Consider the following 138,339-nt stretch of genomic DNA (forward strand, 5'->3'; position numbering starts at 1 on the left):
GCGCACCAATCTTGCACTTCTATCTACTGCTCAACCAGACCACCTAGAGACTTCGGGTTTTCTGCATTATGTTAAGGAAGGTCTAATCTCGGGAACGCACAAAAAAAATCCAGGAAAAGATTTTGGATTTCCTGGAAATTCCAGAAAAAAATCTGTTTTTTGCAAATTTCTCTGCAACCATAATAGCTTATCGAGTTGAAACAAATTGCAATCGATAGCTTCTAAAATTTACAATAATATTAGAAAAAAAGAATTGATCAAAAATCTTTCCTTTATGCTTCAAAAATTTATTAAAACTTTATATTAAGGGAAATAAGAAAAATATTGCCTTTTCACCTATAAAACTATTGTTCCACAGAAATACGTGAGGAAGGTATTCACAAGAGTCATGAGCACAATTAATTCCACTGAATTACGGCCAGAAATCAATGAAGGTATCGATCAAGATTTGGAGAAGGAGCAAGAATATATGAGAAAACGACAAGAGGTTGTTGCAAAATAAATGGAAGAACGTTCAGCAAAGCGACAAAAGATGGCGACATCCACACCAACGGCTTCCTCATCAGGCGTATCTGATTTCTACGATGACTCGTGGCTTTCAGAGGATGTTTTGGCAAATATCTCGAAAGCAGAAGAAGAGTTTACAAAGTCACAAGCCAATAGTCAAGCAGAAAAGAAGGAAGAATCTGAAGAGGACAAAGCAGAAAAGGAAGCTGATACAGAGAAAATCGAGGATATTGAGTGAACACAAGATGTAAAAAATAATGAGCTAATAAATGTTCAACTATAAGTGATTGTGCCTTTTTTATTATCCATTGCTGATTTGATTTCAGAAAGTTCATTTGAATTTCAAGAGAAAGTTATATTCTCGAGCAACTTATTTTCTCTTTCATTTACTATCTCTTAGTGTTGTGATCCCATGACGTGAGAAAATTGCGCTAAAACACTCACTGAGTTTTTATTACTTGTTTTTCACAGTGACGCCACAGAACAGGGGTGTCCAGTCCTGCTCCTGAGGGCCAATGTCCGTAAGAGTTTAGCTTCAGTCCTAATCAAACACACTGAACCAGCTCACTGAGGTCTTCAGGTCACTAGAAACTTCCAGGCAAGTGTGTTGGGGCCGGTTGAAGCTTTTTTGATTGATTTTGATGAACAATTTTTGATTCCCCAAAGAACATTTCAGTGAACAGTTCTGAAAAGAACCACTTAAATTCTAAAGATTCTTTTGTGGAATGGAAAGATTCCATGGATGTTAAAGATTCTTCATGGAACCATCGATGCCAATAAAGAACCTTTATTTTGAAGAGTGTATTTATTTTTAAGATCCTTTTAAGCAAGGATCAGGGCTAACTCTACTTGCGCTTGGTTGACTTTCGTATGTGCCATTACAAGCGGATTATTGCGCAAAACATGTTAATGCATGGCAAAGAACACCTACACAGACATTATCCTACAATTGCTCCGTTCTCTATAATTTAAGTGTTCAAGTATTTGGCACACCTAAAGTCAAATTGCACTAAACGCTGCTTAAAGTATTTTCTTAATGATTATAATGAGTATTTATGCCTTGGGAACGTTGCCAGGGAGATGATACGTGACGTAATGTTTTTCTAAGAATTCTTGCCCTCATAGTGACGTGGGGAGTGAATGTTTATTCTCCGTGTGAATAGTTTTTCTTTTCGTCTCCTCTCAGAGTAAAACAAACTCTGCATTTTGGTTGGATTGTTTTGAAATCAAAAGCTGACCAAACAAGCGTCTGGCATAAATCATAACTTGCTGTCAATAGACAGAAGGGCAGCACACAGCAGGCTGGTCACGTGACTCTCTTCGGAGGTGGAATAACACCGTTGTGTCGATGGCCTCGCTGAAATAACTCAACATTAGCATAACAGGCGGACCCGGCTGTGATGAGCGTTTAGCATCCATTAGGTGGCTGTTCTCATGCTCAAGTTCTGATAACTCTACTGACCTAAAGAAATGACAAATCTTTCTCAAGACGTGTGTGTGATTGTGTGTTTTTTTTAATCGTGCTGCTATGTCATGAGGAGCTTTCCAAATCGCATACTTATACTAATTGCTAAAAGTATATAGTACTTCACTGCCAATGGGAAAGTACATACTTTTGAAAATGTTAGTATTGTGCATCATTCATCATTAATGAAAATAATATATTCTTTTGTAAATAGTCACATTCAATGAGATCATTTACATTGTTGCGTCTGGAGACGAATTTCTGAATGTTGATTGGTTGAAATCTATAGCTGTCGGTGATTTATATAAGTGGAATACTGTTTCTCACAATGACAACTTTAACATATTCGTACTCATTAATTCATTTACGAAGGACCTATTATGCTTTTTTTCCACCTTTTCATCATTCTTTAGTGTGTAATATCGCTGTTTGAGAAAAAAGCTCTGCAAAGTTACAAAGTCCCTCCAGCAGGAGTTCTTCTCTATATCAGTGTCACTGTTTCTGAACTCCCTGAAACGCCTCCATTGTAGTCTTGAGTTTTCTTCCGGGAACAAACAAGTCACAATATTCCTCATTTAAATAATTAATACGCAGAATATACCAGGGGCGGGGCCTGGTTGAGTTAGTTAGTAGTGTGTTGAAACTCTCTGTTATGGTAAGGAGTGTGAAATTTCCCAAACACGCTTGAAGCAGTTGACCAATCACAACACACCGGATTAGCTGACCAATCAGAGCACATTGAGCTTTTCAGAAGGAGGGGCTTCATTGAGACAGGAACTAAACAGAGCGTTTCTGACAGACTGGGAAGAGAGGAGCTGGAACAATGTACAATATGTGAAAAATAATGTGTTTTTAACATTCAAGAATGAAAAACTTGTCTAGTAGAGACAAAAAACAAAATCAGGACTTTGTAAAAGGGCATAATATGTTCCAAATTAAGTAAACAATGCAAAATAATCAACTTTATTTCCATTTGATAGCATGCAAGTTACAACATGAGGTGGTGATTTCTGACAACGTGTTGCATTAATGTGCAGTAAACTTCTGATCAAGGTAACGTGTTCATGCAAACACCGTATGTATGTTTTCTCTGTTGATTCAATCCTAACATCTTCAGTTGGATGAGTGTTTCTTGGAGGAAAATGAAGAACAGCAAGACGTGAACCTTTTTCAATTCTGTCTCTTTCTCTGACTCTCACTAGCTGTCCTATTGTATTTGCTAAATGTGGCAGGCCTGTAAGACAGCCATAAAAACAATGTAAATCTGGCTCGGACAGGCGATGGGGAAGCGTGTGAAAGACTGTATAGTCCATCTTTTATTTCACACCCCTAAACCTGTGGCCTTTCCCCGCTTCCCTCTCATTGCGATCCAAACTGTCACCTTTTATGGGAGTGTGTGATGGCTTCACTGTGTATGAGTGAGAGAGAGAGAGAGAATCTGGGCTAAAAGGGAAAGAAAAGCCGTGATCGAAGGCCCCATTCACAGAGGAACCTCTCTCTTTCTTTAACAGCCTTATTAGCTGGCTCGTTCGGAGTGAATGGGAACGTTTCTTTTATGAGGAAGGGGGAAAAAACAGGAGGCTCGGGCAGCCTGGTGCAGAGCGGAGAAGGAAGGCATATTGGCCACAGTTCCCTCCTCCTCCTCTCCTAATCCCGCTCTCCTCCACAACTCTTTAGTTTTCTCCTTCGGATCAGTGAAAAGGGCCTGTCCAATGGAGAAGACAGTTTGGAAGGGGAGTGTGGAGTGCGGCAGGGGCCCCTCAGTCTGTGACATTTAGGGGTCATTGATTAGGGAGCCTCCCCGTGTGAGCGCTGGGAGACTGAGGGCTCCATGGGGGAGCTGCATGAGGGAGTCCATCAGGCAGAGCTAGTAATGCTGGGAAAATAACAGGCTCCGTATGCAACAGTATGGATGATGTGTAGTGCATCTTACAGAGATTAAAGGAAATTATTTACTCAATACTTTTTACGAATCATTACACCACGGACCCCCTAAAGGGACATGGTGAAGGAAAAAAATATGAGATGGAGGAAAAATGATTTGTCAATGCTTTTGCGTTCTCTCGCAAAACTTTGTGTTCGCTCGCAAAGAGCTCAAAAAGCATTGACGACTTATTTTTTCTCCCATCTCCTTTTTTTTTTTTTTTCACCACCATGTTCCTTTAGGGGCTCCGTATTACACAGAAATGAAAAGGAAATTAAATAATAATAATAAAAATGATAAAAGTAGCTGATTGATTGGTGGTTTTGTGTGAGATTAGAAAATAGCTTTTATTGACAGTTTTCTGCTAGTCTGAAGCTCTGAAATATGCAATTTGCGAAAAACACGAAGGCCATAAATAATGAAAGAATTTGCCATTTAAATTGCATCTCACTGTCTTTTTTAAATAGAGTTTTTATAGCAGAAACCATGATTTTTTTTAAAGTCAGAAACATATACAGTTTCTGTAGATTAATACCATGATGTTTCTTAAAAATGACTGCCTTATTATTATTATTATTATTATTATTTAAAGTTCAAGCTGAGGTGTTTTAGATCATTTATGTTTAGAGGCTTTTAGACTTTCTTCAGAAAATGCAAGAATATTTACTAATGGCCAAAGGTTTGGAATAATTTCGTTTTTTTAATGTTTTTTTAAACATCACCAATGCTGCATTTATTTGGTCAGAATACAGTAAAAACAGTGAAATATTATTACAATTTCTGTTTGTTTTCTATCTGAATATATTTTAAAATGTAATGTATCCCTGTGATCAAAGCTGAATTTTCAGCATCATTACTCCAGTCTTCAGTGTCACATGATCCTTCAGAAATCATTCTACTATGCTGTATATAATACATTTAAAATAGGCCTAATATTTTAATATTTTGATCATGTTAATGCAGCCTTGATGAGCATAAAATACTCCTTTTATGAACATTAAATTTAGTTATTCCAAACTTTTGAGCAGTAGTGTTTATAGTTTGGACCACATAGTTTGCCATACACTCAAATCCCTTTATCTCTGTTTTATTCGATTTGTCAGAAGTGGAAAATCTTCAAATATCAACTCAAAAACTGAAAAAGCAAACCATATCTAAACAAATATTGTAAATTGAATCTTGATATGTCACAATGCAATTTATAAACATTTACTGACATTCTTTGTATGATAGAATGTTTTAAAATCTTAAAGTCATGAAATGGAAAGTGTCATGACGCAAGTATGCGTGTGCAGTTTAAATGGCCCTGGGGTCTCCGAGACCCTGAAAGGGTTAATAATCCGACAGATCAGCCACTAGGTGGCGCAGTTGCAGTGAATGAATGGCATTCTGCAGCACTGGAGCTCGTGTAGGGAGTGAGGGAGGGAGACCGGGAGACCCCAAACTTTAGAGGATTGCGCAGAACTGGTCGAGCTGCTCTGAGGTCTGAGCTCTGAGCTCTGAGCTCTGTCTGTGATTGGAGGAGGAAGACCGAGTCCAAAAACTATCAGCCAGGAAACGAGGAAACGTCTCGAGTTTCAGGGGGGAGTGACATTTCTTCAGGGGGTTGGAAAGAGAGAGAGAGAGAGAGAGAGAGAGAGAAAAAATCTCGGTAAACCTGACAAAGCGTCTGAGAACAGCCAGTATCCTCAGAGACTGCGCTCATGTCACTGGATGTGTATTTTGGGATGGATGTTTTATTCTGTGTTTGTTGCGGTGTTGCATCTCTTGTAGCTGAAGCACGAGCCCTTTGGTGAAGCAACAACAACTTGGTTTACGGACGAAAAAAAAAAAAAAGTTCTGCTGGGACGCGTCATTTTTTTCTCTCCTCTGGAAGGATTTACACAAACACACACGGATACTATCGGTGGCTCGCTGTTGGCATGCGATCCTGTTTTTGGTGCGCTGCTGGATTTTGGGAATAGGGAATAGTTTTGGTCGCATTCCTGTGTGGATTCGGCCCATGAGCTCCCTGTTTATGCGGATCCTGAACTTCACTTTCTGCTCCTTCTCTGTAAGTTACTTTTGTATTTTAAGCGGAGGTTCCGTTGTGTTTCATTTTATTGCGGCTTTACCCTTGTTTAGTTAATGTGGCATTCCCAATTAAAATACGCAAATCTTAACTATTAAATATGCTAATTATATATTAAAATTAAATGTGCACGTTATATGGGCTATGTTGACTCCACTGAAAACGTCATAACTTTCAGATGTCAACTATTTTTTTTTATGATCAGCGGTGGCCTTGTCAGACTCTTTTGTCAGAAGGTTATCAAAATGTTTCACTTAGTGCATCTATTTGTTTATTTTTTTTGCTTTTTAAAGATAAAAGAAACTTTAAATTATTGTAAAATTATGAATCTGCTTTTTATGAAACATCAGATATTACCTTTGATGTATGAGAAAATTGCCATTTAAAAATGTAGGCCTAATTGTAAATGAAAGATGCAATGTAATATGTGATATGAAATCATAAAAAGTAGCCTAAATGTTCATACCAATCGGTTATCTATTGTTTTGGATGTTATATGAACGTTTTTGTATATTGCATCAATTCAAAAATCCACCCAAAATCACCACTTAGGTTTGCAGTTCCTCCTCCTAATTAAGTGTCATGATCAAAAGGAGGATTTTAATGCATTCATAACATACTGCAATCATTTGTAATTAGAACGTGCACATACATTTGAAATATACTTCTATCCATTAGAATTTAAATAGATTCGAATTCGATTTTTTAGGAAAATACAAGTCTGTCTTTTTCTTTCGAAGTGCAGTTTAATCATTGTAATGCCAATTAAACTATCATCAGGTGTCATGCCTTGAAATATGTGGATATTAGATCATGAAAAAAAAAAAGCATATTTACATAAGTTTGCTATAGAAAGTATAATATGCCATGAGGTTTTGGATTTCCTTGCAATAGCCTATTATTGATAAACTACACAAATAATCTCAGTGTTGAAATAAACTAGAATGTTATTTGTAAAAATCTAGCAATAATTAACTCTAATCATGATGTGAATACTAATTAAGCGTTGATCTAATGATAAAATCTGTCCATTCACAACTAGTTAGTCTTCCGTAATAAAATCATGATAAACTCATTAGTGTTGAGCTTTGTAATGGGCCTCAATAAAGAACGAATAGGTTCAAGTAACAATTCAAATGTAATCAAACGACAGTACAACTAGTTCCAGTGGAACAGCAGTGTTTGTCTTATAATTGGCAGCAAGTCCTTTCTGTGTATACTGATTTGAATGTGAATAGGATTCTCCTTCAGATTGCATCGGTACATCTGATCGGACAGCAATGCATTTGCGAGAAAAGTTCTCTGAAGGTGACGTCATGTAGGCTATTGCATTGGGAAATATTTTCCAAAATCATGCTCATGCAGCAAACCCGGGAAGCGCTGACGGTGATATGCTCATCGTGCCTATCCAGCATAAGCAAAAATGCGCCTCGGGCTCTCTTGAGTGCATTCATTTTCAAAACTATTATATTGATTATCGCGTATGATTAGAAATGAGCAACAACTGCAATGCTTTAAACCCGAGCTCGTGTCACAGCATCAAACCCCTGCATTGCTCACCTCTCACGGTAAAAAACTCGAGCATAATACTGCAGAGGAACACACCATCCGTCAATCATCTCACAAGCATTAAAGCTTTCTAGAAATGCGCGCGCACGATCACAGAACAGATCAATAGCTCGCATTTTACGCGCCAGATCTGCAGAGTGCGTGTTCAATGCGATTCCCGCGGGTTTAATTCACTGGTCTTGTTTTGAATGTTTGAAATCAGAGTTTGTGCAAATGAGTTCTAAACTGCCAATAAAGTCGTTATAAAAAGAATAAGACTGAAATGCAAGTCTTGTGCAGAGATAGATAGATAGATAGATAGATAGATAGATAGATAGATAGATAGATAGATAGATAGATAGATGCATTGGATAAAAGTGTCTACCATAAAGCTTAAATGTTTATCAATTAAATTCTGAAAATATATGCATAGTTTGTTTGCTGGAATATACTCCTGATAAAATAAATAACTGTTTACCTTATTATGCTGTCTATTCTTTATCAGAATCAGAAAGAGCTTTATTGCCAAGTATGCCTATACATACATTGCTTCCAGTGCACAGACAGAGTGACTGCGACAAGACAGATAATACTAATAAAATAAGTGATTAAAAATAAATATAGGCTATAAAAACTTTACAATATACAAATTAGACAAAAGGCAGTATGTACAGGTATGTGCAATGCAAGAGAGATATATATAATGTAAGAGATATGGTATGCTAAATAAATGTGAGTATAAAAGTGTTCTGTTGCACAAGTTTATTGCCCAGTTGGGGGATTTAATTGTCCATGAGGTAGATGGCCTGCGGAAAGAAACCTTTCTTGTGCCAGGCTGTATTGGTACTCAGTGCTCTAGCGCAGACCAGACAACAGTTCACAGAGGAAGTGTCCTGGATGTGAGCGGTCCAGAGTGATTTTGCCAGCCCTTTTAACTCACTCTGGATGGGTACAGTTCTCGGAGAGTGGGGAAGGTTTTAAAGTATTATAACGTTAACAAAAGTTGCAGGTAGCTCTTGAGGCAGTGGCTGATGAAAGTGTTTGTCGGGTGTAGTGTGTAGGTGTCAGACTAAAGCATCAGAGCTTTGGTATGTCTGTGGCAAGGCTCGTTTAACAGCATTTTGAAACGTGGGCCTTTAGTTTCTAAACCTGTCTTCTCCATAAACATAGACCTATGCACTTTCTGTAAGTTATAGCAGTGCTTCTGAATCATCTGAAATCGTCAGATATGATATTTAGGGTCTATGCTGTGGATTTAGGGGAGTGTTAACCTGCTGGAGGTTTTATTGGATGTGAGATATCAAACAATGTTTTACTAACAGTTTTCCCCTCATCTTCTCTTTTTCTCATTGGGAACCACCTGAAACATTACCTTCCTCTCTACTTCCCTCCTCAGATCAGGTGATTGGTGAGAATTCCAGTGAGTGACCGACCGTACAGCCTGCAGTTCATGGTTGGGTGGAGCACCTCAGATGGGATCCGTGTCCAGGGGGAGGCCGAGGAGGGGGGGATGGGGAGACACACTCTCTGTTGACGGGATGTCCTCCCGGGGGTGGCTTCTGGGTGCGCTCCTACTTTTGACCCTGGCAACGGCGTCTGTGTCAAGGCCATCGTTGAGAACTGCTGAAGAGTCAACGATTGAACCTGAAGGTAAGGAATATGAGTGACGGAAGACATGTACCATACAGTGATCATTCCCAGCTGGGGAAATCTCAATACTTCATTGGTGACAAGAAAACAGATGCTTCTTTACTGCTTAATCGCTATAAAAACAATCACCTTCTCCTACACAGCTGCGCTTATGTGTGAAAATATTTTGTTTTTATTGGGGGAAGTCTTGGGAAAATTAGGAATTTGGGTGAAACAAAACATTACAGAGAGGAATTTCTTGTGGTAATAGGTAGGATTCCTTATTGCTTTATAGATCATTAGTTAGTGCAGATTTATGGGATTTAGCTTTTCATAAACGGTTGTGTTCAGCCCTTCAAGACAGCCAGGAAAGTTCTGAGGAGGTGCTGGTTTGCAGTGAAGTGTGGTTTGGAGGTTTTATGAGTTGCTGTATGCAAACCCTAGGAAGTACTTCTTTTGCATGGAGCACATCTTTGAAACTCTGATAATTATGTGGAGAAAGTGGTTTAAGCATATATCTGGCATCTTTGAACTGCGAACCCTGAGGTTTTATAATGCATGGAATTATTTTTCGTATGGTATATATTCACAACAGCTCGTTCCAAAGAGTCGCTTTTAGGATTTTTGTGGCTCCAATCGTAACGTCTCTTTTCCTTTCTCCCCCCATATTTTCTCTTTCTCCATCTGTCTGAGTTTAATGTTGTTCAGAGTTGAGGACCACACACATACCTGCTAGCTAGCTTGGCATGCAGACGCAAACCGAACCCGTATTAGTTTGTTTGGGAAGAAAATAAACCGTACTTGCTTTCAGATTTGAACTAAAATGAGTCTCGTCTCACTCTTTTTAGAGGTTTCCTGATTTCCTTTTAACGGGATGTGGTTTGTAATCATCTTCATTCTTAAATCAGAGTACAAACAGGGATTTTATTTGGTTCTTTGGCACTTTCTGACACAGTGGCGTATCTTGGCCCAATTTTGCCACATTGTACCATACCATTAGTAGTTGTGATTATTGATGTGATTGTTCTGTTTTGCTGTTATGGCCAAAGTGGCCTGTTAAGTTTAAGGCAGCAGGTAATGGGAACTGTTGTGTTAAGTCTGCTTTTGTTCGTCTAGCTTTAATCACTATGTTAATTAAAGAGTTGTCAAACACAATCACCCGAAACAATCACCCCACCCCCCAACTAACACTGTCCAGATACCCTTTGACCTCAGGCTTAAAAGAGGTTCATACATGCCCACAATAGGATTAAAGGGAAAGTTCATCCTAAAATAAAATCCTGTCTTTATTTACTCACCCTCATCTCATTCCAAACACGTATGCCTTTCTGTCTGCTTGGAATACAAAGCAAGATATTTTTGTAAAAATCTCTGCTGTTTTTCCACTGATTGGAAGCATATTGTTATCAATGGCTTTTGAGGCCATTATTGGACATATTTTTATGTGAATTTGTGTGAGAAACTAGAAACAGTGTCATCAGAAATTTTAATTGTTATTCAATGAAGATGAGATGGGATATTGGAGTTGTATGGACTACTTTTATGTTGCTTTTAATCCTTGAAACCCTTCTGTGTGTGGAAAAGAAATGCTTTCAAATATCTTGCTTTCAAATCAAGTCAAATTTTTGGATGGACTGTTCCTTTAAGAGTAAAGCCTCGCTTAACGTCTTAAATACAAAAGAATTCTGTTGCGCAATATTGCATTGCATTGTTCTGTCAGTTATCTTTTGTCCAAAGTCAGATGCTTAACATTTCATCTAGCACTAAGTGCTCTATGTTGTGGAACTTTGTAAGACGATTTGCACTTTTCTCTCCTATCATATGATGGAAGATTATGGGAGGTCATGTGACGGAGGATTAAGTGGCTCAAGTGGAGTCATGTGATGAGGATAGGCTCGGAGGTTTTGGTGAAAGGTGGAGAGCACTAGTAGCCACACCAGTTTCTTGTTGTACAGATGCAACTCAAGTAGTTGAGCGCTTATGGGGAGTTGTGCTAAACATGTTTTTACCAAAGAACAGTATGTGTATCAATATGACAAAAAAAGCCTGCCATTAAACGCCCACTCCTGGAGGGAAACTACAACAGCCCCCACTTGATGCACGCAAAGCCCACCAAGGGCTTGGTTGTGTTTCTGGGAGGGGTTATTGTTTAAGATAGCATATCAGTTTAGAACTCCTACAGAGTTTCACATGAGCTAGTTTTTCTGTTAAGGTAGAGAGTTATATGATGAAATATTATATTACCTTCCTGAATCAGCGGTGTTGCTTACTTAGTTTTATTTGGAACAGGCGTTGCTTCTCTTTAGACGTGATAAAGGCTGGGAGAGTGGTTGAAATCTGGAACAGGCGTCGCTTCTCGTTAGACGTGATAAAGGCTGGGAGAGTGGTTGAAATCATCTGAGTGGTTGGAAAACAACACGTTGTGAAAGTGTGGGAAAGCAAACTTGGATCAAATGTAATCTGACAGGGCTTAGACCACAATAGAGTTGAAGATCTTCGCCCTTTATTCTCTCAGTCCCTGCCGCCCCATAAGGTTTGTGGTTGGAACCAGAGGTATGGCCAAGCTGGCCCAATGGTGGAAAATGTGGAATCGCACACGCTTGGTTCGGATCATTGTTATTTGGATTGTGTGATTTATTTATTGTCATTGGAGTGGTTCTGCTGGTCTTTAGTGTGCGTGTGTGCCCTGTTGGTTTGGACAGAATTAGACACAGTCAAACAGGGCTTTGATGATGTTTCAAACATTGGCTGGAGATCCAAGCGAATCTTTCCGGCCATCACTCTTTTTCTGGAATCGGAATCGTCCCCATTTCCTTGCTCTCTGAGTTTTTAGCCCGAGGGTTCTTCTCTCGCAACCCAGACGTTCCTGTTCACAACGAGAATACCCAAACCCGTAACGCCAGAACTGTGAGAGATGCTCAGCCTGTCGCTCAATCTGGGTAAGCGTGACTTAAAGTGTCCACCTGCATTCAGTAGGGGGTTTCCTGGGCGAATCGTTCTCTGTTTATACTAAACGTTCCTAAATCATGATTGCAAGTCCCTGTAATAAAAGTGCCAGCTCACACCCTTTGTTTACTGTGTTTTCGTGGGCGACTAAAGCCTCACTCTCCCACTAAACAAACTAAAAATTATTTTTTTGTGTGTGGCAATTGGCTGTTGCAGTGTTTTTTGTTGTATATGTGTAATTTCTTTCTTTTTTTTCTTTCTTTTTTTTTTTTGTAAAACTTCACCCCACTTTAGTCATTACTTTGTGCTTGCTAAAGTGTTCGGACTGGTTATTAGCACATTATTAGGTGGTTGCTTGAGTGTTTTGGGTGCACTGTAAAAAACAAAAAGTTGATTAAACTTAAGACTTAAAATAAAGCAACTGGCTGCAAAGCATTTTTGAGTTTTCTCAACCTCAGCAGTTGTAGTTGTGCCAACCAAATTTTTTTTGATTCACCCAGATTAAAATTTTAGCAAGTACCTTAAGTACTGTGAATTTATTTAATTGGAATCCACTAAAAAACAATGTCTTAATATAAAACTGGCCGTATGTATAATGTAAGTATTTTTTTTTTGCCCATTTTATTTACTTACATCCCTTACTAGCACGAACTAGCACACCTCTCCTCAAGAAGCTGCATGATTTGATGCATAATTCATAGCACACAGCAGAATAGCAGAAATAGTATAGAACAGGTTATATAAATACGGTTTAAAGTTATCCACCACCAAACTCCAGTGTTTATATGTGACTCCAGAGGTTTTGGAGGGAAAGTTGGCCAATGAGATTTGCCCGGATGCTTGTGTGTTGATCTGTTGCCGTGGGCGCCCCTGAGAGGCCTGTGCTTTTGGCTGGGCATGCCATTGTCATGACAATAAAGCTTGCAGAAATTACAATTTGAAAGGCGATTGTGATTAGTAAAGAAAAGGAGTGGCTACGGAAGAGTGTTGGGATTTAACTGGAGTAGAAAACGGAAAGGGGTGAGAAAATAAGGAAGGAGGGGAACGTGAAAGTAGAACAGGACGAATGCACAGCTTGTGTGGGGCGGGTGGGTTGTCTTCTGAACCACTGTGATCTAATCTAATAAACAGTGTTTGCTAAGGAAAACTTCACTATTACTGTTTAAACAATTCCCATAATAACTACTGAACTCGTCCCACACCTTTTGTCCTAGAGAATGTGAAATGTGTGCTTATTGGGGACAGGTGCGATTAGACTTTGAAGGAGGGTACTGAGGCATAACTAGGGACCAGAATGTCATCAAGACTTGAGGGTGACTTTGGCCTGTAAGCAACTACTTAGCAACACCATATACTTTGTGTAATGCTAAGTAATGCTTGCCATGTTCATTTAAAATAATGAATAAATCACAATATTAAGATTTTGGCCATAGGATTAATGGAAATAGATTTGATATGTGATGTTTTGATTTAAGTTTAAGAATTAGGGCTTTTTTAGGGATTTACATTTGGCATTAACATTTCTACTAATTCCATTATGAACACAGATGTTTACAACTCCCTCGTTTGGAAATCCTGGAAAAGTGGGAATAGGGTGTATGCTTCTGTTATCAGAGAGCCATTTCATCATTGTCTCGTCTCAGACGCATCTCATCCAACTGACCCCGAGCTAGAGCTGCACGATTAGTTGTTAAAAAAAACGCAATCTCGATTCAAACACCCATATGGTCTCATTCCTAAATGACAACGATTCGGCCATGTCTATTAAACCTTGGACAAAATCATACAGGAATATTCAAATATGCATTTGCGCTGCCGCTCATCCAGAGAGAGCAGTTAGGCTATCTAGGTATGAAACAGCTTCACAAACAGTTTTTTTTATCATACAGTATTTCCATGTTACAAATATTTAAATTGTCACAGAAGTTTAGAAAAGTTTATAGTTCGGATATAAACACTGATGTCTAAGGAGGCGCTCAAAATAGAGTAAATCACCTTTTGAAAGTAACTTGGCGCTTCAAAAAACGATTGTATCGATTACATCATTACCACCAGTAGGTGGCGACAAGTGACTGTTAAAAAAATTATTTGTCATTGAATTTCAAAAGATTCGTTCAAAAACACTGATTCATCCAGTATGAAACAAGTTAAGTCTTTATGAGTGAGTCATTGAATCATTCATTCAGCCGATAAAAAAAAAAAACATTCATTCAAATTAATTAAGCATTTTAAATAGACTGCGGCATTTAACATTTTGTCAGAACCTCTAGTAAATTACATGTTAGCCTATTTTGTTTAGTTGTCTGTTCAGAATAGTGTGAGAATTGTGTTCTTAAAAAATCATGAATCAATTTATCAATTTATCCTCAATTTATCCAGAATCGTACAGCTCTACCCAAGCACTCAGCGAAGCGCACGTTGGTCTCGATTCAATGTCGTCAAGCAGGCAGAGGCAGAAGGATGATAGTGTGAGAATTGGACAGACTGGATCCTGTCACAGTTTGGTCGAGAGCCTAATTATCTGTTCTAGCAGAGGCGAAAATAAGACTTGGTGGAGCGGACGGGAAGTGCGAGACAGTCCGTATCCGTCACTCCTGACGGGACGTTTGATAATAACCACCACTCACAGCACTCTCTTCAGAAGTAAACACAGGAGAACAGATACAGTCACACCTCGAGAAATTGAGTTTGCAAGTGTGTTTTACCTCAGTCACGTGTTATTTCTGTTTAGGCACACAAGTAAAAGACTACGTTTACTGTGGCAGAGTAGGATGCTTCTCTGACCTTTCCCAAGAAGAAAAATCTGGAATTTGCAGGATGTCAACAGGTTGTGGATTTGTGGAGGGTCTGTGTCTTGTAGACAGCAGGGGGTCGGTTGGCAGGGTGAGAGGTGAAAGGTCAAAGAGCAAATAAGAGGAGCAGGAGGTACTGTTGATGGTAAAGAACAGATGTACTGGACCTGAAGAATAAAGAGAATGAAAGCATGTCAAATGTTTAAAGTCGTTGAGGTTGCATCTTACTAAGTTCCCTGACTTGCCAGAACGGACAAAATTTATTGTAGTGCCGTGAGAAAAGTTTTCTTAACCTTTGAGTTATAAAGCTATTTTTTTTTCTCCGTGTTGTAAGTGTCCATGAAGTTGATTATTTGATCAACTGAAACAGGTTAAAATTGGCTGGCATGTTTCTGGTAAAGCATGGCGCTAGCAATGCCAGTGTAATAAGTTTAATTAGGGAATTGTACTGTTTAAAACTAAATAAATAAAAGTGGTAATACTTTACAATAAGGTCCCTTTAGTTAACATTAGATACATTAACTATCAATGAGTTATACATTTGTCACAGTATTTATCAATCCTTGTTAACGTTAGTTCATAAAACCACAACTTTTCATTGTTTGTTCATGTCCATTAAATAATATTAACTGTAAATGTAAAAATTGACATTAATTAAGTTTGATAAATGTTTTCAAAGTATTTCTTATTGTTAGTTCATGTTAACTAATGTCGTTAACTAACTTTATTGAAAAGTGTTACCATAAAAGTTAGCATTTAAAATAAACCTTGAGTACAATGGATGCCACAATGAAAGTACAATGTACAAAACCCATAAGTAATAATTTGGATGTGTTGGAGAGCTCTTTTGTCTCCTGTTTTGCTTATTTCTGCATTTTTGCATGGCTTTTTTTTCCACTTTCAGCATGCACAGCTTAATCTTTTGCACTCCTTAATCGGTTGTAGCTGTTCAAAACCCATTAGCATCTTATCTGCTCTCTATTTATAATCTAAAAGTTTAGTGAGACTTGAATGTCCACCGGTCATTCTACAGAGTTTCCTAAGAGTGTATGTAAAACATTTTTTTAATAAAGATCCACATGTGTTGGCTATCTAACAGGACTTGAGCAGGAGCAGGCCTAGTTTTTTTTCAGGTTGCCTTTAATCGTACAATAGAGGGAAATACGCAACCAATTACAGTTAAATAACAGTTGGACAAACAGAGGCCTCCGGAAGAGCAAGGCAATGAATACCGGTCCCATCAATCAACAGCAGAGTTCGTTCTAAGGCTGCACAGTCGCGAAAGGCATAAAGGAAAAGGTAATTGTTTCCGGAGTAGCGAAAAAAAGGAACAATACAGGAACTATACGTGTGTAGGGCAATGTGCCTGGGGAGAGAGTTTAGACCTTCAAGCACACTCCAACCCCCTTGAGGACTGAGCGCTAGTCATATGACTTTCCCTTCCTGTGGTGTGTAGTTCAATCTGTGGTACACACGGTCACAATAAGACAAGAATGTGCAGGAAGATAGGTGTGTTACTACGGGAAGGGTTGGGAGTGTCTCTGCCCTTCTAATTATTTCTGATTCTGGACAAGTCTGACCATGTTTTTCCATACCTCTCACTTTCAATGTTTATGTCTTTTTGTACATGTGTAAAGCTGTTTAGTCTGTCTTAATTCACAGTTTCCGCTCAGATGCAATAGGTTATTGTTAGTAGTGTAGAAACATGAGATCTCCTTCATGCAGGGTCAGAAGCTTCCAGAATCTGAGACAATGCATTTGCATTCTCATTTGCTATCACAGAAGTGGATCATGGTGTACTGGCCAAATTATTGGACAATTAGTCTGGAGATTTGCTGAATGTGTTCGTCAGTGCGAGATTGTGGTTTGAGCTGCATTTCTGTGGTCTGGGTTTAATCATCCAGCTATGTTAATTGCACAGAAATGTAATATCTGTGTTGCTCGGACCATTTCACACAGGTTGTATAGTTCGCTTCTATACTAGAAAGTGTTGATGGCTTTAGTTTGAAGAAGAAAGTTTGAGTGTGCAACAATATCAAGGCACCTTTAATGAGTACTATGCAGTGTGCAGTGTTAATCGTTGTTTATCATTCTACCCAAAAGATCAAGTGAATTAAACGGATAGAATATCTTTCCTGAATTCCTCTCTCTCTACTGCTCATTCTGACTTTCTGATTGAGTGTTTGATTTCTGTCCGTCTTGGCTTTGCTCTCAGTGGAATCTCAGGTGAATTGAAATGGATATAGATGGTATGTTTTGCTTGAACTAACTAGAACACAACTGGTCCTCACAAAGATAGTTGTACAAGTACGAGTACACACACACACACACAGAAATAGAGAGAGAATAATGTAATCGGCAATAATGGCTTAATTCTAATGTGTGAGGTCGGGGTTGAAATGACAGGGAAAGGAAAACCCAAGTCTCTGTTTATGAAATGAACAAATATTGAGTCCTATTTCTCAACTGGCACCTCTTTCATGTCAACGCACTGCTAATGCCGCCCTCTTTCCCACTGGTACAGCTGCATGCTTCCAGAAACGCTCTGTGTACACAGTTCACAGCTAATGGGACACTCTGGGGTGTCTTTATTTGGGATAGACTTATACTTTTGGGTGAGCTATTATATAATTGATGATCTGAAGCCTCCTTTTCACACTCTCACTAGGCACTCTAGGGATGTTATTTTGGTGACGTGTTTTTCGTCTTACACTCTTGCTCTTTGTCTTTCTCTTTCTCTGTGCACCCTATCACCCCTTTCCTCCTGCCCTCCTCTCTTTTCCTCTTCGCTCTGCAGAGCCTCCAACCAAAAACCAAAACTCTAAGCCCACCCTGTGCTCGGTGCACCCGGGTGAACTGCTCAAGCTCAACTGCCCGCTGCCCGAGGCGGCCGCCATCATCTGGACCAAAGACGGCTCCTCGCTGGGCCCTGACAACCGCACGCTCATAGATCAGGAGTGGCTACAGATCCGCGACGCCACCCCTAAGGACTCGGGCCTGTATGCGTGCAGTGTCGCGGGCTCAAAGGCCAGCGACGCGCTTTGCTTCATCGTAAACGTTACAGGTGAGACGCTTGTCTACCACAGGTGGCGCCATCTGCAGAATAAGACTTTTTATTTTCGCAGATGAGTTTTCGTACGCCGTCTCTGCCTGAAATTGAATGGTGCTATAATTCTGTTTGTCTTATTTTCATTGCATTTTTAAGGTTCATTGCTCACTTTACAATGCAGTGAGGTGGAAGATGTAATCTTTAAGCTGACTTTGCACGTCCTTTGCACGTTTCGCATTTGTTTGTATTGTTTTTACGACATTCATTGGCTCTTGAAATTGAGTATTAAGAACATATTAGTTGAATTGTCTGTTTGCTTTTGATTTACTCCTTTTGTTGTTGTGTTATACAAACATTTTGTCTGTTTTAACACGTCACATTACATTGTTTGAATGTTACGTCTTTTTGACAGTTTGCCAGCTAGCATTCATAACAGCTCTGATCACAATCGTATCTCATAGTAACATTTTAAAATCAACAAAAGAAACTCAATATCATATATATACTGTATATAATATATTGCATTTCAGTTGACTGCAAACTGCCGTGTTCAACGCTGTAGTTACTATTGGTGTGTCTCATTTTGATTTATATTACAAAGAAATAAAAATACAGTAATTTACACCTCACGAGTCAATTTTATAGTGGTTACTTATCTGAAATGAGACACCATTGACTTATCTGGCCAACAAATGCGATCTTTGGAGTGCACAGACTTCGAAATGAGACAGATTGTATTAATGTGTCAAAAATAGCTAATAATTGAATAATGGTAGTTCGCATAGATGTGAGGGTGTTGTGACGACAGGGGAAACAAAGCAAGGTTACAGTATTCCCGGTACTCTCTGCAGATGCCATCTCATCCGGTGACGATGAGGACGACACGGAGCGATCGGACGATGTTGGGGCGGACGGCGAACAAATGCGTGAGTATCGGGACTGAGGGCCAATCACCAGTTGCCAAAAAGTACTATGTGAAATGCACTTTTATTTCCTATGAATTTTAGAGAAAATAAAAAAGTGCTAGCTGTAGATTCAACACGTTTGGCCTATTGTTTTTTTATATTTTTTTTATTAATGAAGATATTCGTTTTTTGCTACATTCACTGAGCCAGACTGCAGCGGAGTCTGATGTTAATTATGTCATCAAGCAATTCCAGCACAGACACATTCCCAGAATTCCAGGCCCTCTTTTCTTTTTCCTTTGTGTCTTTGTGTCTTTGCGTCCTCCCCTTCTCAGGTAGCTAGTCCATCAGGGGCCTGACTGTAATTTAACTGCTAAGAGATGTGTTTTGGATTGGGCTGCATTTGGAGAATGGCAAAATGGAAAGACCTGAGGTAGAATATTAATGAAGTTTAGACAAAGGAGAAATTCCGAAGATGTTAAAAGCCTTGTTATCAACAGAGTGCTGCAAGGAATTTTGTATTTTGAAGCCTAAATACAATCTCCAGAAGTAAAGTTAGACACCTAATCACACCAACTACTATAATCACAAGGCTGACTATTGAGTAGATGAGTTTACTTGTTACTTGATGACGTTTAATGTCCCCAACGACTTATGTACTCCCATTACAACAACATTTTTAACGACACGTAAAAGCTTAAAAAAAGAGTGGGATATTGCTGAGACCTTATTTCAGGTCCAAACCCATTGAAATAACCCATTGACTTTTTGAGAACCTTATGCAAAGGGGAAGCTGTGACAGGTGAGGAAAGGAAATTGACTACATTTCCACTGTTGAAACGAGTGGCATACCCAACAAAATCTGTTTTGAGTTGTGCGAAACTAAATATTAAAGAGGGTTGTTGGAAAGAGGGGTGGAGCGAGGTCTTTCAGCTAATGGGCTCTGGTTTGGATCTGCACCAACACTTTTCTGTGTAAGCTTTGGAGGTCTGGCCTTTGGCCGTGTACGAGTGGAGTTGAGGTGGGTGTGTTGGGGAACTGGGGTTGAGATGGAGGGGTGTTTAGCATTGTGCTTGGGGCGGTTTCGGGCTCAGTGGGTTGGATTTATGCCCAGCTGAACCACTCAGAACTCTTTGATATTTCTGTGCAATGGGGCCTCAACAACAGCAGTCTCAAAAACACACATTTCTTTCCCCTCTCACGAGAAAGTTTCCTTTATTTGTGAGATGTGTTGCTCTCAGACAATGTGTGCTGGAGTAGACAACACTGGGATTGTTGAAAGACTAAATGTTTTTTCTTTCTCTGCTTAGTTTGATGGAATTAGCTGCTGGGATGTCTCAATGTTTCAGTTTACTGACTGATCTTTGCAGATAACGGTGGTATTTGTTGATAGTCCCTTCCAGATTCCAAGAGTTTTTGAAGCATAATGTCAATAAAGGTTCAGTGGTCAGGCCATCTGTCACTGGAGGTCACCTGTCTTGGGGCTTCCCAGGACATCCGACCCTACCACCCCAATGTCTGAGGGTCATTCCCATCTTCAAACCTGAACCGTTAACAAAGTTAAAAGGAGTCAGGCTTACAGATATGTAGTCTGCTGTCCGTCAGGGCGCCGAGGTCAAAGAGAATGACCGTTACGAAAGAATTCCCATGAGATGAGATGAAAAAGTTGGGTGGTGAGGAAAGAAAACAGACGGAGAGATAGACGTCGAAGAGAAGGGTTGAGATGAAAACCAATTAGCGTGCCTTCGTGCTGAAGGGAACATGTCTGTTTACACGTCTCATATCAAGTCGTTTGCAACCTTCCGGTTGGCTATCTGTCGAACAAATGAAATTGGATGTGATGGTCCAGTTCCCTCTTGGCAAGCCACTGTGTTTTTGGGACCGACTTGTTTTATTCTCCTTTTCTCTTGTGTATTTCCAGAGCGAACGGGAATATGTTTTTATTTAAGCCGCTCACTGTGAGTTGCAGGGTTCCCTTAAGCAGATGGGCGGTGCAGTCATGCAGTGCTGCGAGTGTGAATAACTGTTTCGATTTACATCCGTGGTCATGGCTTCCTGTTTCCCCTTGCTGAGTTTCAGGCGCCTCCTGCTTTCTCTCTCTCTTGGCAATGATGTAGTTCTGATGGGATATTTAGGTCGGATCAAAATGAATTTTAATTTATTGATTTGCCATTTCAATGCATTTCTTTGTGTCAGTGTTATTTGGTATTATTTATAGCATTTATTAATATTTCGAATACATTTTTGTTTATTTTATGTTTTAGTCATTTTGGTTAGCTCTTTTTACTTAGCTTTAATTCATTAATTAATTAATTTGTTGTTTTAGTACTTTCGATTTCAATTTATTTTATTTCAGTTTAAAAAATTTTATTTTAAAAAATCATTTCACTTATATATACAATTTATATAACATTTATATCATATTTTATTTAATCTTTGTTTAAGTTAATATTTTTTATTTGATTTCGATTAACGTCATTTTTTAAATAGTTTTAGATGCATTAAATGCACAGGCACATAAACAGCAAAAAATTATTTACATGTGACACAAATGCTTTGTCAGCGCATTACAAGTGTGATTTGGACAACAATCACAATACAATAATTGTAATATTTTTAAAATAAATTGTATTTATTTAAATCGCTGCCTTTTTTGGTTTAACAGTCCCACACGTTCATATTGCAATTTTGATTTTATACTGATTAATTGTAAGGCCCTAATGCTGATCTTCAGAACTCCAGAATGCTAAAAACAAACTAGCGTCTTCTTCAGTCAACTATATAAGCCAAAAGCTACTGTTTTTGGCTTTGATCTTGAGTTTTTCCATAAACATAGATATAGAAAACACTGTAGATGTCAGGGGCTGATGTATGAACTGCTGAAAGCAGATAAGAGAGGGGGTGTAGATAATAAAAACCTCCAGTTTGCATGGAGGTTTTATGTGATGCATATCAAAGCTGCATGTAATCTTAAAGGCTTAGACAGTGACATCAAAGAAAATATATAGTGCACTACAAGCGTGATTCTTGGTGATATTTGGATGATGTAAATGGTTGGCTGTAATTGCTCCTTCTTGCATGCAGGGGCGCCATTTTGGACCTTTCCGGAGAAGATGGAGAAGAAGCTGCACGCCGTCCCGGCTGCCAACACTGTGAAGTTTCGGTGCGCAGCAGCAGGAAACCCCAAGCCCAAAATGCGCTGGCTGAAAAACGCAAAACCCTTCAGACAGGAGGATCGCATGGGCGGCTACAAGGTGAGAGATCTTCAGTAGTGCTATATGAGAATTGGACCTCATTGCATGGTCTTCGACATATACATTTAATAAGGCTTAAATACTAGTGCTTTTTAAAAATGAAAGTGCTTTTAGAAATAGGGACACGCAGATTTGCATGAGTCAGAATTGTTAGTGTAAAACAGTTGGTGAAGCACTGACTCTTGGTTAAAGTGTAATAGATGTGTGGCGATTGGCCGATGTACCCCGATCAGTGTCTGTTTGCACTTTCGTCTCTGAAAACACAGCTGTTCCACACAGAAGGTCACTAATGATTGAGCTGCTCACGCTCGATTGATCTGAAGACTCAGATATGAGCTCAGTGTCTGACTATAGGACCATGAACTGGTTCATTCGATAATCCAGACTTAATAAATTAATAAATTAAATATGAATTATTTTTAATAACAATAATAACTTTCAAAATAAATGCTTTGGAAACATAAAGCAATTATTGCAATAATTCATTATACAAAAAAATGATAAAAGTCACCACCCTTCACCTAGACTACAGTTTTAGTGTAAAAAAAAAAAAAAGTGTATTCACACTTGGCTTGTTTGGTTCGATTAAAGCGTATTCTAGTGCAATTGCTCTCTTAATGTTCTCTGTACGCTGCCAATCTGAAGTCTAGCGCGCACCAAACAAGCAGACGAGACCGCTGAAAAGATTTATCTCTGTCCGCTTCCAAACAAACTCTGGTGCAGCTACGCACATACAACGAGCACATTTAGCCCTGAACACAGCATTGTTTTGGATGTTCGATAAGTTCCGTCTTGAAATATATGTCATAAATGCAGACCAATCAGGTTTGAACGTATCCTATGCCTTTAGGTTCGGTGTTAAAAATGGCAATTTGAACGCTAAGCGGACCAAGACTAAATGTTTTTGTTTTGTTTTGACCAAACGAACCAAGCCAACCAAACTACAAGTGTGAACACACCCTAAGATATCAAATGTTTCATAAAATAAATTAATCATTGGATAACGTACATAAACTAGTGCCTGAGGTAAATGAACCCTTATTTTGTCATCATTTGTTGGGTCTCAAAAGGCCGAGGGTTCGGGCAGAGTTGTGGAGTGAAAGTCTCCATGGAAGAGACGCTGGATTTTGTGGTCTGCAGTCACGAGAGCTGAATTCCTGAGGGGGGGGGACGGGAGCTCGCTCGTCTGTCGGCACGGCGATATTACTTTTCCCATGGTGCTCTCGCTCGAAAAACCCTCGTCTTCTGGGCCAATTTCTCTCTCTCCTGTTTGTTCTGTCAGTGCTCCTGTCAGATTTGCCCTCCATTTTGTAAGTCGTCACACACAAGTGTGAAATTGAGGATAGCCTCCTGGAGTTTTGTTTGAGATGAATTAGATTCGAGAATATATGTGTTTGTGTGTCCGCCAGATAATGTACCCAAATACGATTTAGGTAAACAAGTCACTTAACTGTTCTGAATGTGTGCTGTTGTACTATGCAGGAAGTTTGTTTTTGATTTTTCCTTTTTCCTGTTCAGGTCCGGCTCCAGCACTGGACTCTAATCATGGAGAGTGTCGTTCCCTCTGATAAAGGAAACTACACCTGCCTGGTGGAGAACGCCTATGGATCCATCAATCACACCTACACTCTGGATGTAGTGGGTGAGTCCTGTTTACGGACATGTGTGTTGACCATTTATGGATACTGGTAAACAGGGCATGAAAGGAATCTTAGGCATTTTTGTTGATCGGATCACAAGTGGATGAGGAAGACACATTCCCGTTTACACCTGTCTCATTTGTTCACTTTCAATCATTTCTTCGAGGGGAGGGTCTATGGGCGGGTAAATGCATGAACTTTTGCAGATCTTTGGACAAAATAAGCTTGTGTAATTTACATATGAACGCGTACGCTGACAGAAACAGCTTTAGTTTCTGCTCTGACAGCCGCAAGACCAGCCGAACGCTGTGTGTGTGTGTTAGAAATCAGGAATGGTGAGAGAACATTGTGCCTGGTATGTTATTCGTCTTCAAACCCAACTTGTGTCTTCAGCCGACAGTTTAAATCCCGTCTGGCTAGCGCGCTTCCCATAATGTTTACTCATTAGGTCAGTAGACGGAGAGAAGATGGTCTTTTGTGTCTGTTTGAACGCATTCGACCACGTGAGCGTTTACACTATGAAAGTAATACGGTCAATGCGTTTTTGACATCCTCTGGAAGTGGTTGAAAGTGGACAAGCTCAAAATGTTTTAGACCCCGTTTACACCTGTATTTAGCGTCGTCCACTTGAGATCCGATCGACCAAATCGCATTTTAATACCAGGTGTAAACGGGGCCTCTGAGTGGACAACACAACAAGTGAAGTAAAAAAAGGAGAGAAAAGAGAAGGGATAGTCAAAAAAGAAAATGCTGTCTCTTATGCTTACCATGGCTGCATTTATTTTATCAAAAATGCAGTTAAAATAACATTGTGAATATTGTTTCACACAAAGCTGTCTCGTGGCTTTAAAAGACTTGGAAGGGTTAATTTTCATTTTTGGGGCGAATTGTGCCTATAATTCATAGCTGTCTGCAGTAGTTGTTTGAGTAGACCTGCCATCTCCAACCTCAGAACCAAGCTATATTTTTGCATGCACACACCCATGAACAGAACGCAGACACGCAACGACAAAGGCTCACACACACATATATATATATGCTCCCTATTTAGGGCCCCTGTTCTGGGTTAAGTAAAAGCAGTCTTTCAGAAGGTCTCTGTTTTTCTTTTCTGTTTTATTGCAGGGCTGTAAAGCCCTTTTGTGTCTGACTCAGTCTAATACTCTCATCACAGAGAAAGCAGGAGAGAAAAGAGGCAGAGGAAAGGGATTATGCTGTTTTTCTGTTGTTTTTCACTTCAATGTCAGACTGGGAAGTAAATGAAAATGACAAGATGAGAAAACGAAGGTTGGGAGAGCGAAAACATTTCCCCTGTGCCGGAATTGGAGTCTCGCTGACCCTTCGAACAGGTCAATGAAAGTTGCGCCAGTCTGACCTGGCCTGCATTTCAAAGCTGGACAAAGTACAAAGCGCTGACACTTGAAAGAGCCAAAAAGACACTAATTATTGCTGTTTACTGTGGATGTCAGCCAGAATCCAGCGCAGAAACTTCAACTGTAGATAACTTCCAACAATACCCCCTTATGCCAATTTGTGCACATTATGTACTTATTTAAGTTTAGGACTCCCAGTCACCATCCACTGCCACTCATAGCATGTTGGTACTAAAATTTGGTCACAGTAATTTAAAGTCTTATTAACAGTACATGACATGCAGGAGAAAAAATAAAACAATTTCGAATTAGGATTAGTTCTCATGGCTTACTAATTAGTTCACTCATTTTAGTAAACAGAGTGTCTACTTACACTAAGTGCAAAGAGCCCGCCTTGTTGACAGAGGCTATACACTAACTATTATTAACTTAATTACTTTTTGTCAGTCTCGTTAATGTGTAGATCATATAAAGTGGTTCTTTACACTGACAGCCACGTAAATACATCTGCGTTATGAACCATACAGCAAAATCTCTACCGATTGGCATGTTTCAAACCATCCAGACCTAGTAACTCGGTGCGTCTCCACCCTGATTTCTCTCTCAGCCAATCACACGCCGCAACTCCTCCCGCGTATGCTAAGTCAGCAGGTTACCCAGAGTTCAACAGTCTCGCTTCGGGATGCCAGATCAGCCTGTAAATGCCTGGCTAGTGATGTAATCGATCGATTGTGATTTGGTGGAGAATGCGGGCACGCGGTTGGCACTTGGCTCAACTTGTGGGCTGACTCAATGGGTTTTTGGAGGATGATCTGACAAACTGGTTTCTAAAAAGCGTCTTGGTTAGGGTAGTGCACAAGTGGCTACTAGCAAGTGTTTTAGCTATAACGTAACACAATCAATCTAAAACACTTGCTAGCCACTCCAAAGGAATACTTCCTGTCTGACTTGGATATTTGGTATAGATCTCCGTGTGTGAGCAAAGTTTGCCTCTCTAACTTTTTGTTTCTCATCTGTTCTTCTTCATCTGCCTGTCTTTTCTTTTCACTGCCCATCTGTTGGGCATCTTTTATACTCTGCATCCCTTTAACCCCAGCCCTCTCTTTTTTCTCTTTCTGCTCATTGTTTTGAGCTTTTCTTGTGCCCCCTCTTGTGCCCCTCAGTCCTAAATCCTCTTACATCCCCCGTAAACCTTCGCTGCATGTCTGTGAAGGTTGACCTCTCCACATCTCCTGTGTGACATCATGCCTGTGTGTCTGTGTGTGTCGGGGTAACCAGGAGACGCGTCAGAATTACAGGGCGACAGTAATGTTGTGTTGTGAAGACAATGAGGTGTGTTAGTAATGTGGTTTAGTCTGTTTAGTTTCTGATTTTTTTTCTTTGGAAAACGTGATTCCTTACTCTATCCGTGAGGTCCTTACTCAGGATTATTATAGTTAACCAAAACTAAAACCATTTTTGTTTTGAAATAAAATAAACGTTAACTGAAATAAACAATAAAATATATACATAAACTTATTTTATTTCAGCTAGTTGCCAAGGAATGACAAAGACACATTTTGACCAATGACAAAGAAAATTACTAAAACTAAATATATATATACAGTATATATACAGACATACACACACACACACACACACACACACACAAAAACACACACACGTTGTGTTTTCATGTTTCACGGGGACTTTCCATAGACATAATGATTGTTATACTGTACAAACTGTATAGTCTATCCCCTTAAACTAACCCTACCCCTAAACCAACCCATCACAGAAAACTTTCTGCATTATTACTGTACATTTTCAAAAAACATCACTTTGCATGATTTTTAAGCTGTTTTCTGCATGGGGACCAAAAAATGTCTCCACAAGGAAAAGTGAGCGTCCTAATAATAGAAAACCTCACTACCAAGTGTTTTAACTTTAATTTAATTTTAACTTTAGTTTATTCATCATTGTGACCTTTTGGGAAACAAAAATCATATCTGATCATATCTAAGTGGGAAAAAGGGAATGAAATGACAAACGAGAAAGTTCCTGATACACCCGGAACCGCAGCTGATATACGGTGGACACTGGACATCTGTCTTATTTTTCCCCCACTTTGCCTTTCTTCATCTGTGTTTGCTCAGTCCTTATCTGCTGAGATAATGCAACAGCCTCTGTTTCGTGAAGTCTTAACAGCAGCCTGATAGGACAGTAGGTGTGGTGATCTGAATGCCAAACGTTCACATATACCTTCACTGTATTTTTGATTTTTCAGATTTTTAATAAAAGTTTAGAAAAAAAGATGAATATAATTATGTTCTGTTCCAAAAGCATGTAAGGTTCCTAACTAGACATGGGAATTGAAAGCTGTTTCAGACTTTAGTGAGTAAATATTTTTTGGGGTATTGTGTTTGTTGTGCTGTTGCGAGTCGGCCTCTTTATTGTTAATGTTCGGTCAGAATCAAATTGGTACATACACTCCCAGGCAAAAGTTTGGTATCAGTAAATAAAATTACTTTTATTCAGCAAGAATGCATTAAATTGATCAAAAGTGACAGTACTAAATACATTTATAATAGTGCTGTCAAATCGATTAATCGCGATTAATTGCATCTAACATAAACGTTTTTAAATATATAGTGTGTGTGTATATGTAGTTATTAGAGCTGAAATAGAAAAAGTATTCGAAACAAATAAGAATAGATCTAAAAATCAACATTTGTGTTTTGACTCTTTCTTCAATACAGAACTTATTCCCCTCTTATCATTCACACTTGCACAAATTCTTTCATTATCTGGAAAAATTTTTGTTCCACTGAAGAAAGTGAAATGTTAGTTGGGTAGAGAATTTTTATAAATAAGGATTTCGAGACACTTGGATGCAGTTTTAGATATATTTTGAAAGATCATTTCATATCTCTTACATTTGATGACCAAATAAATTACGATGCTGAACAAATTAAACGTTCAATAATAAAGAATGTAAATTGTTTTTAAAAATGGCTGAATGGGTTATGGAATATATATATATGTATATATATGTGTGTGTGTGTATGTATGTATGTATATGTATATGTATGTGTGTGTATATGTAATGTATGTGTGTATATATATATATATATATATATACACACATTTACATACAAACTTTTATGTTAGATGCGATTAATCGCGATAAATCGATTTAACGTTACAAGTAAATGCTGTTACTTTGCACAAAATTATCAACATTGAAAATAATCTCAAGTGCAGTTTCTTCAGCAGAAAATCAGCATATTAGAATATCATGTGACTGAAGATTGGAGTAATGATGCTGAAAATTCAGCTTTGCATCACAGGAATATATTACAGTTTAAAATATACTGAGATAGAAAACAGTTCTTTTAAATTGTAATAATATTTCACAATATTCCTGTTTTTACTGAATTTTTGATCACACAAACACAGCCTTGGTGAGCATGAGACTTTTTTTTTTTTTTTTGAGAAAAATGTAACTGACCCTAAACTTTTAAACAGTAATCGTACATGGTAAATATTCATATAATAATGCTCATTCTTCTTGGTTTTTATCAGAACGCTCTCCTCACCGGCCCATCCTTCAGGCAGGCCTGCCGGCCAACATCACTGTTCATGTCGGAGGGGACGCAAAGTTCGTCTGTAAAGTTTACAGTGACGCTCAGCCTCACATCCAGTGGCTGCAGCACATCGTGAAGAACGGAAGCCGTTACGGCCCCGATGGACTCCCCTATGTCCGCGTGTTAAAGGTAGGCTTGGATTTCAAGTTCAAAAGAATATGATTTGGCTTTCACTTTTCTCGGAAACATGGATGCTTTTATTTTCAGATGTTTTGATGCGGCTAAATTCTTTTAAAAAGAATGAGAAGATGCAAAAACGAAAGACTATTCTCACAGCAGATATCCTTGTTTTTCTCATGCCATGTAATGGGTGGTGCTCCCTCCTTTTCCGCTCTCCTATCCTTCCCAAAGAGTACGAGAGATTGTAACAAGCTCCCATATGTGTGTTTTTGTCCCTGTGCGCGGCACCTTCTAGCGCTCGGGCATAAACAGCTCGGACGTGGAAGTGCTCTTGCTCACCAATGTTACGGAAGACGACTCTGGTGAATATACGTGCCAAGTGTCCAATTATATTGGTCAGGTCAGCCAGTCCGGTTGGCTCACTGTCCTACCAGGTAAAACCAAGAACGAGACGTTGATTCCCCGGCGCCCCTTCCCCCTCTGCTGGTGTTTTGGGTTGTTTTTTTGTCGTCCTGGTGAACCTGGGATTTTCGCTGAGCCGTTGTGGTGTGGTCTGGTGTATTATTTTCCTTATTATTTTTTTGGTGGATCTTTCCTGGTGCCATCCAGCCAATCAGACATGGAAACAAGCCTTTGGTCTGTCCTTGCCTCTGCCTTCCTGTTCTGTGTCAATGACATGTTTCCCATGTCTGTTTTTCCCTTTCCTTTATCACTTTTCTTTAGTTTCTCGCTCTAATCTTTCTTTCCGAAAGGCAGTGGCTTGTTTTCCATGTTTCTTCACTTGTGTTTGCATGGACCCTTGAGGATCTGGTGGGTTCACCTGTGTTGGGTTCAGAGGTTTTCGACCTTCATTTCGATCTACGTTTATGGCGTTTTTTTCCCTGCTGTTTCTGTTTGATAATCTTCTCTAACGAAGTGGAACATCTACCATTTCTGTAATGCGTAGATGGGAAATACAACATTGAACATCTCCTTTTCTCTTCTTGGTATTTTGGGTCTGATTTGTTTCTTTTCTTCTTTCTTTCCTCCACTTCCATCCTGTCTTGTATCTCCCTTCCATCATCTCCATCTTCCTCTTCTCCTGCTGTTTCTCTCAGACGGCAGGTGTGAACACTACGGACAAAGAGATCGAGGTGCTCTACCTGCCTAATGTAACTTTCGAGGATGCGGGCGAGTATACATGCTTGGCGGGTAACTCTATTGGGATCTCCTATCACACTGCTTGGTTGACGGTGCTTCCAGGTATACACTCCTCCTCTACTGCTTCTGTACACACACTTCTTTTTTGTCGAAGTCACGTTGGTTGATATCGCGCCGACGTTCTTTGAGAGGAAACATGAGGCACTTTGGACGGTGTTAATTTAGTATCGATGTACCATTGAAGTTATTGTTAATATTTTGAATTAGATTTTATTTTTTATCGATTTTTTTTATCGATTTCATTCATTCATTCATTCATTCATTTTTGACCAAAACATTTTACGTTTGTTTTTTATTTTTATTTATGGAATTGTACACTTGCTATGTGAACACACAAAAAAAATCATGGATTTTGTTATGAAAAATGTTCATAACAATAATCTTAAAATTTTCATAACAATAAACGTAAAACTTTTTTTAAGTTCACTTTTTAAAATATTTTTCACTTCAGCAATAATTTGCCAAGTGATTGTCTTTGTAAAGAGACCAAACTTAAGTCTGTTCTCCAAAGCTTTCAAGATTCATTGCATTATTGCACTAAAATAGTACATTAATTTCATTGAAATAAAAATGAAATAATTCAGTCATTTTTGAGCACCACGTGAAGATTAATTTTAGTTACTTTTATTATACATATTGGTTTCAGTTAAGGTTTATTTTGTTATAAGTAACAGATTTTTTTATGGTTTTAGTTAACGATAATAACCCATTCAGCCATTTTTCTACGTTTAATTTGTTCAACATTTTAATTTATTTGGGCATCAAATGTAAGAGATATGAAATAATATTTAAAAATATATAAAACAGCATCCAAGTGTCTCGAGATCCTTATTTATAAAAAATTCTCTTCCCGACTAACATTTCACTGGTTGCATGTTTGGAAAGACTTTTTTTGAAGGAATAGTTCATCTGAAATAAAAATTCTGTCATTATTTACTCTCTTTCATGTTGTTTAATGTATGACTGACTTTCTTCAGTGGAACAAATTATTATTTTTTCCAGATAACGAAAGAATTTGTGCAAGTGTGAATTATAAGAGGGGAATAAGTTCTGTATTGAAGAAAGAGTCAAAAAACACATGAGAGTGTTAATGATGATAAAATGTTGATTTTTAGGTGATCTGTTCTTATGTTTCGAAGTCTTTTTCTATTTCAGCTCTAATAACTGCTTTGTTCTCTAAAGAAAGTCTCAAGATTTGCTTGCCTTCTCAAATGCTGGACTTTCTTAGTTATTAGAGCCACTTACAACAACAGTGTGTGTGTGTGTGTGTGTGTGTGTGTTTGAGTGTGTATCTACATGTGACGGACTCTAGATCATTTACTAAATGTCCACACATTTTGGCCAGGTTTAACTTTATATTAGTGAACTGTTTCATAGTTTTAGAAACACAATGGCTATCTGTCGTCATGTACAAGGCAGCGTCAAGTGTGCACGCTAACATGCATAATGCAACAGCGTTGCATTTTATTAAGAGTCCATTTCCTGACAAGGAAACAGACAAAATCTTTGACCGCAAATGGCACCACTTACTGGTCTGCGGTCAGACAGATGGAAATCTGTGTGTGTGCGTGTGTGTGTGTGTGTGCGCGATTGTATCCATGTAGTGTGTATTTCTGAAGGACCTCAAGTGTCAGGAAGTACTTCAATACTGTGGTCATATGCAAACCATTTTGTAAGCATGTGTATGTTCGCAGGGGCCACTGAGTGTCAGGAAATATGCTGTGATGGAAGGAAAGATCTCTCCAATATCTAATATCTAATTAAGGCTTAGGTCTCAGATTTTTCTCCTAAGACAAGACCATGATCTGAACCTCTGTTCACATTCATTTTATAGCTTTATACTCTTACTGAAGTTGATATTTAAATGAAAAGTTTCCTGAACTAAGCTAGAGGAACATCTAAATAGAATTTTTTGCCAGAGTGTCTTTTATTAGTTATTTATTGCTACAACCTTGGAAGGAAAGATATTTGTAGACGTTTTTATAGTTATAGAGTCAGAGAGTGAAAAGTGATTGGTGTGTCAAATGTGTGTGTGTTTGTGTGTGTGTGTGTTGGTTCATCCTATAATTCCTTAGTCACCTACACCTTTTCCTCTTTTTCCTCTTGCCTTGGAACCTTAATGTCCTTCATAAGCATCTTAAATCTGTGCTGTGTCCAACATTAAGGTTTCTGGTGCAGTTTTCCTCACCTCAGGAGTGCCTTAAATCCTTTTTGGTTTGTTGCCTCACGTCTTAGTCCGATTTTCTCCGATCCTTCTCGCTACTCTACAGCCGAGCCAGACGCCATCGAGACGGACTACCCTCCTGACTACGTGGAGATCGCCATCTACTGCATAGGCGTCTTTCTCATCGCCTGTATGGTGGTGATCGTGGTGGTTTGCCGAATGAGGACGTCGGCTAAGAAGCCTGATTTCGGGAGTCAGCCGGCAGTGCACAAGCTGACCAAACAGATCCCTCTGCGCCGCCAGGTAACAGAAAGTAGATAAAGAGTTCCAGAAATCTTATACACACATACACTCACACTAATATAATAATGATTTGTCTTTGGAATATGTAGGTAGTTGCTTTTGTAAGGGCAGGTTTATGTTTAGTGATTCGAACCAACCTCTTATTTTACTTAATTTACTTTACTTTATTGTTTATTTTTACAGGGACAATGCACAATTAAGAGTAATTGCACCAGAGTACACATTTTAAAGTACACTCTCAGAAAAAAAGGTTAAATGGGATTCTATATAGAACCAAAAAAGTTTCTCTATAAGAAGAAATATCTTAAATGATTTTTTCTCCTTCTAATAAAGGATGTTTACAAGCTGCTTAATTCATAAAATGTAATAAACATTTTTTTTAAACAAAATTAATAATAAAAAAGCCCTTAAAATGATCTCCTCTAAAAGGTTCTATATATGAAGCACCTGACAGAACTCTTTAAGGTTCTATATAGGACATTTTCTTCTAAGAGTGTGTATATATATATATATATATATATATATATATATATATAATTTACCATGTTAACTTATACATGATATATATCATATATTGTTTAAAAATAATTAAGTATTTAAAAAATAAAAAAATATATTTTATAGTATTCTAGATTAAAAGTTGTAGTTAATTTAAGTTTAGTACAGTGGTAACTTTGTATTATAACTTAAATGTTACTGAATAACATGTCAAATTCTTTTGTTGAGAAGTTGAAGGTATTCTATATGGTGGTAAGTTGGAAACATTATTTGAAAAATGACATTTCTCACATATTTTTTACAAATGTATGACATGTTGAGAAACCTAACCGTATGAACTGCATGGCTTTTAGGTAAAGTTATTTGAATAGAGCCTGATACCTTAGATTTTGTGCTTTGATTTGCATCGTCATAGTCACAGCTTACTATAATGAGGATTTTACATACTATAATGATGATGTTAAGCGGCTAAATGTGCACACACACACACATACACACATGTAGCTGTTAATAGTGTATGGTTCTGTCTCCAAGACTCAGGTGATCAGCCATCCGTCTTTCCCCTTACAGGTGTCTTCTGACTCCAGCTCCTCCATGAGCTCTAGCACGCCATTGGTCAGAATCACCACTCGTCGTAGCTCCGCCCACGACGACCCCATCCCAGAGTATGACCTCCCTGAGGACCCGCGCTGGGAGTTCTCAAGAGACAAGTGAGTATTTACACATTTATTAAATTCAAAGTATAATCTTGCATCTCTTTCACTTATAAATCACTGTGATGTGAAACTAATCTTCTTATACACTCACAATCCCATTATGTCTAATTATTAACCTGTGACTTATGCAGGCACAATGTACAATCAATCATTCATAACACAACACAGGCCTCCGTGCGTTACCCTCATTCTATTATTAGACCATTATTCTTGCAGAAATGAAATGGATTTTTGTCAGATTCTTCTGGAAGATTTGAGCAGCTTCTGGTTTGGATGTTGATATGTTCTGTTATGTTCTGACACCGTGACCCCGATAGCACACACTGACCGTACGACTAGACATACAGAACCAGAAAAACTCAGACTCACAGATTAATGTTTAATTGCCATGCTTAATATTTACGAAATGCTTCCGGCATCACTTGGAGATTTACAATGGGTCCACTATCATGTTGCCAAAACCTACAGATTTCTAATTAATGACTAAGAAAGCCTGTTTAAGCAATCTGTCACAAACATGGTGGTTTAAAAGGAGTCTATTTGTACTTTGATTGTCTCAAGGATGATTTGTAAGCAGTTTGAGAGACAGGAAGAGTTTAACATGCTATTATTCAACTCCAAACTATAACCAAGTCTTTTATTTATTAAATTAATGGTGGAAACTCAACAAATACAGGTTGAGTCACTCATTTCTTCTGCAGGATTATTATGTCCATCATACAGAAGATAAGAGTCCTTTCATGTACAGAGCTAATTACCAGTATTGGTATTCTATAGGTGAAGGGAGGCACCATTTTATGGACTTTTTTCTTCCCACCCACTAAAGGAATTGTTGCTCTTGGGCAGACAAGCTAAGACATGTACTGTATTTTTGTGAGGAATGCAAGATCTATGAAAGAAAAGATTTATTAGAAACCATTTTTTAATTTACTTGATATTAGCTGGACTTAGTGCATTCCTACAATCCGCTCTTAGCACAAAGTTTAAGCTATTGAGTTAACTCATTCAGCTTTTTTCCTCATCCCCGCATGACGTGCCCCGGGGCGCATGGCATGCAGAAAACCGAGGAATGTTAGCGTTAGCGGTCGGCATGGAGGATAAACATAACATTGATTATCTGTGGTGGGCTGGAGTAGACAGAGACCGCCATTGACCGTACGGCACAGAGGGGGATTGTGTTATCTTAGCCACAGATCGGCCCCGGGCCCTGGTGCGGGTGTGAATGTTTACATAGCCCAGCGGTGGAGGGGGCCGGGGACAGACCCAGCACCTGCCAATCAAAGGTTGACCGAGGGCCAATGGCAGGGCAAGAGGTCGAATGTCACAGTGACCGTGAGGGATGAAGATGAAACGTGTGGGATTGTGTTTTTATGTGTCAGGGTGTGTTTATTTCCAAACTAGATCTAATTAGGGAACAAATTTGCTGAGAAATGGCCTCAAAAGTTGGATAAATCAGATAAAACCTAAATATAATTTAAAATCTATGTCCTTGCAAAAAATAACTATGGTCATGACATGATTATTTTTATTATTTTAATATGTTCCTTAAAGGGATAGTTCACTTTGAAATAAAATTTTGGTATGTTTTAGCTTACCTCAAGGGCATCCAAGATGTAGGTGTCTTTTTTTCCGCAGTAGTTTCAATTTTGATATTTTTAGGTCAAACCGTTCTTGTCTGTCAGTCATATAATGCAGGTCGATGGTCACTGTCTCAAAACACAAGCACAGAGTCCAAATTAAAACAATTCCCCATCGTCCAAATTAAATAATTCCCCATCGTAAGTACACATTGATGGCCTAAGACACGAAACGAGCGGTTTGTGTGAGAAAACGAACAGTATTTATATCGTTGTTATCTCTTGAAAACAGCACACGTCCAAATGATCTGACGGCGCGGGCGGGTATAGACATATAAATAGATGTCGCCTTGGCTACTGCAGTTCATTGGAACGAAACCGTAGCCAAGCGACATCTAGTGTATATATCTATACCCGCCCGCGCCGTCAGATCATTTGGACGTGTGCTGTGTTCAAGAGATAACAACGATATAAATACTGTTCGTTTTCTCACACAAACCGCTCGTTTCGTGTCTTAGGCCATCAATGTGTACTTACGATGGGGAATTGTTTTAATTTGGACTCTATGCTTGTGTTTTGAGACAGTGACCATTGACCTGCATTATATGACTGACAGACAAGAACGGTTTGACCTAAAAATATCAAAATTGAAACTACTGCGGAAACAAAGACACCTACATCTTGGATGCCCTTGAGGTAAGCTAAAACATATCAAAAATTAATTTCAAAGTGAACTATCCCTTTAAGGTTCCCTTATAATGTTCATAAATGTTTTTGCACACACACAAAAAAACAAATATATATGTGGAAAAACAAATCTTTTCAACCTTCTCTGTCTGAAATGATCAGTTTTTAAGGGCTCTTTAAGGCCTTTTAAAGCTTGAAAACAGTATCAATGGCCACGTGAGTAAGACATTTACAGACAAAGCATTATGAAATGTAGGGTTTGTGTTGCAGCTGCTGTCAGATCCAGTACAGTTGGCTAATTCATCTTTCAAACAAAAGTTTCTTTGCGAACTGTGCCTCGTTTACGAAATAATCTGCAGTCAAATGCCCTGAACAAACATACAATCCTCAGATGTGCGATCCATGACGGCTTTAAAATAAATAATGCTGTAATGAGCCTTTTAATGCTGTAAAACCATAAATAAAATAATATGGACTGATTGCAAAAAAAAAAAAAGTTATTTACATGGAAATTATGGTCATTCTATTTGTGAATTTTCAAACCGAGGTGAATGTGCGTAGATGTTTGACTTGACAACACTTAACGGAGACTTGTGTAATTTCTGTAGCAAGTCGGCACCAAACAGAATTACAGTGGTTTTGATCACCCGACAACGACTTTATCATTGGCATTAGTTTTAGGACTACCTGTTTGGTTGAACAAGTGTAATAATACACTTTACCCCTTTAAAAAAAGGTGGGAGTCTCCTAATTGATGGATAAGTTACAACGCTCTCTTATATAATACTTGCTCTAATCTTTTTTGCACTTGACCAGAGCACGCTAGTCAAGTGTTAACCCTGGTATCCATCCCTCTCTTACACACTCTAAGAAAGTCTCTAAATCCCCAAAGGCATATTGTTACTCACCCCAGAGGAGCGTAACTCTAGCTCTCCCAGCCAGACATTCAGCTGTCACACTCGCTAATGTCTAATGTAAGCTTTGCAATGGAAGGCAAAGGGCATCCACTTAACACCTACGAGTTAAGTAAACACAACAGCGCGCCAACACATGGACGCGCAACTCTGATATACGGTTAAATGTCGCGAATGCTTGCATTTGATGAATAGAGACAGACTTTGGCGATGTCTCCAAACCTAGTGAACTACCTACGTAGACAGCATTTATAAGCGCATCTGCATGGTGACTGAAAACGTCTGTCTGGATGGGTTGAAGTGAGTCTGGAAATGAGCATAAATAACTGTTTGTGGTCTTCGGTTTGTTTGTGCAGGTTAACTCTGGGGAAACCGCTTGGCGAGGGCTGCTTTGGGCAGGTTGTGATGGCTGAAGCTCTCGGCATCGACAAGGACAAACCTAAAGAGGCCGTGACGGTGGCTGTCAAGATGCTGAAAAGTAAGTGTTTATGGATTAGTTTCTACATGGGTAAAACTGCACCCTGTTGAGCATCCTCAGTCAATATTTACCCTTAGTTTGCTTGCATGTGAACAGTATCTGAATGTTGTTATTCATCTAGGCCTTTGCAGAATTTGAGTTTGTGTGCAGCTGGACCATTTTAGCATTTATTTAAATTTATTTGAGAACTTTTCTCCACTAATGGTTTCATCAAATGTGGGATGGTGGGAATTACTTGACATTTAACCTCATCAGCTCATAAATTGATGTGGGCGCCACCTTTCAAATGGTTCGAATTGCTTTTTACAAGGGAGCTACCTCTCTGATGTTGTGAATCACAAAACTACTAGTTCAGATATGGATGGTACATAAGTGAAAGGTCAAAGCCCAGCAAATACAGGCTACAAATCACACCAGCTCAGCAGACAGATAAAATGCACATGTGATCTTCTGCAGAACAACTCGGCTCTTTTAGACTGTTTAATGCAGAAGACAGAGTGGGGTGTTCAAAGAAAAGCAAAGTGTTCGAAGATGAAGGTAAGCAAACATGTCAAGAAAGCTCTAATAATGTGTGCCTGTCCAGACAAGGCATTTACTAAAACAGCTAAAAAGTCTTACAAAAACACAAGACTGACAGGCACAGCACAACACAGACAGAATAATATTGTCATATGGACCATATGAGGCTAAAATATCAGTAAAAAACCTGGACATTTTTCAACAAAAACAGCAGTGTGTTATGATCCCAGCAAAGACACTCCCTGAAGCATCATCATCATCATCACACTTGTTTACCAGCATTTATGATTCAGAACATCAGGGATATAAATACATATACTGACCATCTGACATTTTGAGCTCTAGATATCAGTATCTGATTAATTTAATGAATTAAATAATGAATGAATATATATTTAATTTAATTTAATTATATATATATACAATTAAATTATATATATATATATATATATTTATAAATGTTTTTTTTTACATTGTTTACATTTTTACCAGTATTTTTCCTTTTTACCATTTATAATATTTAAATTAAATAGAATATATATATATATATATATATATATATATATATATATTCCATTATATATGTATATGTATGTATTATATGTAATTTGAATATTATAAATAGTAAAAATGAGTTAAATAAATTATATATACATACAATTTACACACATAATATGCTAATTATATTGTCAATTTAATTAACATTTAATTGTACCTTAACAATAACTTTTTTGTAATATTTTAGACATAATAAATTTGATTGTATATTGAAGTTTATTCGGAGTGATTTTGGAGCAGACACTTCTAGGCACATTTATCACAAATTGGCCAAATATCAAAAATCCCGATCGATATAAAAACGACTTGACATAAGCTAATAGTGTTTTGATTGGGTGCACATTTTAAAAACGAACAAATGAACCAGACTAGTTAATGTATTGTTATGATCTGAGAATGTGCATATGTTGAGACGGGGAGAAAGTGTGAGACGAGGTCTTTACTGTAGAGGCCTGCGCGGGGTTATTTGTTGGTGCTGAGTGATGTTGGTAGAGCTCGGGTCAAGAGGCCGCATAGCTGACCCGGCGCTCTCCAGCTGCACAGCTCTCGCTCTTCACCTGCACAAAGAAAGAAAGAAAAGAGAGTGGGGGAGGGAGGGAGCAAGCGTCTCAAAAGAAGTTTTAAAAGATGGAGAAAGAGCTGAGGGGGCAGGGCTGCAGTGCAGAAAACACTTGAAACAAGAGCCTGTTCACCGCTTACACCTGGCTTAATTATGGCCCCAGAAAACTTTTAGAAACTTAGGGATGGTTCACTCAAAAATTTACATTCTGCCATTATTCACTGATGGTTTAACAAATCCTTATGACATCTTCTGTGGAACACAAAAGAAGATATTTTTGAGAATGTCTGTGTGTTTTTTTGTTTTGGCCGTACGGTGAATGTCAGTGGGGTCCGGTGTTGTTTTGGACCCCATTGACTTTCATTGTATGAGCAAAAAGAGTTGATGCATACTTTAAAATATCTTCCGCTTTCCACAGAAGAAAGAAGGAGAAATCTATGACAAATAGTTTTCGTTGAATGAAATAAAGATAAAGTAAAAAATAATTACTGAATTGAAACTTTAGTTTTTAAAACTAAAGTAAGTTTACCTTAAAGTACTAAAAAATGAATGGAATTAAACTAAAACTTAAAAATAAATGAATGCTACATAGGAATAATTACAAAAACGAATAACTTTTGTTTATGGTCCAATTCTGACTATTAACTATGACTTTAGCCTCAATAAACTCCTAATTACTGCTTATTAATAGTTAGTAAGGTAGTTGTTAAGTTTAGGTATTAGGTGGATTAAGAGATGCAGAATATGATCATGCAGAATAAGGCATTAATATGTACTTTATAAGTACTAATAAACAGACAATATCCTTATGCATGCTAATAAGCAACTAGTTAATAGTGAGAATTGAACCCTAAACTAAAGTTTTACCAAAAGCGCATAACAAAAACTGAAAACTGAATATAAATATATATATATATATATATATATATATATATATATATATATATATATATATATATATATATATATATATATATATATATTAATAATATTAAACCTGTTAAGCATGCAAATATTTTTTGGCCCACTGTAAAAAATTGAACAGAATCTCAGCTCATGAAAAGACAATTTTTAGAGAAGGCTTTGAAACGTTCATGATTCTAGTCTGGAAGGAAGAGAGTGTCCAGCATTCTTAGAGAAGAAACTGGAGTAAGATAAGACAGGAATGGCGGTCAGTGGATTGTGTCAGGTTCGCTCCAGTGATCAGCAGGCAGATAATGAAAAGGCCACTGTCTCTAAGGTAATTACTCTAAATGGAAGAAACGCTTTTTAATTGTGAGGCAATGAAAGGAGAGCTGTGTGGCGGCTCTTCAGTGTAACGCTAAACCACACAGACAGACAGTTACACCGGGACACAGACAGACAGTCCAGCCAAACTACTCACACAGGGAGTGTTGGCATGTGTGACACACCTGCATACTACTCATACTACTTTTGCTTTATTTATAGGAATATAATATTCTACAGTATACATTCAAAACACTGAGCAATTGCATCGACCTTTCATTTCCAGTGACTTTTTTTTTCTTTCATTTTCATTATTATGAATTTAAATGCCAAAAATTAAGATATTATTACAAAAAATAAAAACTGATAAAAAATAAAAATTAAAATTTCCCAGTTTAAGACACCATTCCATTTTTAAACATTTATCATTGTTCTGTTTCGCATACTATTTTTTAGGTATAGTTTACAGAATACAGTATATACTGTCAAGTATGTAGTATGCTAGTGTTAAAATCAGAACACAGCCGTACAGTCTCACTTGTGGGCTTTAGTGTGCAGAAAACAGGGAAAAACTAACAGGATTTATTAAGTGGATTATTAGATTTGTTAGGTGGACACAAAATGCATTTTAAATGTAAATTTTCTTCATTTTTTTTAACCTTTCTAGATGATGCAACAGAGAAAGATCTTTCTGACCTGGTGTCAGAGATGGAGATGATGAAGATGATTGGCCGGCACAAGAACATCATCAATCTGTTGGGAGCGTGTACACAGGACGGTGAGGGATTCGTTTTAACCCTAGCTTACTGTATCATATTTGATACTTTCATTTCTAAGGTCTCATTTCTGCTGAAAAGCCTGATGTACATAATCTTCTACACACCTCCTGTCTTCTGAAGAATAGTTTTTTTTTTTTTTTTTTTTGCAAGTAAAAGGCCTTTTAATATCATTCAGGTCTTGGTTCAAATGTGTTTTTGCTGTGAAATCTATTTTTATAAAGCAAACATTAGAATAACTTTTATATTGTTAGTACTATTTCAAGATGAACACCTTACTGGACTGAAGCAACTTAGGTTTACTTGATTATTCATACATAATTTTTTTTAAATTTAATGAGTCTTAAATATGATCCATCAGAGTTTTGAGGAATGTTTATTAGTTCATCTCTTAATCATCATTGTATTGCATTATATGCTTTGCCACCACAATAAAAACTACAGAGCTGTGATCATAAAACTAAGCCTTTAAATATCTGCTGAACAATTATTGGCAGATATAGAGTGACAAATGATACGTATATGCATTTTATGTAAGTAGATCTCACATTATCATAATTTCCTCTTTCTTTTTGGCCTTATAAATATCAGCCACTGGACCAAATTGCATATTTTTGGTCAGTTTTGGCCTCTGAATAAAATTGAGGTGTTTTTCCTCCTCGAGTGTGAGCTTCATATTCTCACTTTATCATACTATATGAGCAATAAAAGCCTGATGTATCAAATATGATACTCTACAAAAAAACACATATGCAAACTTTTTATTACTTTTTTTATATTTCGTCAAAAGGTTCAATAAACCTGTCAAAAATACGATTTTTCTGCTTATGATTTGATCTGTCAGGCTTTACAGGGTTCTCACCTGTATGAATGACAGTGGGATCTCTGACAACACCTCTCTCTCTCTTTCTCAGGTCCATTATATGTCATAGTAGAGTATGCATCTAAGGGTAACCTTCGGGAGTATTTGAGGGCCCGGCGGCCCCCAGGAATGGAGTACTCGTATGATATAGCCCGAGTATCAGATGAGCCTCTTACCTTCAAAGATCTGATCTCCTGCACTTATCAAGTAGCCCGTGGCATGGAGTATTTAGCCTCACAGAAGGTATAAGCACATGCACATCATATACAAATATCATTTATATACATATATATAAATGTCACTTACATAGACTTTAAGTGGTGCTGGTCTGGCTTTGGATCCCTGTGATCTTTCTAATGTACATTGCATGCGATCTGACAAGCACTTTCTGAAAATTGCAAGCGTTTTACCAGTCAGCTGGGACAAATGTTGCATCTACATATTCTCAGGCTGCTACAATAAGCACTGCCAAGGAGGAACTAGTTATTGGATAGTTTGCGAGGTTCACGCCATCAAATCTTTGAAGGATTTCAAAGTTTTGTCTGAGCACACCTGTATATGTTGTTTTGTATTTAGAGTATCTGATTTCACACATCTACCTGCTGTCCCTAAATGTCACTTTTAAAAAAGTGGCTGGCTCTTGGCCACAATAAACAGAAGTGTATCAGATTCGTGCTAGTGGCTTTTTAAAACTATTTATAGACTTGAAATCCAACAGATGAATATATAATAATCCTTTTTAATGCAGTTAATTCTCACATGCACGTTTAAAGAGTGCTCAGCCGTCCAATCAGATTCATGCATCGTCCAAAAATTTTTCATCTGGTCAATGAATGAATCACAGCAGATGTGCACGACTCTGTAAGCCGGTCACAACGCTCTCACTGCTAGCATGCTAACTAAACTGTCATCACGCTCGCCTTCCCGTCTGGAATGCACGCTGGGCCTTATCGCACTCTCGCACAGATTTGCCCTGCGGTTTATCCCTAAAGTACTTAAACGTTCCTGTGGTGTGTTGTTTGTGTCTGCGTGTGTGTGTTTTTAAGGGTGTGTTTCCAAGATGAAGTTGTGATGATTTAAGTTCTTTCTGTCTTTCTCCATCTCTATTGCAGTGTATACACAGGGATCTGGCTGCCAGGAATGTGTTGGTCACAGAAAGCAACTTTATGAAGATTGCAGACTTTGGCCTGGCCAGAGACGTCCACAATATAGATTACTATAAAAAGACCACAAATGTGAGTTTCATTTCGTCAGGAGACACTCCTCTTTACCTTTAAACACATTTATAACATATAACACATGCTTTTTTTTTAATCTCGGTATGCGTTCTTTTGTCTGTATTTAAAGATGCATGTAATGGTACTCATTACTATCTGTTGTGTTGATGTTGAAAAAGATTGAGGCAAGACACACACTACCGTTCAAAAGTATTAAAAAAAAAAAAAAGTCTCTTATGATCACAAAGGCTGCATATATTTGATCATAAATACAGTAAAAACAGTCATATTGTGAAGTATTACTACCATTTAAAATAACTGTTTACTATTTGAATACAATTTTAAAAAGTAATTTATTCATTATTAATCAGAAATCCTTAGAAATCACTCAAGAAACATTTCTTATTATTATCAATGTCAAAAACAGTTGCGCTGCTTAATATTTTAGTGACGCATTTTCTTCAGGATTTTTCAGAAAGTTAAAAAGAACAACATTATAATTCTTCGCGGTCACTTTCGATCAATTGTACTCTTTTGAAAAGTAGTGTATAGTATTATTTTTTATAATGTAATGGTCAATAGCCTTTAAATCACATGAACTATAGTTTGCTACTTGCCAGTCAGACATAGCAGAAGGACATTTTTATTCTTAAGCAGTTTATTTTGGCAAAAGTTGGGATAAACTTCTGAGTAAAGATGAGTTCTCAATGCTTTTGGTCCATTTTTCCTGATAAGAAATACTGTCAATTTTAAATGCATCTACTAAATGTTAATGTCATCAATGTTTAAGTGTGCGCAACCATATAAATGGCCTTAAATCCAATATACATGGACTAAAAGCATCAAAACTCCAATTTAGCTCTCATTGGGTCTTGAATCATCCTTTATACAGTTATATTCAGGCTCGACTCCTTTCAGCCTCCCGCCATCTCTTTCTTTGTTCTCTCACCTTTTCTCTCTTCCATTTCTCCTGTTTTCCCCTCTGTTTATCTGCCACATCCCCTCCTCCTCTCACCAGTCTTGGCATGATTTGCAGATTCCCAGGCAGTCGGCGTGTAAAGTGATTTCAGCTCTTTGCTTATTTGGCCCTGCCCTCTTCTCTTATTCCAAAGCTTGTTGTTCAAGCTCATGAGAAAGAAATGTTAGTGACAAACCTAAACACATTAGCATAGCTTTGACTCTCATTCCCACCATTATACCAGTCTCTAGCCCATCATAGATGCTTGTTTAGGCTGTAAATCACTCATCCAAGAGTTTACGTCATCAGACATGGCAGCGAAAGAGTGTGTGAATCTTGATAGCATTATAATCATTGTCAAATATGGGTCAATGTTCACATAAGATCAACATGAAATTAAAATTGACCCTATTTACTTCATAAATAAACATTCCTTATTGTGCATGATTCTAGTTCACATGTGTCAAACTCCTCTCCTCAAGGGCCACTGTCTCCAACCAGATCCAAAACACCTGCCTGGAAGTTTTAGTTGGTTCAGGTGTTTAATTAGGGTTGAAGCTGGTTGATCAATTGGATTGAAATCAAAAATTGACCCTATTAAACATTCCTAGTCTTTTTGTGCATGATTCTAGTTGGTCATTTACAGTTGTTAGATGGTATAGATGGTTGATCAATTGGGTTTCCAGCTTGTGGATCAGGTTCAACAGCTGGAAATTCAACTGATCAATGAATCCTGATGGACCTTCTAGGCCATGCTGGTCAGAGCTGGTTGGACCAGTAGAAAACCAGCTACCATGTCCAAAGAAACTAGCCTGCCAACGTTTAACTGGTAGGACTTGGATTTTACAACATGGAAGTAAATGTAAGCAGCAACTTTTCCAAACTTAACTCACCAGTTCTGCTTTAGTCCTGATTTATTTCTTAGGTCTTATCAAGGTCACCAAGATCTGGCCATGCATATTTTAAACATAGTTTGGCGTTATTAAAACAATGAGCAAAGCCCAGATTGAGCGATACTGATGACTGATTAATGGCTGGGGTTAGATTCAATTACACTAGTTCAACCCTGTCTAAATAAAACACTGTGAGCCAGGAGATTGTGAACCCGGAGCCCTTCCTATTGGATCTAGCACTGTAAATGCCATTGACTCTTCTATCTTCTCCACTAGCCTCAATTTATAAACCCCCACAATGGCTCCTTCGGGAAATTAGAGTTCGGCTATATGTCCCACCAGGATTTAATTCCCAATCATTATTGTCTGCTTGAGGCTTAATGAAATTTCAGGCTAACGAGGGTCTCGTACAGATAAAGATGTGAGTTTCGCAGTGTGTGGATGTTGTTGTGTGTCAACCGTCTTTGACCTTTTCTCCTATTGATGTCTGTAGGGTCGTCTGCCAGTGAAATGGATGGCTCCAGAGGCGCTGTTCGACCGAGTGTACACGCACCAGAGCGATGTGTAAGTCAACCCTTTGTGTGCTTCATTTTTCTTTCATCTTTAAGTGGACATATCATAGAAAACATGATTATTATTGAGGTTTTGCTTAGGTTTATAACCCAAACTCTCTCCCTAGTCCTTGCATATTATTATTATACTGAACCTAAGCTTTTGCACGAACATTTGAATGTATGAAAGTGCAACAGTTATTGGTTCCACATGTGAAGAGTTAAGCCAATTATAACAGGAAATTTGCCTATAGAACGCTAATAGCTTGTTATTATTTCTGCACAGTGGTTTTGAAGGAAATGCGGAAGTTGTAATGGATCGAAGTCTAAATAGCTTTTGAAAATTATACTGTTAGAGATATTTGTCTTCCTACAAATTGAAAAAGGTACTGTTTTCGGTATATATGTAGAGCAGGAAAACACTTCTGCTGTGATTGGAGTCGCTGTGTGTTTGTATAAAGCGAGTGGTTTGGGAATGAATAGGAACTGCTGGCAGGTGAGTTGAGGGTACGAGAATTGATTCCCTTCTGAACAGTGATGGAAAGTTAAGGAAGTGTTTTTGTAAGGTAGAGAAAGAAGAAGGGCTGTTCACGGCCAGCGCTACACCGAAAAGCGAGAGATTTCACGCTCGACTTGCGACCAGTGCCGTGTTACTAATCTGCGCAGCTTCAAAGCCCTTCAGAAGAGCCAGACTCTCACCTCCCAGAGTCTGGACGGAAATGCCCTCGATCTTCCCTTCACTCCGTCCCGTCACACTCCTCTCTCCAGCGCCTCTCTACCCCATTGTTTTCTCTTTTTCTGAACACTTAAATGTCTCTTCCCCTCTTTTTATTTTCCATAGAGTGAAATAATCCTGTTTTTTGTCATTTGAGTTTGCATTTATCCGCCAGTACATGCTTGTTTCATCTCATTTTAAGCTTTCTTTTTTCTTTGTCTCGTAAAGAGATGAAACGAACCGGAAGTTACGCTTTAGTCCATGTTGGATTTTGCGGGCCGTTTTGAAGTTTTGGTTTCATGCTTGGGCTGCAGTCATTTCTACATTCTTTTGTTATTAATAATCTGATCTTTTGGTTTAGGCCCATCATGTTTCAAATTCGATCTTTAATTTGTCCAGTATTTAATGCATTGGGAATGTACAAACACAGACATTATCATTTAAGATTTTGGCAAATACTGTCCACCCCTAATGAAATATGTTGTAAGTGTGTGTGTTGTTTTGCAATCTCTTGCAGGTCATTATCTTTTGTCATGTGTGTCCGCTCTTTGTGTGGTCCGTGCAGTAAAATTGAATCAATAGCAAAGAGACCCTTATTGATGGCAAACTCTTGAATCTTTTATCTCAGCTAGGGTCCCGAGCTCTCTGATTGGCTCAGAGGCAGACACAATCTATATATGACATCATATTAAATGAATACATAAATTATAATAAAAATTGGCATGTTTCGACAAACAAGACCCCAGGGACTGGGATGATGTAAGTTGCAGAGCTTGCAAAAATGAAAATATGGATGCATGTGTGTGGATTTGCTTAGGATGTTAAATTGATGGCTTTTATGGTTAAGGTTCATCCGGCCCCATGCAAGGTCAGCTATATTAGATTAACAAGGTATCACCCTTTTATATATATATATATATATATATATATACAGTTTATATATATATGTATGTATATATATATATATATATGTTTTATTTATTTTTGCTTTTAAAAAATGAAGATTATTTGCATTGAGGCATTATTTCCAAGAAAGTTAAGCATGTTTTCTTCATGCAAAATATAATTTCTTATTTCTTTCTGTTAATTTTGAGGTGAATGTTTGTAAGATCTAAGTCTATTAGCTAGAGAATAGAAGACGCAAGCTGATTGCGGCTTATTGCATTGAAGCGTAAGGGTTCAAGAGGGCATTGCGGTGCCCCTTTTTGTGCTCCCAGTGTGAGTGATTGATCATGGGGAGGTTAGCAGTGGTTACATGGGGTGACTGAATAGAGATGATGAATTTAGCAAACATGTCAGAGAAGATGCGGCGCTAGATAAAGACGAGAAGAAGACAAACAGGGTAACTGATTATGTAAACAAACACGTGGACGAGTGACAGCAGGAGTAAACGAAAGCAGAGAGTCTTTGTGCTTTGCTTCGTGTATTGTGACTGAGACGGGTCACCAGAAAGGAGTACAACCAGAAAAAAACACACTCAGAGTGTTGCTCTGAGATTGCTCTTTTGTAGCTCAGGAGACTAAATGATGAGTTCATGCTTCATTTACATACCTACTTAGTCTAAGATGTTTCTTGAAAAATTCCATAGGAGCAACAAAAATAGACATAAATGAGTAAATATCTGACATATAGTACAGTATACAGAGCTGTTAAATATATGTACTGTAGAGAGCAGCTTAGGTCATGTGATCTTACTAGAATTTTATGAAAAAATGGTTAATATTGAGATCTTTGATTTATTATTAAACTTTGGTTTTGCTCTCGTTTAAATCTCATTACAAGAAGCAATTGAGAAGTTACAGAGATCTCAAGCTATAAACTATTTCTTTTCTATAGCCTGTGTGTGTGTGTGTGTGTGTGTGTGTGTGTGTGTGTGTGTGTGTGTGTGTGTGTGTGTGGGGAGATCTGTTTCTTAAGTACATTGTGTAATGCATTGATCATTTCAAACCGTTATATCTTGTGATTGTGAAATGCTTTTGTCAACTCAGCAGGATAAATAAAAGCTTATGCAGATGATAAGGATTTCTGGCTCTGCATGTCCTCCGGCCTATTTTGGGACTCTCATATGATGAGTCAAAACGTGTGGAACCCTCTGTGGAAACTCTTATCATCATTTGAGTGTTTTATCCCCCCCCTCCCCCCGTCTTAGATGAAGCAACATGGAATTGGCATGTGATGAAAAATCATTCCCCGCTACAGTCTTCCGCCCTCTGGACGTTTGTTTCCTGTGGGTCTCGCTAATGTTTGTTTTGGCTGGACAATATGTGTCATTGTGGCGTTCCACGGAGGACAAAAGCCAGCTTTGAGTCCAGAGTCATTTGAGTCGTGTAAGAGTGGTCCCACAGTCTGAGACGCTCGAGAAAAGACCGCATTTAGACCCCAACAGCTACTGCGTTGTTAGCGCCAACAAATATCACTACTGTAAATGGATCAAATTTGGAGTTTTGGCTTAATTTCACAGAGCGACCCTCATCCAAATTTTGGGGATAGTGAAGTGATGGTACCACGGAAGAGGCTGGAATGTTTTGCTCCCTTTGACAGGGGTTGTTGAGAATAACTCAACAAAATGCTGATTGTTCAACATTTCAATTGCATGTCAATACACTCGCATTGTATTTAGTCAAAACACTGACTGAAAGTGTGATGTGAACCACAAGAGGAACGTGTTTGCTGTGTGTGGCACTGCGAAAGTGATCTGATGAATGTGTGTTTTTGTCTCTTCCAGCTGGTCGTTTGGGGTTTTAATGTGGGAGATCTTCACGCTCGGCGGTTCTCCGTATCCTGGAATACCTGTCGAGGAGCTTTTCAAGCTACTAAAAGAGGGTCATCGCATGGACAAACCTGCTAACTGCACCAACGAGTTGTGAGTGTTCTTTTCTCAAAGGTTTCATGTTACATGGTTTGTCCTGATCGCTAAAGTCTATTCGTATGTGGAATAATTTAGCATGTGTCCTAACCATTTTTTTTTCTGGTTCGCATTTACCTTGTCAGTGAGCGAGTTCATTTAGCATCATTTCAGTTGCAGTTTATTTTACAGTACGTGTACTTACAGTGAACTTACCTAAGAAAGTACTGGGTGATATAAGGTAACTACATGGGTTAAGGTTAGGTTTAGGGGTAGGTTCAGGGTTAGTACCTAGTTATTTCCCAGTTATTGTAAAAACTATAAGTACACAGTATGTACATGGGGAACAGGACTGTAAAATAAAGTGCTACCTCTATTTCTACCATTAAAAAAACAACTGTTGATGGACCCCATTGACATCCATAGTATTCTGATTACCGACATTCTTTAAAATAACTTCCTTTGTGTTCAGCAGAAGAAAGAAACTCATACAGGTTTGAAAAAACTTGAGGGAGTGTAAATGATGACAGAATTTTCTTTAAGTGAACTATTACTTTAAACTGATGTCCCACTAATCTTCTTTTCTTTTTTTCTTTTTGGTCTGCATGTAGTGTGCCCATGTACTAGTTAAGTTAGTGTCCTACTAAACATTTCTTTTTTTTCCTTGCTTGCTCTTAACTTGTCTATGCTAGTTAAGCTAGCATCCCACTAATCATTTTCGTAATATAACATTTTTGTCTTGCAAAGTTAGTTAAGCTGGTGTCCCACTAACGTTTTGTACTATATTGTGTCCATGTAAGCTAGTGTCCCACTAACCACTTTTTTCCTACCAATGTTTGCCTTGCATTTGAATGAGCTCGTTACGCTAGTGTTGTTGTTTCATGTCGACTTGAAGCTAATTTCCCAGCTAGTGTGAATTGCCTCTTCCAAGACACTTTGCAGCTTCTGAGAACAACCAACAGATTGCAATTTCACAGTGGTAGTCTTTGGTCTGGCTCTCATAGCATTCACAGTGACAAATGAGCTCCTTCTCACCCTAACCCCAAAAAAGTATCTACCAGCTATAATGTCAATGACCTAACAAACTTTCACGTTGGTTTACTGCCAAAATGAGACGTTGCAGTAGCTTTGAGATGTTGCCCTTTCATCGAACCAGATAGTTAGCGCACACATACTCGCCTGAGCATGTCTGATTGCTCAAATGGCTGCACCGCACTTGATCTCCAAAACAAAGCATAGAAATAAATAAATGATGTCACATTGTCTTTTCCTCTTTTCAGGTACATGATGATGAAGGACTGCTGGCATGCGATCTCTTCCCACAGGCCCACATTCAAACAGTTGGTTGAGGACTTGGACCGCATTCTCACTTTGGCAACCAACGAGGTGAGATGTGCACACATTTACACACGCATGCATAAACAGACCCGAAACCACTCACGCTTTCTCTATGGTTCTGGGATCCATCAAACCCTTGCCAACGCTGGCTTCAGCTCGCAACATTTCGCAAGATCCGCAAAGGGAAGGAAACGTTTTTACGGTCAGCGTTACAGGTCGAGAGTTGCACGTGCTTGATTTCATCCAGGCTTGGGTTTGCGAGTGCGGCTAGCGTTGCTCAATTGTCAGATGGAGCCCTGCGACGGAACGCTAGACGATTCTTTCCGTTCCCTAGCTGTCATCCACGATATCCGTGTGGCGGGCTGAGGGATGGAAATCTGTCAGAACTTGTCGAAGGGGGGATTGAGCCGTGGAAGAGAGATGATGCCAACAGCCCCGCTCTCGCTCGCCGTTTTGAACTTTAGAAATGTAATAAAGTGCCTCTGCTTTCTTCCCCCCGTCTTAAACTGCTCACAGATGTGAAGGTCTTTAGTAATGTGAGCTGCCTTGTGTTGAGCAGCGAGAGTTCAATCCAACACTCATTTTCAGCAACATAAAACCCCCCTCTTCCTCTAGTCAAATAGCTCAGTACCAGCCACAAAGAGAAAATGGCTCCAATTTTGTTTGAGGAATGAACCAGGGAAAAACATTCTGCTTATACTGTATGTTCACGTGCTTTGGATGTTTATATGATGTATTTCAAAAATATACTATTATATATACTATACTAATATATATATAATATATAGTCTTCAGGTGACACTGAATTTCGATAACCAGACATTGGTTAGACTTGACGTTCTGAAGGAGGCTGTTCAGACGTGGAATCTGCCACAGTGGTTTCCAGCTTGGTTAAACTCGGATTGAGGATTCTCACATTTGAGCGTGCTGTATTTTGAAGGAAGCGGCTAGTAGTTGAGTGTTATTGCTGGAGAACCACAGCGGAAAGTATTATTTGAGCTTTAAACAATTATATGATTATATACACTAGTGTTCAAAGGTTTGAGGTCAGTAAAACATTTTTTTTTGAAAAATAAAAAAGTATCGGTTGCCACAAAAATTGGAACTGTTTTCAACATTGATAATAATCAGAAATGTTTCTTGAGCAGCAAATCATCATATTAGAATGATTTCTGAAGGATCACGTGACACTGAAGACTGGAGTAATGATGCTGAAAATTCAGCTTTGATCTCAGGAATAAATTATAAATATATTCAAATAGAAAGCAGTTGTTTTAAATTGTAATAGTATTTCACAATATTATAGTTTTTACTGTATTTTTAAAATGCAGCCTTTAAAAAAATCTTACAGGCCTCAAACCTTTGAACAAGTAGGTGTAAACAAAAAACGATGTTTACAAATATATATATAAACTATGTGTACATATTTAAAAATAATAATAATAATGACACAACAAAAAAAGTATTTGCACTTTAACTAAAATAAAAATGAAAAATAGAAAACTAAAATCTAATTCAAAATCTATAATAGTAATGATACAAAAAGAACACTATTTCCCATAGAAATGTGTTTTATTTTCCAACTGGAAAAGGTTCTCCATTCCTAATTGACTAATTGAAATATAATTCGGCTGTATGTTTTTTTCTATTAAATGCGACAGCCGGACTGCATAAGAATGTATATGCTGATATCTGTGTGTCTGTAGGAGTATCTGGACCTGTGTGCCCCAGTGGAGCAGTATTCTCCCAGTTTCCCCGACACACGCAGCTCCTGCTCTTCCGGAGACGATTCCGTCTTCTCCCACGACCCTTTAGCAGACGAGCCCTGCCTTCCCAAGTACCAGCACATCAACGGAGGCGTAAAAACATGAGCCCGTTCAACGTCCTCCAGACCCACCACATCCAAGCTACACCTCCAGCTCTCAAAAAGAGTGAAAGACTTTTACCCACAGTTCACTTTTACCCACCCAGAACCGTACGCTGCCTCAAGACTCCCGGTGAAGCTCCCGCTGGACTTTGGGAGCGTGCTGAGGGAGGCTGAGACGCCCGAGTGCTGCTTTTCCGGAAAGAAACTGAAGTGTGTGAAGAGCAGGTGCTTTTTTTTTTTTTGTGGAAACACACTTGCGCACACAAAAAACACGTGACCAAGCTCTTAAGAAGAGGACGAGGACCAGAGAAAAGTGACTGTTCTCAAGGGCCCACCTCTTTTTTATTTGATTTTTTTTATTTTGCAGATTTTTTTTTTTTTCGTTCATGTTGGAATTTTCTTCCATTCTTGCTATCATTCCGTTGCTTGGCATTCCAGGAGTCTGTGTTCCCAAGTGAAATGAACGTGTACAGAACTCTTAAGAGACTAAAACCAAGACAAAAAGGAGAAAATAGGAAACGAGTACTATATGGAAACACACAACTAACAGAAGAAGAAGTAGAAGAAAACATATCACTGCCTCCCGGTTTGTTTTTAAAATTGTTTTATTTTTAAATGTTCCGTTTTTACCGTGATAGCTCAGTACAAAAGCCCAAGCAGTTATCCTTATTGGTAAAAAATAATAATATTAAAACATGGTATATAGTGCTGGGTATATTTGTAAATATATTCAAATATGTAAAAATATATATTATATATTTACAATGAATTATTTTTTGTATGGACTTCCGAACAATTCCTCCCCTTTCCCTCTTTTTCTCCAGAGTCAAAAATGGATATAGACAAGTATAGATGTTTCTATTACATTCCCAGACAAACATTCGCACATGTACAGCAGGACTCGACATTAAAAAAAATGTGTTTTTTTGAGTGTGTTTTGAGGTATTTCCTGTTAAAACAGGAAGTTTCTTTTCTTTGTCTTCTTTTAAGAGTTCACTAGCATTTAGATGACCTCAAAATTAACAAATATGCACTAAAAGCCACAAAACTCTTATTTCGGTGCAGTTGTTCATGCGTATGTTCCAGACACATTGAGCTGTGGTGCTGGTTTGAGTCCGGGAAGCTGGTTTAATGTCGGGTCCTGCACAACTCTCACTTGCTGACACAGTCACGTATTGGCTTTCAGGGAAAGAGATAGCATGTTAATTTATTGACTTATGTTAAGAAGAATCAAAAGGATAAAAAAAGATCAAAATAATAAAGAGATAATAATATTAATGATGACAGTAGAAACGATAATGATTCATAATGTTTATTTTGTAATTTAAAATGACATTTCAGTGAGGTAATGGTACAAATAATTATTTGTGGCTGGTCTCAAAAGATTTGCATTTCTTACGTTTTTTTTTATATATATATACAAATGTGAATGGTAAGTTAAAATGCAAAAATAACGTACATTTTTATAGTCAGCTAATCCCTTTTCTATAGTAGAGGATGTTTTTATCCGGCTATTTTACTCACACTGAAGTTTGCATTTGAATTTGACAAAATACTGGAAAAAAAAAAAAGGTTGCAGTATATATTTTTTTTGCAGTTTTACCCACATCAACAATACAGTTTTCAAAACACAAAAGTATTATTTGTTCAAGTGTTTCATTTTCTTCCAGACAAATGAGATGAGGTTGTTCTCAACAAATGTTCCTGACAGATTTGTAAAATTAAAGATGGAAAAAATGAATTGTGTGTGATTTGTTTTGTATACTATAGTAAATGATCATCAGTCTCTTATGGTGTCCTTGCACATATTGTGAAAGTTTCAAGTGCACAGACAGACACACATCCTTGTCTTAATGTAGACATTCATTTCTTAATTCTACATTCATTTCAAGCTTTGCTATTTTGGCATGTGAGCAGATTGAGACCTTGTTGAGATGTTTTGATGAGACACTTATGATATTACTGGGGTCTTTTTCTCAGGAGAATCATCTGAAAAGCAGATGTTAACCTAAGCAAATCAATCATTTGATCTCAATGATGTCTTGTAGAAAAATTTAGATCTCCTACATGACTTTTCATTCCTGTAGAAACCAGCATTCCCAGAAAAGTGTCATTACAGGTCATTTTGTTCTTCATAAGGCTGTGTTTAAAGCTGCTCATCCCGATGGCGTCACACTTACATTTTAAAAATAAAAGTGCCAAAAGGGTGTTTTCACTGCAAAAGCCATAGAAGAACCATTTCTGGTTTTCCCAAAGAACCTTTCAGTGAACAGCTCTTAAAATAACCACTTTTTTCTTAGTATTAAGGACATTTGAAAAATCTAAAGAACTTTTTCCTTTCTAAAGAACCTTTTGTGCAATGGAAAGGTTCTCTTCATAGAACCATCATTGCCAATCAAGAACATTTACTTTTAAGATTGATCCTCAGAACGGAGAAGAGAGGATGATGAAGACTATGAAGATGAGATGAGACTAAAAACTATGATGACTGAAACCTGTCATGACCACAAGTGTATTGAGATGTTAATTTCAAGCTTTGCTATTTTGGCATGCTGTATGTTAGCAGTTTTAGACGGCCTAAAACTAACTTTTTGCCATACCTGCCAATGGACGGTGACTTGTAAATGTACCGGCCATAAATATTTTTTTACCAGCCATGAAACAGTTTTTGCAAAATAGGGAGTTATGACACCAAATTTTAAATAGCAGTGAAAATTCACAATTTTCAGGTACAGAAACTGAATAAAGTAGGCTAATCAAATGTAAAATAACACTGCGTAGTCTTCACTGTATACATTAAACATAGATTAATCCTTATTAAAGTTACAAAAGTTATTCAGTCAAGAGCAGTTATGTTTTTTTAGCATTTAAAACACAGACAGCATCAGGTATATTAGGCTGCTGTCACTTTAAGACCGAATGCACAGATCGGTTCTTCAGATCCGGCCCTGGAAGGCCACTGTCCTGCAGAGTTCAGTTCAGACCCCGATCAAACTCACCTACTATCTGCAATTTTCTAGTAACTTTGAAGACCTTGATTAGCTTGTTCAGGTGTGTTTGATTAGGGTTAGAACTAAACTCGCCAAGACGGGCATTTTGTGGCATCACTTTGTGTGAATTTGTCCATTCAAGCGCAAGAAGACGTAAAAGAGATCTCAATTTAGTATTCGCATCGGTGTCTTAAATTTTCATGATGATGCAGCAATGCCGCGTCAACTGTCCCGAGCGTCGTTCATGTTTGTTCACTTTCATGTTCTCACAACATTGTATTGTTAGAATTCATAAAAACTTTGCAGGCCAACTGGCGATTGACACCGTTTCATATTCCGATTTTTACTCGCATTTGGCGCTTGGCGAGTGTTAATTTTAGGCCCTTGTTTTTAGACCTTGTTGTGATCTTTAGATGAGACACTTATGAGATTACTGGGGTCATGGGACAATAACTATGGTGACTGAAACCTGTCATGACCATCAGTGACACAAGCATTCAGACCCCATTACTGGTCTCCACCAGCCTGTATGATCCGCTTAATGAGAGACTGCGATGAGCATCTGCCACACAGAGTTCTTCAGCTCCGAGCTGTTGAAATACGTGAGGAGGCCCATCAGAGCGCTAGATCTACTCGTTCTCGTACCCTCCATCTGTCAGGAGGCTGTTTGCACAAGGTCCAGTCCTCTGGAATGTCAACATGAGCGGGCGAGACAGACCCACACTCACGGATAACACATCGGTGACGGTGGAACGGAGTTAATCAGTAACACAAACCATGGTTTAGATGCTTACACAGCAAACTCAGTGTGTGAATTTTACTTTCAGAGTCGGCTTCTGTAGAGACATTTCTGAAGGTAATTTTAAAGCATGATCTGGTGAGGATCATCTCACACAACTCAGTTTGTCTTTTGATGCATTAGGGTAATCTTAAAGGATGTGTGTTTATTAAGGCAAACACTGCAGGCAAAACCATTTTCAATTTTGGGCTGTTTTGCTTCCATAACTTTCCTTCTTTCATACTAGTGGAAAGATAATACACATGAAGTTACTACATTTAATATATCTACATCTGTAGATTTCAATTACATATTTTTATAGGCTGTTTTTTCTCTCCAGAAATCTCCACTTCAGCAGCACTTACCTACACCAAAGTTTACAGTTTTATTCCTATCTTTATAGTACACGTAGTATGCCCGTATGCAGTTCCACTATCCGTTGTGTCTCTATGGTCCTATGAACCCATTGGCTGAGCAAACACACATTGGTCCCGCCCCCAAACTCACACTATTGGCTGATGGTTCCTTTGACTGAGTTGTTAGGCGAACAATGACTGAATTTACTGAACATTCTGCTCCTACTTTTTCTAATTTATGTTTTTTTATCAAAAAATAAAGAGCAGAATGCTAGTATGCTGTTATGAATTCAGTCATTGTTCGCCCAACATGTCAGACACAGGAACCATTAGCCAATAGTGCGAGTTTGGGGGCGGGACCAATGTATGTTCGCTCGGCCAATGGGGGAAGTGCTCGGTAAGCCTGTTTGGAAACAATCATTATTTTGAGTTAGTTTCATTTGGTGACAGAAATCACACTCTTCAGAAATCAAGACTTCTCAAGCAAATCACTAGTTTCTTGTCCTAGATTTGCACTGGTTTATATTATTTTCAGTGCAGCGATTGCCTACACAAGAGAAATGTGGACGTTTTACATGGAGGTAGGTACTAGCTAGTCCTCAGATTCACCTCAAAGGTTTATTAAAAATGATCAAGTTAGATATTAAAGCTTGTCTCTGCAGGGCTTAAGTTGTCAATAGAGTCTCTAAAGTTTAAGAGGAATAGCAGATGTGCAGCTACTGTCATAAACTTCAATCTTCATGATGGCCAATAAAAACAGCCATAAAGAAACACAGTCTCATAAATGAGCTTTAATTGAAAATGAGCAGATGAGCAGTTCATCGGTGATCTTGCCCTGGTGTTTTTCTCATATTTTGAAGTGGAACGTGAAGCTTTAAACGTCTATAATCCAGAAGTTGTGCATCAGCAGCTAAGGAATTTAACGTATTTTAGCAATTGTTTTATACTAAACTATTTTCTTTGATATTAGACATAGTCTAGAAATATCGAATGTCATTGACAACTCAAAATTAATCATTATTCATTATGAAATTATTCTGTTTTAGCCCATTTTGGACATTGTAAGTTGTAATTATGCTTTTTCACTTTTTCAACTTTAGTTAGTGTGTAATGTTTCTGTTTGAGCATAAAAAGATCTATAAGGTTACAAAGCTCAAAGTCCACTCCAAATGGAGATATTTTATTTAACAGAATCCCCTTTCCAAGAACTACAACGAACGGCTCATTTGGACTACAACGCGATTTTTCCGGGCTTTACGAAGTCCTAATGCTCCTCATTTAAATAATCCCCGCCCACAGAATACACAGAAAAGCGGACAAGGCCTGGATGAGCTGCTAAGAAACGCTGTTTTTTTCCACAACTCATTTGTTTGACCTTCCTAAGGCTGACGACTTAGAATGGGTCAAATTTATTTTAAACACTGTTCCTGAACATTATAATCTCGATGTTTATCTGTGTGCTGCACACTTTATGAAGAACAGCAGGCTACACAACACATAAAAGCTTCTCCTGAAATGGAGCAGTTTCTACTTTGTTGGGACAATCTGTTGTTTTTGGATGACATCTTGTAAGTATGTCTTATTATTTGTAGTTGCATTTTCTATTAAAAGTTCTAATTATAAGTTTTATGTTGTTGGTATGCTCGCCGGCTAGCCAACATTAGTGTTGTTTACTATAGCTTTTGTAAACTCTCGCTTTCGTAAGGCTTTTCACCGCCTTTTTGTGATCAATTACTGTTTGTATAACCATAGTTTTCCGACAAATATCATGATTAAATGGTGGATAACATCGTACCTATAATGTTCAAGAAAAACATACCACCCTGAAATGTCCTGTGAAATCAGTGCTTGCAAAGTCTGTGCATGAAATCCATTCTCGATGCTGCTCTTGTTTGATAACATTGTCAGGGTCTGAATCAGGTTTGAAATTGCTGCCATCCTTTATATTTACACAAGAGCAGAACTTGTGGAGGGGCATGACATTCCTTAAACACATGATAAGCGCTGTCAATCACAACACACTGGGCCAGCTAACCAATCACAGCACATTTTGTATTTTGGAAGGAGGGGCTTCATCGAATGTAAAATACGTCAAATATATAAGAAATAATGTGTTTTTTGAACAGTCAAGCATGAAAGCATATTCTAGTACACCTCAAAAACAAAATGAAGATTTTTAAATGAAGCATAATAGGACCCCTTTAAGTGAGCAATTCGAAATCTGCTACGACTAAGTTCAAGACTAATTTGTGTCTTTTTGACACAATCAAGTCTTTTTGATTGATTCCTTAAAAATAACTCACACAAAAGAGTAATTTGCTTGTGAATGCAGAGTCATTTGCATAGCAAGGACAACACAATAGAAAGATGTATTGTTTAGCCTATTTCTTGTTTTTGCATTATTTTGCAGTATTGACATTCCAAAACCATTAATAAAACCAAAAATCATGACAGTCGTTTAGTCTGCTTTTTATAAGGTTTTGAGTGTTATTTGCTAGAAGCTTCAGTTTTAGCATGACTTAATTAGTCTGTAGCGCGCGGATCAGAGACAGCTGCTCGTTTGAGCGGGAAAACAGACGAGTCAAAGAATCCAAAGGTTCATTCAACACCATATAAAAGAAGGATGACCTCCTTCCCGCTCCTGTTGCCTGCAATTTTCCCCCCAGCTAATGCGCAATATCTAAAGTCATTTACCTGGACACAGTGTCTATTGTGTGGATAATTAGCTTGCCGGCTGCAGGTTGAAGGAGGCTGCCCTTCCAAACACTCAGGAATGTCTGTGCTTGTCTTGGGGTTAGAATGTAATTAAATCAGTTTTCTTCCTGGCTGTGACTCAATGCCGACAACCTGTGAGGACAAGAACTTCTCCCATCTTGTCCTGGCAAGGAACGTTAATTCAAGTTTCCAACTAGCATCGCCCCCTAACTGTCTTTGCCTCTTTCTACAGCTTGTTCTTGTTCAAGTGCCCTTGGCGAAAACAGATTAGCCAAAAAAGTTCACAGTAACTTGTTTTACAGTAAAAAATAAAAAAATAAATCTTAAATAGATTTTAAGTGTTAGTTCACCCAAAAATGAAAATTCTATCATTAATTACTCCCCCTCATGTCGTTCCAAACCCATAAGACATTCGTCCATCTTCACAACACAAATGAAGATCTTTTTGATGAAATCTGACTGACACTTTTCTGTCCCTTCATCATCAACTCAAACATCAGTTGTGGTAAACGGAAGCTCAAGCATGTTTGCGTGCAAGAACCAATGAGGTTCATTCTCGTGTTACGCATCACGTTTGAGCTTCAGCAAGAACCAATGAGGTTCATTCTCGTGTTACGCATCACGTTTGAGCTTCAGCAAGAACCAATGAGGTTCATTCTCATGTTCCGCATCACGTTTGAGCTTCAGCAAGAACCAATGAGGTTCATTCTCGTGTTTCATAGCATGTTTGAGCTTCAGCAAGAACCAATGAGGTTCATTCTCATGTTCCGCATCACGTTTGAGCTTCAGCAAGAACCAATGAGGTTCATTCTCGTGTTTCATAGCATGTTTGAGCTTCAGCAAGAACCAATGAGGTTCATTCTCATGTTCCGCATCACGTTTGAGCTTCAGCAAGAACCAATGAGGTTCATTCTCGTGTTTCATAGCATGTTTGAGCTTCAGCAAGAACCAATGAGGTTCATTCTCGTGTTACGCATCACGTTTGAGCTTCAGCAAGAACCAATGAGGTTCATTCTCGTGTTTCATAGCATGTTTGAGCTTCAGCAAGAACCAATGAGGTTCATTCTCATGTTCCGCATCACGTTTGAGCTTCAGCAAGAACCAATGAGGTTCATTCTCATGTTCCGCATCACGTTTGAGCTTCAGCAAGAACCAATGAGGTTCATTCTCGTGTTTCATGGCACGTTTGAGCTTCAGCAAGAACCAGTGAGGTTCATTCTCTGTTACGCAGGTTCGGTTGAGGTTCTGTTTATGTTCTCTGATCAATGTTTAAATGTGAATAAAATCCTAAATTCAATCTGTTCATCATATAAAGCGATCAAGTCTCTTCAGAAAATTTGGACTAAACCGCTCAATTCATTTGGATTAGTTTTACGATCTCTTTATGAACTTTTTGAAGCGTCAAAGTGTCAGTAGCGTAGCTGTCAATGGAGGGACAGAAATCTCTCAGATTTCATCAAAAAGATCTTCATTTGTGTTCTGAAGATGAACGAAAGTCTTACGGATTTAGAACAACATGAGGGTCAGTAATTAATGACAGAATTTTCATTTTTGGGTGTACTATCCCTTTAATGTATAATGATTTTTTTTTTTTTTTTTATTAAATGACATTTAAAATAATTAAATAAATAAATACATTTCTGTCATGTGTTCAGCCGCATGCTGTTATAAATTTATTTTTAGGAATCACAATAAACATGCACCAAATGTTACATTTTTGACAGAATTTTTTTAAAACAAATTCCATAGTTTTGTCTGCTACACATCAATGTTGTTCAAATAAAACCTTTTGAAAATCATTTTCTTCAATTGAAATAAATCTGAAATAAAAATGAAATATAAATATTAGATACAAAATTTAAACTTAAAACACTAATAACTGTCATCCATATATTCTCCAAACTGCTTGTCCTCTGTAGGGTCACAGGATGAAAGTTGTAATGGAAATGATAATTATAAATTAAAATGTCTTTCCAAGCTCTTGGAGATGACTGGACCAAAGCAGAGGGAAAAAAGCGAGTTTGAAGGAGAGCGAGTGCTGAAAAGGTGCTTTGTCCTGCTCCAGGTTGACAGAGGTGCGGTCCCGTCAGCGGTTGTGGTTCTAGGCGGACGTCCAGGCCCTCGCTGGCACTGTCTCATGAGCACAGCTGGGCCCAACACCACATCCCAGCCCAACTCCAACTGGAACCAACCACCTCTGGATGGAAAATCAAACTGTACCCCTGCGCTCCATTCCCATGAGGGACGCAATCTTAGTGCCCCTTGTGAAAAAGAAGGGTACACTTTATTTCAATAGTCCACTTTAGACACTAACTATTAGTAACTTTGCAACTACATGTCAACTATCAGTCATTAGAGTATTAGTGGACTGTTAGTTCAGGGTTAGGTGTTAGTAGAATAAGTTAACGTACTTGCAAAGTCACTTATAGTCAGTAGAATGTCTGTTGAGGAGCATCAGAATAAAGAGATAGCAGATATTAAACAGACAGTCCACTAATACTCGAATGACTGCTAGTTGACATGTAGTTGCAGAGTTACTTGTAGTTAGTATAATGTCTAAAGTGGACCATCAAAATAAAGTGTTACGAAAAGCAGCACACTTTATAGAATACTTTTTTAAAAAGTACTTATTACTGAAATAATTTACTTTAAATTAATATACTTAAGTGTGACCTGAATGTAATGTTTTTAGACACTTTTATTGCATGTTACTTGCAATTAAATGAAAATGTATTATAGTTTAGGCTACATTTATTGCAATTATTTGATTATCTGAAGAGAGCTTTATGACCCGCTTAAGTTGGTCTTAAGTACATCTTTACACAGTATGTAATTTCATAATCAATTCTATTGTCTTTTGAAATGTGTTTAAAATGCATTTTATGGTACTAACTAAACTAAAATATAATGTAGATTCTGAGTAAATTATTATTAAAACAATGATTTACAATGTTTGACATTATTACAAAGTGCACTTTTTAAAAGTGTACTTAAAGAAACATAGTCATGAAAGTGTCCTCTATTTAAGTGGCTTTTTTTTTATTAATATTGTATTATCTGCAAGTAAAAAAAAAAAAAGAAGTACATTCAATATGATTAAGTGTACTTATTTTTTACAAGCGCCCCTTTGAACGTGAACAGAATTTTAAATTGAAGGTTAAAGTCAAAATCAAAATTAGCAATTCTTTATTTGTATTTATTATTTTTTAATTATTAATGATTTATCCATGCACATCGTTTTTTTTAATTCATCATCATTCTCGTCTCTCATGATGCGTTTACTGGCGCGAGGGCGGGACAACCTGTCACTCACATGAGATCCACCAATAGCAAACCATCCAATCAATTCCCCGCCCTACATTTTTTCTTGTTCGAGAAGCCGTTTCACTTGGATATTTACATCACAATTAGAGAAGAAAAGACTATTGCATCTTCCGTTTCATGCCGTGCCACAGCACTTGGACTGGAAGGTTTTGGTCCGTGAATTGAGGAGTTTGTGTTGGCTGAATGAACATCATCAAAAGTGATTTATGATATTTATAGCACATTTGCTGTGTCTGTCAACAACATCAGCGTTCCTTGTTTCACTTGGAGTTCTGCATGCATGATTGCGACTGTTAAAGTCAACAAGACATCAAAATACTCCATATTTATTTTCCTAATACATGCTTTTTGTGCACAATTCATTGTTCCACTTGAAATCATATCGGATATCCTGTTTCATTCAGAAATGCATCAGATTGTGGAAGTAAAACGTGTTGTTGGAAGTGTTGACAGAAGAATAAAACACTTTCCCCTCCCGTTTCCTTTGATGAGTCTGAAACGCAGCAGCTCGAAATCCATTCAGTCTCAACGACTGTGTGGTTTGAACCTCAGTGGAGGACAGGCAGACGCTGGTTTGGAAGATGATCTCAATCTGGCTTATTTAATGGTTTGCAAATGGAATTCTGCCGCGAAGAGAAATGAGAGTTTTCCTCAGAGCGATTTCAATTGTCTACGGTTTCAGCGTTCAGTTTGTCAGTGGTCTGAGTTCGTGAATGTGGTAGAAATCAAGCCTCTGAGGATGCAATGTGTTTATATAGATCAATAGCTTGTATTCTGTGATTATGATGACAGATGATTCATGGAGCATTTCGTACGAGATGAGAAACGTGAACCATATTGAAAGGGGTTTGTGAGTGAGGGTTCAGTCCGTCACACCAAAGGCACCAAATAAAAACCCCTTGCTGATGGACACCATCCAAACCAAGCAAATTATGAGCAAGCAAACTCTTTTTATGAGAACCTCAGTCACGCAAAAACACCAAAAGCGCCTCTTGGTGCGGCCTGGAATGGACTGTTTCTACTGGTTTGCATTTACAACAAAATAAAAAAAATAATTTTATTCAAAAGTGACAGTAAAGACATTTGTAATGTTACAGCAGATTTCTATTTCAAACAAGTACTGTTCTTGTGCACTTTCTATGCATCAACGAATCCTGAAAGAAATTTCCACAGGAATATGAAAGCAGCACAACTGTTTTCAACATTGATAATAATAATAAGAAATGTTTCAAATCATCAAATCAGCATATTATAATGATTTCTGAAGGATCATGTGACACTGAAGACTGGAGTAATGATGCTGAAAATTCAGCTTTGATCACAGGAATATATTACAGTTTAAAATATATTCAAATAGAAAACAGTTATTTTAAATTGTAATAATATTTCACAATATTACTGTTTTTTTTTTTTTTTACTGTATTTTTGATCAAATAAATGCAGCCTTGATGAGCAGAAGAGTCTCTTTCAAAAACATTAAAATTTTTGAGAAGAAGTCTCAAAAGTCTCCAAACTTTGAATGGTTGTCTTCTAAGCTGGGATGTTTTAATATCAAAACAAGTAATATCTGTAAGATCTGTATAGATGCATGTTCTACATATTAAAAATAATATATGTATAGTACCATCTGGCCCTTTTCTTAATTCAACAATATAAAGTTGTATTTTTCTAACACTAACAACACTAACTTTCTAACTTTAGGAGTCATGTTGTTTCCACATGGTCCAGTCATGCGGCCGAGGGTCACGATGGTGGATGTCATCTCATTGCCTGTGCTGTTTACCCCAGTGTGAAGTGCTTCCCCATCTCGAGCTGGTTAGTGACATAATCGCCACTTAAGAGCAACACAGTGCAGACCATAAACACCAGCACTTAGCTAATAGCAGACATGTGGCAGCTGGCTCTCTCTCTCTCGCTTCATTGGTACCTCTACTCTCCTTTCATAGTTCTAGGTCAAGAGTCTGAGGTGTTCACAAACCCCTAGAGGTTCTTAATGGAACTGCAGGGATTTGTGAGATAATAATCAAATATTGTGCTAAATTAAAATCAATCTTCTGAGTCAAGTCAGTTTACTCTGCTGCCATTGTGTCAACTCACACACACACACACACACACACACACACACACACACACACACACACACACACACACACACACACACACACACACACACACACACACACACACACACACACACACACACACACACACACACACACATATATAAATATTCATATTCATAATATATATTCAGTATATCTGACTTGGAGGAAAAACTCTCCATATTTCAGCAATAAAATCAGTCAATTTGCATGTCAAATTGTGCTTCTTTAGCCCAAATCATGGTAAAAAAAAAAAAGAAAAGAATTATATATATTTATATATATATATGATCCAGCTAATTAAAACTACATAGACCTTCATTTAAATAGGAGAATAGGATCAAAATCATTATCAAATCAATAAAAGTCTCAAACTCTGATATTTCTCATACTGATTTTAAATGAAATTGGATGGGACATTCCTATGCAGTACATTTTTTATGTCCCCATCAAATATGTATTAATATACTGGATCAAATATTAATCTCACAATATTGAGATCATATGATTTACTTTTTTATTACTGTTTCTAAACCACAAATAATTGGAAAAATACATAATTTTTTACATACAATTTTAAGGGGTTCACTTTTGATTAGAGAAATTAAAAACTGAAGAAAAAAAAACCCCTAAGAAATATTCCAGGTGTTTCTTATTTTTTTACTTTCTTTAATAAAAATGTTTATAACAAAACAAACATCTTTTCTAGAGAATATTGTCTTAATTGATCATCACTTTCAACTGTGTAAGTATTTTGTAAAACCCTTTAAATAACAAAAGCCACTTCCTTGACATAATCATACAGGAAGTGACATCATATTGGAGGGATTTGAACAGCAAAAATATCAGTAAGTAAGCGATAAATAAGATGAATTTGTGTGATGTATTGTGGTGTTAGTGGGTTTGTGTTGCACTCAAAAACATTAGGCTGCATCATGTTTGATCAAATGAGCAAGGAATAACTTGAGCTCCATCTTGTTTCATTTCGTACCATTGTGTAAATAAATAATCAAGTTTCAATACAGTTTGGCGGCAAAAATAGATATATATATATATAGAGAGAGAGAATAGGCTATACAACGCAAACTTTCTTTCTTTCAAGAATTTTCTGGTACGATGTTCTTTTGTATACTACAGCATACAGTTTATTGTTTATTATACTGTATAGATGCATGTTCTTTAGCAGGAGCGATCTTGATGCACAAAGCAGCTTGAATCCTTTGTTACTAGGCATTTGTTTATTTATTTATTTTTTTATTTTTTTAACATTGAACAACATTACCAAAAAACAGGCATCAAAGACAAGGCTCCAAAGATAAACTGAAAAAAAGGGGGAAAAAAAGAAAAGAAAAAAAAGAAAGTAAAAGACATTCACAAGACACCAAATACAGATTCATAATGTGACAATAGAATTCCCTTTTACATTTTTCACAACTTTAAGAGACTTCATTAAAAGAGTGAGTTCATTACAGAAAACCTTGTATAAAGGAGATTTAGATAATCGGCATTTATGAATAAAGAATTTGCCGCTCAGAATAATACATTTTACAAAATTGTCAATACTTTTATCTTCATGAACATAATAACAAATAATTGCTTTCACATTCAAAGTTATTATTACTCTAATTTTGGCAGAAATTCTCTGTTCACTTTCACATTCACAAACCAAATGGCATAAAGACTCCTCGGTACTATTACAAAAAGAGCATTCTTCCCCAACATCCATACATTTAGATAGTAAAATAGTTGGATATATTTTATGTAAGACATTTGTTTATTACTCGGCTAACCTCGTTTGGAATGACGTCAGTTCTGTCAGTGATGTCAGATTAGTCGAATAGGAACTTACTCTGTTGACCTTCCCCGTCGTAAGGGTTTTAATGCCATTGAAGCGTGAATGTAATGTAATAGAAAGCGTGCTGGAAACACTGAGGTCACATGTTTTGGCAGAATGACAGGACAGAAAGTAGATCATAATTATTGTACAACTGCACTCTCAGAAATTTCTTGTAAAAATTTTAGGCATGTTTTTACAATTGTTCTGTATAAAATCCTGGTTTTACTGTGAGGTTACAGTATTATACAAATTATTATAAACAAACCATATCATTCTGTATTTCTACAGTACAGTATGCAGTACTATGAAGTCAGCATGTAAAGCAACATGAATGAAGAGTTTTTTTGATACTTGTTGGTTTGGTCTGTGCTTCTGAACTTATTTTTGGTTTACGTTCAGCAGTTTATGGTTTATTTTGTAATGTTGATTTAATGTTGTGTTTTTTTTTTATTTTTGTGTTTGTGTTTTGCATGTCTGTGCATCATTACGCGATGCTTATAAGAAAATAATTTTTAAATCTTGTGTCGCAAGATGATGCTACATCTTTCAAAGAAGAATCTCAGCAGTTGCTTCACTATTGTGAAAGTGATAAATATGAAATAAATTACTGATAAATTTTCATGCTTATATAATGCTGAACATTAAATATTCATACTCATAAGAATAGTTTGCCTATCTTAAAACAGCCAATTAGCTTATTTAATTTTCTAGCTTGTCATTGTTTTGACACATTTTCATTTGTGTCCCATTAGAAATTTAGATATGAATATATAAGATCTAAAATCCCAAGCCAATGAAACACTAATCACCATTATGGTGACTTCAAATCAATTAAAGCTGTAAACAATTACATTTCCTACAGTGGCATGATTAAAGACAACTTAATGATGTGAATTCACAGTAAAACAAGAGCAATATGATGTCCGCATTATTCTGCTGTTGAGTCATTTGTAAGAAAATGACCCAGCATGCATTGATTTCACAGTAAAATTCTACAGTAATACTCTTTAATCCCGTAAATTCCTGATGGCAAAGTTATACTTTTGCCTTGTTAATTTTTGAACTTCCTATTCTTGTACATTATCTGTACATTTGAATACTCATTGCCTTGTTGCTAATTTGCTTATTATTATTATTAATACAGTTTTTCTTTATTAATACATTATGTTCATCTTATTACCATTTTTACCTATTATTTATTTATATTTAAAGCACAAATTAAGTAGTTGACCAGGTTTGCATTTCACTGCTAGTTGTATCCTGTATTTAAAGTGTTAGTTCACCCAACATTTTTAAATCTTTCATTTATCACCCTCAACCCTTCCAAACATGTAGGAATTTCTTTCTTCTACTGAACACAAAAGAAGATATTTTGAAGAATGTCAGTAACCAAACATTTGTTGGACCCCATTGACTTCCATAAAAAAAAAAAAAAAAAGTCATACTATGGAAGTCAATGGGGTCCAACAACTGTTTGGTTACTGACATTCTTCAAAATATCTTCTTTTGTGTTCAGCAGAAGAAAGAAACTCATACAGGTTTGGAACAACATGTAAATGATGACTAAATGATAACATTTTCATTTTTGGGTAAACTTTCCCTTTAACGCTTTCCGCTGGTTTTGCTAATAGTAGTTGGCATAGTTGGTATCTGTCTAATTTGACTTTAGCTTTAACCAAGTGACTGGATGTACAGCTTTTGACAGCCTGTTTATGATTATATTGTCAGTTGCATGTTATTATTTGCATTAGGCATTATTTCCCCTCCTCTGCTGTCAGAAATGACACACCAGTTGAGAACCACCGGTCCTGATGAACCAAATGGTGATCATTTTAGCTGGTGGAATAAGACCATTTTTAAAAGTGATAAGTAACTAATGTGCACAAGTTATGGCTGACCTCAGTGGGTTAAATAGAAATCACGGATTTAATATCTTTTATTCTGCTGAGCATTTGATCAGATTTACAACTGTGCTCAGAATAATTCTCCATGATTTAATATCTGTGGAGTAAATCCTGCAAAGCTCTACCCTGCTGGGTCAGAGAGACTCCAGACAGGAGGCTTCTGGTTAGTGCGTGTGTGTGTGTGCTGGTGTTGGTGTTATATGCACACTCCAGCCTGAGTGATGTCAGTCCTCTGACCACAGCGTTTCCTGTCTAAAGATAAGCAGCGAAACACTATAGAGAGCGTCATATCTCTCGACTGAGCGTTTGCCTTAGTTTGTTCCACATGGCTCTCATTAGAGTTGACTGCTGTTGATGAACAGATGAGAGCCACATAAAGAAAAATGTTACATTTTTACAATTTTAATTAATCTTTATTTACTCACCCTCATGTTGTTTTAAACATAGTACCAGAATGTTCATGCTGTTTTTTTAAAAATCTTATTTAAAAGAGCTTAGCTATTAGCTGTGTTTCTATCCAAAGTTTCCGAATTTACCTTGGAAGGTCATACCATCCCATGTGTTCAAGAGAACAAAAACATCACTTCCAGGGAAATTAGCTCATAATATCCATTTCCATTCCAAAAATGGAAGTTGCTGCAATCATGAAGCCACTGTGACTTTTTTCCTTCATCATAAATGACTGTCATGTTCTCTTGCGTTCGAATGCTGGTGTTTGTGAACTCAATCATGAGACGCTTCTGGGAGAGAATTAAACCAAATCATTCTGATGACAGACTTTGACTCAGGCATTTCAGAACCACCAAACCAACATTTGAGATGCTGCGATGTGATTGGTCCACTGGTTAGTTCAGTTATCCAATCACATCCTCTGTTAAGACAAAGTCACCCGAGTTTTTTTGTTGTTGTTGTTGTTGTTGTGCATTGAGGAATTTATTCGGTAAATGTGCTTCCATCTTAGATTATGTACATGTCTTCTTATCTAATAAAAAATGTATTCGCCTCAGCAAAAATTTTTGCATATTTTTTCAAATGTACAGTATGCACATCTTGCCATTTCCATCCAGCATTTTTCATAGCTATTGAAAGCTTACAGTGACTGTAACTAAGTAGTCCATGTGATTTAATATTTGCTTGAATTTTTTTGTTTACATATTTTGATTGTTTATCCCATCTTTTAGAACTAAATAACTATGTACTATTCCATAATGTTTAGATGAATAATTCTGAATGATCTGTTTTGGAAGCTTCAGCCAACAAACACACTTAACATCTTCAACTGTATGTATAAATAATATGCTGAGTATGTAAAGGGCAATGATGTGATGGATGTAGTGTAGAGGTTGTGTACCAGAGGGTTTTGTGTCAGGAACATGTTTCTGAATGAACTCTGTCCACCCGCTGAGTGCTGAGATTGTGCTGGTCTCTCGGTTTGAAGGGTGTTGTAAATCTGAGCGGCTGAGCGTTGTGTTGGGAAGAGAGCATGTCAGTGCACAGGTCAGAGGAAAGGCTTTTTATCACAGTGGCAGGGCAGTGGACGTCCTGTGGATGAACAGGCGCCAGAGACCCAACAGACTGGACATGTGTTTCACAATGACTCGCCACTCCGTGTATCAGCACCTCCGGCCATCCCACTACACATGAGCAGTGCTTCAGTTAAGTGCCAGGACCGTGCCACGACGAGAAACAGCATCTCGTCCTGTAATGTGGACATCTCAGAGTGAAACGGGATGTTAAATGAGACAAAATGTAGGATGAGACTTGATTTAAGCCATTGGGGTTTGACTGGATGTTGAAAAGTGTCTGTATAAGACAGGTGGTTGGAGAATAACGCTTTACAGGTTACATCAGCTGAAAAGGAAAGTCATTTCACATGTGAAGCTATGGTTACATTTAGACTAAAGTATGAATGCAAATTTTTTTTTTTTTTGTCATGCACAGTAGAGATCAGAATGGTCATCTAGTTGTCAATTAGTTGATTAGTGAGGTCAACTTAAAAAATATATATATAATTTTTTTAGCTTTACAGTTTGTATAGATTTAATACAATATTTTTGACATTTAGTTCTATTTAGTGCCGTATATTTTATTTTATTAAACATTTTTGGACATATATTATTGCCCAGTGATATATTAAAAGTTGGATACCTACTCATGTAAATAATATATATATAGTTACATTTTGTGACAAAATGTTTAAAAAATCAGCTGAGATTTGCGATCATTGCTTTACGTGAGTGTACTATGTATGCAGAGAAATTTGAATATAATATATATATATATATATAACTTTATATACAAAGTTCTAAATTACATTCACATTTTTTGTGATATAAACAATCACAGATTCACAGATTTTATTAGGAGTCTAATCAAATTAGGGAGGAGTACTCCCAGGAGTACCATATAAATCCCACATTCAGTATTGTATATCACATATTAGTGTGGAACTACTCTTTTCTTTTTTCTTTTTCTCTTTTTTCTCTTTTTTTTTTTTCTTTTCTTCTTTTTTCTTTTGGTCATTGTTCCATAATAATACAATTTTATGGATTGACTGTATATTATCTAAATAAATCCCAAATTCAGTGCCATGGTATATCTCACAGTACCATGGTATTTCCATCTGAGACCATCACTTTACCATAGTATAATTTATTGCTTTTTTTTGGTGTGGCAACATAATACACTAACACTAGTCTGAGACCGAAATGGTGAGTGATTTCAGAGAGGGCAGATGTCCATAAGGAGAAGTCATTTTCTGAGGGCTGTGGTGTGTGTTAGTGCTGGCACTGTGGATCTGTGGTGTGGGTCGTGTGGGTTGGCATGAAACGCTGGGCATGAACCACACAGACCCTTGAGACCTGCCCGCTGAAACGCTGTTAAAGTGTGTCCTTCCCTCTCTGGGCCGATGAGGGCCAAACCACGACCTCAAAGACCACACAGACTGTCACTGAGCACGCATGAGTGCGCACATACAAATAAACACGCTCATAAATGAACGACAAACCAGCTCTGCTGCACAATGGACACACAGGCGTAGCGCTTTACTGTTGGCCTCCGCTTTTTGTTGCAATTGAACCGTTTAGAGCTGGAGCGTGTGGACTGCTGTTGACAAAACTCATCTACACACACACACACACACTCACAGAGAGAGAGAGTACGCTTCACTGTTGGCCTCCGCTTTTTGTTGCAATTGAACCGTTTAGAGCAGGAGCGTGTGGACTGCTGTTCAAAACTCATCTACACACACACACACACACACACACACACACACACACTCACGCAGCGCTCAGTCAGCACTCAGTCAGACAGTGAAACAGAAGGACCTTTGTGAAGTGTGGGACAGGCGTCATGTGAACACATGTAGCACATATTTAATCCTTATAATGACCACCGTAAATCATACACTGGGTAAATAGGAAATTGTAAGGGGTGAATCATGTTTGATAGATGTTATTATCTGGGTGGCTTTGCTAAGGGGGTTAGCACGGTGTGTATTAATAGATTTTCTGAAACCAAATCTAGACCTGGAAGTGGGGATTTTACAGATTACTGTAATTACAGATGGCACTGATATACCACGTGTTGAGAGATTTGGACGTGTAGGTGTGTTAGTAAATGATCATGAACATTTTGAATGTTGTACACATGCGTATATATTCAGAGTCTTGATGTAAAGTTTCTACTAAAGTTTGAGGTCAGTAAGATTTTAATGTTTTTGAAAGATGTCTCTTCTGCTCACAAAGGATGCATTTATTTAATCACAAATACAGTAAAAACTGTAATCTTGTGAAATATTTTGTACAAATTACAAATATTCCTGTGATCAAAGTCTTCAGTGTCACATGATCCTTCAGAAATCATTCTAATATGATGCTCAACATTTCTGATTATTATCAATGTTGAAAACAGTTGTGCTGCTTCATATTTTTTGTGGAAAATAGAGCGTTCAAAAGAACTTGAAATATTGTTTTGTGACATCATAAATATCACTGCTGTCACTTTTGATCAATTTAATGCATCCTTGCAGAATAAATCATTCCTTTTAATAACTCTTACTCATCCCAGACTTTTGAATGTGTCCATTTAAACACAAAAGCCCTCTGTTTAGGAGTATAGCTGTAAAACAAACATGTTTCTTTGATTTGGTTTTGATTTCTCTCATAGAGAAAAGTGTAGGTACAAACATCCGTAAAACAATCTATATTAAAAGTAAATTATGAGGAAAAAAAAGAGAAAATATGTGTTTATGTAATTTATGGCAACGGATGCTTGGTCTCCCTCCCTCGCTGTGGTCGGAAGTGTGAAATATATGTGTTTGCTTTAAAAGAGCTGTTATTTTTGTCTGCCTCCAAATGGCCAATGCAAACAGAGAAATGAAACACACACACACTAATGAACACAAACACCGATATCTGAACCCAATATAATCACGTTACACATGGTTTCAATCACTATTTTAGAAGTTGCATATAAGCATTCATTTGTAATATAAACTATAAACATGCACACATTTTTGTAGTGTGCTACAGATGTATGACTTTCACAATGTACATTTACTCGACAGGTTGTGTGATTCTTGCAGGTAATTATGCTGTCTATCTTGTGTTTGTGTTTGCACACAGTGGTGTTAATTTTGCCATTGCACTCGTTGCCTGTTGAATCGTTTCCGTGCGAGTTCAAGAAGTTCAGAGTCATTAGCATTGCTGTTGTTTGACCACAGTCTGGCCTTGTTTCACTGTGGTGTCATTTAAAGCTCTTTTAAAAACCTGGACCTGTTAAAATACCACTCGAAATTTTAGACATTTCATGCATTCAACAGAATTGTGTTTAAAGTGTTTTACTTTTTCCGATGACAGTGTGAGTTGTGTTTGCCAGTGCACAGTGTTATTTTAGTGTTATATTATAGTTTTACATTTTATAGCAATATAATATTTTGAATCACCACAAACACTCTAGAACCACAGTGGTGAGTTTTGCACCAGGGTTAATGTCATGAACTAAAACTATTAGAACATGTTTGTTAATTGAAATAAATCTGAAAGAATCAATGATGCCACAACATTGCACAGCTTGGTTGTGAAAACCGCCGAGATTACAGGCAAGGCCAAATCAAAATCTATTGCAGATATAGATATTCATACATGTGTCTAACTTCTGTTGTAGCCGTTCTGTCAACTTGCTCTCGACCGTCTTGCTTTGACTGTTCCGATATGACAGACGGCCCAGATGTACAGCAGCCCATAGAGTGCATTAACGCCCACCCCCGCTGGTTCCAGAAGTATTTTTCCCTAATATTTTTTTTCATAGTGGTTTTAAAAAAAGTCTTCATTAAAGTAAAATGTTTTACAGTGCTTTAACTCATCAAAACAAGTTAAGCAATTTTTATTTTTTATTATTTTTTATTATACAAGATTCAACTCAGTTTAATGTCATTTAAGTTGAAATGACTTAAACATCCAAGTTTATTGTACTTAAAAATTTAAGGCAACATTTTTTTTTTTTTTTTAGTGTAATGGAATTAAAAATGATGGAGAAACATATAATTACTCATTTACAAATATATATATATAAAACAATATATTTTAAGTTTATTGCAAAATATTCATATATACAAATGTTTAAATATTTTGAGAGTGTAGAGAGATCGACTTTATTACATAATTTGCAAGATATTTTTGGGCGTGTTGCTTTTTCGACTCTCTTATTGGTGTAATTTTCTGTACGGCATCATGGGTAATGTAGTTTTTCACCACAAATTCTGCTGTTAAACACGATTATTAAAAAAATGAAGCTGAAATAATGCGGGCTGAAGTCTTCAACAGAAGCAAATGCTATCAATTAACAACCTCGTAAATCACAGTAGGGCTGTTTTTAAAGGTTTATAAGTTATCGTTCAAAATCAATTTCCCTTTGGAGAGAATGAGTTTTTACTCCCGGAACATGACGGTTGGCCTAATGAGGCATCTATATGTATGACTAAACCTGTGTTTGTGTTGTTGAGTGTTCTGTGCATGTGTTTCCACTTGACGTCAGACATCATGTGTCCTGCAAATTGAATCAGATTTTTTAGTCGCCAGATGCGTAAGTGCAGTGATAATAGTCATGTGCAACCATACATGACTTATACCTCTCACGCCCCATTACTGCAGCCCTTTCTGGTTTATACAGTTTGCAAAATATCTCTCCATATCATTCCGCCTCCATAGTTCCAGGCTCCTGTGCACTGGAATTCTGGGGTGATTATCCGGGGGAGGTAGTGTTTCACTGGCCCTGCTGTGATGGTATCTCTGTGGCCTCTCGAGCCCGTTCTTTACAGACAGGATGGTGCCACAAACTCCGGAACCAGTAATGGGCCCGGTCGCTACTAATACCGCCACTCTATTTCTGTCCTAACCCGTCGTTACAGGCTGTTAGACTTGAGATTGCCACATCTTTTCTGAGAATAATTTCATGAACCATTAGGCCAGTCCCCCATTTCTCAGGCATTCTGGATAATTCTGTGGTGTTTGCTATAAGGAAACTATTATAAGGATAACTCGTCGTACAGCATTTATGCTATAGACATAAATGAAATACTACAAATCTTGATTTTCATCAGATGTATAATAAAACTAAATCAGTCTTTTTACATTCTGATTCTTTCTATAAGAGCTGGGTTAACCCTCACGTGGCGGTCAAATGAAATGAAATGAATGTACTATATTTTAGTTAGATAATGTTTTTTATTTAATATTTTGTATTTTTAGGAGATTTTATGGTACTAAATTACATTTATGGAACAGTTATGATCCACTTTTTATGGATCATAGACCTGAAAATTTTATTTCTAACTTAAACTATCGTAAATCTTGAATGCTTTGGATCACAGACTTAATTTGTTCTCTTTTAAAAGCAGATTATTGCTGAAGTGAAATAAGTTTAAAAAGTGAAACTTAAAAAGAAGTTTATTATGAAAAATGCATAAAAACACTATTTTAAAATAATAAATGAAATATATATATTGTTTTACTCTGAAACTGTGAGAAAATCAAAGCCACAAAACTAAACAAGTTGTGTTCCAAATTAGAGGTTGATATCTTAAAAAATGAGCTTTCAGTAAGATTTTGTTTGGTCGCAGTACTAAACGCTTCCACTAGATGAAATTCGTTTCCCATTTATTTCCAATGCGGTCATTTTTGACCGCGAGGAGAACAAGTGTGACTATATTTTTTCAGTATCATTTAACCTTTTCGAATCATGTCCATGATTATTAAAAAAAAAATCAAAAACCTTTACCAAGTTACGTACCATTCCGATTAAGTAAACAATTATAAATTAAAATAAATTTTTCAAAAAATCGGTCAAAAATGATCGAATAGCACCAGAGGGTTAAAGATACAATAATCTTTGTGCTTTGTAACTTTTGATAAAAAAAAAAGTCTCAGCTTTCAGATTCTGTCAGTTTTATTACAAAAATTAAAACAATAAATGTCATTTTGACGCTCTTTAATGTGGCTCGTTAGTTAGTTAAAAAATAACTCTTGGAGCAATTTTATTTATTTATTTATTCATTCTTAACCTGTTAATGATGTCTTAATTATTTAATGTAAGTTGAAATCATTTTTTTATGGCAGCCGCATGTAAATGATTATACTTCAACAACAAATTGGAGTTATATCATTAGAAAGTTGGTATAAAAACATCTTTATGTGCAATTGTATACAGTTTACTTTATATCTGAGTGCTGATTATAATATCTAAAAATAAATAACAATTGATTTTGATAGTTTGGAATATATTGTTATTTTAACTTTTAATATGTACAAAGTTCCCTGTATAGTTATAATCTCATTATTTGAGAATTTTTTTTCTTAAGACAAATGAACATGAACCTGAAATATTTCCAAATTAATCAATATCATATGTGAATTGAAATTAAATAAAAAAATTCTGGGTTGTTTCAATCCATGTTTGGTTCACATTTTTAAATTCAATTTTAAACCCAACGGTTGGGTTTGTCCATATTTGACCCAAACATGGGTTGGAACAATCCAGCATTTTTTAGAGGGCTATATCAATACCAAGCCCTCCTTTCCATCCAAACCCAAACCCAGGCCTTCTCTCCATTTTATTCCTAGTCTTTCTAAAACAAAAGGATGAACTATAAATACAGTGATTCCCACTGCTAGGTTGCATGTGGGCGAATTTGATAAAAACAACAGCGCTGTCATCTGCAGACGAATCTTCATCCGAGAACGCTGAGCATATGGTGCCGTTTGGTTGAACCCTTTGTCGAATTGCTTTTGTTTAATTTCTCATGCGCCTGCTTAAGAGAATGCAAATATATTTCTGTTTATCCTGCTAATGGAATTTAGATTTGTTTAATGGCTCTGAGTAAATGTTTATGGTCGTGGAGAGGGAAAATAAATCAAGCTGGTGACGATTTCAAGAATGAGCAACACCGACAGACGCTCTGCCAACAGTAAACATTGCTGATTTTGCAAACTAGATCTCGAAGAACAAATCACAAATGTTTAGTCTCATCTTATTTATCTCTGCTATGACATTGTTGTTTTGATCAGTTTGTTGGTTTGGCGCCATCCTCCCTCGAGCGACATCTCAATCGGTCTCTGGTATCACCTCATAACTGTGATAGTGAGGCGCAATAGTGTGCTGCACATCTGCAAGACGTCACATTTAGCCAATAAAGCTAACATAATCGTCATAGTTCATTGAAATAGGGAGTGTTGAAATATATATTTGTGCAATGAAATAGAAAAACTTGGAGAACAGACTTTAGAATTACTTTTCAAGATGCCTGTGTTGGAGATCCTTTGGTTCTTTTGCAGCTATGAAAGCTTTAATAGTTCACCGAAACACCGAGTCATTTATTTACTCGCCCTTATGTTGTAGAAAATCCATATGCTGGTGTTTATTCAAAATTTTGAAATGTTTTTATACAGCACTTTTCCATACAGTGACAGCCTGTCAAACTCCAAAAAATACAAACAAGGTATCATAAAACCTTTCATGTGAAAACTTGGAATATAATGCATGTGCCATATGAACTTTTTATGATGCTTTTTACAGTATGGTGCTTTTCTTGTTTTTGGAGATTGACAGTTACCAACTGTAATTTTATGGAAAAGTGCCGTGTAAAGATTGATTTAACTTTATTCATTGCATGCAAAAAAATAGCAGCATAACGATTTGGAGTAACAAAACCTATGCTTCCATCTAAAGTTGCGAATGTGCATAATTGGAATATCGCATAACATTTGCCAATAAAGCACCATTTCCATCCCATGTGTGCCACTTACTGGCAAATTGGTGCAAAATATCTGTAATAAAAGTGGAAGTTGCGGCAATCTCAGAAGCCACCGCAGCTCTTTTTCGTACTTCATAAATGACTTGCAAAATGCAGTAAATCTTGCGTTCAGATGCCTGATTTGGGAATGCAATCGCATAAGACAGTTCTGGGAGGGAATTAAACCAAATCATTTTCATGACAGACTTTAACTTGGACATTTCAGAACGACCAAACCAACATTTGAGATTATGTGCGATGCGATTGGTCCGCTGGTTATTCTAGTTATCCAATCACATCCTCTGAGGCAAAGTCATGTGAGTTTTTTTTGTTGTGGGTTAAGGGATTTAAGGGATTCAGTGAATGTGTTTCCATCATGCCCATGTCTTCTTATCGGATAAAAAATGATCCACCTCAATTTAGCGCATCTATTTTTTTATACACATTTTTAGAATTTCTTGAAGTTTCCATCCAGCGTTTAATATGCAGTATCCCAGAATTCACATAAAAATAGTTGGAAAATGCTTTTTTTTTTTTTTCAAAGCACCTGGTCTAGCTGTTGTGTTAGTATGTCAATGAGCTTCTTGACCCCTAGGCCATGGTGCTATATCAGGTTCAGTTATCGAATGACCAAATAAAGCTTCGCCAAGCCAAGAAAAAGAGACGTGAGCTGGGCAGTGAAGGCTTGATCAGCGGCCCATGCCATCAGATAGAGACCGAGAGGGTGCTTTGGCAGACCTGATTTCCAGGGTGCAGTCAGGCACAATGGAGCCCAGTGTCATCCGGGGACGCCTGCTACAATCAGGCTTTTTAAACTGACCACCAACATGAATGGAGAGCTGCAATGAGGAGGGTCTTTGGGCAAGGACAATATTTATCTGGTTAACTCAATTTAAATGGATAACCCCTGCTCTCTGAAGATAGAGTTTGCTCGTGATTAAGTGCAGCCAGGCAGCAAGAGAGATGATAATTGAAATGACTTGATTTCCTGCAATACACACCATCTATGGACAGACAAAAGTAATATATACTACTTATATATATATATATATATATATATATATATATATATATATATATATATATATATATATATATATATATATATATATATATATATATATATATATATATATATATATATATACACACACACACACACACACACACATACATACATACATACATACATACATACATACATACATACATACATACACATACACATACACATATACATACAGTACATACATACATACATACATACATATATATGTATTCCGCCACGGAATAAAAAAATGAAAACATAATTGCGACTTTTTATCTCACAATTCAGATTTTTTTCCTCACAATTACGAATTTACATCTTGCAGAATTGCCTGATATAAAGTTTCCAATTGCGAGTTATAAAGTCAGAATTGCAGGATATAAGATATAATCAACTGCGTGTTTATATCTCACAATTCTTTTTTTTCGTGTTATGAGTTTCTCAGAATTGCGTGATATAAAGTCAGTTGCGAGAAATAAAGTCAGAATTGCGAGATATAAACTTATATAATAGATATAATCAATTAATGCTGGCTTCTTTTCTCAGAATTGTGATATAAACTCGCAATTGTGAGTTATAAAGTCCATTTCTGAGTGAAAAAAGACTGACCTTAGGCCTATAACATGCAACAAAAGGCAGAATTGTGAGACAAAACGTTGCAATTACCTTTTTTACTTTTTATTCAATGGTGGAAACAAGCTTCCAGAACAGAACAGACTTTTTGGGTGAAAAATGATCATAGTCTTACATTGATGGAAGGATCCGAGCCGGATACCAGAGTATTATAGAGCTGAGCAACACCCTAGAAACCCTCAGAACAGTTCAGAGCAACATCAGAACAACTGCATAGAAAGCATCCTGACCACAGTCCAAGTTAAGAGCAAATGCCACTTATATTTTCTTTTTAAAAAGACAAAAATCTAGTTTGTTTCTAAACATATTATACCAGTTCTCTTATTTAGCTGAATCAAAGACATTTAAATGATTTATTTTTTTCAATATTTTAAAAGTGTTAATCTAATCATGTTCACTGTTTGTATAAAAACTTTACATTTTAAACATGTAGGTTTGTCTGTGTAGATGCATGCTTAAATTTGGACTAAATTGGACTCGGATCTCTTTTAAATCAGCGCTGTAACGGCCAGCTTGATTACAGGAAATAGTTTTGGGTTGAGAGACCCTTATATTTCCCTATCAGATCCAGCGCTCTGTGAACCTTTACCATCGCTGTTAGCTGGAATGACTGCAGAAAGCATGGAAGTAAAATTGCAACAAAAGCAACGGTGCCGTTTCTAAAGTTCCAATGCTATGGAAGAAGGTCCTTTTTGAGAAATGTTTATTTTTTTTGCTAAAACCATCATTTCAGGGCGAGCACTTGAAGCGAGAGAAGCATTTCATGCTGGAACATGCTGATTTCTGCACTGTGGGTAATGTTTTATTTTGAGCCATTTACTTCATAATTCCTCCATTAAGTTAAACTGATGCCACAGCAAACACAGGCTTATTTCAGACGCCAACAGTGTCGTTAAACTGAGATGACGTATACAAGAACATGTTATAATTTCGAGTCTAATCCCAATCCATGTCGGCACATGCAAGACCCTGCAGACTGTGGACAGGAAGGTTTGATATGATGTGTTTATGGCTCATTAACAAATTAGGGTGTTAAATACTGTATGATGAAAAGAATCTGGTCACACTTTAGATTAGGGTCCAATTATCACTATTAACTAACTAATAACTACGACTTTTGCCTCAATAAACTCCTAATTACTGCTTATTAATAGTTAGTAAGGTAGTTGTTAAGTTTAGGTATTGGTTCAGATTAAGGGATGTAGAATATGATCATGCAGAATAAGGTATTCATATGTGCTTTATAAGTACTAATAAACAGCCAATATCCTAGTAATATGCATGTTAATAAGCAACTGTGAGAATTGGACCAAGTGTTACCAAAAATATTTTTAATAATCTGGTTTAAAATGCATGTGCTAAATCTGTAAACTTTGCATTCATATGATAGTTGATTTCAAATGATATATGTAAAACTTTTTTTTCTTTTACCTTGAATACAAGAGGAATCTCTCTTTTTTTTTTATCCAAATTAACATTAATTTAAGGTTTCTTGGAGTTATGCCATATATATATATATATATATATATATATATTTTTATATATATATATATATATATATATAGAATTCAACTGATATTGATATACATTTTATTTATTTATTTATTTTAAAAATGTACAAGTGACAGGTCAACCATCTGCTACCAAACCTGACCCAAAATATATCATTTTACAAGATATTTAAAACATTTTCATCATGAGAGGGACTGTTTTTGGAAGATGAAGAGTTCACATTTTTACATCTTTATTTGTTTCTTTTCATTTTAATGTAATTTCTGTTTGTTCCATCCTTTCCTTCCCATTCGTGCAGAATCCATTACCTCATTGTGTGAGATCACACAAGCTGTCGTTTAATTTATTTTCTGTCAGCTACTAAAATGCTAACACCTGGGCACAGGCTGGTACCACCCATCGCTTCGGTCTGGGGGGATTACTTTTGATTGATTCACTTTTATTTATGTTTGCGATTAGAGGTTTATTTTCTGGAATGTTTCTGTTTTATTTGGAGGCTGTTACCCCGTCATCACCCTCCATCATGAGGCTTATGTGTGTCTGTGAGTGTTGAATGTGTGTGTTCATTTAAAAAGGTTTGGCATGGACTGTAATTTTATTAGCCATTTGTAACAAGTACATTGGGCCGATCTCATGTTTGACTGTCATCATAGGGATAAACGAAAGGAGAACGCAGGATGCATGCGGGAACATTTGTGGAAGGAAAAATATGAGTAATTTGACTAAACAATGGTGGAGGAGTGAAATAAAACATGGCATGAGCATGTAAAAAACAGTCATCCGTAACACATCCTAACCCACCCTTACAGACCTATGTGAGACGTTTAAACTAGATTTGTACATTTGCCGGCCCATGTCAAAAGCCCACCTTCAAGTCTCTGTGATATTCTGGTCTTTAGATATGGCTCGTGTCCCTCCTTCAATGGCCTTATGAACCGCTAAAACAAAGGATGAGATGATAAAGGTGTGAGGTACAAAGATTAATGGGGTTAAACTGAGGTTTTTCCACCCCCAGGTGTGAAAACAAATGTCTCAGAAGAGGAGTTGAGAGGATGAGGAGGTCAGAGGCCTGACAGAGTGTTTTAGCAGCCAAGAGAAGGTCAAACGTATCCATAATCGTCATAGTTATTCATAAACAATGCTCTGATGAGAGAAGATTTTGGGTCAGGTTTGGTAGCAGATGGTTGACCTGTCACTTCAATAAATAAATAATTAAAATGTGTATATATATCAGTTGAATTCTATATAAATATATATATTTCGAGCTCTGGATATAGGTAATGTTTCTTTATATTATTCAACACTCATTTTTGTTTGCCTTCTTTTTATTGTTGCACTTGCAAAAAATATTTATTTACAGTATATATTTATGTTTTCTGTTTTTAATATATTGTAAAATGTAATTTATTGATGCAAAGCTAAATTTCCAACTTTATCATTCAGTGTCACATGATCCTTCAGAAATCATTCTAATGTGATGATTTGCTGCTCAAGAAACATTTCTGATTATTATCAATGTTGAAAAGAGTTGTGCTGCTTCATATTTTGGTGGAAATCAGGATTCTTTTCCTGTATTGTTTTATGAATAGAAAATCTTTCCAATTTGAAATAGAAATCTTTCACCGCATTATAAATGTATTTACTGTCGCTTTTAATCAATTAATGCATCCTTGCTAAATAAAAGTATTAATTTCTGTATATATTTTTTTGATCGGTAGTATATATGTTTTTGTGTATAAATATATAAGCATTTAGTTCAGACTCAGTGCATATACATTACTTCCCCAAAGGAAATACTGCTAGTTACATTTTTCATGGAGGACATTTGAACTTAGTTCTCAGAAGATTATGAAAAACATCAATCTCATTCTTCAGTGTCAAGCATATTTTTGAGATAATAAAAGAGGACCCTCTCAGAGTGTGCGAGAGCGTTCAGATCAGGACAGATGATGAACTGAACTGGAGAGGGTCTTGCAGAACGAAGCTCGACCCCTGCCGAGGACCGCGCTGCCAAAAGTCTTTGCACAACAGTGATAAATGATAAATGAATTGCAAAATATCTGGCTGGTCAGTTTGCTATTGTCTTCTTGAAGTATCCTATTGTACGAGCATGAGAATGCATTAAACACGTGACGTATTGAACTTGACTTATGTAGACAAAAGGAATTTGCAAAAGATCTGAAACTGATGACTGACCTTTTTTTTGTAAAGTCAGCTTGACGTGTTTTTGTAACTTCTGGTAAGTCTGTTGCAGTAACCGGAGCTGCCACATGTGGCAAAAGAAAATAATACATGGAATATTTCAAACCATGTAGTGAAAACTGGGTTGGCGATTGATAGGAACTGTGTAAAGTGACACAGAGATCTATTACAGTGAAATATTAGCTCAGGTCGGGTTGAGTCGGCATACGACACCTCTCAATTACTGCACTCTTGAGAAAGTTCATAAAAATTCATAGTTATACTTTTATACGTGGATTGCACAGCAGCCAATTATAATAACAGACCTGAGTGTGTTTTGAGTGAGAGTATTAATAGAGTTCATTACATACATGATCTTTGGAAGAAAGTTGAGCTTTTTCGTGTAGGCTCTGTTCAGAATAGCAAACTACTATTTTTGAAGTATGCAATATGTAAAATAACTGATATACGTCTGACGCGTCAATTGAATTCTATATTATGGGATGAGTTTCTATGTACAGTGTAAGTTGAATTTACACTAATGGATTATTTAATTATTTAGTGCGATTGCCGCTTCACATTGTGCCTAAGAAAAGAAATATTGTAACACATCATCTTTTCATTTGGCTGTAAAAATTTACCAAATTTAAAATGGACAAATGCAGACAATATTTTTTTAGTTATTTCATGCCAATTTCAATTTCAATGGCAAAACACACACACGCACACACACACACACACACACACACACATTCTTGTACATCTATCTTTATGAGAAGATCTTTATCTTTCATTGACACAATGCAATCTCTAGCCGCTTACCCTAACTTTACCCATCACAACAAGTGCCTAACCTGACCCCTGACCCTTAACCTAATTATAACCTTATCCCTAAAACCAAGTCTTGACCCTCAAACAGGCCTTTAAAGGGCTCTCAGAAAGTGAGGACTGGCCAAAATGTCCTCACTTTACTCTCTTTGTCCTCACTCCAATGGTCTAAAACTCAAACTGGTCCTCACAAAGATAGTTGTACAAGTACACACACACACACACACACACACACACCTTTTCAGACATTTGCACTATATTTTTGTATTGTTGTTAAGTAACATCAGTCCTTTCCAGTCTGTTCTGTATGTAGTTCTAGTATTTTTCATTCATTTCTAGACGAGTGCCTTTTGAAACAGGAAAATGCACGAGACGCAGAGCAAACATCTTCCACCTTCAGCAAACTCTGATAAATGAAGCAGTGTCTGCCACAAGTGCTTGTTATGAATAACGGTTACTTGTAAAGGAGTTATTTAAGATATCTGAATCTTCCCTGAAGTGTTTTACCTCTCTGCGTTTGCTTTTTTCCCGTGCCAAAAGACGTGCCATGACAAAGGGCCATAAAAGAGGAAAAGTGCTGCGGGACGACAAATCTGTGCCCAGGCTTGAGTGAAAATGAACAGCGGAAGAGCAACATACCATGAGCCCTCACCTCCTGGAGCTGATCAAATGGGCGGAAAATCAAAGAGACTTACATTGCATTAGGAACCCCAGTCATTTCAAGAGACCAGAGAACCAGGTTTGGATCAACCTTTCAGTGAACAATTCTTTAAAAGAATCTATTTTTTTAATACCAGATGTAACAATTGAAGCTTTCTCCAATAGATGCGACAAAGTTACCGTCGCAAATCCATTTGTTCTTCATGTCAGAAGTAGCGTGAAGAACATTTGAATATTCTCATGAACATTTTTCCATTTGTGTAATGGAAATGTTCTATGGATATTAGATTATACATAGATTCCAATAAAGAATCTTTCTTTTTTTAAGTGTGTAACATTGTGGCAGAGAAATTACACATGTACCACTCACATTTGTTTCTGAAGACATAAAAATCTAGTTTTCTTCTTAGAACAAGCTCTGGTTTATTAGTTTAACATATAAGATGAAAATATCAGCAGACTGACTTCCTGCCGATGAAATTAAAAGCATAATATATGAACGGTCTCAAAAATTATATTCTCTTTTTCTTCCAGAGTGAGATCTTCTGTATACAGTAGATCTCATACAGTAAAGAATTACGTGTTCATCTCCAAACAGCTTCAAGGTTGTCCTTGCACACATCACTTGCCCAAATAAGAGTGAAATTCGAGAGCATAAATCACACATTTATTCAGTCTGAATGTCGGGGCTTTCCTCCGTTGGGTTGTAGAAACATGTCAGAACATTCCTGGTGCCAGTTTGAAACCCTGTTATACCTTTTTGGATTTTTTTGTCCTGCTAAGCTAAAACAAAAATCATTACAGAATTTGAATTAAACAGAAAATCATTATAATATTCTAAAATGGTATTATGCATTTAAAGTCAGATAAGCGTCTGCTACATGATTAAATGTAAGGCCGTACACTGAGAACTACTTGATGTGCTTTGCAACAATATGTAGTTAACATATCTGGAGATTATGAGCGGGGAAACCACCTGACTGGTCACATCGCACCCAATAACATTTCATATTATGGAAAATACATGCTAATTTTGACACTAATGTTACCGCTATTATGCTCTTATAAAAATAAAGGTTGCAGAAGGGGGTTTTCACAGTGATGCCATTTTGAACATTTTAGATTCACCAAAGAACCTTTCAGTAACAGGTCTTGAAAAGAATAATATGTGTGAAGAACATTTTAACCACCTAAAGAACTTTTTTTTTTTTTGCAATAGAAAGGCTCAGTAGGTGTTTGTGATTCTTTGTGAAATCATTGATAACAATAAAGAAACTTTATATGTAGAAGTGTGTATGGAAGGCCAGGATGAGGAATGTCACGTCAGTAACCTTTTCTTTATGCATTAGAGCAAAGACAACACACTAGATTATTACTTTGTCTGATTCTGTTACAAACTGCTCCGAGACACAAGGCTGAGGATCCAAACGCAATGGTCCAGATAATAACACAAGTCCAAGGCACAGGCAAAGAGGGAAATCCAGGGAGACAGGCAGAAGATCAATGAAACCGAAACCAGAAATAGCGCTAAGAAATGCAGTGTAACACCAACACGACTTTGCAATGAATGACAGAAAACACAGGGTTTATATAGCCAGGGTTATAATGAGACACAGGTAGATGTATTCAGGCAAAATGAGTCCGGGAATGGGTTGTGGGAAATGCAATACTTTGTTTCAAAGCAGCTTCACATATAGCCTAACATAATCGACGCAAACTTGATCAAATATGAGACAAATTCTAATTCTGCTGTGAAGACAAGTGTCATTATTCAGCTGAAGTCAGTTCAGTGTTGATTCAGTTCAGCTCAATAACCGTGTAAACGTCATTATGAAACGAGTTCAATTCAGCTATAAGCAGCTCTATGAAAGACAATAGTATTGTTATTCAGTTCGAGTCAATGTTGATTCAATTCAGTTAGGGCTGCATTTTCAAGTAGATCGTAGAACCGTTGGCACCAATGAAAACTGTTAGCCCACATCAAGATGTTGGGTCTGGGAACACACCACTGGCAGGGCTCAATCCGAGGGGCGGGATAAACGGTTGTCTTTCAAATTCCCTCTATCACACAATAGGATAGCGCTACAACCAACCAGGGGTGCGTTTCCCAAAAGCGGAGCTAGTTGATAGATTAAACTTTTGCCGTATCCGGTCGGCAAAACTCCGAACACATCTTCCTTTTTTAAGAATGACTTCAGTGCCGTTCTTTGCTCTCTTCTCAAAGAAAAGCTTAACTCCAAGTCTTCCAGAGTCGCAGCCAAAGCCGTTTCGAAAGACCGCTGTTCGCCAGCATCAGCAGCCATCTTCTTTGTTTTCAAGTAGCAGGGAATTCACACGGAATTCACAACTCTGCCATCATTATGTTAAGCCCGCCCACCGACTCTATACACGATGTGATTGGCCTGACTAGAGTTTGGTTTTTCCAGCTCGCAAGCCAACGGAGAGTTGCTAGACGACACTGGCTGCAAAATAAAATTAGCTTCCGCTAGGGTGCGTCTAGATTTCTAGGCTAGCCCAGGTTAGTGAGAGTACGAGACCTCCATACCCTTGAGGTAATTCATTATACAGACTCTGACTATATGACTATGCGATGACAGCCATGCGACCTGGAGAGCAGAGGATATAACATGAGCAAACACACACAGCACATATACCCACTCTCATGTGGCACGAGGTCTGTGTTTTGGAGCACGCGCACACACACCGTTATTAAATTGCAAACTATAGTAAGGAAAAATCAGTGGAAGAGAGACATCAGGAAGGCAAGGGGAGGAACTTGACGAATGAAGGGCATGGGTGTATTGAGTTTCCACCAGTCTCGCCCAGCTGACGGCACTCATGTCCATTTTTCAGCGAGCGTTGATAAGTCTCCCCCCTGTGGGCGACAGGGGGCTAAAGTTTCCACCCCCTGACAAATGACGGCCCATCTATCCCCAGTCCGTCCCATCTGTCCCCACCTGTGTTTTAAAACCTCATTTAAAGTACTTTATGCACATGTTAACCAAATAATTAAGTGTAATTGAACTGGAGCAGCTGTCAATGTTTATGGACCCAAGATACCTTCTTTAAATTTATAAATAGGCTATTCATTTTGGTAACACTTTAGTTTAGGGTCCAATTCTCACTATTAATAGTTGCTTATTAACATGCATACTACTAGGATATTGGCTGTTTATTAGTACTTATAAAGCACATATTAATGCCTTATTCTGCATGTCCATATTCTGCATCCCTTATTCTACCCAGTACCTAAACTTGACAACTACCTTACTAACTATTAATAAACAGTAATTAGAAGTTTATTGAGGCAAAAGTTGTAGTTCATATTTAGTTAATAGTGCGAATTGAACCCTAATCAAAAAGTGTGACCTTTATTTTTATTCAATGCTCATTAATTCTGCTAGATTCCCAAGTTTTTCCAATTAACGACTTTTATAAGTAATTTTACTGAGATTGCACTCATTAAGAAAAAAAAAAAACATGAATTATAAAAATTTCCATAATTTCGAAAGCATAATATTTAAATTCCTTAATATCCCCAATTTTCCACAAATGTGGAACTTTGTAGATAGAGTGCCAAACTGCGGCTTTTTATTATTTAGTGACATTGCAAGCAGTAGTTTTATTTTGTGTAAAAGTAAATGTTTTTTATGGACCATATAGTATGTTTTAATCATTACTAAATGAAAATATGAATATGCATTTTGACAATGCTTATAAGGAATTTGTTAGTACCAGTCAAAAGTGTGGAAACACTTCTTCATTATAATATTGTTTGTTTGTTAAGGTATCCATCACTATTACTATTTCGCATTTGATCAAATCCATAACCTTAACTATTAAACTTGAACACAAAACCTTTTTTTTTTTTTTTTTTTTTTTTTTTTTACATACATGATTGATTCCTCAAATCATGCAGCTTTATAAGCAAATTAGTCCTGCTGTGCTGCTCTTAGCTCTGTTTGTTGAGGTTATAACTGTTGGACAAACATTCAACCTGACAATGTTAGATTCGTAATTCTGCGCAATTACAAGCTGAATATTGTTTATATAATCAGGGCAATAAATGGCTCACAAAATCACAGGTTTTCACTGCTGGCTTTTGTCGGGAAGAGAACTTTGTCTCCATATCTCACTGGGAACGGAAGAAGGTTGGATAACTGGACTGGCCTCTTATATGTCCTGGGAAATCTCAGGGCTTCTGATGTGTTTATGTCAAAAGTGGGAAATGTGGAATCATTGAGTTATCGTAGAGAGTGATGATTATCCGAGTGTGGAATCATAAAAAAATTACTCTGTTTACACCTGGCGTTAACATCCATCTCATGAGATCTATTTGCAATGATTTCCCTGTTTTTTTAAGCAGTATTGTGATGACTTTTATACTCTTTTTATTTGGACATTATGGACCAGATTTACTAAACAGCAAATCAGCGTGTGGCTGCAATCTAATAAAAGCACAGATGGGAGAGGAAAGTTCTGCGGCTGATCTACAATGCACAATTTCAAGGTCATGTCAAGTGCAAAATTGTCTTTTTCGGGGGGCTGTAAATAATGCACAAATACCAGTAAACTGATTAAATCACATTTTATGATTCATTTAAATACTCTTCTCCCATAAATTTAGCAGTCCTACAAATACATACGCATTAAGGTCAGCCACAAAAAAATCGCTAAATCAGCACTAAATTTTCATGCATGCAACATATGTGGCGTGTGTAACATATAGCTCAAATAGTAGAGCATGGCACTAGCAATGGAAAGGTCATAGGATCAAATCCCAGTGAGTGCATTAATTAAAACTTTTTCTTTTCTTTTTTTTTCTTAAATGCAATGCAAGTCAATTTGGATAAAGGCATCTGCCAATGCATGCATGTAAATGTACAGAGTCATTAAATTGCAAGTTGCATTTGAGACTAGTAATCTTGAAAATGTTATGACCTCTTGTGATCAGATACCTGAGATGGATGTTAATACCGTATGTGAATATGGGTCAATGCGTACTGTGACGTTCTGATCTTCTGAAAAGGCTTGTTAAGACGTGGCAGGGGTTTCACCATGATTAGACAGCGATACCTGTATTTTGATTGCAGGTGTAACTGTTCACCTGGTTTAGAGCAAGCTGTGACACCATTCACTGTGTGAAAGCAGAAACCAGATATGGGATGAGTTTTGCTGGTGCTAGGTTGCAATAGTGAGTTCAGGTTCCACTCTGGCCTCGCTGTTTGGCTGTGTGTTTTACCAGCATGTGTGAATGAGCGAGTGGAGAGGGAGTCCCTGCTTGACTCGCGGGGTGAGGATCTTCTCTGCTATTGTTCGGAAAGCAATAGTACGTCAGTCCTGAGATCATATCACTGTGTGTGTCTCTTAATTACGACCGGCACGCACGGAATCTGCACTCCGTATTTAGAACATCTTCTTATTTAGAACAATTCACAACAAATACTACAATTGTGTATAATTAAAATTTTGTAACTATAAGCACTAAGCTTTTAATTGTTTTGAACACATATTATTTATCAGGAAATTTGCTAAATTTAAGCAAATGGACTCCTTAAAAAGCAATTGTTGTCTCAGAAAAATATCAAAGCCAGACTGAAGTTTTTGGCAGAATATGGAAAGTTGCGTGTGGAGCTGCATGGTGATTCTCCAGAGCCGTGTTTTCAAAAATCTGCTGAGAAATATAATAATAAATGCATCTCTACCACAGTGAAGCATAGAGGAAGATGTGTCATTGTGTGTGGAGCCTTTTTAGCTTTTAGCTTCACTGTGAAAAGTCCTTTAATGCTTTGGAGTAGAGGAGAATATTGCAGAATGGTTTGCTTCCCACAAGTTAAAGGTTGATATTTAATGAGGAATGATCAACAAGACAATGTTCCTGCCCAAACTGTAAAGACAACCAAGAAGTGGCTTGAGAACAAGTCCATCAGGCTCACGGTTTGGCCCGGTCAGAGTCCAGATTTGAACCCTATAAGTGAATATTTGGTCTCATATTAAACTCAAACGAACTGGGACACATTTTTCATGAACTGTTTGAAGCCATTAACATTGAGTGGAACAACACTGACTCTTCTTCCTGTAAAAAGCTGTGTCTGAGAGTTGGGGAAGGCTATTCCGTGTTACATTACTTTATCTACAGAGTACAGTACAGAGTTTTAACCAAATTTGTGGAATCTTGCAAATATTGGAAGTTAAATTTTTGCTGAAATTTCTGCAACTTTCTGTTCAATTTTAAGGCCATGGTTCTAAAAACAAATCTGAACATTGCAATAGATTTCATGGAAAGTATCCACCTCGCAAGCATCTGAATGAATGAAGCTCAGTCTTTAGGCAGAAAATAAGAAGCATCTATAATTGCAGGATTGAATTATGGGAAGAATGGAGTGGCGTTTCGTGGGGAAGATTGTGTGTTTTTCACAGCTTCAAATTAGGCCAGGCTCACCTGAGGAAAGCGATCCACCTGAGAACCCCCTGGGAGAAATGCTCTTTTGTGTCTCGCGAGGAGGTGGGGGGGCCGAAGTGTGCGCTCACTGAAAGAAACGTATGATTTTACACGCATCACAAAACAAATCAACAAGCCTCACGGAAACAGTATCACATCCTGCAGCATTCACAGAGACAAAAAAACATCCAATTTCTCTTCAAAATGTCACTGAAAAGACATACAATAGTAATTTAAGTAGGTTTTGAAATGATTGTTTTGTGTCGTGACTAACATTGATGGAGTTGCATATCACAATGTATGAGCATGTTCCAGTATGTTTCTGCCTTTGTTCACGTGAAAGTTGCACATGGCAGTCTTATATGCTCCTTTGCAACAGCAAGAATAATAGACATAATGCACCCGGTGACTGTTTTTATGAACAAGACTTTAGAGTAACACTTTTTTTTTGATGGTCCACTTTAGACATTCTTAACTACAAGTAACTTTGCAACTACATGTCAAATAACTCTCATTAGAGTATTAATTGACTGTCTGCTTAATTAATATCTGCTAGCACTTTATTTTAATGCTCCCCAACAGACATTCTACTGACTATTAGTAACTTTGCAACATGTCAACTTATTCTACTAACCCGAACCCTAATCTAACGGTCCACTAATACACTAATGAGAGTTTAATTGACATGTAGTTACTTATAGTTTGTAGAATGTGTAAAGTGGACCATTGAAATAAAGTGTAACCAATTTTGGTATATATCTTTGGTCCTGTAACCATTTCCATCAGGTTTTTCATATCATATTTAATCACAGTGCCTTTACAATATTCACTGAGCCTGCAATGATTTTTCATATTGCTGTAAACCGATCAATGTGTTAAAGTGCTTTAATAAACATTAGCACCATGTTTCAGTACCTCATTATGGTAAAGAAAACACGCTGCTTTCTTAAGAAGAAAAAATATCTGGAAGAGCTGCATGTGTAGATTTCACAGTCTTTCATTTCTGGTCCTCTGAAGTTTCGGATAATGACTTACAGAAGAACATTATGCTCCATTATATCTCTAAAAAACTGTCTTTTTCATTTCTAGCTATTATGCTATTATGTCTCATTTCACATTGTGTTTGATCTTCTGCAGAAGCGGTTAGAGCATGTTACCGTATCCTCGAGGATCTTCAGAATTTCACCAGTTTTTTTTGCCAGAGACATTTTACCATGGTTGTCAAAAACTGTGAGAAATGTGAGACTTTAAAGTCCTAAAGGTAAAAAGAAATAAAAAATTCCAGGAAACATCTTTTTTTTTTTTTTTGCCAATACCTCATCATTTTGCCCTTTTCAGCCTTAAATCTCATAATGACTCGTACCGAACATTTTGTCCAAATGATCTCAGTCGCCGCAGAGCTGACTGCAGCTTCTAGAACAACCTGAACTTCCAAGTTACGCAAGGAGCACAGTGGAAAAGACAAATTTGTTTTTGACATTTTCTTTAGTAAATCTGAGTGACATATTTCCTGTGCAAAACCTACTACATGATGCTAGTGTGTTGCAATGTGGTTCCTTACTGGCCCAAGTCAGTTTAAGGTATCGTTCGTGACTGTAGCACAAATGATGCTGAAGTTTAATACTTCGCTAGAATCACTAACAAAAGTATGAGCAGTAATAATAGCGATGCTTGTCTTAAACTGCAGCTCTGCAGTGGAGGGAAAGGAAACGCCTGGAGGGGAGAAACACTGATGCTTATTGAGTTTCATATGTTCATATTCACGTGTTTATGTTTCCACACAGCATCATTCCAGAACAGACTGTCAAGACCGTTTTAGTCAGGAAGATCCTGTTGGCTGTGTCTTTATGTTTGGTCTCCTTTTATTTAATTGAGTCCTTTATATGTGATTTTTTTTTTCTTCACTGTTTTTTTGTTAAATAATCTATCTATCTATCTATCTATCTATCTATCTATCTATCTATCTATCTATCTATCTATCTATCTATCTATCTATCTATCTATCTATCTATCTATCTATCTATCTTCATTTTTTAGTCTGTCTGTCTGTCTATATATCTTAATTTTTTTAGAATTTTTTAGAATTTTTTTTAAAGATTGTATTGACTTTTTGTATCTTGTTTTTGTTAGCAGAATAAAGTGGTAAGCGTAGATGGAAAACAGAGTAGCTCCTCCAGCAGTGATTAGCTGTGAAGTTTAACAGGAAGTAGCAGGACGATATTTTTCCCCCATATGTTTAGTGTACACTCCTCCGACACGTTCTGTCCTGCCCCGGCCCACCTCTTTCTCTCCTCCCTCGGCCTGAGGGGGTCCCGCCCGCCGCTCCTGCACACAGAGGGGTTATTGTTCTCGCACTACCTGAGCCGGGGCAGGCCTGTCTGTCACAGGGTGTGGACAGACACAAAAGCATGAAAAAAGAAGGTGAAAGTTAAACAACAACAGAGAGAGACAGAGAAAGTTAAGACAAAAGAATGAGTGAGCTCTGAATGGAAAATGTGTGATATGATATATATATATGTGATATATATATATATATATATAGTATGTGTGTATATGTGTGTGTGTATATATATACACGTCATATATATATATATACGTCATATATATACATACACATTTTGATGATTTTAGTAGGCTATAGATAGCAAGCAGTTGGCATCTGGGAATGTGGTTATTTAATTTTATGAGAGTCGCAATGTAAAAACTTTTCCCTTTTGATTTTGGACTGAAATATGACCAAACATGTTCTTCGCCTTTGAGAAATCCAATTTAATAGGCGCTTGTCAATCTCTTGTCTAAGTGCTCAGTTTACTTCAGACTTTTGCTGTATTTGATTATAGGCTATTGATGTGTCCCTCCATGTTTCTGCTGTCAGCCGAGGTTGAGCTTACGGCAGGCGTGTGTTTGTGATTCGTGTGTTCGACAGCCTCACGCTGGACAAAGGTAGCTCTGTTGTTCCAGACGCGCCGCTGCCGTGCAAATTGAAGCATTGCTGTGGGTTCTGACAGCGCTGGGCTAGAATAGTCAAAACTCCCCCCGTCCTCACCACCTGAAACTTATTAAACATAAATCTGGGCAGCCCTGCTGATGAAACCCGAAACTCATATTGACTTTAAGGGAGAGCACTATAAATCTTCTTTTCTCTTTCTTTACGCCCCCCTCTTTGCTTTACATTCCTCCGGTATCCTTACAAAGTCCTGCCTCAAACTTCATAAGGTTCAAAATTGAAAACGTTGCATGCTAACGTGGTATGACGGTTCTGTGGAAACTTGAAGAAATAAACAGAGGGGCCGGAGGTGATGAAGTCTGAAGTTTTGGGGCTGGGTTTGGGTTCATAATGAGCGACAGCGGTACAGAAATGATCTGTGGTTCTGTTCTGTGGCCTTGAAGGGGATCCGGTCGTGTTTGTATACACAGATATTACAGTGGAGTCAGTGAAAGTGGACCTGAGCAAGCATTTGACATTGGGTCTAAACCACAAACGTGATATTTTACTTAGTTTTTTTGCGTACAGCACAAGTTTATCTGCAGTATTTTACTCTTTTCGAGCTTTATCAAGCGCAAATCGTTTGTACACGTTGATTATGCTGTTATTTGTGGGTGCCTCGACAGGAGATTCTGTTTCTCTTGTGCTGGAGGCAAAACCACAAGTAGCTTGGCAATATTCACCAGACTGACCGTCTCTGTTTTCTAACTGATGGATCATCTTGTTCACTGTGTGCTTATACTCATCCAGGGAAGATGTGGTTTGTGTGGAAAGAGAGGACTTCACGGCTTTTTCTCGGAGGGGGAATAAAGAGCTTGACTGAGGGGCGTCTCCAGCATTCTCTGAAGCTATTGCATGAGAGCGTGATGAATCTCAAAGTTTGTGTAGAAACAATGGCTGGTGGAGACAGAAGAATAAAAACACGTTTGTGTGAGTAAATATTTGGATTCAGGATGACAACAATGTGAAAAGCATACGTTTGCCAAGCAGTTACTGTAGCACAGGGCTGAAACCACCATAGAGTCTCCACCGATAATCAGATATGGCCCAGTGTTTGATATTCTTGGATTCTGCTCTGTTTGTTTTTCTGATGACAAGATGTTTTAAAAGTGACAATTTAGGCTAGTTTGCCTCAGTGGTCTTACTTTTAAATTAATTCCAATGCGACCCGCTTTTGATGCAAGTTGCCAAATATCTAATATTTGAAAACTGTTTTTATGATGTTAAAATTATGTTAAACAACCGACTGCAATATCCAGTAATGCAAACTACTCAACTTTTTGTGAAATTTCATCATTTGAATTGAAAATATATGCTATAATAATTGACATGAATCTTGTAATTAGTGACTAAATGTGATTGATGAGACAAGAAGCATTAACAACAAAGCAGTTTTTCTACACATATTAGGCATGCAATTGTCACGTCTGTTTTGGGTTTTTGTTTGTTTGATACTTAATCCATGTCATCTTGCCATGTTTGGTGCTTCCCTAGTCTTCTGTCATGTTCTCATTGGTTTATTCTGGTCATGTGTCATGTCTCTGATTGGTTCATTGTCTTGGTTGTGTACAGGTGTCCCTTGTCTGCTCAGTCTTGTGTGTATATATAGCCCTCTTGTTTCATGGTTCCTTTGTCCAGCTTTATTACATGTAACCTGCTAGTCAAGTCAAGTCAAGTCATGTCAAGTCAAGTCCCCATAGACTCTACCTTTTTTAGAAATCAGGACAGAAATGATTGAAAGTGGACAAAAGAGACAGATTAAAACGTCAGGTGTAAACGGGAACTCGTCTCCCTCGTCTACTTGTGATCTAATCGACCAAAGCGCATCTTAATACAAGTCGTTTAGAGCCCATAGACTCTACCCTTGTTAGAAATCAGGACAGAAATGATTGAAAGTGGACAAAAGAGACGGATTAGAACACCAGGTGTAAACGGGAACGTGTCTCCCTCGTCTACTTGTGATCCGATCGACCAAAACGTATCTTAATACCAGGTGTAAAGAGGGCCAAAGTGGTGGTGTACAGCACAAGAGGTCCCTGTAATTGGGTAACGAGGTCTTATATTTCAAGGTGAAGAAGGTGTCAAAGGTCAAAGGTCAGCAGGAAGTTGAAAAAGACAAACTAAAGAAACAGGGCAGAAAGGCAAACTTCCAGCGCAGTGGGAAAAACAAACCTGATACCAGTCACTGTATTTGGCAAAGACTGTGTTGCTGATTAGATACAGAAAATCTTGGAGGGAGGAAAAATATGTCTCTGGAAAAAAACTGAGATAGACCTATTCATATAATATCTGACCTCACACTCATCGCTTACTTAGACATTCTTAACACACCATAAATGACAGAAAAGAAGAATTAATCAGTAACAAAGCATGCCAATTATCGGTTTGTCTGAGGAGCGCTGGCTTACATGCATCAAAGACATTTCCATCCCAGTGGAAAATCTGACTGGACTCAATGCACCATAAAGAGCTGGCGGCGTTAAGATGTCTGTGTTTAAGGGTGATGTTGGGCCGTGTGCTGCAGCCGCGACAGAAAGGAGATACTGTAAAAAGAGCGGGAGGCGGGCGAGGGTGTGTGTGGAGGTGTTATAAACCTGCGCCGCACACAAAGAGCCTACTGTGTAGGGGTAGCCCGCAGGTCACACACATATGCATACACACTCTCGCTCGCTGAATTACCCGGCCTCCTACCTGCAGAAGCCTGCCTGCTACAGATTTCATACAAATAAAACAGCACGCAATGAAAATATGAGCTGGGGCTGGAGAAAACAGTGAGTGAAAAGGGTGAAGAAAAGACACTGGAACGAGAACCAACACAAGGCTTCAATCTTAAGCTACAATGTTCCATTGTTCCCAGAAGCGGGTTGAGGGGGTTTGGAAGAGAAAACAAGCAGGATTTAGGCAATATTCTTCAGGTTCTGTTAATAACAGTTCTGCTAAATAACAGAAATACAGCAGTTGATCTCCCTGGCAAGCAGATGCGTGTTGTGACAGCAAGAAGAAACTGATTTCACTGTACAAGTGGAAACTTCTTGTCAAGTTTATACTACCAGTCTCTGCTGCTCATCAAAACTACATTTATTTGATCAAAAAATACTGTAAAAACAGTAATATTGTGAAATATTATTACAAGTTTTTTATTTGACTATTTAATAAAGAATTTTGAGCATCATTACTCCAGTCTTCAGTGTCACATCGATTCAATTCACATTTATTTGTATAGCGCTTTTCACAATACATATCGTTTTACAGAAAATGCTTGCGTCTATAATACATTTTAGAGTGATCTGTTATCAGAGGTGACTGTCTTAGTTATGCACAGTAGTCGACATCTGAAGTGGATCAAAACTTTTCATCAAAGTTCTACATTAATTTGAAACAATATCCATTCTTGTCTAAGGCTAGACTTTTTGAAAACTTTTTTGATCCACTTCAAACGTTGACTACTTTATTTCAGAAATGTACGTATACAAATCACACAGTCAGCTAAAATTGTATTAATTTAAACAATGTAATAATTTAAGGCAGAAACAATGAGCTCATTGAATTGATGAATACATGTTTGTTAACAAATGATTATGACACATAGAAAATTGTAGCATCCTTCAGAAATCATTCTGATATGATGATTTGCTGCTTAAGAAACATTTCTGATTATTATCAATGTTGAAAACAGTTGTGCTGCTTCATAATTTTGTGGAAACCGTGATACACAACCATTCAAAAGTTTATAAAAAGTGAGAAAGATTAAATAATAATAATAATAATACTTTTATTACACAAGGACAAAAAGTTGAGAGTAAAGACATTTATAATTACAAAAGATTTCTATTTCAAATAAATGTTTCCACCAAACAAATATTAAGAAGCAAAAACGGTTTTCAACATTGATAATAATAAGAACCATTATTAAAGTTGAGCAATACTAATTGATAATAATATTAGAATGCATATTAGAATGAAGGATCATGTGACCCTGAAGGAAACTCATCTGTCTAATAAATTCTAAAATAGATTAAAATTGAAAAAAGTTGTTTTAAATTGTAATAATATTTAAAAAATATTTTTTGATCAAATAAATTCAGCCTTGGTGAGCATATGAGACTTTAAAAATATATTTAAAAAAATCTTAATTATTCCAAACATTTGACCGGTAGTGTAAAATTGTAAGTAATGCCGCATACATAATGTAGTCAAACTTCAATGAAAGCTTTAGCGTAAGTTCTGCCAGCAAGACTCAATCAGTATTGAGTCATGTATTACCTCACTTCTAACCAATCACTCGTAGTATAAAAGATTGGTACTTACATTTGAATGAGTTCGCAGATGCTGACGTTGCCAATTACCTCCATCCTCCCCAACCACCACCAAGAGGGTACCTTCCCCTTCATCCTCCCCAACCACCACCAAGAGGGTACCTTCCCCTTCATCCTCCCCACCACCACCAGGATGGTCCCTTCCTTTACCTCCAGGGGGCCGGCTGCGACCCTGCATTGCACGCTAAGGACGGGGCCTACGCCAAAGAACTTTATAAATTTATGCTTGCTGGGCTGTTAATAAATATTCCCTTGTTATATCAATTTATCTCCCGAGTCTTTCTGATAGAAATGATAAGATATGGAACATAAACATATACGAAGTACATCGTTTTGGTGCATTTGTGTGCATTTTTATTTTTACCCAGGCATTTGAGCAGCATTTGAAATCTGAGCAGAATGTGAGAGGCAGCTGTGCAGTATATATATTATTTATCACTGCTGTAAAGAATCACGGGACGCGTCCACGTAGCCAGAATGACAAACAAAGTTGGAAGCTGAATGTTTAAAGCTCTAGGTTTGTTTAGTTCCATACATCAGCCCAGCAAAACCATCAGGAACACTCACACAAACTTCTGTTTACATCCAAAAATGCAGAAGTGCAGCAATGACCCACGAATTGCTGAAAACAACCAAATGGCGCTCATAAATACACAAACAGTCTTTATTTTAAGTTTGCTGAGATTGCTTCAATGGTTTTGCTGAGTGCATAAAGATGTATAAATATTTACTGTAAATCAGAGGATGGATTGAAATGACTCTTGGACTTGCTTCATGCTTGCTTGGTCCATGTCACGGACTTGTCGTATATTTTCTTTTGCTGAATAAGACGGACAATAATGTGCACTCAGATATTCTCAAAAAGACTGTTTAAGACACAGAGTGCCTTGCTTTCTGGCGAGCAACTGCCATATCAAACCAGACACACTTACAGCACTGGGGAAAAACATAATCTTTATAACTAGTGTTTTTTTAATGACCAATGGCAATAAAATAGAGATTAAAGGGTAGCCTAAAAGTTAGCAATTTAGAGAGGTCTGTTATCAGAGGGGACTGTGTCCAAGTAATGGATTTCAGAAATGTAGCCTACATATACAAATCAAGCAGCTAACATTATAAATATACCTGAGGGGGAAATTAAAGTGCTAAAAGTACATTTTTGTAAGCCAATATTACAGTGTGTGCTGCAAGCCGTTAAATTAAATGTACTTCTAAAGAGGGATTGACCGTTGAGTAACTCATATTACTGCAATGTATTACAAATGACATTTACCATCTAACTCTCTAATGAAATAACACAGCCTCTTAGTAACGTTTGGCCTCGCTGGACAATGCTTTCAAATCTGCTGTGAAGTGATAAATCCAGAAAAGTTTGTTAACATCTCCTGTCAGGACTTTGATTAACCGATGCAGAGACGCCATTACGGCTGTCAGAGCCGGGTAAGGAGAGCCATGCATCAGACGCGTGACACGGCCATCTGATTATGTGTGAGGGACCACATCCAAGCCTTGTGGGGAACATCTCTGAGCAGTCAAGATTATGCCAAAATATATTCTGTCATATTCCCTCACAGCACTCAGAACTAAATGACCCCACAGGGTCAGGCCTGTTGGCTCCAGGACGTTTTGGCAGTTTACGGCTCGTGATGTGCATCCTCACATTTCAAGATGAATTTCTGCTGTCAAAGTACTTACTGGCGAGCTGTCATCAGTTCAAATGAGGGCAAAGCGGTGTCATTTCATACGACTAATTTGACTGGACAGCCAATTCCGCTGCTGTCGTCAAACTTATTTCTAAAAGTTTTCAAATGTGCCAAGAATGTTTGGAATTCAGGCCTGTCTACATGCAAGCAGAGAGTGACACTTTGTGCTGCATCATGCAAAGATAACCCACGAAAGAATAAAGGCCTTATCACACCAAAGACGATACCTATAAGATATAGGGCCATATTTTAACGATCTGAAATGCAAGTATCAAACGTGAAACGCAAGTAACTTTGTGGGCGGATCTCGGGCACTGTTGCTATTATACAGGCGGGATAAATTACTCTTGCGCCCGACGCAAATCTAAAATGTGTTGGTCTGAAGTAGCTACATTACTCATAGGTGTGGTTTGGGCGTAACGTGAAATAAAACCATCAGAGCATCATCTCGCATTCCCTTTAAGAGCAGGCGCGCTTGTTCCATGGCGGATTGCTATTATAACGGCGGATTCAGGGCCGGATTAACAATTTCCTGTGCCCTGGGCAACAAGACTCAAGGCCCCCGTATGTGCATATGTGCAATTTAGGACTTTTGAAGGCCAAAAAATTATAAGAAATAGGCTAGCTTTAAAACCTTGTCATTAGATTATTTGTCAATACCTGCTCTCTCCTCATCTTCATATTTCTTATTCTCTCAGTATTCTTATCCTGGCCTATTTCTACCTCTCCTAAAGCTGAACTTTGACATAGTATTTTCATTTTCGTCTGTGTCAGAGCCTATAGGCTCAACTGATATTTATACGTTTTATGAATCATTTTTTTAGACATGTTAATTTACTCAAGGCTACCAGGAAAGTGTAGCCTAAGTCAGTATTGCCATTAGGAACCTTCTGCAAGCTTTGGGATTTGAAAACGTCTGTTTTTAAATGTTAAAAGTAATTTTAAATAATACAAATTATAGTCTACGTTTAACGCAGTTGGTGGAATTGGCAGACGTTCCCTTAAGCATCGTGCGCTGTGGAAACGCGTCAAAGCATTCTCAGGTATAATTATGCAGCATTAATGGATGAATGATTTTGAACGAATATTTCATCATGTCGATATACAATGGTCACATAATGTTAAAACTAATCTTGCTATTGATATCTTTGTTAGACTACCGACCCTATAGAACAAATGTCCGGCTAATATCGAACCTGAAACGAATTTTACCGCGCTCAACCAGCGGGAGTGCATTTCACGAATTAGTAATCGCTGGCGTTCAGCGGGGAGGGAGGAAAGTCTGTGTGAACCCGCGTAAATGCAGTTTATGCAGTGAAGACTGTAAAGAGTTTGATAACTTTATTAAATTTCTGTGTATTTCCTACCTGTCAGGGCCCCCTAGATGTCATGGGCCCCTGGGCAAGTGCCCAGTTGCCCTAATGGTTAATCCGGCCCTGGGCGGATTTGCCAGGAGCGGTTCACAGCCGAGGAGACCGACGTTCTCGTCAGGGCCGTAAAAGACAGAGAAGTGACATTGGGGATGGAGAAACCCACGCAAATTAGCTTCGGTTAAACAGGCGTATAAAAATTTGGGTAAATGTGTAAGCTAGATTTATGCCTATTTGTTCACATCTTCATGGACACCACAAAGATTTCCCTCGTGTGGTAATATTTTTCCTTGTAATTATGTATGGTTTGCAAAAATGTGAACTGCTGCGTCTGTGTGTAGATGAGAGAAGCAAAGTGTATGCGCGTTGTGCACACTAAAATAGCATTTGAATAACGTGCCACTGACTTTAGACTAGGTTTTTCCTGGTCAGTGGAGGAATTGTTTTCTGAAACTGCAAAATAGCACCAGGGAACGTTTGCGCCGGAACACGCCTCCTCTTTTCGCTGCACCGCCCCAGGGAGCGCAAGTTCATTCCCTAATTTACCTGCGTGCGTCTGTGGAGGGAAAAGTCCGCTGTGCGTCGGGTGTAAAATAGGAATGATACATGCGTCGGTGTACAAAGTCAATTGCGCTGGGTGCAAAATAGGGCCAATAATCTCATTATATATTTTCATTTTTGGGTGAACTATCCCTTTAAATGTCTTTTAGGGTTTGACTTTAAAATGGTCACTTTTAGAAAAGAAAATGACACACATGCAGCAAGAACATATAAATATAATTTCACTCCCCTATGCCTATCCCCAGCACACATCTATCCTTCTGTCCTTTTAATTGTCCGGGCCCTATTTTAACGATCTGAAACGCAAGTGTCAAAGCGCAAAGCGCAAGTAACTTTGTGGGCGGGTCTTGGCGCTGTTGCTATTTTCCCGGCGGGATAAATGACTCTTGCGCCTGGCGCAAATCTAAAAGGGGTTGGTCTGAAGTAGCTTCATTATTCATAGGTGTGGTTTGGGCGTAACGTGAAATAAACCAATCAGAGCATCATCTCACATTCCCTTTAAGAGCAGGCGCGCTTGTTCTAAAGCGGATTGCTATTATAACGGCGGATTTGCCAGGCGCACGACAGGAGCGGTTCAAGGCCGAGGAGACCGACGTTCCCGTCAGGGACGTTGGGGATGGAGAAACACAGCCAAATTAACTTAGGTTAAACAGGCGTATGATAATTTGGGTAATTGTGTAAGCTAGATGTATGCTTTTATAATAAAATGTCTATCTGTCTATCTATCTATCTATCTATCTATCTATCTATCTATCTATCTATCTATCTATCTATCTATCGTAATAATGTATGATTTGCAAAAATGAAAACTGCTGCTTCTGTGTAGATGAGAGAATCAAAGTGTATGCGCGTTGTACACACGCTACATTGATTAAGGCCAAGCATGCACCCTTAAAATAGCATATTAATAACATGCGCAACGCGCCACTGACTTTAAACTGTTTTTTTCCGGTCAGTGGCGCAATTGTTTTCTAAACCTGTAAAATAGCATGAGGGAACGTTTGCACCGGAACACGCCTCCTCTTTGCGCTGAACCGCCCCGGGGAGCGCTAGTGTATTTCTTAGTTAACCGACGTGCGTCTGTGGAGGGAAAAGTCCGCTTTGCGCGGGTGCAAAATAAGAATGATACATGCGTCGGTGTACAAAGTCAATTGCGCTGGGTGCAAGATAGGGCCCTCCGTGTTAAAAGAGCACATTCGGCCATTTAGTGAAGCTTATTTACAGATTTCTAAATCAAGAGGTTCAATTGCTAAATTAATTGAGAGAATAACTGTGTGTCAAGAAATGGCAATTCTTAAACCAACATTTTTTTATTTAATTTTTTAGGGCAAAGGGCTACTAATTTGGGTTTAGTAAGAAAGTTATCCAAAATACTGTATTTCTCTGAAAATGTATGCATTTTCAATTTTGCATTGTTTAATCATAGAGGAGAAAGTGTTGAGGTTAAGAGAGTCTTTTATTTACTGGCATAATATGAAACAAAAATATTTAACTAAAAAGTTTTGTGCTTCATTATTTTGTCTTTATCCCTCAATCCCAGGTTTCTCCGTGGTCCTCACACACCTGGTGGTGCTTCAGGAGGGTTTACAGGAGGATTACAGGTCTGTCAATCTCCTGAACGCTGGCCCGGAGCCACACTTAACCCAACCCTACACTCTCAGCTCATTCTGGGATGCCGCTCACCCTGGGCAACCAAACACTAATGCACCAATCCTGTAAACAACAGACCAGGTGTGCAAAAAAGAAAGAGGAAAAAACAGGGCAAAGTGAAAAATGAAATATTACATAACTGTTTTCTATTGTAATTATATTTTAAAATGTAATTTATTCCTGTGATCAAAGCTGAATTTTCAGCATCATTACTCCAGTCTTCAGTGTCACATGATCCTTCAGAAATCATTCTAATATGATGATTTGCTGCTCAAGAAACATTTCTTGTTATTATTAATGTATTACAATTATTAAAATATTTTTACTATCACTTTTGATCGATTTAATGCTCTTTGCTTAATTAAAAAATGTAAACAAAAATGACTGACCCCATATCAAACTTTTGAACAGTAGTGTATGTGTTTACTTGTTCTCATGAATGCTATAGCAGCAAACTCAATGGCTTACATGCCAGTTATAGTGCACAGGACAACAAGCATGCAGATAACACATGTTTTGGCAATGCTTACATTTCAACCACATATAAAACCAATAAAAGAATAGACAGCCTCCATAAAAGTTTGAGAGAGTGATAGCAGAGTTAGGAACATTAGATAAACGAGCTTGTCTCTTACTAAACAGATGATATCTCCCATAATGCATGATATTTTGACAGCTCCATGCTGAGTTATCATTACTATCTAGTTTCTTAATAAGAGTGCATTTACAGAAATCAGGTGGCTGATCTTCACAATCTTCACAGGGGTTCATGATGGAACTATAGGGGGGATTGTGAGATTAAATTAAATATGAAAAATAACATCAATATTATTGAGATGAAAATTCTTTCCAATGACCCTCTGAAATCCAAAAGAAGTAATGTTAACATATCTGATTGATTTAAAGTTGTATTTCGTAAGATCTGCTGCATGTACTGCAGTTGTAAAGTGGAATGTTTTGTCAGATAGATTTTAAAACGGGCCTGTTTTATGAGACTTAAATTATACTAAATCAATAGTTAATTGTGCTTATTAAATCCATACCTTTTAATGGATATTTTTGGAACCCATTCATGGGAACATTTGTCAATATTTGTTTTATTTTTGCTTTAGTATTTTGGTGACATAACAGATCCCTTACTAAATTCACTTTGGTCATTGAGCCACTGCTATGGTGGGATGTTTTAACAAATTTGTTTACAATTTTCAGGGTAATTCTGGGATAAGGGAGTATTTTAACTGAAAAAACAACACACTTTACCTATAACAACATCCCGTGTGCTCTAAAAAAGCAGTACTCTATATTTTGTTAGTTCTGTTTAATATCATTACTTAATCCTTAGTCTCATGGGTTTGTGCCAGATAGTTAAAAACCACACACACACAGGTTTTTCAGGTAGGTCTGACAGTAGTTTTCAGGGACAGGAATTTAATAAAGTAAGCAAATGTAAAATTACACTGCATAGTCTTCATTGTATAAATTAAACATCCATATTAATTAGTCCTTATTAAGTTACAAAATGTATTTAGTCGAGAGCAGTAAGGGATTAACATTAAAAACAGACAGCAGCAGGAATATTAGGCTGATGTTACTTTAAGAGAGAATGCACGGATCTTATATACTGATACTGTACACATGCGTTTACCTTCTCAACTGTTTACGTACACTTAAGACACAACCGACAATGCTTACTAGGATACTCGCTATTTTTTGGCACCATTTTGTTTGAATTTGTCAACGCTCAAGTGCAAGAAGACGTGAAAGAGAGCTCAGTTTAATGTTCGTTACGAAATGAGCTCCTTTTCGCTTCTTCTTATGCTTGAATATTTGGCCCAAGCGTCGTTCATGTTTGTTCATGGTCATGCATATTTAGAATTCATAAAAACCAGTTAACTAGCGAGTGACACCGTTTCATACTCGTCAACGCCGTATTTTACTCGCATTTGGCGCTTGGCGAGTGTTAATAAAGAGCATTACTTCTATTGGACGTCAACATCTACATTATAAGTGAGTCAAAAACACCTTTACATTTGTATGCACACCATTTGCACAACAACACAAAGCATCACAAACCGGGAAACGTGCCATGAAAACAACACTTTCAACAAATGCCCTTGTTCTGTTTTTCTGGCTTCTCTCCTGTTTTAATCATCCACGCAGAGGTCTAAGCGAGGAAGCCCATCCGTTCTGCGTCCCGCCACCCCATTACTCTTGATTGGCTCTCAGTTGCCGTGGAGATGGAACACAACCTATTGTGACAGGTCCCAGAGCTTGCTGACATCGCCTTGGCAACGGTGCCATGTGTACAATAGGCTGTCCTGCCAGCGAGGGCTCAGTTAAGGACCGGAAGCGGCTGACAGCTGTTTAGGTGTGTTTACAGTCCTCGCTTCCCACTGTAACTCATCAGGCACAGAGGGGCTCTATTAAACTGTAACATTTAGTTCTGCAGGCCCTGTGTAAAAGCCCACAGCTCCTCTCATTCATTGTGTTCAGGTCCTAAAGTGTTTTTCCATTCACAGCACGGCTATAAATAGACATCTCTGTGCAGGTTTTTAATTAGTGGCTCTTGCGACTAGCATCACTATTACTATTTCTCATACTTGAGAGTTTCAGGGATTGTTTACATCTCTAACCCTAAGTTTTAAACTTTGGCACGTGACTGATCCCGGACATATCCCTCAAACCATGTGATTTGTTGAGGAAAGGTATGCTTTTTTCCCCAATTAAATTTTTTACAAAAAGGCCACAAACGTGTATTGGGGTAATTTCTGATTTATTTTTGTAAATCGGTTTGTTTGTACCCAAATGAATAAGGTCATCAGTTCCTGAACCAGTTAAAATTTATTTTAAATAATAACAGTCACCTTTATTCATTGCTTATTCATTTTATACAATACAGATTGTTTTAAATCAACTTTACAGTGATAACAGGTAAATTATGCATTTCGGCTGTTGTTCAGCTGAAGTCCGTTCAGTGTTGATTCAGTTCTGTTGTAAAGATCATCAATTATTAATCATGTTCAAAGGGGTAGGAAGAAGTTAATATAACTTTTCTTGTCCTACCCCCACTTCAATGATATTTTTAGCTTGTTTAAATAATTGTTTGCATCACTTAGATATTCAAACTAAATAAAAATCAACAAAGCTCTGAAAATCACTGTTCCAGCTCATATCCATCTAGGATTCTTTTTTAAAATAAAAATTTCAGTTGCAATAAGTTTTTACATAACCTTAAATCATTATTACTGTTGTTCCACAGGATAACACCCTGAGTTGTTATACAGAGGAACTTACTATTTGTTCGAATTAATGGTTTACTAAACATTGATATTCCTCTGAAACTGTACGTGCTTTCTCTCAGTTGAAAAAGCTCTTGGATATTTCTAGGCAGTTAATTTAATCTATAAAAAAGTCTATCAGTTCTGCAAAAAAGAATGTATAGGTTATTGCCTGAATGTATCCTAGGTTATTGTTTCCAATAATTAGAATCTCTGCTTTTTTTCAGAATGTATCATATATCATATATCAGATATGCATTTCGTTTATTTTTTAATTGGGATGTTTCGTCAGGGCGCGAATAAATATAGAGCTAAATGTCACCAGCGTAAAAGTGAAAACTAACGCCATGCTTCCTTATGATGTGTCCCAAGGGTGTACAGGGTGAAAAGCAATGGTCCTAGTACTGAGCCTTGTGGTACTCCATACTGAACTTGTGATCGATATGAAACCTCTTCATTTACTGCTACAAATTGGTAAAGGTCGAATAAGTATGATTTGAATCATGCCAATGCATTTCCACTAATGCCAATGTAATTTTCAAAAGATTCAAAAGAATATTGTAGTCGATATTATCAAACATGCAGCACTAAATAGTGTTTCAGAAAGTTTTAAATATTTCACCTTGGTCATTTATCATTATAATTTTTTTGTTTTTGTTACATAAATGTGTTTTAAATAGTATTATTATTGTATTGTTATAATTATTATAAATGTGAATATTAATAAATTATATTAAAAAAGTTTATTTATATATTTATGTATATATCTATATTGTAGTTAATATAATTATTTTAATATTACTAAATTATACTATTAATCAAATATTTAATCTATTTAGTTAACCCTCTGTTAAATAGCTTTGATAACTACTGTTTGTTAATAACATGTACCAAACTACTACCAAGTAAGTTATGTCTATCATAAAGATATATTGCATTTTCTATATGTAAATTATATGTTTTATGAAAAGCACTATACAAACAAATTTGAATTGAATATATAAAGCACATGAGTCATATGGGTGCATTTTATGCACTATGCCACATGGAAAAAAAATCGGCATAAAGACTCTTCAGACTTTTTTCCCTTCGAAAAAACAACAAAGCAACACAAGTAAATATTGACAGAAATTATAATAACTTTTCTAATGCACATCACACAGCTCAGTAGCTAAATACTACTAGAGGGTGCTAAAGAGCAGATATGTCATTAGTAACAGGCCATACACTGTTTTTCCCACTGCATTTGTTTGCCATTAGTATTGTGTGTCATTTCCAAAAGCTTTACTCTTTTCCTGTGGGAGCCGCATGTATTTCCATAACAAACACTGGATAAATGATTGTCTCATAAGGCAAGATATCCTCACAAAAAATGCATTGGTAGTGTTTTGTGATTTTTTTTTTTTTTTTTTTCCTAGAACTATCTTAGATCCAATAAAATAATTAATATCACTGAGGAAGTGCAGAAATGCATTTGAGGGCAGATAACAGATCTTTTCGAATGCAGTTTATGCGTGACTTAAATGTCCTAAAACTATTTTAGGGCTGCTGTAAATATCTGAGAAACAAAGTTGCGTCCTGTCTGTGGCCCTTGAACAGACGGCAGGGCAGCGCTCGGATCTTGCGATAAGCCGGGCCATATGAGTTGCGTTCTTTCTTCTGCAAACATGAACCCTGCTCGGCTCTGGACTGAACAACAATGCAGTGCCTCCAGAGGCCCCGTGTTGAGTTTACTCAGTGGCGTAATGTTTGAGCTCCCCGGGGCCCCGCAGCTGGCTAATGCCTGCCTTATCACGGACCCTCTCACTCGGGCCAAAAGCTCTGTAAAAAAAGACCATGGGACCTGTGTACACAGCAACTGCAAACATACCTCAACAAAAAGAGAGGGATAGAGCATGAGAAGGGGCTTATCAAGCAGCGATCAGTGTTTGTGTCTCAAAAGAAGGCATGTATAAACTAGATTGAACAAAATGTGCTAGACATGATGCTAGAGTGTTCTGGGTGGTTGTCAGGGCCTTGCTACATGTTTGCTAAGGTGATTTGGCTAGTTGCTAGGTGGTTGCTATAGGGTGTTTTGGATTTGATTAGAACTTAACCGTAGGTTAGTCGTGCTAAACCTTGCTTTTAACCCTGGGTAAAGGAACTTTTCACACTTTGTCCACAATTTAGAAGTGGGTCATCGATTTTTCCAAGTAAGACATGTTCCTGGGTCAATCTATTTAGTTCCTGATCCTGGAACAACATTCCTGTCCGAAAAATTTAATCCTAACCCTATCCCTACCCCTAAACCTACCCCTACTCCTACCCATGACTCATCCCTAAAGTCAGAGGGGAATGATAGGTGAATAACACTGACTACGTTTACATGCAGCCAATAACCCGTTCAAAACCGGGATATTAGCAATAACCCGGTCGCGCACGGCCATGTAAACACCGGCAAAAACCCGGATATGCTCATATCCCGGTTTTTAAAAATCCGGATATTACCCCTGGGGTACCCCTTTTCTAACCCGAATATTTGGTCATGTAAACGCGTATCGGCATATCCCCATCAAAAGGAACATTGATTTGTGTTCCACGCATGTTCTATTCGCAAGGAATCTTGGTCTTTTGAGTAGAGACGTCGCATACAGAAACCCACGTGCCGTATACCGGAAGTAAACAAGAAGTAGAGGTAAACATGGCGAGACGCAGCACAGCAACACACTTTTGGAGCGAGAAGGAAAGCGCAAACAAAGGCGATCGCTATCTGCCCCGAACTATTCATTATCCGGGTGCTGCTGCTGTTGTTGTTGTTTTTGGATACAGGAAGAAGAATTGGAAATGACGCTAAGGTTGTCCGTACGTCCTGACGCTAACCGTGCGTCGCCGTTTACATCGGGATATTGCCAACTGATTACAAATTCCATGTATACAGGAGTAACTCTCTCTGCTCACGCATGTAAACGGGTTATTCCGAATGTTTCAGAAACCCAAATAGTGACCCTAACCCGACCATAACTCGGATATTGGCTGCATGTAAACGTAGTCACTGATGTAGAAGCACCAAACCCTAAGCCTAAACTTGACATAAACTGAAAACTTGTCCCTCAAATCTGATTGATTGATTGGAATGTTGTTCCAGGATCAACAAAAATGAAACAATACTGGCCTTTCTTTTCATCAGAAACATGTCTACAATCTTGTCCTCTTCTTCCACTGTTTTACCTCCATACCCCTTCCACCACGCATCCTTACTCCAATACTACTTCTCGGCTGTTGACTCGGTTGTCTGTTTCCTTGTTGTTCTTCCATTGTCATAATTTGTAACTATGTGTTGTGCTCTGTCTATATATGCTTTCCAATTGAAGATCTCTGAGCTATTTTAGAGAATTGGTTGATCATTGGTTGATCTAGCCCTTTACATTTCCCTTCATTAGTGAAATTCAAGATTCACCTGTGCAATTCATCAATTCAGGACACATTTACAACAACAAAAAAAGGTCTAACAGAAATGTTTTGAAAATATTCTTGACAGTTTAATGACATATGCAAGGAACTAATGTGTTGGGGGGTAAGACTATGCTCAACAGAGAACCAGTATAATATATATTGATCAACTTGACATAATTGTTAATGTAGGAAACAGCAGACAATTGTACATAATCAATTTCATGAATGTACCAAAGCATTTGCAATTTGTTCAAAAGAACAAGAAATTGCTTTTATGAGGTGCACAAGTGACTAGATGATGTGCAGGTTGAACAAGTAGTTTTGAGAATTTCAGTTGTGATGTGAGAAATGCACCAAAGCGACTTAGAAAAAAAATAATTTAGTGGGATCAACTTTCTAAGATGTAATTTAACTTGTAACTGATTCCAGGCAAATGGAGCAGCATTTCTGACCATAATTTGGATTTTGAATTTGGCAGATGCTTTGCTTTGAAAGTTTACATTTTTTCAGTTCATGCATTCCCTGCAAATCGAAACAATAACCAATTGCAGTAATCTCTACTACAGGAACGTTTGCATATGTCTGAGTCTCACTCCAATAGATGCTCCATGCAATATTGTGGGTCTTGGGCTGATTAATTTAAGTGCATACTGAAGTCTGAAATACATTTTATATTGTTAAATGTTCCCAGAGGTAACATGGTCTAGTATTCTAGTATCATAAAAGCAAAACGGACTGAATCAAAAGACTTTGGTAATGTTGGATAGAGAAGGAATGGAAAGTGTATGGAGATGAGGACGTGTGCAGACCTTTGTGACTCATCATACCAGTCTGCACAGAGTCAGAGATGAAGCGAAAAGCTGGAGAGTTCATTTCATTTTCCACCACTGCTTGCTTTGGTCTTGCCCTTTGGGTAGCTTTCTCACTGGCAGACGCTGTTCGGCACTGGCAGGATCGTGGTGACTTTCCACTTGTCCTTTTTCATTCCTTTTCCTGGCATCTTTCTACTACTGCTGTTCCACCTATAAAAAAAAAAAAACACAGATGCCCATGAGTAAAGGTAAGGACAGAAGATCATCTCTGATCTTTTTTTCCTGCCTTCGAGCCATGTACTCACTGAAAGAACCATATTTGGCTCGAGAGCATCGGTTCCCAAGTAGACTGTGGAATACCTTTTACACTAGTGCATTTTCGTTTTAAAACTAATAACTTTTGCTACGGTTACTCCTGCCGTCCACACACGCCACTCCGGAGTTTTAGACCCTCGAAAACGGAGACTGACCCCTTCAGTCAAGTCTGAGGCAAGACACGCAAGTGACACAGCCCATAGCAACGCGTTGGCAACGACGCCTCAGACTGACAGATACGTAAAAATAAACGTGAATTTTGGCTACTTCAGTTTTGTACACATTGTCATGTTAATTATAATGAAATGCATTTTGTTTTATTGACCACAATATATTATCATTGATATTTGTTTGAGAGGGGCACTTTAATTTTGTATTAATTTAATTTAATTAACTCTTTTTCTCTCTCTCTCCCTCTCTCCCTCTCTCTCTCTCTCTCTCTCTCTCTCTCTCTCTCTCTCTCTCTCTCTCTCTCTCTCTCTCTCTCTCTCTCTCTCTCTCTCTCTCTCTCTCTCTGCGTGTGTGTGTTTATGGCCTGGTAAACCCTACATTATTGGGACAAAATGTACCTACAAAGATGGCAATATCCGAAATCCTTGTCCTCGTGGGGAAATTTTTTGGTCCCCATGAGGAAACAAGCTTATAAATCATACTAAGTGATTTTTTTTTTTTAATTGTAAAAATGCAGAATGTTTTCTGTGATGAGTAGGTTTAGGGGTAGGGTTAGTTTAAGTGGACAGAATATACAATTTTACAGTATAAAAATCATTATGTCTATGGACAGTCCCCATAAAACATGAAAATACAACGTGTGTGTGTGTATGTGTGTGTGGTATATATTACACATTTTGACTAATAGTAGGTTATTCAGATACTCAGGTCTCTTGCTTTTTGGGGATTATGTGCAACACATTTTGCTCAAAACCAAAACAGTTTGTTACTTGATATGTGTTTTAAAGATCACAGATCGAGTATGTTGAGGTTAGCTGGGTCATTAGCTTTTTAATGTTTGCTCCGACCATTAGAAAACAGCTTAATGTGCCAAAAGCGGCCCACAACCACTACCACATCCCAAAAGCAGAGTCCTTTGAGTTTTCTTGGGCATGCAAAACCCTGAACAGAAGCGGATGTGGATAAGAGCCCTGCAAAAAAAACTGTTTTCTATTAAGCACCCCCCCCCCCACACACACACACACACACACACACACACACACACACACACATACACAGAGAAACAACCAAAACACACACACTACCAAAAAAGCAAGATGGCCCCTCTTTGCTCTCCTCAAGAAATGAGGAGGAATGTTAAGCATAGCTTTAAGAAGATTAGGCAGCTTTGCGACGCCGCGCATGGATTTCTGTGGACATGCCAAAGGGTCTCAGAAGATAAAAGGAGCTTGGATCTCTCTGGTTAGTCACAATGCCTCTGCTCTCCTGTTCATTAACTTCACGTGATGCCAGAGTTTGAAAACAGAAAACAGTACCAGGAAGAAATGTGGGGATGTGTTTAAAATTAAATACTAGCGTATTGCATGCTGTATATATTTTAGTCTATATAAAGAGCCTATGAACCAATGAACATTTCAAACTGTAGCATTTTATACTGCCATTTTGTTTTCGCTACCTCACCACATTACATTTTTAATCCAGAAAGTGGCATCTACGTTCCGTATGTATGTATGTATGTACAGTATGTTCGTTTTATTGTGTGTAAAAATGTCTGAACCCTCAGTAGCCTGATCAAATATTGAGTATGAGTATGATTGTGGCTGTAATTATTTCCAGTTTGTTTCATACAGTACATACAGTCTTGCAGAAATAGTGTAGTATGGTATTTTAAACATAGCCAACTAACAAAGTAGTATCATGTTCAGAATAGCATACTAATGCACAACATAGGGGTAGGTTCAGGGTTATTACCTAGTTATGACCCATTTATTCTAATTACTATATTAAATTACTATAGTAAGTCAAGTCAAGTCAAGTCAAGTATATTTGTATAGCGCTTTTCACAATACAGATTGTATCAAAGCAGCTTCACAGTATTAAATTAAAATAATACAACAAGGTTTGTTTCTAGTGGAATTTATTGATTGATAAAATAAAATTAAATATCCCCAGAATATCCCCAACTGAGCAAGCCAAAGGCAACAGTGGCAAGGACATAGTTCATATATGGGGAACAGGATTGTAAAATAAAGTGCAGATTTTTTTATTGTGGTATTATTGACCATAGAGTTATATACAGTAGCCTATATTCAAAATATATAAAAAAAAATCCACATTTAAAATAGGTTGTTGAACGTGTTTGCTTATAGGGTGCAGAGGAAGGTCACTGGAGGTGTACCTGAGATATCAAGCGCTCATGTACCCGGTCTGTTTTGGTGGGAGGCCGATAATTCACAGCACTCTTTACACAATACTATCGGCTAAGCTTTGGCACGCTAGCCTGTTGCTATCTCAGATTAGCTCATATTGTGAGTGATTGTTTCAAATGACCTGTGAATTTGATAGTGTCCCCTGACTAACTGTAGCCTGATTTAGTGGCTGTTGTCTGTGTGTGTGTGTGTGTGTGTGTGTGTGTGTGTGTGTGTGTGTGTGTGTGTGTGTGTGTGTGTGTGTGTGTGTGTGTGTGTGTTTTGGAACCAGTTATGCAATATGTAATATATTTCTAGCCTTGCGAGGACATCTTGGCTACACAAATTGAATAAGCAAATGAGATTTTTACATTAATGTGACAGGTGCTGGACTGTGCAAAACTTGGTTGCCAGAGCATTACGAGGTGGTTTCTAGGGTGTTCTGAATTGTTTCTGTCCTTGGTGGTTGCTTTCTGGCCCAAGTCTAAATAGCCCTTTTGCAGACTTTCGAAAGTCTGATCACTTTAATATCATTAATGTCTGTACCATTGAACAGTGCGGGACAAGTTACAGGTGTGGTGTATGTTCAAATCTGTTCAAACTCAAATATGTGCAAGAGTGATGCTTGCCTATTATCAGAAATACAAGTTTCCTACTTGTAAAATGGACATCAGTGGCTTCTTAAGTCAGATTTATGTTCGGGAAACTCTGAGATAAATTTGATACCTGAGTTTCCGAGTTGGGCGGGCTTTACATTTTATTATTTTATTTTCCTCACAACATCTGTATTGCTTTCTCTTGCCATTACAATCAGGGATGTACACAGGGTTTTATTAATACAGGGGGAGTAATCACATTGACAGTTTCAAATTACATTACTTGAATCACATAAATTATAATTTCAAGACAATTCAAGACAAGACAAAAGTTTATTAGTTTGCATTCCTGATTTTTCTGTTGGCTGTTTAACATTTCAATCAAAAAAGGGTGGCAAAGCTTGGCTGCTCACATCTTGAACTATCCCTTTGAGATGTTTATGATTAAGAAATGTAAAACTTTTTTTTCAAAGATATTTGTACACAACAGGTGCTATTTTATTCAAAATCCATTGGATATTGACTAACTATCTTGTCATGACTATCTTGTTATGACTCTGACTAACTATAGCCTAAATTTCGGCCTTAATAAGATTTACTCAAGACATTGACAAGAATGCACCTGGCATCCTCCATTCTGTCCAGAAACAAAGCACTTGAAAGCAACAAACTGTGAGAAGCAAGACATTTCCAACTTTCTTGAAGGCAGCATAAGCAAAAACCACTGAAAATGCTGAGCAGAAAGGTCATATGGAACGGGTTAGTGTGTTGTGCATTTGTCACTGCAGGACTCTTGAGTTGTCTTGATCTGGAGTAGATCACCGAGGTCAGCCTGAGATTGTCTCTAAGCTCGCTATTTGCCCCTGACCTGTCTCTCTCTCTCTTTGTCTCTCTCTCACACACACACACACACAAACACAGATCTCGCTGTGTTTCCTTTGGACCAAGCGACCCGTCACCTCCCCTGCCAGAGCTTCACTATCGCCACAGTGATGATCCGCAGCCCAAGCATTACCCAAGCTTGGCCCACAGGAACTTCTGACACAAACCTGGAACCGCTCACAATAACGCACATATTCCTCTTTTATTTTCCTTTCCATAACATTTGCTTAGAAATATAAAAACTGGCGTTGGGTCACAGGCACTAATGCCAGTTTATGACTCAAAGTTAGTGCCCGCTCTCAACTGAACCCTGGGTGACTGATGGAACAAATGGCCAGCAAACATTACATATCGTTCTTAGATTTATTTTTATTTTAACCAGATTGAGCATTAAGCAGCAAGAGAATTTAAATATCAGCAGCTTGTGCTACCACCTGTTTTATTTCATATACAGCAGCCCCAAAAACTCTTTGGAGACTCAAGTCACACTTACAAATATCTGAATGTAATTGCATTAGATTAAATATCAGGCCTAGTAACAAAGTGAACATATTTCAAGTGAAACATTTAACAAAAAGATCATTAAACCAGTGTTATTTTATATCATTGAGATACTATTATAGTTTGTATTAAGGGTACACTACGTGACTTTCTTTGTTCAAAATGAACCAAATTTTAACAATTAGTCAATACATCATCAATCCTTCTTCCGAAACATGTTTTTTCTTACCCTGATTTACGGTAGGCCCATTATAAGAGTTTATATTTTAGACCTGAAGGGATTGTTTTCGCGGGAAATTGCGTACATACATCACTCGCCAGTGTGTGTGTTGTCATATCCGAAATTAGAGAAAATCACTGATAAAAAAAGCCAAACAGAAGAGAGTCTGCAGACAAAAAGAGAACGTGACAGAGCTCGTAATAAAACAAGAATCAACATTGACTTTGCTTTTCGGATATGGCAAGAACTGAGGGATTTTAAATGGTGTAAAAGATGTGAAGATGGTGTTTTTATTACTCAACAGGTGAGTAAGGTATTGGGGATCTCTAACAGAGTTCATTGTAAAGCATTATCTATTGTGAAGGGGTGTTTCATTATGGTTGTTGTAGTTCATCTTCATGTCTTCATTTAGTCAGCTTGAGATCCTTTCCATCTGATTATATCTCCTAAGCCTACACAGTAAAAAACGTTGGGTTATTTGTTTAACCCAACCGTTGGGTTACACATATTGGCATATTGGGTCAATATGGTGGGTTATTTTCCAAAAATATTAGGTCATTAAAATAGTTGGGTTAGTGATGAGTAGTATAAATGTTTTAATGAGTAGTAGGATAACCATATTCATCCACACAGTTACACAGAGATAAAAAACAAACAAAACAAACAAAGCACAGATGACCCCCAAATTTTTTTTTTTAATAAATAAATGAACAAATCTGCAGTGTGATTCTGAATGAAACTGACTTCATTAAAATTCACCAAAACAGCTGATTACAGGTTAGCGAAGAGATTTGTTTTGATATTTTCTATCTAATCATGCAATGACATTCAGACATTTTTAAGTGTGTCTTTTTTGGGGGGCCACTATATTTGTTTTATATGCTGCATTACTGACATCAAGAGACCAGAACCAGGATTGCTGCTGTCTCAGTGTCAGATCTATCACACTAAAACGTGACACTAAACATGCGCTGTTGGTGGAGAGGAACAGGAAGTGGATAAATCTCAGTCCTGCAGCCCGTCAGGACAGCGTGAACCTGTACAGCATCTTCTCGACTCACATTTCACTATGAGAACAGAGATAAACTAAAGACACAGAGCAGAGAGGTGAAACACACGCAAACCACACAGAGCAGGTTCAGGGTCAACTATCACACTTTTTAATATTCTTTCATATAAATTCAGTCTATAAAGTGCTTTTTTTTCTGTGCTTTAATTTGCAAAGACAACTATAAAAGTGTAAAAAGACATTCGTAGGTTGACTTCCTCAAGTGTGTAAACACTCTCATTTTGTTTGTTTGTGCTTCCGAAATGTCAGCGTGTGACTCGACCAATAGCGTGAATTTGGGTGGGACTTCCTGTTTGTCTGAACAAACGAGTTTGCACTTTTGCATTTCTAGTTCCATCGTCCCAAAAGCAATGGGTTTCTGGTTAAATGCCTGAAATAAGGTCTGTCGTGAACATCTTCAATTTTCAATCTTCAATCGGCCTGTATTTCGGTCTTTTGACGCAGGCCACAACAACTTTACCAGGCTTTCCGGTCCCTGGCCAGACCCATCCAGTTTCTGCCGATGTCTTGTCTGAGCGAGTCCCGCCATCGGGTTGCAGGGCGGCCGATCGTTTTTTTTAATGTCAAGTGGCAGCCATTCGGTCACCGCGTCCATCGCCCGTCCGAACATCTGACCGCATGTCCGGCCCAGCGCATCTTGGCCTGTTCGGCCTGGTTGACGGCGTCCTTGACCTTGCTCGTCTTCCTCAGTAGCTCGTTGCTGATGTGGTCTGTCCTATTGACGCTGACCATCCGCTGCTCAAGGGCGCGTTCGGTCACTGCCAGATTTTGCCTGTTGGCCACGGTCAGTGACAGAGCATGGCCGGTAGGGGCAGGGGGGGCATCGGCCGTGTTGGTGACCACCTCTGCTATGGACGCATAGCTGACCCAGGCGGCCCTCCGTCGGCGTGCCAGCTCGCGGTTGTTCTTATATCATGAACATATGCACAAGATATTTTCATGTTTATTTCTACAACATAAAATACATCAGTAATACCCTTTTTAAGCTGTTGCTAAGTGTCAGTTGCTGACAAGTGGCTAAATGGGTCTACAGAGGTTGTCGAACAGGTAAACTCTCGCTTTCACAGCCTCTTTGTGTTTATAATCGCTCTCTTGCAAACTATTCTAACTGCTTTTAAATTGAGATTGAAGGAGTTGTCTATAGCTTAATAGTGGTTATTTTGAATATATTAATTATCCGTTTATAGTTGTGCAAACTTTTTACTTCTGCCGATTGTATAGGCTTCAAAAGTTGTGAGCATAAATTATCCCAATAAAATATATTAATGTAACATTTTATGCAATAATCCAAAAGCCAATGTAAAAATCATATTGTCTTTTAGCTGAGGGATCTGGTGTTCTGAACTTATGGGGTTGACTAAAAAAAAAAAAAAGCTCTCTATGGTCCCTTTCCACATTGGTTGTGAATTTCTGCTTTAATTCTTCATGGTAAATCTAGTCAACACTGCTATTAACATTGGCTATCAACACCAAATAATTTGTTTTGGTTTTAAATAGTGAGTGGAATTGACAATGCTCTTTTTTTAATGGAAGCTTGTTTTCACCATGGAATAAAAAAGGTAATTTCTTTTTTATTGCGAGATATAAACACATAATTGTAAGAAATAAAGTCAGAATTGCGAGACAACCTTGCAATTGCAAGAAAAAAGTCTAGTTTATATCTCGCAAATTCTGACTTATTTCTCGCAGGTTTAAATCTTTCAATTCTGAGAAAAAAAAAAAAGTCTGAGATTGAGATATAAACTTGCAATTGCGAGCAAGACATTCAGAAATCTGAGATAAAGGTCGTAATTTCTTTTTGAACGTTTAAAATAAGCTTCCATATTTTTTCACATTTACGTTGGCAAAAAAATCCCTCTCTTTTTCCTTTTCCCTCTGTTCACTTCTTCATCTTCTTTTAGTCATGTGGTTTTGGAGTGGTTTCAATCCCAGCAGTTCCTGTTGTGGTGAGTTCTACTATTACTAGAACTAGAACTAAACGCAATCAATGTTTTGTGAATGATATCCAGTGAAGTAGCCTATACGGTGGATTAAAATGTCATTGATATTCCTTCATTAGTCCTTTTTCTCTCTTTGTATTTCCTTCAGCTGTGTGCGGTTAAACTGATGCGATCCCGCGACGGCTATTAATCACGGGCTGAATGAGTCAGTGTGTGTCGAGTGTGTACAGAAGGATAAATTCCCTCCGGACGTTCCTCAGATGTAAAAATTGTGTACAGAAGGATAAATTCCCTCCGGACGTTCCTCAGATGTAAAAATTCATTTCTTGAGATGTGCCAAACAATATACACAAATCCAGTCTTTTTCGTGCCATTGCCAGCCTTGTGTAGGCCAGAATTATGACAGACAAATTACGCTCAGAATGCAATGCATAAATGCACTCTAACACATTTCGGAATACAATCATATTGCATTGTCTTTTCTTTTTTCTCACAAAAAAAGTAGTGAAGTGTCTGTAACCCATACAGAAACTCTGAGCTCCAACAAGAGATTTATTTTGTTATAAGAAAGCTGTGTTTCTTTACTCCCTATTTCATTTTCACGCTTGATGTGAAACACGTTGTGAGATGGCTACCATTAGAAAGCATTTGGCCGAAGCTGAAAGATAAAAGGCTGTGTGAAAGACAAGGATCAGCAAAAGAGAGAGGAAATGTTGTTCAAATGTGGTGTTCAGTGTACTAAATACAATATCACACGCACTCACCATATCCATCATGGTTAGGAGAAGCTGTTGGACAGATTTCTCTAATGCTGTGGACTGAACTCAGACTGTTTCAGCAATCACCTCACATGTGCCACATGTCCATTCATCATCATTAGCTCCAGGTATTTCAACCTGCTGAAGGAAATATTGCTAGTTCACTTTTTTCTTCTTCTTCTTCTTCTTCTTTTGGTATGTGCTGTTTCTTATACTGTAGTGAAAGGTGTTCACAGAGGCTGGATTTATTTGATGAAAAATACAGTAAAAACTGTAATATTGTTAAGTTTAAAATAACCGTTTTCTATTTGAATATATTTTAAAGGGGCGGTTGATTATGATTTCACTTTTCTAACTTTAGTTAGTGTGTAATGTTGCTGTTTGAGCATAAACAACATCTGCAAAGTTACAACATTCAAAGTTCAAAGCAAAGGGAGATATTTGCTTTTAAAGAAATTGCTTTTTAAGGACTACAACAAACGGCTGGTAGAGACTACACAACATTCCTCCCGGGTTAGTGACATCACTAACCCTAAAATTTACATAAACCCCGCCCCCGGGAACGCAATTTATAGATTATCAAGACAGAATATGCTAATCAATGACTAGAAGATAACTACATATCAGCGACATAAATTCATCAACTAACCATTCAGAAATGTCCTGTTGCTTCTACATGTTGTCACTATTTCTTGAGTCTCTCCATCATTGTCTGACTCCGGTTTGAACATAAAAGGCTAAAAGTTTTAGACATTTTCAGTGCATGTCTGTGTGAGGAGGTAATCGAAGCTCCGCCCCCTGTGCCGGGAGCAGCAGCTCATTTGCATTTAAAGGGACAGACACAAAACGGTGCGTTTTTGCTCGCCCTCAAAAAGTGACCATTTTAACATGCTATATAAAAATATCTGTGGGGTATTTTGAGCTAAAACTTCACATACACACTCATCAGAGATTTATTTGACATCTTATGAAAAGGGCATTATACCACCCCTTTAAACTGTATTTTATTCCTGTGATCAAAGCTGTATTTTCAGCATCATTACTCCAGTCTTCAGTGTCACATGATCCTTCAGAAATCATTCTGATATGATGATTTGCTGCTCAAGAAACATTTCTGATTATACTGAAACTTCTTTCATGAATAGAAAGTTCAAAAGAAAAGCATTTATTTTTATCCATTTTGTTTAAAAAAAAAAGTTTCTTTTTAAATGTAGCCTATCATTGCTTTCTATTTTGAATAACTGATTAAATGATTAATTGTGCACAATAGGACCAATGAATTAATAATGTAAAAAGATTTGTTCTCCTTTAAGTAATTTCTCTAGTGCTGCCTTAGATTCATGAATTACATATTTTGTTACACACCTACATCACAACACTAATTTGAGATATTAACACTTTGTTATAATTTGGCAGGGAACAGGTTTTTGGTTAAGGCGGTGATGTTAAATCAAGCGTTTAACCCCTGATTTGTTATGAAAGCCATTGGTGATGAAGTCTTTATTAGTCATATTTTATACGTCTTCTTTCCAAGATCCGCTCTCAAGAACTCAACTTTGCCGGCAGCGCTTAGAAACAAATAACAATGTGCAAACAAAAACACATTTAATCTCATAATTACCACGGACACATAATCCTTTTATATGCTTTGCTGCCTTTTTGCCCAAGGAGAGTTTTAATGAACGTCGAAACATGTTCAGATTCTCCTCACACAAAGAGAGAGAGAGAGTTCTTGAACTGTTCTGTCTGATGAATATTTGTTCTGGTTTTTCCTCATAAGTGTTTCTTTACTGATGTCTAGGGGAAAACACAGAGTTGTTTGACGGTGTAAATGCAGAATGGATTTGTTAACATGAATTGGATGTTTGGAATCTCGACTCTTGGGTGCTTGAACTTGGATCCAGTTCAACCTGAGACGAGGTTATGCCAGCTTCATCATCTGTTTTCTCCTACGGGGTGTATGTCGGGTCAGAAGCCTCCTCTTGTGGAAGCATGCATCAGTAATGAGCTGTTAATGAGCCTGTCAGTCTGACTGTCAAACAGGCGCTTCCTGATCAGGAGAAAAACTGTAGAGTGAAAAATGAAAGGGAGATCATTAAAAGGTAACTCAGGCCCTCTTTACTCCCGTTATTAAGATGTGTTTTGGTCGATCGGATCACAAGTAGACGAGGGAGACACGTTTTAATCCGTCTCTTTTGTCCACTCCTGTCCTGATTTCTTCAAGTATATGTTCATGTATATGTTTTTTCAGATCTTTCGATCTAATGGACTAAATAAGCTTGTGTAATTTGAATGCGAAAGGAGACGACAGAAAAACACACAGAGAGCATCAGCTTTCGTTTCGGCTATCTTTCGTGTGTGTTAAAATCAGGAATGGTGAGAAAACATTGTGTTTGGTACGTTTTTCATCTTCAAACCAAACTTGGGTCTTCAGCCGACAAAGTTTCCTAGATAGCAACATAGTGTCTGCCCAGATCCGGCCCACATCTGGGCTGTGTGGAATCCACGTTTACCAGATGTGGGCCGGATCTGGGCCGACACTATGTTGCTGTCTAGGTTTACTTTATTAAGTTTACTTTAACTTTGTTAAATCCTGTCTGGCTAGCGCGTTTCCCATAATGTTTACTCATTAGGTCAGTAGGCAGAGAGTAGGCGAGAAGGTCACTTCGAACACATTCGACTACATGCGCGTTTACACTACGAAAGCAGTCCAGTCGACTGCGTTTTCGAATACCTCTGGAAGTGGGGGAAAGTAGATAAGCTCAAAACATTTTAGACCCTGTTTACACCTGTATTTAGCGTCGTCCACTTGTGATCCGATCCACCAAAACACATCTTAATACCAGGTGTAAACAGGGCCTCAGTGAAGAGTTGCTGTTTGAGTTCTGGCAATAAGAGATCATCTTTAAACAGGCAAGCATATCAGATTTGGTTCAATTTGGGCATATTAGATATTATTTAAAAAAAAGAAGTATTTTATCAAAATGAAAAGACTTCCCAAATGGATCAAATCAAGTCTCATTGAATATCATGTTTTATTCTGAAACTGACTAAAGATTTCAGATTACAGAAGTAAAATGAGCTGCAAATGATCATGATTTTAAAGCTGGCTTTCCCAAACTGGGGCTCATGAACATTCGTGAGCTGATTAAAAGCTGCAAATTAAATTGTTAATTTGAAATGTAAGATTAAAATAATAATAATAATTCATAATAAACTATCAATTATTTAAAAAAAAAAACCCAAAAAACATAATGCAACAACATGAGATTCTGTGTTTGCCCTTAAATAAGTGTATGAGACGTTTGAGTGTGTTTCACTCTCCGACCATTGAGCTAATGAGGCTAAGATGCTATGCTTAAAAATGCTCAACACAGATTCATGACCCAGGCAGCTTAACGGAGGGTTACAAGTCAACACACATGTGACATGCTGTTTCATCCAAAATGGAGGAGACCCCTGCTTCCAACACCCTCAGGAATAACAGTGGGACTGGAGGAATGAGCAAGCTAAGGACAGATGCTCCTTCCAGACCTGAAGATGACCCACGAACAGAGCAAAACAAACAGAGCGCGAGATGAAGGGCGGGGGAACCGGATAATAGGGAGGTGGAAGGGATAGAGAAGTGATTTTCCGAACGGTAAACCTCCTTGGGGAAGAGAAAACACACTCAGGCAGGTCTGGGCACATAGCATAATCATTTCCCAGCAAATAGAGCTCTTTGTAGCTGAGGAACTTTTCTTTAACTTCGCTTCAGTCTGTTTCGCTGTGCTCTCTTTGACTAGTATGACAGCTAATGTATCCCAGAAGTCAATGGGAGGCTTGACGCAAAGTTAAAGACCGGAATATGCTGTTTTGTTTCGCCCACACATACTGTATGTACTATCAAGGATAAAACCCTTTGATGATAGGTTTATAACTCACTGTATCTTGAAGAAACATCCCATACAAAAGTCTAGATTTATTGACATTTTTGCAAGTTAATAAAATTAATACTTTTAATTTGGATTTTAATTTAATTTTGTTTACAAGGTTTGTGACTTCATCACTGGAGTCCACATTGCATTATGTTTGGGTTTGTAATTAATGACCATACAAAAGTCTAGATTTATTGCTATTTTTGCAAGAAATAAATACTATTATTCAGCAAAGATGCATGAAATTGATGAAAAGTGGCAGTGAGGATGTTTATAAAGTTACAAATATTTCTATTTCAAATCATTGTTTTCTAGTGAACCTTTATATCTATCAAAGTATCTTGAAAAAAGTATAGCTATCATGGTTTCTGAAGGATCATGTGACACTGAAGACTGGAGTAATGATGCTGAAAATTCAGCTTTGATCACAGGAAATAGAAAATTTGAAATTGTTATAATAAATCACAATATTTTTCAACTGTACTTCGATTAAATAAATGCAGCCTTGGTGAGAATAAGAGACTTTTGAACGGTATAGTGCCGCATGTTTTTTGTACAATGACAGGAATTCATAGTGAACACTGCTATCAAGCTCCAAAATAGACAATAAAAGCATCATAAAAGTAGTCCATATGAATGATAGATCCCAAGCCTATTTTTCTACCTTTCTAAATCCATCGAAATCTATTTTAATATATATATTTTTAAAGCAAAATTCTCCAACACTGTCCACATCTTTCAGTGTTGAAGCAGGCCTCATAAGCAAATTGGTATTAATGCTAAGTTATAACTGTTGATGTTGTCTGTACAAATTAGTTTATATGCATTTTGTATATTGTTGATGAAGAGTAGTGATATAAATACTGCTCATTTAGCCAGTTTATGAAAAGACAGACTTGCATGACCAAACTTAATTTCACTGTGGCATCACAGGAACGATCAAATTGATAAAGCATGGATTACACACCTAATGCAAAGCTATCTTTCGTTGCCATCGCTAATGCACTCATTTTACTCCAACGGTCACACTCATCACATCATAATTATACGATCTGCAAATTCATAAGCAGAATCCTCTGGAGGACTTGAAGGCAGCAAAACACACCCGGTGAGGTCAGTCGTGATGAGCGATGGTGACTGATACCGTCATGCGACCCTGTAGCTCTTTGTCAAAAACTAGTGTTACCATCAGTCTTATAAATGTACACATTCAAGCCATGTGTTCTGTGTCTGCCTGCAGTGCTGGAAACTATTACACTCTTATTGTCACAGATTATTTACTGTATATGTGATATATGGGTCACATTCAGGAACTGAAATAATTGTTCATGCTGAAACGAGTGGGTAGAGATCCAGCATGACATTTTATTCCATCATTGTCCACATTATAAAGGGGACAGGCCAAGGGCACATGATGTACCGTACATCTGCAAATATACACAAGACCAGCTGGCCTATGAGGACGAGCAAGCATTTTATAGACATCCATCTCTGTTGATTCATGAGTGGAGAGCACAAGCCAGGGCATATATGACCTCACGCACACATGTGACAAATGTCTCTTTTAATCTCACGTTTAATGCTATCAGCCCGTGACCCCACTGTAAAACAATTCAGAGCGATACTCTGTAAAGTAATGTGGCTCGTATAACGTTAATGAGCGTGAGTTCGTGACAGTTCGTGGTAAACAGTTTTGCACATCCTCTATGTAATGAAGCCTTTTAGCCAGTTAGCCGTCCATCTCTGCCGGTTAATTGTTAAAAGCGACTCCAGTGTGCTTATGACGATCCTGATTATGTTGTTTTGCTGTGCAGTTTATCTCAGATTTCAGAAAGGTTTGTGACTTTATCACTGGAGTCCACATTGCATGTTTGGGTTTGTAATTAATGACTAAAAACACATCATAAAATGCATCAATATTTTTTTATAAAATTATATTAGGCTATATAAAATATATTAGAATTTAACGTTTTTATTTAAAATTACTAAAAAATAATTTAAACTCTAGCAGTGTATTTCATAGATACAAAGCAAAAGAGAATTTTGCATTATGTTTGTGTTTGTAATTAATGAAAAATTAATTATTATAAAATGTATGAATTTAGTATTCAGTTTAGATATTATATATCTTTTTTTTTTCTTTCTTTTTTTGCCAAGTAGGTGTAACACCTGGAGAAAGCTATTCATTATCAGTCCATTTTATGCTTGTGAGATATTTTTTAAGCTTACAAAACATCTACTATAATGGCTCGTAATGCATACAATTTATATGTAGCTTGCAAAAAAAGATTAAATTCCATGGCTACTTTTGATTGGCCGTCATTGGAGAAACTTTTTTCTGCATATTGGTGTAGTTCTGGCAGCTCAGAGTCATCAGAGTCTGCATATGAAGAAAAATAAATGTTAGTTATGATTCATTAAAAAAAATCCATCACACAGCTGAATCTAACCACCCATTCACGTGGCGTCTATTGTCCTCAGCTTGAGCTTTCAGTTGGGAAACTCTTCCTTAAGTAAACAATAAAAGCTGCAGTTTTCAGAGAAGTTTCAGAGGACCGTGCACCATTACATTACACAGTCCCAGGTAAATGTTTAGACTCTTATATTTGCGGAGACAAAGACTAAAGATGTTAGGTCAGTAAGCGGGCAGAACGCCTTTTCCCTGGACTCTGTTGTTAGTAACATTCTGTCATCACACACACAGAAAACAGGCAATTTCACAATTTACATACCAGCTTTGTGACATTTACCCTGTAATTGAAGAGCAACAGAGTCATCAGCTCATCAACATAATTTATGCTTTAGCCTGTCTAGGTTCAGACACTCTGTCATGTCCCCCTTATTTTCATTCTTGAGTCAGCAATGAGCTCAAGGCTCCTGGTTTCCCCCCCCCCCCCCCCCCCCCCCCCCGGATGGTCAACTTTCAAAAATAAAGTGGATTTTCCATTTTGTGTGCAAAGGTGTCCTGAAGTATTTGCCATGCGTACGGCTCTGTAAGTCGGCGCAGCTGGGGATTGGGAATCTGGAGCTGCTTCTTATTAGGCTATTCCCCGTTTCCCAGCTCTGAAATTTGCTGTCTGTCATGTCACCGCCTGGCTTGCATTACCTTCAGTTCCTCCTCCTGTCCTTCTCTCCTCCTCCGTTCATCTATAAACAAGAGGAATCGAGACACACGTGCACAGGGATTCAGATCCTTAGCCAGTGCCAATGCTCTTTTAATTTTAAATTGCTTTACAAATCTTACATTGAAATGTTGATCTCTGAGATTATTAATGTATTTTATGGGCGTCTTGCCCTTACAGGACATGATAGAATTGATGGATAGTATTCTGCTGTGAACTTTAGCTGTTGTTTGGGTGGTTTGATGTAGCGTCCAGCCTCTGATAACTGATCTGATGGTCCCGTCCAAACATTTAGATATTGTTTTGTACCTTTTTCCCAAAATTCCAGAGATTTATATTTTTGTAATGCAATGTAATCTTCATTTTCTTCTGCAGCCCATCAGATTCACAACCTTAATCACGATCCATTAACGGAGGGATCTTGTTCTGAAAATGTTGTAATTACTTTAATGACTCACAGGAGAGGCCGATTGCGAGGTAATTTCGTCCCCATTAGAGCAATCGTCTTTTAAACTGTGTGTCTGTGAGAATTTTAGCACAAATAAAGCAGCTGAATGCGGTAAAGTGGGATATTTAAGCTCAGTTCTTAATTCTAATTTATGGTATTAGTTTTACTTTGTGAAAATCAGCATGAAGTTTATTCTTGTAAAATAATTTAAGCTTAATCGCGATTTAATTTGTGTATAGTCTTACAAAATATTTAAAGTTGTGTCTAATTGACGTTGCAATAATTAATTCAAAATATAGAAATAAAGCTTAAAAATAAAGGCTATCACAGACAACTACATTTCAAAGTTGGATTTGTATTTCAGGGCTGGGACTTATTAAAGGCAGCGTATTTACCAGAAATCACAGGTATTCTTATGTTTCCAACCAGATTTGCTATTTTTTTTTCGTTTGAGCGTGTTCCTCATGAAGTGAGTTAATGGTTAGTATTGCTCTCTGGGAAGGAGATTTCCAAGTCATTTTAACAGGCTCATAGGGGGAGCGCAATAACTCAAATGAGATTCTGGGAAAGGCTGGCAGGACCTCCACAATAACTAGGTGAAGAATGTTACAAAATTGCCATGTTCTTGCAGTCTCTTGATGCTCCATAAATAAGGAACGGTCACAGCCATGTGCTTTTATAGGAATATTTTATTTAGATCTTTTTTATTAAATATATTATAAGATATAAAAAATTAAAAAAACATTTTTTATTCATTTATAAAAAAAAATATTATTTCCTTATTTTGCCACTATTAACACTGTGTTTAATTTAATGTTGATCAAGGGTCATGTCCAGACAAGTAGCATGCATTGTGTTTGTAATTAAATTAATTAAACAAATTTTATTTAAAATGTACATATTCCATAAAAATTATATATATATATATAGCCTATATATATATATATATAGCCTATATATATATATTATATATATATATATATATATATATATATATATATATATATATATATAATTAATTTAATATATATTTTCATTTTGATATTATATTTTTATTATACATATATACACTGCCCGGCCAAAAAAAAAAAAAAAAAAGTCACTGTTTGGATTTAAATAGGCAAATGCTTAAGAGTCAGTGATTGGATCGTTATTGCAGTGATTATTATGTGTACTAGTGTGTAGCTTTTCATTCCTTAAACAACCATGTAGGAAGACACATCATGACCATATTCCAGGATGACAATGTCAAGATTCATCAGTTTCAGATTATGAAAGAATGGTTGTGAGGAGAATCATTTCCACACGTGAATCAGCTCCTCTGAGTCCAGATCTTAAATTCATTGAAAGTCTTTGGGATGTGCTGGAGGAGACTTTACAGAGTGCTGGACTCTTGCATTGACAACACAAGATCTTGACCAAAAATGTATGCACCTCTTGGTAGAAATAGCATCACAAAATTTGTTTTTATGATTCTTGACTGGAATATTCCTGGAATATGGCCATGATGTGTCTTCCTACATGGTTGTTTAAGGAATGAAAAGCTACACACTCCATCAATGAGGGTTAGAAGAACTGATGTCAAACATATAACATGCTAGAAACATAATAATCACTGCAATTAACGATCCAATCACTGAAGCATTTGCCTATTTAAATCCAAACAGTGACTCTTTTTTTTTTTTTTTTGGCCGGACAGTGTATATCATCATGACATTAATATAGTAAAGTACTTACAAAGACAAGATTAGTAAATCATGAAAATAATTGAACACAAAGACAAGTCAAAATGATTTTCTTTAATCACCAGTCACAAAAGAGCTTAACATTAACTATTGACTATGAATTTAATTATTAACTAACTAATTCTAAACCCTGCATTCCTAAACACATTGTCAGAGCAGCAGAGATGAGTCCGGGTCAGGATGTGTTATCGTAGCTCGGTCCTGCTGTGTGTGTGTGTGTGTGTGTGTGTGTGTGTGTGTGTGTGTGTGTGTGTGTGTGTGTGTGTGTGTGTGTGTGTGTTTGTTTGTGTGTGTGTGTGTGTGTGTGTGTGTGTGTGTGTGTGTGTGTGTGTGTGTGTGTGTACTTGTACAACTATCTTTGTGTGGCCGTGTAAATGTGTACACTATATAAAACTCAAACACAACCAAACATCTAAAAAAAGGGGTTCTTTATTTTCGACTGCGTATGAGAAAGACGCAGCGTTAATGTCTGGAGTTTCCGCTTGTGGTCAGGAATATAAACAAAAATGTATACAACGAGTTACAATAGGAAAATAACAAACATAAAAACTTTCAAACAGAGCTCGCCCCGTACAGTGTGAATTACAATGTTCCACAAAGTTCTCTTTCACAATACTCAATTTGTGTTAATTTTCCCTTTTAGCTTTTTGCAGATAATTGTATATTCCCAAAAATAAAACAATACACAAAACGGTTTATGTGAGCACTTATACCCCAAATAAACAACGGTAGTGGCTTTTTATGTTTTCTGAATAAAGAACAAAACATGAACATGATTAAAGACACATTCTCATACAGTAAGCCACTGACACACTTGTAAGACAGGAATAAACATACTTAACACTCTACAATTAACATTACTATACTCATTCTCATCTCTTACAGATTATTAATAAACTTTAACATTACAAATAGTGCAGAGCTAGCCAAATAGTTTCTTTAATTGAATATAAGCATTCACAATAAAGAATGAAATAAAATGACTCACTCTGTGAAGCGATGCACCGCACTAGAAAGCCCGCGCAACGGTCATCTCACGTGCACTAACGTCTCTTCGTTCTCCCCTCTGACATTATTTTATCACAGAAACAGAAGTATTGTTTATATTTCTCCTCAATAATAACATGAGCTGTAAAAATGAGTTCAAATAACATGTTACATTTCCATTAACCAAACACTCACGCTCAATCGCCGTCACTGTGGAATGTATATGCTCGTTTCACACAGAAATCTCTGGCACTCGGGAGAAACAAAGATTCCGTGCGATGAATCACTGCTCCATCCGCTCAATAAACAGAACACCAAATTGGGGTTTCCCCTTTTCGCTTTCGTATAAGCAAATCGTATAAGTTGGTGTTAGTTTCTAACGCGCCTCAGCTCACGCATTCTCTGAAGGTCTATAAAATAGGCAAAACCGAAACTTCTTGTTCTTTCCGTTACTGCACTACTCATGTGCACCAGAGTGCCCTCTAGAGGCGGGAAGCATAACTACAGGCTATTTTTGCCCTGGTTACACTCTCCCCTGCCATAAGTCAACGTCCACGTGGACTTCCCTTTTAATCGTCAACAACACCTTTCAGTTTTTCAGACGTGTACATTACCATGCCCGCCAAAACTTGAGACAAAACGTCTGGACTGAATGACACAGAGTTACAAACGGACTGGGGTAAATGGTACGGGTTACTGTGTTTACCCGCATTCTGCCTTTGAGACCGACGCGGCATTGGTGTAGGTGCTCTTGGCTTCTCTGGAACGGCCAAACTATGTCTCTGAGCCGGGATTGGATGCTTCACCACAGTATCAGGAACTGAGTATGTTGGTACCACTTCCCCACTATCAATTCCTTCCTCTGACGCAGTTAGTGTTTCTTCAACACCCTCGCATCGAGGCTCTATCGAACCCTCCGCTTGCGGATTGGATTGCTCGTGACCTTCTTTCACTAAAGGCGATGACCGCCCTCTTGCCCTTTGCCATGTCTCATCCACAACTACACACTCAAGGTCCAAAGGCAATAACGGTCCTTTATCCAGGGAACTAACACCTTCCTTCACCTGCCGTACCTTGCTACGCGGTGCTGGCACCGGGGTTGGTAATGGACAAGGTTGAATATGCGACCGATGTACTCTTCTTTGTACACCTCCTCCGACAGGTTCCACCGCATACGTAGTTCCTTGAATGTCTTTCACGACATAGACCTCTGGCGCCCACGCGTCCTGAATTTTATTTCTCCCTGCAGGACGGTGCCTTAAGTACACTTGCTCTCCAACAGCAACTTCAGGGCAATACACCTCACTCTCATGTCTGATAGTCCGTTCCACTGCTTTTTTCTCTGCGTACTCTCTCGCTCTAGCATGGGCATCCTGGAGTCTCTCCCTGTGAACGGACAACCAGTTGGTTTCCGTGCCTTCCTCAGGCTCCCTTCCCAACAAGGCATCAACTGGAAGGTGCGGTTGCGTCCCAAACAACATGTAATATGGGGAATATCCCGTGGAGGAGTGAGGCGTCACGTTGTAGGCATACACCAATTCTGGCAGGTGTTCAGGCCACCTCCTCTTCTTGTCGGGCGGTAATGAGCGCAGCAGGTCATGCAGCGTGCGATTGAATCGTTCACACTGGGGGTTCCCTTGTGGGTGATACGGAGTAGTTCTTGACTTCCGTACCCCGTACAGTCTGCACAGTTCTGCTATAACCGCGCTCTCAAAATTCCTCCCTTGATCGGAGTGCAGTCTCTGCGGTACTCCATACCTGAGGAACCACTCTTTCAAGAGGACCTTTGCGGTGGTATCAGCTTTCTGATCCCGGGTGGGGAAAGCCTGGCTGAACTTGGTGAAAACATCTGTCACCACAAGGACATTTTCTCGACCATCAGAGGCGGCCTCAAGGGTAGTAAAATCAACAGCTACCACTTCTAATGGACGGGAAGCCAGAAAAGGGGTCCAAGATGCCCGGATCTTAGGCTGAGGCATCTTTGCCAGTACACAGCGTTGACAGTTTTTCACCCATTTGTCTACAGCTTCATGCATACCTGCCCAATAACACCTTTGCTTGAGCAAGCCCAACGTCCTCTCAATTCCTTGGTGTCCCATCTGGTCATGAACACTCCGTAGCACTGGCTCAACCAGACAAACGGGAAGTAACAGCTGCTGACACTCACCTAGAAACACATCATCGAATACCCGATACAATAATCCTCCATCTTCCTTGAACTTGTCCCATTGTTTGAGCAAGGATCGCACTTGCCGAGGCAAAGTCCGTCTCTCGCGAGAAGAAGGCTTCCTACTCGACTGCCAAAACCGTTTTAGGATACTCAGAAAAGGGTCAGCATCCTGAAAGCGACAGAGCTCCTCCTTAGTATACCCAGGTAACGTTGGAGTGTTTCCAAGGGCAGGATCCAAGCTAGCTTCCTCTTCAATCAGCTCCACTGGACCCAATTCAGCTGTTGCAAGGTCTGGTTCTACAGCAGTTCCCACCTGCAGCTCATTGCAAATGGCCACACAGCCATCATACTCTGCATCTTCTGTCACTATCTCCCCCTCTTCCATGTCTGGCCTCCGGGAGAGAGCATCAGCAGCTGTATTACAACGCCCCGGCCGATAGCGTACCTCGAAATTGAACACTGCCAGCTGTGCCACCCACCGCTGCTCCACCGCTCCCAGCTTAGCCGTGTTTAGATGGCAGAGTGGGTTGTTGTCCGTGAGGATAGTGAAACAAGATCCCAGCAGATAACCTCTGAACTTTTCAGCTACAGCCCACTTTAACGCCAGGAGCTCTAACTTCATGCTGCTGTAGTTCCGGTCGTTGCGTTCGGCACCTCTCAATCTTCGACTAGCGTAGGCTATGACCTTCTTTCTCCCATTCTGGTACTGATACAAGACAGCGCCTAAACCCAAGCTACTGGCATCCGTCTCCAGCATGAACGGAAGAGAGAAATCGGCATATCCCAACACTGGAGCGCAGGTCAGCTCCCTTTTCAGACGTTCAAATGCCTGTTGGCACTCCGATGTCCATGAGTCCTGGAACAACTTATTGCACTGGGCCCCACTGCCCTTTTTGGTGCACTTATTCACAACATCGTGCAAAGGTCCCGCCACCTTGGAAAAATCTGCTATAAACCGGCGGTAATAACTGCAAAACCCCAAAAAGGATCGCAATTCCTTTCCGGTGCTAGGTGTTGGCCACTGCTCTACTGAACTGATCTTGTCGGGGTCCGGGCCCACCCCTTGGGCCGATACTCTGTGCCCCAGAAACCTCACCTCCGCTTGGAGAAAGTGGCATTTCTCCACTTTAATCTTCAACCCAGACTCCCTCAGTCGGCGGAGCACTGCTTCAAGTCTGGACAGGTGAGTCTCGAAAGTACTCGAATAGACGAGAAGGTCATCCAAGTAGACAAGAACCATTTGGAACACCAGATCACCCATTACGGCCTGCATGAGTCTCTGAAATGTCGCCGGTGCATTGCAGAGACCAAACGGCATCCGTTGATATTCATACAGTCCGAATGGCGTGACGAAGGCGGTCTTATGCTGATCCTTCTCGTGAACAGCTACTTGGTGATAACCACTTGCCAAGTCTATGGATGAAAACACCTGGGCTTTACCCAGCGCATCCAAGCTCTCATCTATCCGCGGCAGGGGAAATGCGTCTCGCAAAGTCTTCGAGTTCAGTTTTCGATAGTCCACGCATAGCCGCAAACTCCCATCTGCCTTCCTGACTAAGACCACCGGGGAGGCATATGGACTTGAACTTTCCTTAATAACTCCTTTCTTGAGAAGTCCGGAAATATGCTCCCTCACCTCCTCGAACTGATTTGGAGGTATCCGTCTGTATGCTTGGGTAACGGGGGTATTGTCGGACACAGGAATCTCGTGTTTAACCCGATCAGTGTACCCAAGATCCTCATCACACATTGCGAACACATCCGCGTACTGCCTCAACAATGCTCTCAACTCTGCTTGTTGACCTGGAGTTCCCCCCACCTGTACCCTGTCTGAGGGACACGATAAGTCACCGTGGGTCTCTGTCATCGACCTTACGCTGACAGTAACTTCCTCATGATCTTGGGAAATCCGTCGGAATGCTACATTACAAGAACCACTCTCCACTGGGTAACCTTGGGACAGTACGCCAAGCCTTGCTTTCGGCCGTAGCCAAACATCTTCTGTCGCCCAATTTAAAACTTGAACTGGAAACACTCGTTTACCAGCTGACACCACCATGGGCACGAGGATCAAACCCCCTGGCAGCGGAACTGCCCCTGGTTCAAGTATGACCACACCCTTAGTCTTGGGTAGCTCTTTATGTACTCTGACCTGAACCGTGGCAACAGAGGCTGCAGGTACGCACGTTTTGAATTTTCCTGCTAGTCGAACTGTAGAGCTTGCCGCAATTAGTGCCTCTTCCTGTACTTTACTGAAAGCATCTCGCCAGTCCGAGTCTAGTGTTCCCGCTAGGCCATTATCAAACTCGGCCAAGATCAGCTGTTTGCAGCGCTGAGCAATATTCATGCCGAGAATTCCTGGAGGTGAATGATCAGCTTCTCCATCCTTCTGGTCTCGGATTATCAAGAATCCGCAGCCGGGTATTGTTACCCCCAACACCTGAATATCCAACTCCACATATCCCAAATACGGGAGGGGCAGTTTGTTGGCGGCCGTAATCCGCAACCACTTCATCGTGCTGTGCATATCCTTATCTTCCCCACGTAAGCGCTCTCTGAAAAAGCTTTCCGTCAACGTGCTCACGTTGCTGCCCGTATCTAAAAGACACTTAACAGCTATTCCCCCTATGCTGATTTCAACCTCGGGGCATTTGCCCACGGCACGTTCCAAGAACCGTTCTTTAGTCAGAAAGCTGCTGTTTGAGCCCTGGGACGCCCCTCTCATTGCTCGGCTCTGCGCAATGGAGGGAGCACGTTTCCCGGCACTAGGGCTTCTGCAGGGGCCACTACCTGTCCTTCCTGCTTACGTGGTGTGGTGCAACTGCGGGCTATATGTCCCACACCATCACACCTCAAGCAGATTGGCTGACCATCTGGAGTATATCGAGGCTTGAATTTAGGTCTTTGGGGCCTTTCAGAGCCAAAACTGGCTCTTTGAGTCGTAAGGCTACGAACGGCATCAGTTAGCTCGCCGATTGCTTTTCCTTGTTGTGCCACTACTTTCACAACGTCTTGCAAGACAGCATTCAGTTCCTTTGAAGAAGATGCAGACACATTTGTGGATCTAGCAGCCTCCTCAAACCCCACGCCCATCAGGTAACGGTTTCTAGCGACGCTCGCCCCCCGGGGACGCTCCTCAGCACACCACAACAGAGCCTCTTCTCTGACCTCAATTAGAGTCACACGGGGCCGGTCCCGCACCATTTTGCGCAATTCCCGTCGAAGTACAGTGTCCCTTACCCCCTCTATGAACTGATCCCTTAACGCTAACTGCCCATCGGGCACTGCATCAGGTGACTGTTGGAGTGCCGCGTTTAACATCGTCGACAAGGCATGCGAATACTCTCGTAGATCTTCCCCTTCTAACTGCTTTCGTGCATAGAAGGCGTGTAACAGTTGAGGAGTCGTCCGCTTCTCTCGGAAAGCGGCCCTCAAGCAATCAAACAGGTCCTGAGGCGTTGCATCCTCCCTCCCCACACACAATTTAACCTCATCAAGTGCTGATCCCCTTAAGTGTGACAAAATAAAGTCTACTTGATCCTCTTCACTCAATCCCCTTATCCGAATTACTCGTTCGAGTTCCTCAATAAATTCGTCAATGGTCTGACCGTCTTTACTAGAGTCACCACAGTAGGGAACAATTTGTCTTTCTCTGGGAATATAGACATACGACCTAGTGTTAACAGTGTTCAGACTAGCAAGTGTCGACATCACCTGATCATGTCTCTTCCCAAGCTCCTGAATTTGTGATCGGAGCTGTAGGAACGGGTTATCTCTATCATCATCATCATCAGCCCTGAAGGCGGCGCCAGCCTCTTGGCTATCGACCATCTCCTCATGAGCGTCTTTCTCCATACCTCTATATCTGCGTTATCAAGAGTCTCAGTCTCTACAAAGTTCACCTGCAAACACAGTCCAATGCAGCCTCCTCGCTCCAGCCGGTCCTGGCACTCTGGCTCCTTGTCCTCCCACAATCCTTCCTGGCTCTGTGCACAGCTCTCTCTGCTGACTCTGGCACGCAATCCTCCTTGACCACTACCGTTGTTTATCTACCCACTTAGGCTAACGGTATGTTCGACTTAGCTTGTGTATTAATTTTCCAAGAAAAACCCTCCCCACAAGAGGAAACCAGCAGAAAGAAAAACCCCACTCCTGGTACCAAAAAGATGTGGCCGTGTAAATGTGTACACTATATAAAACTCAAACACAACCAAACATCTAAAAAAAGGGGTTCTTTATTTTCGACTGCGTATGAGAAAGACGCAGCGTTAATGTCTGGAGTTTCCGCTTGTGGTCAGGAATATAAACAAAAATGTATACAACGAGTTACAATAGGAAAATAACAAACATAAAAACTTTCAAACAGAGCTCGCCCCGTACAGTGTGAATTACAATGTTCCACAAAGTTCTCTTTCACAATACTCAATTTGTGTTAATTTTCCCTTTTAGCTTTTTGCAGATAATTGTATATTCCCAAAAATAAAACAATACACAAAACGGTTTATGTGAGCACTTATACCCCAAATAAACAACGGTAGTGGCTTTTTATGTTTTCTGAATAAAGAACAAAACATGAACATGATTAAAGACACATTCTCATACAGTAAGCCACTGACACACTTGTAAGACAGGAATAAACATACTTAACACTCTACAATTAACATTACTATACTCATTCTCATCTCTTACAGATTATTAATAAACTTTAACATTACAAATAGTGCAGAGCTAGCCAAATAGTTTCTTTAATTGAATATAAGCATTCACAATAAAGAATGAAATAAAATGACTCACTCTGTGAAGCGATGCACCGCACTAGAAAGCCCGCGCAACGGTCATCTCACGTGCACTAACGTCTCTTCGTTCTCCCCTCTGACATTATTTTATCACAGAAACAGAAGTATTGTTTATATTTCTCCTCAATAATAACATGAGCTGTAAAAATGAGTTCAAATAACATGTTACATTTCCATTAACCAAACACTCACGCTCAATCGCCGTCACTGTGGAATGTATATGCTCGTTTCACACAGAAATCTCTGGCACTCGGGAGAAACAAAGATTCCGTGCGATGAATCACTGCTCCATCCGCTCAATAAACAGAACACCAAATTGGGGTTTCCCCTTTTCGCTTTCGTATAAGCAAATCGTATAAGTTGGTGTTAGTTTCTAACGCGCCTCAGCTCACGCATTCTCTGAAGGTCTATAAAATAGGCAAAACCGAAACTTCTTGTTCTTTCCGTTACTGCACTACTCATGTGCACCAGAGTGCCCTCTAGAGGCGGGAAGCATAACTACAGGCTATTTTTGCCCTGGTTACATTTGTGAGGACCAGTTTGAGTTTTAGACCATTGGAGTGAGGACAAAGAGAGTAAAGTGAGGACATTTTGGCCAGTCCTCACTTTCTGAGAGCCCTTTAAAGGCCTGTTTGAGGGTCAAGACTTGGTTTTAGGGATAAGGTTATAATTAGGTTAAGGGTCGGTTAAGGGTCAGGGGTCGGGTTAGGCACTTAGTTGTGATGGGTAAGGTTAGGGTAAGCGGCTAGAGATTGCATTGTGTCAATGAAAGTCCTCATAAAGATAGATGTACCAGAGTGTGTGTGTGTGTGTGTGTGTGTGTGTGTGTGTGTGTGTGTGTGTGTGTGTGTGTGTGTGTGTGTGTGTGTGTGTGTGTGTGTGTGTGTGTGTGTGTGTGAATGATGTATGAGGGTTATCAACTGGCCAGCGTCTCTGTTCTGCACGGTGATAAAGAAGCTTTTAGTCTGGTGTGGGTGAAGTCGAAGCGGATCAGTCTTGGGGGAGGATGTCAGAAACAGGCCCAAACATTGGCACAGCTTCAACTGAATGCTCATAGTAACACGTGCTTTTAAAAATAGTGATTTTTAAGTCATGCTCCTTTGGTTTCTTTAATTTTCTCTTAAAACAACCTCCAGTGTAATTATGACCACTGAAAAGTCTTTTATCTTTCATATCTGGCCCGGTATGTAACCTATAATATATTTCCAAAGTAAAGGGGAATGCTGAGGTAATTTGAGATTTTCTAAAAGGCAAGTACAGTATACATTATCAGTTCTCTCTTATGCTGAGACGGAGGTGCTCTTTAAAGGAGTAATGAACCTATCAGACCACTGTGTGGCACTGCAGAGCAACTTTACTCTATCTATCTGTCTGTCTGTCTGTCTGTCTGTCTATCTATCTATCTATGTATGTATGTATGTATGTATGTATGTATGTATGTATGTGTCTGTCTGTCTGTCTGTCTGTCTATCTGTCTGTCTGTCTGTCTGTCTGTCTGTCTATCTGTCTGTCTGTCTGTCTATCTGTCTGTCTGTCTG

The 138,339-nt window shown here is 38.1% G+C and overlaps 1 protein-coding gene across 10 annotated transcripts; it reads left to right on the plus strand.

Moving 5' to 3' along the window:
• Positions 1–5,531: 5,531 nt before the first annotated feature.
• Positions 5,532–52,814, plus strand: fgfr2 (fibroblast growth factor receptor 2). Of its 10 annotated transcripts, none has more exons than XM_084392055.1 (19): positions 5,532–5,949; positions 8,912–9,165; positions 17,680–17,946; positions 18,783–18,857; positions 21,921–22,090; positions 23,609–23,732; positions 28,665–28,855; positions 29,142–29,280; positions 32,317–32,519; positions 33,582–33,721; positions 37,262–37,383; positions 37,840–37,920; positions 40,914–41,024; positions 41,937–42,127; positions 42,997–43,119; positions 45,446–45,516; positions 48,944–49,081; positions 50,344–50,449; positions 52,108–52,814. In XM_084392055.1, exons 2-19 carry the CDS (start codon positions 8,988–8,990, stop codon positions 52,270–52,272), a joined length of 2,595 nt encoding a protein of 864 aa, XP_084248181.1. In that variant the 5' UTR covers positions 5,532–5,949; positions 8,912–8,987; the 3' UTR covers positions 52,273–52,814. The 10 variants fall into 10 exon arrangements, with proteins under 10 accessions (XP_084248181.1, XP_084248178.1, XP_084248180.1 ...); XM_084392052.1 differs by lacking the exon at positions 29,142–29,280 and adding an exon at positions 29,944–30,088; XM_084392054.1 differs by lacking the exon at positions 29,142–29,280 and adding an exon at positions 29,944–30,088 and having other exon boundaries at positions 32,317–32,513.
• The last annotated feature ends 85,525 nt before the right edge of the window (positions 52,815–138,339 follow it).

Source organism: Rutilus rutilus (genome assembly GCF_951802725.1).
Source record: "Rutilus rutilus genome assembly, chromosome: 20".
Lineage (NCBI taxonomy): Eukaryota > Metazoa > Chordata > Actinopteri > Cypriniformes > Leuciscidae > Rutilus > Rutilus rutilus.

Coding starts and splice junctions, on each gene's coding strand:
- fgfr2 (XM_084392052.1), top strand. CDS start 8,988: ATGGGATCCGTGTCCAGGGGGAGGCCGAGGAGGGGGGGATGGGGAGAC. Junction 37,921..40,913: donor CAAAGTGTTCGAAGATGAAG/GTAAGCAAACAT, acceptor TAACCTTTCTAG/ATGATGCAACAGAGAAAGAT. Junction 45,517..48,943: donor TACACGCACCAGAGCGATGT/GTAAGTCAACCC, acceptor TGTCTCTTCCAG/CTGGTCGTTTGGGGTTTTAA.